The 143414-nt window shown below is 40.5% G+C and overlaps 8 protein-coding genes and 1 non-coding gene across 19 annotated transcripts in view; all 9 read right to left on the reverse strand.

Moving 5' to 3' along the window:
* ZSCAN9 (zinc finger and SCAN domain containing 9) overlaps nucleotides 1-2970 on the reverse strand; it is a 12782-nt gene extending 9812 nt beyond the window's left edge. The window contains 3 exon segments of the mRNA XM_070777530.1: nucleotides 598-705; nucleotides 708-744; nucleotides 950-2970. Of these exon segments, the coding sequence (XP_070633631.1) occupies nucleotides 598-705; nucleotides 708-744; nucleotides 950-1369 (565 nt within the window). The 5' untranslated portion in view covers nucleotides 1370-2970.
* Nucleotides 2971-19383: 16413 nt separating this feature from the next.
* Nucleotides 19384-19465, reverse strand: TRNAS-GCU (transfer RNA serine (anticodon GCU)). The gene has a single exon. It is a non-coding gene; the product is annotated as a tRNA-Ser (tRNA).
* A 6903-nt stretch (nucleotides 19466-26368) lies between these two features.
* On the reverse strand, nucleotides 26369-37368 carry LOC109576615 (pre-mRNA-splicing regulator WTAP-like). Its single transcript, XM_070777527.1, is given in 6 exon segments — nucleotides 26369-27439; nucleotides 27442-28420; nucleotides 31480-31647; nucleotides 33410-33515; nucleotides 34988-35135; nucleotides 35654-37368. Coding segments are annotated over 3 exon segments (1452 nt in total). The 5' UTR covers nucleotides 31573-31647; nucleotides 33410-33515; nucleotides 34988-35135; nucleotides 35654-37368; the 3' UTR covers nucleotides 26369-27059.
* A 6507-nt stretch (nucleotides 37369-43875) lies between these two features.
* On the reverse strand, nucleotides 43876-63499 carry LOC109576614 (zinc finger protein 665-like). Its single transcript, XM_019985288.2, has 6 exons — nucleotides 60732-63499; nucleotides 58851-58999; nucleotides 55181-56051; nucleotides 46961-47278; nucleotides 46543-46672; nucleotides 43876-44731 (listed from the first exon to the last, which is right to left on the reverse strand). Exons 3-6 carry the CDS (start codon nucleotides 55991-55993, stop codon nucleotides 43971-43973), a joined length of 2022 nt encoding a protein of 673 aa, XP_019840847.2. The 5' UTR covers nucleotides 55994-56051; nucleotides 58851-58999; nucleotides 60732-63499; the 3' UTR covers nucleotides 43876-43970.
* Nucleotides 63500-63630: 131 nt separating this feature from the next.
* ZKSCAN8 (zinc finger with KRAB and SCAN domains 8) lies at nucleotides 63631-84183 on the reverse strand. 5 transcript variants are annotated; one of them, XM_070777524.1, is made up of 7 exons: nucleotides 83878-84183; nucleotides 76944-77047; nucleotides 76348-76856; nucleotides 75559-75700; nucleotides 71775-71866; nucleotides 71323-71446; nucleotides 63631-69602 (listed from the first exon to the last, which is right to left on the reverse strand). In XM_070777524.1, the coding sequence occupies exons 3-7, from the start codon at nucleotides 76762-76764 to the stop codon at nucleotides 68641-68643; spliced, it is 1737 nt and encodes a 578-aa protein (XP_070633625.1). In that variant the 5' UTR covers nucleotides 76765-76856; nucleotides 76944-77047; nucleotides 83878-84183; the 3' UTR covers nucleotides 63631-68640. The 5 variants fall into 5 exon arrangements, with proteins under 5 accessions (XP_070633625.1, XP_070633622.1, XP_070633624.1 ...); XM_070777521.1 differs by having other exon boundaries at nucleotides 76348-76859; XM_070777523.1 differs by lacking the exon at nucleotides 76944-77047.
* A 970-nt stretch (nucleotides 84184-85153) lies between these two features.
* ZSCAN16 (zinc finger and SCAN domain containing 16) lies at nucleotides 85154-105216 on the reverse strand. Of its 2 annotated transcripts, none has more exons than XM_070777539.1 (5): nucleotides 105080-105216; nucleotides 102279-102485; nucleotides 101054-101523; nucleotides 99436-99574; nucleotides 85154-92086 (listed from the first exon to the last, which is right to left on the reverse strand). In XM_070777539.1, exons 3-5 carry the CDS (start codon nucleotides 101438-101440, stop codon nucleotides 92073-92075), a joined length of 540 nt encoding a protein of 179 aa, XP_070633640.1. In that variant the 5' UTR covers nucleotides 101441-101523; nucleotides 102279-102485; nucleotides 105080-105216; the 3' UTR covers nucleotides 85154-92072. The 2 variants fall into 2 exon arrangements, with proteins under 2 accessions (XP_070633640.1, XP_070633639.1); XM_070777538.1 differs by lacking the exon at nucleotides 85154-92086 and adding an exon at nucleotides 94991-95647.
* A 737-nt stretch (nucleotides 105217-105953) lies between these two features.
* Nucleotides 105954-115041, reverse strand: LOC139178814 (zinc finger protein ZFP2-like). Of its 5 annotated transcripts, none has more exons than XM_070777531.1 (3): nucleotides 114793-115041; nucleotides 111870-112005; nucleotides 105954-110477 (listed from the first exon to the last, which is right to left on the reverse strand). In XM_070777531.1, the coding sequence occupies exons 1-3, from the start codon at nucleotides 114829-114831 to the stop codon at nucleotides 109453-109455; spliced, it is 1200 nt and encodes a 399-aa protein (XP_070633632.1). In that variant the 5' UTR covers nucleotides 114832-115041; the 3' UTR covers nucleotides 105954-109452. The 5 variants fall into 5 exon arrangements, with proteins under 5 accessions (XP_070633632.1, XP_070633633.1, XP_070633634.1 ...); XM_070777532.1 differs by lacking the exon at nucleotides 114793-115041 and adding an exon at nucleotides 114439-114588; XM_070777533.1 differs by lacking the exon at nucleotides 114793-115041 and adding an exon at nucleotides 114364-114477.
* A 7445-nt stretch (nucleotides 115042-122486) lies between these two features.
* Nucleotides 122487-132846, reverse strand: ZNF165 (zinc finger protein 165). Of its 2 annotated transcripts, XM_019985264.2 has the most exons (4): nucleotides 132779-132846; nucleotides 126118-126600; nucleotides 125455-125593; nucleotides 122487-123464 (listed from the first exon to the last, which is right to left on the reverse strand). In XM_019985264.2, exons 2-4 carry the CDS (start codon nucleotides 126526-126528, stop codon nucleotides 122557-122559), a joined length of 1458 nt encoding a protein of 485 aa, XP_019840823.2. In that variant the 5' UTR covers nucleotides 126529-126600; nucleotides 132779-132846; the 3' UTR covers nucleotides 122487-122556. The 2 variants fall into 2 exon arrangements, with proteins under 2 accessions (XP_019840823.2, XP_070633627.1); XM_070777526.1 differs by lacking the exons at nucleotides 125455-125593; nucleotides 132779-132846 and having other exon boundaries at nucleotides 126118-126249.
* A 6081-nt stretch (nucleotides 132847-138927) lies between these two features.
* Nucleotides 138928-139869, reverse strand: LOC109576622 (putative olfactory receptor 1F12P). The gene has a single exon (XM_019985282.2). The coding sequence runs from the start codon at nucleotides 139867-139869 to the stop codon at nucleotides 138928-138930; it is 942 nt and encodes a 313-aa protein (XP_019840841.2).
* Between the last annotated feature and the right edge of the window lie 3545 nt (nucleotides 139870-143414).

A 143414-nucleotide genomic window follows, 5' to 3' on the forward strand; every position in this document is an offset into this window, starting at 1 on the left:
TTTTGAGGTACATATTTGTTATTGACTGAACTGTGTCATGCCTACCCCAAATTCATCTATTGAAGCCTTAACTGTATTTGAAGATAGGGTTTTCAGAGAGGTAATTAAGGTAATTAAAGGTGGGGTCCTAATCCCATAGGACTGATGTCCTTATAATAAGAAGAGATACCCGAGTACTTTCTTGCTCTCTCTCTCCTCTTCTCTCCACGGGCATGGGTAGAGAGAAATGCCCATGTGAGGACATAGCGAGAAGGCAGCTCTCTACAGTCCAGGAATAGAAGTCTCACTAGATACCAACTCTGATGGCATCCTGATCTTGAATTTCTAGCCTCCAAAACTATGAGAAAATAAACTTCTGTTGCTTAAGCCAGTCAGTCTGTGATATTCTGTTATGGCAGCCTGAGCAGACTTTTTGCAGATGAAGAAACCTTGATGAACTGGTTAAGTAACCTGCCCAAGTAAAAGCAGCTTCCAGAAACTCTTAGCATTGCTGGTAGAGCATTTTGTCACCCCCTGGTTTCCCAGCTCTGGTTTTTCTGTCCGTCTGTGCTTGACCAGGTGGGATATGTTCAACACCAGATAAATCCTGTCCCTCACCTGTCTCTCCGATAGGGTGGGGCTCCTGAGCAGAGACAAGCGTGAGTTGGGGCTCCTTAGGCTGGGACTGAAGGGCCAGTGACATATGTGCTTCCAGAGACACTGCCCTTTAGAAAGGACTTCTTGTTCCTGTCTGTAGGCTACCATCTAGAAACAAAGAAACAAGATTTATTTTTTTTAAGATATAAGATTTGAACTCTGAAGAAATTAACTGTCTAAAGAAACACTTTTCAGAAAGACACAGAAAGCAAGGTCTTATTTAATCACCAAAGTCAAGGGGATACAAAGCAGAGGACACAGAGATCCTTGGTGATCGACACATATTCTTTCCCTGGTGAATCTCCCTTCCTACCTCGTGTTGCGGTTCATCGAGCTCTCTCTCCAGATCCTCTAGCAAAATCACTGCTTCTTCCCCACTCTCTGGACAGTGTTCCCGCATCCAGCCCTGCAGCTCTTGGGGCAGGATGGACAGGAACTGCTCCAGCACTAGCAGGTCCAGGATCTGTTTCTTCGTGCTCACATGTGGCCTTAAGCACTGGTAGCAAAGTTTCCGGAGTCGAGTGAGAGCCTGTCTTGGTCCAGGAGTCTCCTGGTAGCAGAGCTGTCGAAAGTGCCTTCGGGAGATCTCTCTTGCCAGTGAATTACTGCGTTTCAGTCTGGATTCCTGTTTTTGAGGATGACTTTCTGCCTCCACTTTTTCTGTCAGAAGTTCCTCCCAAACCTTGGGAGCTTGCATATCCAGGCATAAAATCTCCTTGGAGTCTATATTCATCTTGACCTTGAATAGCTTAAAAGGCACCCTCTAGCTGGAGTTATGAGTTAGAAACACCTTTGGAAGTTCCCTCCTTTTAATCAGTAAAAGTCATTGTTTAGGTAGAAAAATGGCAACAGTTAATGATAGAAACTTATAATCAATTGTTATAGATCTAAACCTCTCCACTGAAAGTAGTGACTTGCTGACCAAAGAATGAAATAATGGGATAAATAAGGTCATAATGTACAAAAAGCAGACTTTCAAGTTACCAAGACCTCAGTTTTATTCTGATTCTTTTACCAATTGTGCAATCTTGTGCCAATTTCTTATCTTCTTTCAATCTCAGTTTTTTAATGTGAAAAAGAAATAGCAATAATATCTTACAGAGTTCCTGGAGGAATTAGGGACCAAACAGATCACTCAGAATGGTTAAAAAGTTCAGACTCATTGTAAAAAAGTTAAATTAGAGAGGAAAAAAAAAGAAAACTGTTTCTTGTCTTAGACTAAATGAATGAACTTACTTTTACTGAAATCTTTACATGAGTTTTTAAAATTAGTCTTCAAAACAACCACTAAGGACAGTTTCATTTTCACTAAATTTACAGAAAGGAAAGCTTAGGTAGACTGCAAATTCTCTAAGTTTTCCACACTGCTCCGCTGATTCTCAGAGTAACAGCCAACACTGCACAACACCCTACAACATGCTTTCAGATACAAGACCACATTTAATTCTCACAATTACCCTCTGAGGTTTGATTACAACCACTATTCACTAGATAAGAAATGGGGGCCAAGGGAAGTTAAGGAGGTTGCTTATGGTTAAATTATTTATCAGGACAGTCCTAGGAATCTACAGAAGCCCAAGGGAGAAGTCTGCTCACACCCAGGCAGGGCCTGATTCCCAAGAGGGCTGTCTCCAAAACGTCAGGAAGAGCAGCCCAGCAGCAGAATTTCAGCGTTACTGGCCCTGGGGCAGACATCTGGGGAATCGGAATCCAGGGTTAAGCGGTGGGAGGGGGAGGATAGGGAGCCCTGATAATGTATCTTTAATCCCTAGGCTCCCCAGGGATTTATATGCACTCCAAGGTTTGGGAATCAGTGAACCATGGGAAAGGGAATTGGAAAACGTCACATTCTTCACTGGAAAATCAGTCCATTCAACGCCCCTTTATCTGCTTTTAGAACCAAAGAGTGAGAGTATTACACACCGGCTGTCCAAGAGGAAGGCCAGAAATTTGTCCTCAACTTCCTTGTACCCAGATATTTTCCCAGACTTCAGGCATTTCCTGTCCTGAGTCCTAATCCTGCTGCGGTTATTCACAGGGAAGACCCTTCGTCCCGGCAACCCTCTCCCGCGCAAGGTATTCCCAGCCTGGGAGACTGATCGGCTCTAGGTCTCCAGCCTCGACCACCGCCCGCTCCCCTCCAGCCTCCCCGAGCCGAGGTCCACTTTTCACATCCCTTTCTCAGCCACACCCACTCCACCCAGGTTCTCCAGACCGTCTCTGCAGACCTGGAAAAGGCGAGGGGGTGGGGTGGTGGGGTGTCCCGCCCCAGCACTGGGAGGAGCACGCCGGGAACAGCAGCCCGGCGGGGAAGAAGCCAGCCCACCTCGGGGCCCACTGCGCACAGGCACTTCCGGTCGGTCTAGGATTCCGAGTCTCATTTCCTACCTCCTGCGCGTGCCTCACCTGGAAAAGTGAAAGTGAAGTCGCTCAGTCGTGTCCGACTCTTTGCGACCCCATGGACTGTAGTCTACCAGGCTCCTCCGTCCATGGGGTTTTCCAGGCAAGAATACTGGAGTGGGTTGCTATTTCCTTCTCCCCCAATTTCCTGAGCATCCATGTGGTATCAATGGTGAATCACATAATCAGAATTCCATACGTGTGTGGACCCCAGTTAGGTTTTAAACTGAAAACAGAGAGGAAGCACAGACCATAATTATTGAACATGATTTAAAAAAAAAACCAACATTAAAAAAAGTAATACACGAATTACGGTTTTTAAAAAACCTAAGACAATGCCAAAATTAATAAAGGGTGGGAATCCCCCCTGTCCCTCTTTAGCCTCACTTCCTTGAGGTAAACAGTCAACTGCCGTTAGCTTGGAATTTTCATATATAGTTCTGATTTCTCACATACATTAGGAGATAGATGGATAGATAGGCATTAAGCTATTTTACAATTAGCTTCCCCCACCCCCATCACTTACTTTAACGTTTTCGTGTCATGTATCTCAGACATCTTTATGGGTCATGTTGGTCTAGCTCATTTAGTGGCTGTGTAATAGTACATCAAGCACCTGCCTCCCAATTTATTTGCCCAGACCCCTACATATTGATAGAGGTCTTCTTTCCTTCCTCCCGCTGGACCCTCCCCCTACCCCCAACAGTTGTCTGGATTTCCAGTAGTGTTGGGTTGCCAAAAAGTATTGGGTTCCGAAAAATTTTTTTGGCCAATGCAACAAATACAAAATCAATCCAAAATCAGTTACATTAGGTTTACTGGTACAAAGGAGTACAATTATAAGTAGTTAGTCATTCTTCAATTTTATTATGCCAACAGAACAGCGGCATTTCATAGATTAAACTATGTTTTGTTTTAACAGGACCTCATTATTTATTTTATCACAGCAGTAAGAAAGCATCTTGCATGCATGCTAATGGAGGTTCCATGATGGGTTTTAACTCCAAAACTGCAGCTGTATAAATTTCTTTAGTTGTTTTCCTCAATGTTGCCACCTGAAGGCATTAAATAAACTCAGGCTTCATCCTTTACTTTGACTTCTTCCAAATATCCAATAACTGTGTAATCATTGGAGAAGGCAATGGCACCCCACTCCAGTACTCTTGCCTGGAAAATCCCATGGATGGAGGAGCCTGGTAGGCTGCAGTCCATGGGGTCGCTAAGAGTCAGACACGACTGAGTGACTTCATTTTCACTTTCATGCATTGGAGAAGGAAATGGCAACCCACTCCAGTGTTCTTGCCTGGAGAATCCCAGGGACGACGGGCTGCCGTCTATGGGGGCGCACAGAGTTGGACACGACTGAAGTGACTTAGCAGCAGCAGTGTAATCATTAAGAGCACCAGCATGAAGAAAATTTGCCCCAAATTCTGATCACTTTCTCCAATATACCTCACATGCAAAGCCCTCAGTACAACTTTCCTAAAAACTATATAATGAGAATAAATGCTCACCTTCTCTTGGGCTTTAAATATATTATTCTCTTCCATTTTTTATGCCCATCTGCAACAAGTAAGCACAGTTACCATATGCTTAAATATCTCATTGACAGTTGATTAGGCTCTATAACTGGTTTGTGTGATTTTTAAGTAGATACATTATGGGACTCAGGCCAATTCGACTTAGGGTCAAGTGAACAGCACGCTGGACTTCCTTATAGTTAAACAGCTAGGAGAATGTCTCTCTCCTGCTTTTCTGTCTGGAGGAAGATTGGCCTGCAGCAGTACCTTGATGAGTATCCTAGGACAGAAGGGATTATTTTTAACTTAGAATTGGGAACCTCTACTGAAAATATTTAAAATGCCACTCAACTTAAGGACAAGAAGAAATGCTGATTACTCAGCTAGCAAAAACATTGAGGGTCATCTGAACCTGGAAACAGGCATATTGGGATACTGACTCTACTGTGTGTTTTATCATAAGTTCAAAAAGAAGAAGAATGAGAAGGAAGAGAAAATATTTGGAGGATTGGTAGCAAAGAAAAGTAAGGAACTAGCTGGCAGGTGAATAGACTCAAGTGTAAAAATATTTGTGTCCCATATGAATCTTCACTAACCCACCATGTGAGAGGTTTCAGTAAGAAGTGGGGAAGCTGATCTCCCCATGGATGTCAGCAACTGCTTATTTAGCTACTTCAGGTTTTGGTCAAGGAACTTTTGAACATGGTGACCTTGACTACCATGATGGAAGATGTGCATAGACTAAAAAGAAAGAAGCTTTATTTCACTAAAGCTAATCCAGACATCACCACTGTTGAGCTGCAACCACAGTATGGTATAATATCCCAGTAGGAACAGCCAGTCACCTAGGGTCAAATTGATTACATTGGACTCTCTATGAATCTGCCAGCCAATGCAAGAGGCACTGGAGGGGCAGGTTCAATCCCTGGGTGGGAAAGATCTCCTGGAGAAAGAAATAGCAACCCACTCCAGTATGCTTGCTGGGAAAATCCCAGGGACAGAGGAGCCTGGTGGGCTACAGTCCATGGGGTCTTAAAAAGTCGGACACGACTGAGTACCTGAGCACATACTCTGTGACAGAGAAAACAAAATTTTACTTCAAAGCAGTAGACATTTGTGTCAGGTGTCTATTGGCTTTCTGTGCCATGTTTCTGTCAGTACTGACCTGATGAAAGCCCTATTCATGCCAGCCCCAAATTAGTTGGGTATTAACATGAAACGATTTTCCCCCAATCTCTATTTTTAATTGGGTATTTGTGAATCCTTTCTTGTCCTTTACTGATAGTTTGACAGATCCCATAGCTTTCTGGCTAATTTTCTCTATTAAAGGTCTCATCCAAATTTGTTTCTAATTTAAAATTGCATTATCTATTGAAATAGTTATAGAGCCATGGTTTCAAAGAACAAAAAGTACAGAAGAGACTACATTGAAACATTTCCCTTTGATTTTTCTCTTCTGTTGAGCTTGACAATGGTATCGTTGTTCCACAGGAGAATGTTCTTGTTTATTAAAGATGAGAACTGAAGAACAAGGGTGGTATGTCATGATGTCTATAATTTACTATAAAGTACTTCGGCAGAGAGTGTGTGAGAGAGAGCACAAATATGGCAAAAAGAACACTTATAAATGTAGGTGAGTATACGGATGTGACTGGTGATAGAAGCAAGGGCCGATGCTGTAAAGAGCAATATTGCATAGGAACCTGGAATGTCAGGTCCATGAATCAAGGCAAATTGGAAGTGGTCAAACAAGAGATGGCAAGAGTGAATGTTGACATTCTAGGAATCAGTGAACTGAAATGGACTGGAATGGGTGAATTTAACTCAGATGACCATTATATCTACTACTGCGGGCAGGAATCCCTCAGAAGAAATGGAGTGGCCATCATGGTCAACAAAAGAGTTCGAAATGCAGTACTTGGATGCAATCTCAAAAACGACAGAATGATCTCTGTTCGTTTCCAAGGCAAATCATTCAATATCACAGTAATCCAAGTCTATGCCCCAACCAGTAATGCTGAAGAAACTGAAGTTGAATGGTTCTATGAAGACCTACAAGACCTTTTAGAACTAACACCCAAAAAAGATGTCCTTTTCATTATAGGGGACTGGAATGCAAAAGTAGGAAGTCAAGAAATACCTGGAGTAACAGGCAAATTTGGCCATGGAATACGGAATGAAGCAGGGCAAAGACTAATAGAGTTTTGCCAAGAAAATGCACTGGTCAGAACAAACACCCTCTTCCAACAACACAAGAGAAGACTCTATACATGGACACCACCAGATGGTTAATACCGAAATCAGATTGATTATATTCTTTGCAGCCAAAGATGCAGAAGCTCTATACAGTCAGCAAAAACAAAACCAGGAGCTGACTGTGGCTCAGACCATGAACCCCTTATTGCCAAATTCAGACTTAAATTGAAGAAAGTAGGGAAAACCACTAGACCATTCAGGTATGACCTAAATCAAATCCCTTATGATTATACAGTGGAAGTGAGAAATAGATTTAAGGGCCTAGATCTGATAGATAGAGTGCCTGATGAACTATGGAATGAGGTTCGTGACATTGTACATGAGACAGGGATCAAGACCATTCCCATAGAAAAGAAATGCAAAAAAGCAAAATGGCTGTCTGGGGAGGCCTTACAAATAGCTGTGAAAAGAAGAGAAGCGAAAAGCAAAGGAGAAAAGGAAAGATATAAACATCTGAATGCTGAGCTCCAAAGAATAGCAAGGAGAGATAAGAAAGCCTTCTTCAGCGATCAATGCAAAGAAATAGAGGAAAACAACAGAATGGGAAAGACTAGGGATCTCTTCAAGAAAATCAGAGATACCAAAGGAACATTTCATGCAAAGATGAGCTTGATAAAGGACAGAAATGGTATGGACTTAACAGAAGCAGAAGATATTAAGAAGAGATGGCAAGAATACACAGAAGAACTGTACAAAAAAGATCTTCATGACCCAGATAATCACAATGGTGTGATCACTGACCTAGAGCCAGACATCCTGGAATGTGAAGTCAAGTGGGCCTTAGAAAGCATCACTACGAATAAAGCTAGTGGAGGCGATGGAATTCCAGTTGAGCTATTCCAAATCCTGAAAGATGATGCTGTGAAAGTGCTGCACTCAATATGCCAGCAAATCTGGAAAACTCAGCAGTGGCCACAGGACTGGAAAAGATCCGTTTTCATTCCAATCCTAAAGAAAGGCAATGCCAAAGAATGCTCAAACTACCGCACAATTGCACTCATCTCAAACGCTAGTAAAGTTATGCTCAAAATTCTCCAAGCCAGGCTGCAGCAATATGTGAACCGTGAACTTCCTGATGTTCAAGCTGGTTTTAGAAAAGGCAGAGGAACCAGAGATCAAATTGCCAACATCTGCTGGATCATGGAAAAAGCAAGAGAGTTCCAGAAAAACATCTATTTCTGCTTTATTGACTGTGTCAAAGCCTTTGACTGTGTGGATCACAATCAACTGTGGAAAATTCTGAAAGAGATGGGAATACCAGACCACCTGACCTGCCTCTTGAGAAATTTGTATGCAGGTCAGGAAGCAACAGTTAGAACTGGACATGGAACAACAGACTGGTTCCAAATAGGAAAAGGAGTACATCAAGGCTGTATATTGTCACCCTGTTTATCTAACTTATATGCAGAGTACATCATGAGAAATGCTGGACTAGAAGAAGCACAAGCTGGAATCAAGATTGCCGGGAGAAATATCAATAACTTCAGATATGCAGATGACACCACCCTTATGGCAGAAAGTGAAGAGGAACTCAAAAGCCTCTTGATGAAAGTGAAAGTAGAGAGTGAAAAAGTTGGCTTAAAGCTCAACATTCAGAAAACGAAGATCATGGCATCCGGTCCCATCACTTCATGGGAAATAGATGGGGAAACAGTGGAAACAGTGTCAGACTTTATTTTTCTGGACTCCAAAATCACTGCAGATGGTGACTGCAGCCATGAAATTAAAAGGCACTTACTCCTTGGAAGGAAAGTTATGACCAACCTAGATAGCATATTCAAAAGCGGAGATATTACTTTGCCAACAAAGGTTCGTCTAGTCAAGGCTATGGTTTTTCTGTGGTCATATATGGATGTGAGAGTTGGACTGTGAAGAAGGCTGAGCGCCGAAGAATTGATGCTTTTGAACTGTGGTGTTGGAGAAGACTCTTGAGAGTCCCTTGGACTGCAAGGAGATCCAACCAGTCCATTCTGAAGGAGATCAGCCCTGGGATTTCTTTGGAAGGAATGATGCTGAAGCTGAAACTCCAGTACTTTGGCCACCTCATGCAAAGAGTTGACTCATTGGAAAAGACTCTGATGCTGGGAGGGATTGGGGGCAGGAGGAGAAGGGGACAACAGAGGATGAGATGGCTGGATGGCATCACTGACTCAATGGACGTGAGTCTGAGTGAACTCCAGGAGTTGGTGATGGACAGGGAGGCCTGGCATGCTGGGATTCATTGGGTTGCAAAGAGTCGGACACGACTGAGCGACTGATCTTATCTGATCTGATCTGATATGGTGTTCATTATATAATCACACATAGACCTTTGGGAGTAACTATGTTTCAAAATTCAGATTTTTTAAGACTATTAAAAAAATCCCAGTTCAGTTCACCTTGAGATTTGCCTCAGATGAGTTTTACTGCCAAATTTATGGGGGGAAAAGAGTTCAGAATTGTATGGATTTTAGAACTGTGGACGGAGAAGATCACTCCAGTGATCTTGCCTGGAAAATCCCAGGGGTGGGGGAGCCTGGTGGGCTGCCATCTATGGGGTTGCACAGAGTCAGACTAGACTGAAGTGACTTAGCAGCAGCAGCAGTAGAACTGTGGATAAGAGATCCTGGATATGTACTAAAGTCTCTCTCTCATCTATTTAAACATTTTCAAATTTAAGAAATTTTTAATAAAAAATTTCATCTTACTCCTACCTCTAGTCACTTAATTTCACTCCCTAGAAACAGCCAAAGCTCTTGATTTCTTTTGTAGGTTTTCAGGGATATTTTATACATGTAGAAGCAATTATTTATTTTTAATTTAACTCCATTATTTTATACAGATAGTAGGACATTATGCACACAGCTCCTCTGTTTGCTTGTTTAATTTTGGAGTTTTTCCCATAGCCATAGGCATAGATCTCTTTGTTTTTGACAGCTGAATAATATTCTATTATATAGATTCATTTAGCCAGTCCTCTATTGATGAGCAATTAGATTATTTCCAAATATTTTCTATTTATAAATACTGTACTAAATGTTTATATATATATATACATCATCTTACACATATATGAGTATATCTGTAGGATAAATTCCTAAAAGTAGAATTTCTGAGTCAAAGAATTTTCATTTATTATAGACTACTAAATTGTTTTCAAAAGTAGTTATGAAAATTTCCAGCTCTCCAACACTATCTGAAAGTGATATCACCCCCAATCTTCATCAAACTTTTTGATTTTTGCCAATATACTAATCCCTTATGTTTTCTGTGATGCCAAGAAAGGCCTCCATTGTGCCAAGACTATAAAAGAAAATTCTCATGTGGTTTTTTCTAGGACTTTTACAGCTTTATTTTTTTCCTATTTAAATTCCTAACCACCTAGAAATAACTCAGTTGTAAAATATGAGATGTGGATTGCACTCTGTTTTTTTTTTTTCAGATGTTTGTCTACTCAGACATCAGTTTTCATCCCAATCCCAAAGAAGGGCAATGGCAAAGAATGTTCAAACTACTGCACAATTGCACTCATTTCACATGCTAGCAAAGTAATACTCAAAATTCTCCAAACCAGGCTTCAGCAATACATGAACCGTGAACTTCCTGATATTCAAGCTGGATTTAGAAAAGGCAGAGGGACCAGAGATCAAATTGCCAACATCCCCTGGATTATCGAAAAAGCAAGAGAATTCCAGAAAAACATCTACTTCTGCTTTATTGATTATGCCAAAGCCTTTGACTTTGTAGATCAAAACAAACTGTGGCAAATTCTTAAAGAGATGGGAATACCAGACCACCTTACCTGCTTCCTGAGAAATCTGTATGGAGGTCAAGAAGCAACAGTTGGAACTGGACATGGAACAACACTCTGGTTCCAAATTTGGAAAGGAGTACATCAAGACTGTATACTGTCACCCCGCTCATTTAACATTGATGCAGAGTATATCATGCGAAATGCTGGGCTGGATGAACTACAAGCTGGAATCAAGATTGCTGGGAGAAATATCAATAACCTCAGAAATGCAAATGATACCACTCTTATAGCAGAAAGTGAAGAGGAACTAAAGAGCCTCTTGAAAGTGAAAGAGGAGAGTGAAAAAGCTGACATAAAACTCAACATTCAGAAAATGAAGATCATGGCATCCGGTCCCATCACTTCATGGCCAATAGATGGGGAGACAATGGAAATAGTGAGAGACTTTATTTTGGGGGGCTCCAAAATCACTGCAGATGGTGACTGCAGCCCTGAAATTAAAAGATGCTTGCTCCTTGGAAGAAAAGCTGTGACCAACCTAGACAACATATTAAAAAATAGAGACATTACTTTGCTGACAAAGGTCCATCTAGTCAAAGCTAAGGTTTTTCCAGTAGTCATGTATGGATATGAGAGTTGGACTATAAAGAAAGCTGAGCACTGAAGAATTGATGCTTTTGAACTGTGGTGTTGGAGATGATTCTTGAGAGTCCCTTGGACTGCAAGGAGATCCAACCAGTCCATCTTAAAGGAAATCAGTCCAAATATTCATTGGAAGGACTGATGCTGAGGCTGAAACTCCAATATTTTGGCCACCTGATGTGAAGAACTGACTCACTGGAAAAGACCCTGGTGCTGGGAAAGATTGAAGGCAGGAGGAGAAGGGGATGACAGAGGACGAGATGGTTGGATGGCATCATGGAGTTGATAGACATGAGTTTGAGCAAGCTCCAGAGTTGGTGATGGACAGGGAAGCCTGGCATGCTGCAGTCCATGGGGTCACACAGTCGGACACAACTAAGCGACTGAACTGAACTGATCTACCCAGATGTCCCAGTACCACTTATTGAGTGATCTGTCTTTTCTCCACTGACTTGAAATACCATTTTTATCAAATTCTTAAATATTTGTGCTTACTTCTGAATTTCCTATCCTGTTCATACTATAATGTTTTTTTCATTGAAGTTTGTTTTAAAACCCCAAAGGCTTGTTCTTTCTTGTTATTCTTCTTGAATTTTCCTGGCTACTAATGCTTGTTTACTTTTCACACAAACTTTTGAAGGTATTTATCCAGTTTGAAAACAAAATTCTATGTTAATATTTATTGGCATTGTATTAACACCTAGACTAATGATAGATGAAAGCTGACATTTTGTTTTGGGATCCCGGATGAAGCCCCAAGATGATAGCTTACGTGAATGGTGCTGCTGGATTTGTGACTTTGGAAGAGGATTTAACTCTGGCACCAAAGACGGTCTCTGTCACTCAGAGCTTTGGGTAGATTTTATTAAAGCAACAGGGATAAAGAAAGCTTCCAACAATAGGGGGCAGGAGAGTACCCCCCCCCCCTGCCAGTTTTTGCAAGGCATCTTATACTCATTAGCAAGCTGTTGATCATAGATAAACACCTCAAGGCTGACAGAGTTGCACCAGGTGCAGCTCTCTCCCACAACATACATATTTGCACAAAGGGAGTCCTCTGTGGGTGAGATACATTGTATAAGTCTTGAAGGAAAACAGACTTTTAAACAAGATACATAGTTTCATTAATATAACTTAAGAAAAACTTTTCCAGAGTAAGATGTACTATTTTGTTGGGCAATTAGCAGCTCAAGGTTGGAAAAAAGTTACTTTCAGGCAGAACCCATCCTCCTTATAGCAACACAGAACTAAAGGCCCCTGCTAAGTAGTTGAAGTGGGAGCAAAGGAATGCAGGGGAAAAAAGTTTGGCGGCTTGCCAGTTTGTCTCCTCCTGGGGCTTGGGGACCACAGGCCTCCCTAGGCAGACTTGCCTAGCCGTTAACCCTTTCACTAACATGTAGAGAAAATTGATATGACTTTCTCTCCATATATGGCTTCAGTAAACAAGATTTTAAGTTTTCTTATTATTGACCTAGTATTTTCCTCTTAAATTTATTTCTCAACAAAACAAAAAGACAACCTACTGAATGAGAGAAAACATTGGCATATGATGTGATTGATAACTGGTCAGTGCCCAAATATATAAGTAGCTCATTTAACTCAAAGCAAACTAAAGAAACCAAAAAACCCAACCTGATTAAATGATGAGCAGGAGACCAGAAGAGACATTTTTCCAAAGAAGACATACAGATGGTCAACAGGCACCTGAAAAGATGCTCAACCTTGCTAATCATCAAGGAATTGTTAATTAAGACCACAATGAGATATCTCACACCTGTCAGAATGGTTATCCTCAAAAAGTGTACAAATAACAAATGGAGAAAATATGGAGGAAAGGAACCCTTTTCACAGTTGGTGGGAATGTAAATTGGTGAACCCACTATGAAAAACAATATGGAGGTGCCTCAAAAACTAAAAATAGAACTACCATGGTGGTGGTGGTTTAGTCACCAAGTCATGTCTGACTCTTGAGACCCCATGGATTGTAGCCTGCCAGGCTTCTCTGTCCATGGGATTCTCCAGGCAAAAATATTGGAGTGGGTTGCCATTTCCTTCTACAAGAACTACCATATGATCCAGCAATTCCATTCCTAGATATATACCCAAACAAAATAAAAACACTAATTCAAAAATATACATGCACACAAATGTTCATAGCAGCATTATTTATAATAGTCAAGATGTGGAAGCAGCCTAAGTATCAATTAACAGGTAAATGAATAAAGAAGATGTGGTATATATACACAATGGAATATTATTTAGCCATAAAAAGAATGAAATTCTGCTATTTCAAAAATGTGGATGGACCTAGATGCTACTATGCTTAGTGAAATGTTAGACAGAGAAAGATAAATACTTTATATTATCACTTATATATGGAAACTTAAAAAGAAACCAAATGAATAAATATAGCAAAATAGAAAAAAATTATTTGTTTTATCTCTTTTGTTGCTATTGAAAGCAGAGATGTTTTCTTTTATTCTGTGTGTGTGAAGGCAATTGATTTCTCTTGTTTATTTTTATAAGTATATTTAGCTTTATAAACAAATCCTTGGATACCTTTATATAATTTTAACTCTTTTCTAACTTATTTCTCATTAAATGCATTGTCTAGTTCCTGCAGAGCAATATAAAATAATAGTAATCAGAATGGACATTTTTCTAACATATTGCTAACTTCAAAGAGAAGCCATAAGATGTTTCCTCTGAAAGCAGGATGGTGTTGATGTAAGTTAGATATGTTTATCACAGTTAAGTAAGGAAATATCTATTCTTTTATTTAAATGTTTATCAAAATGGATGTTAACAAAATAAAATGCCTTTTCCATATCTACTAAATGTAGATGTTTCTAGTGAGATATGCTAATATGGTGAATTGTGTTTAAAAGTTTTAAAATTTTAAACAATTTTAATGCTCATCTCCATCTTGCCATAGAAAAAATTTTACTCCTCTAATGTGCTGCTGGATTCTGTTTACTCTGATTTTATTTAGGATTCAGCATAAATAAAAATATGTGGTTTTCTTTTTTAATTAATTGATTTTTGGTTGCATGGGTCTTGTCTCTACTCAATAGTTGTGGTCCACGGGGCCTTTGCTCTTTGGCATGTGGAATCTTCCCAAGACTGTGTCCCCACATTGGCAGGCGGATTCTTATCCACTGCACCACCAGGGGAGAACTAGGTGGGTTTTCTTATTGGTAATCAGTTTTAGTTTAAAGATCATTATTTGTTCCCCATCCCCATCCAAGATTGACTATTCTCTTCTTTTTCTATATTCTAACAGTTTTAAATGCATTAGAATTATCTGTTCTGTAATAGTTTATTAAAATTCATCTGTGAAACTTATGTCTGATATTTTTTCAGGGTAGTTTGTTGACAGCTTTATGTCTTCAATTGTAACTGGTCTGTTCGGATTTTTTATTTCTTCTAGGGTCATTTCCGTATGTTATATTTTCCAGAAATACACATATCCAGGTTCTTAAAATTACTCTGCATAGCGTTGATTAGGGTAGTATCTTTTAGTTTTACCTGAACTTGAAATTATGAACATTCTTTCCACACTGGACTGTGCCCTGCGACCAAGAGAGTTGCAGAAACTCTCCCAAAAGAGAAAGCGAACCTCTGGACTGAACGAAACTGGAGTGGACGGGGCAACGCATCTCCTCTAGACTCACACCGTTTCAATGCCCGCGCCGTTCCAGCCAGGTTATTTGAAGATCCGCGGGAGCTGGAGAGGCAAGAGAATGAAGAACCCAAAGAACTGGAGCAAATAAGGGGGACTGAGAGAGCAGACGGCGCAGGTCAGGGGATTCCTCCAAGGCAGTGGGAGAGCAGGAGCCGCAGCCAAGGCTGCCAGTCCTTTTCACTTAAACATCACAAACACCACCTGATAACTGTCCTACTGTGTAACAGCGTTCTGGTCTTTGAATCTGACGATCGGAGTTCATATCCTCCATATCATATCTCGAAGCGACCTTTGGGTCCAGTTTAGCTTTGGCTCTCGGGTAAGTGACTAGGACGAGCTCGTTTCTGCGCCCCTCCCCCGCCAGCCCACCCCGCTTTTTATTTTTTTCCCCCTTTTTGAGTAACACCCCGTTCCGACATAACAATACGCTTAGTTTCAACGAGAGAGTTATATTTCAAAGCGAAGGAGTTCTCAAGTCATCATTTAATGCCTCTTTCTGTGATTCCCAAGTGGCCCGAGCCCTGGAGAAGTCAGAAACGAGCATTTTCTCTTGGAAGTTTACAAATTCCTGGGGAGCCGGTGAAAAGGAAGGGTGAGTGAGATTTCCTGAGATGAAGACGCTCTCTGGCCTCAGAATCGTCAAGAACCCTCCTCGCCGCCCGCCTTGCCCTGAAGGCTGCTCACAGATGTGCAACCACTATCTAGGTTTTCCACACCTGTATACAAAAAAATTGCTCATTATCTGAAAGTCACATATAGCTGGGCGTTGTATTTCATCTGGCACCCTATCGCCTACCTCCAGCGGGGGGCGCTTTCTTCTCCGCGGGGCATGTGCGGGAAGCGACCTCCCTGTTCGCTGGGATAATTCTCGAGAGGCGGCCTTCGGTTCTGCTTTCCTTACCGACCCCCACCCCAACCCTAGCCTGGAAAGACCTCAAAGCAGCAGCAGGCAGAGAAGGCGGGAGCGCAAGTTCGTCCCCCTCTGCAGGCCGTTCTCCCGCGCCTCCTCTCTTAGGTGCTTTGGACTGGGGTTAAAAGGAGGAAATCTCGGCCTGCTTCCTCTCCGAAGTCTCCTGAAAGTCCACAGTCAAAGAAACCTCCCCTGAAAGAGTAAAAGCCTGTCTAGATGGAAAGGAAGAAAACCTACTCCGATTGAAAAAGAACAACAACAAAAAAAGGAGGATGGTGGGGATGGCTGCTGTTATCAGGCTGGGAGGAAAGATACAGGTAATGCCAGCTACAAAGTCAACAAGAATCAGTGTTTTCTCCAAGATCAAGCAGCAACTGTGAAAAGCCACCACGGTCCGCTCTTTGAGTGATTACTGCCTTCTTACGATGTCCCAGACCCACTCGGCTACGTCCCATCTATTACTGGAATACCTAAAACCACCCTCTTTTCAAGACTATACCTAATCCCCAGATAATCTGCGCTTCTTCTAATCCCTCCTCAGAAATAGCTATCAACCCAGACCCGCTTCTCGCTCCCTTTAGAGCCTCTTTAGAGTCATCCGGGAGTTGGTGATGGACAGGGAGGACTGGCGTGCTGCGATTCATGGGGTCGCAAAGAGTCGGACACGACTGAGCGACTGAACTCAACGGAACTGAACTGAAAGTAACTAGGTTCTTAATAAAGGAGGTTTTCTCTCACTTCTCTTGTTGAGCGGTGTTTCCCGGAGTATCCTGTCGCTGTATTAATTCATTACACTGATTTTGTCAGGTTTGTTCCTGGTGGTCTTTGGCCGGTGTCTTTAACACCACCTTAGCTTGCTCTGTGAGTCCTAGCTGTGTGGGTAGAGGAGGGGTTAGAACAATTAATCCTGGCAGAGCAGGGAAAAAATCAGGATAGACACTCATGTTGATGCTGGAATGACAGGAGAAATGTGGGTCTTGAGGAAAAAAGATTTTACCAAGATGGACAGCAACTAGGATAACCATGTTTTAAAACAAAACAAAACAGAATAAAACTAGAGTTTCAAACTTCAGCATTTATCAGGATTACCCCAGAATTTGTTCAAGCACAAATTGTTGGGCCCCAGTCCTGGAGTTTGTATTTCTAACAAGTTTGCAGGTGACGATGATGCTGGTGTTGCTTGGGAGAAATACACTTTTGAGAACTGTTGAACTAGAGTAATCTCTTGGATTGCATAGGAGTTAATCCAGTGATCCAACATGAGACCTCTGATTCAGACATTTAAAATTTTCATTCTAATAAAACAATCCACCCTAAAACCACAGAAAGCTCAATTTCACCAGTCCCTAAAATCCATTAAATCATTAATCAGTCCAATTTATAAACTGCCACTGGACATCCAGAAAATCTGTAATAAACAAAAGCCACCAAGCTTATGAGAAATCAGGACTCCTATTTCCTTCTCACTGCGGGTGCTTGTGCTTCCATTTAGATGATCTGTGACAATGCTAGTTGAAATAAAAATTCCCCTTATAGGGCTGCAGGAGCAGATGTGGTCTGGTCTCCTTTCTACTTATTTGGTTGGGGGGCTTCCCAGATGGGGCTAGTGGTAAAGAACCTGCTTCCCAATGCAGGAAATGTAAGAGACACGTTCTCCATCCCCAGGTTGGCAAGATCCCCAGGAGGAGGGCATGGCAACCCACTCCAGTATTCTTGCCTTGAGAATCCCATGGATACAGGAGCGTGACAGGCTACAGTGCATAGGGTCACACAGAGTCAGACATAACTGAAGTGACTTAGCAGGCACTGCTGCTGCTACTAAGTCGCTTCAGTTGTGTCCGACTCTGTGCGATCCCATAGATGGCACACGTGCATAAATTAATATAATCCCTATGGAGGAAATTGGAAAATATCTTACAAATGACTACACCCTAGAACACAGCTTATCTCCTAGACATTTATATTACAGCTATAGACACATATGCAAAATGGTGTATAAATTTAGATGCAGATATATTTACCTTTTAAAATAAGTAGCATTATATACATTGTCTTGCACTATGCTCTTTTTCATTGAACATTATATTTTGGATACATGCACTCATATGGTCAAAGCAGCACTATTCACAATAGCCAAGACATGGAAACCACCTAAATGTCCATCAACAGATGAATTGCTAAAGAAGATGTGGTACTTATATACTATGGAATACTACTCAGCCATAAAAAGAATAAAATAATGCCATTGGACCAACGTAGCTGGAACTAGAGATTATCATAAGTGAAGTAAGTCAGAAAGAGAAAGACAAATGTTATATGACATCACTTACATGTGGACTCTAAAATATGATACAAATGAATTCATTTACAAAATAGAAATGGACTCAAAGACATAGAGAACAGACTTGTGGTTGCTGGGGATTGGGGAGGGAAGGATTGGGAGTTTGGGGTTAGCAGAGGCAAACTATTATATATAGAAGGGTTAAAAACAAGGTCCTACTGTACAGTACAGGGAACTATATTGTGATACACCATAATGGAAAAGAATATATGAATAAAAAGAATATAGATATGTAACTGTATCACTTTGCTGTATAGTAGAAATTAATACAACATTGTAAATTAACTATACTTCAATAAAAATGTATCTTGGAGAGCTTAGTACTATATATGCATACTGTGTTTCTGGAATGACACATTGGGGCCAATAATGTCCTACTGGTGGGAAGGGTAATTGGTGACAAAATTTGCTATATAGATTTTTATAGTTTTTGAATCATATGAACATAATACTTACTCCAAAATGGCAATAAATAAAATAAGTAATAAAATGAAAAAGTACATTATATTTTTTCCTCCCAAATTCTGTCAAGATGGAAGTCACAAGTAGAAACTGCATGTTACTTTGGGGGGGAGTGCATCACAGGGCATTCGGGGATCTTAGTGCTTTGAGCAGGGATCAAACCTGTGCCCTCTGCAGTGGAAGTGAAGAGTCTTAACTGCTGGGCCAACAGGGAAGTCCCAGATTTTTATGACCTTTTCTCAGGGAGAAATACTTAGCTTTAACTGAGAATATTGTAGTGTGTACTTTTTAGTTTTGTCATATCTCTAAGAGATACATATTCTTCTTCCTTGTCAATGATAGGAATCCTTAGAAATGGTTGCTTTTAAAGTTAAAAGATAGTAGACAAAAATTCTCTAAAGATAAACCTGATAATGCCTTAAATAACCCATAATTTTGTGTACACTTCTCTATAAACAACTTTATACGCTCCTCTAAATTTATTAGGCAATGTTTTTCTATGGTCTTCAATTAATTCTTCAGTGATTTCCTCAGTGGAAAATCTCTGCTAAGCAAAACTTGGAATGAAAATTTCACGGGAGAATGGGAGAATGAAACACTAATCAAACGTATCATTTAACAAAGTTCACAGCTATGACAAAATGCTACCAAGGAAGTCGGGAACGGGGCGGGGCGGGGGTGGGGGTGGTGGGGTAGGTGGAATAGAAGGAATTAATTTACTTCACTCAACTGAATGAGTAACTCAGTTACGAATTACCTCGCCAAAACAAGTAACCACCCCTCACAAACTCAGCCAGTCGACGAGGATGGGATTCGAACCCACGCGTGCAGAGCACAATGGATTAGCAGTCCATCGCCTTAACCACTCGGCCACCTCGTCTCATGTTAAGTCTTCCTTTTTCAACATCTTCTGGCAGGCGTTTTATAGTAATGCATCTAATCGTTCTTTTCCCGGCTTAATCGTCACAACCACAGTGTGAGTTAGGTGTCTTAAAGTAAATTTCACAACGGACAGTAATTGACAGCGCTTGGAGTGGTGAAGTTACTTGGCAAATACCTGATAACAGGTAAAACCAAGCATAATACACGTTGTTGGACACAGGCCAACACTGTCTTGTCAACTCAGCTCTGCGTCCCCAGGGAAACACTCAACCGACTTTCACAAGGTCCCTCGACCGCTGCATTTCGCATTGAAGGGACAGATTTCCCCACCTCTTGATCAGAACTCCCAGGATTCCCGTTTTCTACGTGGTACCAGAATCCCGATTCCTTTCTATTTACTTTTGTGATATCCTCGCCAGCCAGGAGATGCCCTCATTTGTCTTTTGTTTTACTCTCTTGGCATTGATCAGTCTGAAAAATCAGCAACGCAGGAGAACGTGTTTTGGAAAAAAAAAAAAAGTAGAAAAGAGCGAGAGTCCTAATGGGAAGTCGTTTGCATCGTAGCACAAGATTGGTTTAGCCTGACTCCTATCAACCAACGGTGGGGTGGGCAAATAATCCCTGATGCGGGAGTCAAGGTGCAGGTCCCGGTTGTGGCTCTTTCCTAAACCCCACAGTGCGGGCCGGATTGAGTAGCCCCTAATGTCCCTTCTGGTTCTGACAACCTCTGAGATAAAATGACAATCAAGAAACCTTTTCCACTCATAGGAGTTCGTGTACTTTTAAAGGTGGCTTAACGGTAAAGAATCCGCCCGCAATGCGGGAGATGAAGGTTCGATTCCTGAGTCAAGAAGATGCCCTGGAGAACGAAACGGCAAACCCACACTTGCCTGAGAAATCCCACCGATAGAGGAGCGTGGCAGGCTACAAGCCTTGGGGTCTCAAAAGTCAGACACTAGACAACGAAAAACAAAATGTAGTGCAGAAGTTTGAAGGTTGAAATGTTCTTTTCTACCAAAAATGTTGGTCCCTTTTTCCTCTCTATTAAATTTCTTAGCTCAGCCCTTAGCTTTGTTGGGAGGAACTCCTTTCTCAACTGATTCACCGAATTTCCAAATGCCATTGATGGGCACAAAACCCTTAGAGGTACTTCATCTAAAATACCAAATAAAACCATCTTATTTATTCCTTTGAGTGGAGCGAGTAAATTGTTACCCTTTGTGTCATCGGCTACCACTCACACCTACCTTTCAGAGACTCAAAGGCAACCTTATTTCACACCAGTGACTTCAGAACTATTCCTAGTGGAAGCTCAGGGGTGAGGGTGGATTTCTGCTGTTAACTAAGAGTTTCACTGAAGTTTAACTTAAACCACTCTCCCTGCAGCAAGAGGTCAAGGAATGTATTTGTTTTGGTCTTATTACACCAATGTCAGTGTAAGTAAACAATAACTATTGTTAACAAATTTAATAACAAATATAAGCATTAGAATTAAGGTAACTAGAAAGCATATTTTTAATTAATTAAAACTTTTGGGTTGATAATCTTAGTTTTTTTAAACCATAAAATTATGGTATTAAATTAGTGAAACATCAAATTAGTTAACATTAAATTAGTTAACATCAGTGAAATGCTTAGAAACTTGTTTTACAAATAGTTATTGCTGTGTAAATCATTTGATATTATGGTAGTTGTAATACTAGCAAAATAAATAATAAACTAATAATTACATTAAATTGTATTCAAGTAGAAAATAAAACCCAGTGGGGGGAAAACCCCCCAAAATATTCATGATGGAATTCCTTGGCAGTCTAGTGGAGAAAACAAAATGATCATTGTAAGAAAATTAACACACTGATGAAAATAAAGTGAGATGAAGAAAAAAAAAAAAAAAATCTGAAGAAACCATCTTCCCCCTACTAGACATGTCCATAAATAAATGAGCAGGACATATATTTTAAAATTCTGTCTCCTTTATGTATTGAAGTCTTGATGGGTAAAATGATATTATGCCTTGATTTTCTTTAAAATACAGGAGGAAAAAGGTTGGGAAATACATATATGTATATACACATACATATATATTTAGAGAGAGAGATTGGCAAAAATACTAATTTTTACAGTTGGGTGATGAACACATTAGACTACATTATATTTTCTTTGTGTTTTTAAATGTCCATTATAAAAGTTATAATATATTTAACCTCACTTTATTGAATAAGCAAGGAAGAATTAATGCAACGGTCAGGGAGTCAGAGTCAGTCAGTTCAGTCGCTCAGTCGTGTCTGACTCTGTGACCCCATGGACTGCAGCACACCAGGCTTCCCTGTCCATAACCAACTCCTGGAGCTTGCTCATACTCATGTCCATCAAGTTGGTGATGCCATTCAACCATGCCATCAGGGATGACCATGCCATCCAACGGTCAGGGAGCGTATAAGTAAATAAGCAAAGACACATATAACTGTGTTGACAAGAAAAGATGAAGTAGGGGTTAATACCCTATTTGTAGGAAATTCCTTATCCATAATTTAAAGGCATGTAGGTAAAAGTGCGAAATTGAAAAACATCTGCGGTCCCAGGCTGACAGCTCCGTGAGAAGTACTCACCCGCCCGCATTCCCCAAACTTTTCCATTCAGTGACAGTGTAGACTCCTCACCAGCAAAAACCCCTACCCCTTCCCCGCCCCACCCTCCAACCCACGCTCTAAGCTTCAGCTTTTACTTATTCCCTGGAAGTGCAGACCGTCGGTCGTGGAGCACAAGTTGGTGGCATTAAACCTGTCATGCTTCTTATTGGGGGAGGTGGGGACCTCTCTCTAGGTTTAAAAAATTTTGGTTTCCACCTTCTTTATAGCTGGGTAATGATAATAATGGCAAACTCCTACACAGCTCCTACTCTGTGGAGCACTAGCCTAAGTGCTTTACACACAGTATTAAATAAGAGAATTCCTAGCAGATGCAAAGTTATAAATAGAATGTATAAACAACAGTCTTACTGTACAGCACAGGGAACTATATTCAATATCCTGTGATAGGGCATAAAATAAAAGAATATATGTGTGTGTAACTGCATTACTTTGCAGTACAGCAGAAATTAATGCAACGTGGTAAATCAATCATGAAAGTTACTCAGTCATCTTCGACTCCTTGTGACCCCATAGACTATACAGTTCATGGAATTCTCCAGGCCAGAATACTGGAGTGGGTAGCCTTTCCCTTCTCCAGGAGATCTTCCCAACCCAGGGATCAAACCCAGGTCTCCTGCATTGCAGGCAGAGTCTTTGCCAGCTGAGCCACTATCAACCTTACTTCAGTAAAATAAATTAAAAAAAAATTAAGGCAATCCCAGTACCGCCCTTTCAAGATGGGTGCCTGCCCAGGGTCCCACGCAGAGTTGCCCGGCCGAGGTTTAAACGGAGCACTCTTGTCTCCACAGCCCAATGCTGTTACCTCTCATGCAGTATTTCAAACGAGAAGGTTGCAAATTATTTCCCCTTAAAATCCAGTGGAGACGTGATCAAGTTTCATTGACTGGTTTGTTTTAGGCTTGACAAGCAAGGGAGAAGGTGAAACCAGTGGTGTCAAAAGTCTTCAAAAGAAACAGAACGCTGGAAAAACCAGAAGCCATTCTTAGGACCTAAATTGCCAAATACCAAACCAAAAGCCGGGAAACAAAATCTGCTCAGTGCGCAGGTGAAGTCTTCCCTCGATTTTCCTGGAGGCTTTTGAAGGATGTTGCTCTGGACTTCGGTTCTCTAGATGGGGAAAGCCGTGATTACAACTAGCTCTATGACGCGCTTCTCTTGGCTCTTCTATCCCTGCTCACAATCCCCACGTCCATTCAAATCAGCTGCCCAGAGTTGAACCTTTCCCATCTGAAAGAGAATCTTAGCTAATATTTCAAAACTGCCCTCTCTGCATCCTGGAGGAATCAGGGGACCAGGAACTGTTCACTTTCTCCAAGAACTGTGTCCCCAGGCTCACGGAGAAGAAAAGGCAAGGCGGTGTGAATTGTGCGAAATTTAGGCTGTGGTAACACGGTTGCAACCTTTTCCGCTCCCACTGGGATGCACGCTTGAGTTTCTGAGTCTATAGAAATTCCAGGAAAGCAGCCTCTCTTTGGCTGTATACCCTCCCTTTCTGTCAGTAGGTAAACAAGCCACATAAACAAGGTGTTAGACAATACTGGGATGACAAACTCAAGGTTGGGGTATTAGGGTGGATAATGACAGGAAGAGGTTCCAACATTTTCCCATGTTAAGATCTGGATCCTAGCAGGGTCATAATTTTCACCCATCCAAGTAGCTTTCAGCCATTCCCAAGGCCACAGACCTTTCTTTCAGATTGCCCCCCTCCTGTTTCCAGACCAGATATTGGGAAAATCTGGTGGGGAGTGTGGCTGACTTTTCCTCTTACCAGGGAATCCTAAGAAGCTGGATGCAGTAAGAGTTTCATGGAAACTGGTCTAGTGCTGGAACACTGCCTGGGTATTGCTTGGACCTTGAGATTAAGTCCCCTATCCCTCTGCCAAGGGAGACCTTTGTGGTTGAAGGAATTGCTTTCCTAGAGTCTCTAATGAATCAATGCTCTGATGAATCAATCTTTTAAAAAAAGATTATTTAATAATTGAAGTACAGTTGATGTATAATGTTGCTACAGGTGTATGATACAGCAATTTAAAAGTTTTAAAGGTTTTAAAAGTTTTAAATTCCATTTATAGTTACTATATTGATATAATATCTTATAGTAATATATATCCTTGTAACTTATTTTATACACAATACTTATAAAATAAGTACATAAGTATCTTATTTGATAAGTAACTTATTTTTTATAAGTAACTTATTTATAAGTGTTATAAAATAAGTAACTTATTTTATACACAATACTTATAAAATCAGTACAATATATCCTTGTAACTTATTTTATACACAATAGTTTGTACCTCTTAATCCTCTATCCCTACATTACCCTTCCCTGCTTCCCTCTCCCCACTGGTAACAGCTAGTTTGTTCTTTATTTCTGTGTTCCTTTTATTATATTCATTACTTTTTTAGATTTCACATGTAAGTAATATCATAGTCTTTCTCTGATTTCACTTAGCTTAATATCCTTCAGGTCCATGTTGCTGCAAGCACATATCTGTTGATGCTTAGGTTGCTTTCATATCTGAGCAACTGTAAATATGAACATTGGGGTGCATGTTATGTTTTTGACTTAGTGTTTTAACTTTTTTCAGGTATATACGCAGGAGTGGAATTGCTGGGTCATATGGTAGTCTTGCTTTCTCAGAGTCTGATGAATCAATACAGTACTTGTTTTTTTCCCTACATTTACTTTTAAAACAAATTACAAACATTCCTGAAATTTATCTTTATCATCACTTTAAAGAGAATATAAGCTAGCCTTCCAAGGGTTAAAAAACAGAATCCCCCTCAAATCCTTTTTTCCATTTTCTGGAAGTGACTAGTTATCCTTATTGAGGGTCTTCAGAATCCCTTACAAGATTTTACTGTCCATGGGTCAGGCTGTGCCTATCAAGGGTTTGTGTTGGTTGATAACCCAGTGCTGAAGGCTGGGAACCAATATTTTCACTGAGGTAAGATCTTTTGAGAAGCTACTTTAGATTTTGACACTGTACTATACAATTCAAAGCAATCTGGAGATTCAGTGCAATCCCTACCAAAATTCCAATGATATTTTTCACAGATATAGAACAAACAATCCTAGAATTCATATGGAACCAAAATAGACCCCAAATAGCCAAAGTGATGTTGAAAAAGAAGAATGAAGCTGGAAGCATCACACTTTCTGATTTTAAACTATATTACAAAACCATAATAATCAAAACAGTATGTTATTTGCATATAACAGACATACAGATCAATGGAACAGAGTCCAAAAATAAACCCATACATATATGGTCAATTTATTTACAACAAAGGAACCAAGAGTATACAATGGGGAAAGGACAGTCCCTTCAATGAACAGTGTTAAGGAAACTGGAACATAAGCAAAAGAATGAAACTGGGCCACTCTCTTACACCATACACAAAAATTGTCAAAATGGATTAAAGAGTTGAACATTAAGACCGGAAACGTAAAACTTCTAGAAGAAAACATGAGGGGTAATCTACTTGATATTGGTCTTGGTGATGAAAAATGCCAAAAAAAAAAAAAAAGACCACATTACATTAAAAAAGCTTTTGCTCAGCAAAGGCCTGGCATGCTGGAATTCATGGGGTCACTAAGAATCGGACACGACTGAGCGACTGAACTGAACTGAGAACTCAGCAAAGAAAACCATCAACAAAATGAAAAGGCAACCAACCTACATAATGGGAGAAAATACTTGCAAAACCACATGGCTGATGGGGGAGTTAGTATTGAAAAGTATAAAGAACTTATACAACTCAAAAGAAAAAAAAAAACAATTAAAAAAATGGGCAGAGGATCTGAATAGACATTTTTGCAAAGAAGACATACAGATGGCTGACAGATAACATGAAAAGGTGCTCTGTATCACCAATCATTAGGAAAATGCAAATTGAAACCACAATGATACCACCTCAAATCTGTTTGAGTGGCAATTACCAAGAGACAAGAAATAAATGTTGGTGAGGATGTGGTGAAAAGAGAGTGCTTGTACACTGCTGGTGGGAATGTAAATAGGTACTGTCACTATGGGAAACAGTATGGAGATTCATCAACATGATCCAGCAATTCTATTCCTTGGTATTTACCCAAATGAACAAAAACACCAACTCAAAAAGATGCCTGTACCCCCCTGTTCACTACAACATTACTTACAATAACCAACAGATGAAAGCAACCTAAGTGCCCATCGACAGATAAATGGATAAAGAAAATGTGGGTGTGTATACAGTTCAGCCAAGAAAAAGGAAATCTTTTTTTTTTTTTTTTTTAAGGAGTTACAATAAAAATCTTTATTTAAGTTTGGTCAGTACAGGTAAGATATACTGTAGTCACAGAGCAATATGCATTAACAGGATACAACAATTCATAAAAACTGAGTAACTATGCACACAAATTTCTTAAACATTCAATCACCTAAAGAGAAAATGCATAGATGTATGGTGGGAAAAACTGTATCTAACACTGAAACTACTATAGGACTCCTTCAACAAGTCCAACTTTTAGTGATAAAACTACTGTACTGGGCAAACTTGGCAGTCATAAACCCACATCTACTCTGACAAGTCTGAATGGTGCATAAGCATAGTAACAGCATGAGTAAGAATGCCCTCACACAGCACAGGTTCTAGGGTAGACACAGATTCACACAGACATCACTGTGTTATACTTTAAGCAAAAAGTTCCATTTACAACTTCACATTAACTCATATAAAAATAACCTGACCCTACACAAAATGTCCTTTTAGCAACATTCAAAGTAATTAACTGTTACAATTTCCAAAGTGGCAGAAGTATTGAAGCAAAAAGGAAAAAAAAAAACCACCCACAAAAAAGGCAAATTGTGACAAAAGTATGCGTTAATTAACTGCACAGTATCCTCTTCCAAATTAAATGACACTGTATAAAAATTTGCTGGAAATTTTTTTGTTTTTTTACAAAACTGAACCCTGTACATTTACACTTGAGTTCAAGCCATTCTGAACGTGGCGGGAAGCCGCAGTTCGGTTACCTTTCCCACTCACGGGTTTCTCCTCTTGCGGGTCATGACTGGAGTCTGTGTCATTTGAGTGGTGTGTGAGAGAGTTTTCACTGCCCGTGGGAGAGTCTACACTTTCATACCCCGCACTGAGTTGGTTTACGTAACTACTACCTCCTCTGCCAGTTCTCTCCTCCGAGCTGCTGGAGGCCTTATTCCCATTCCCTGGAGAAGAAGGAAAGTCATCTTCGGCTGTGTCCCCCTCCCTGTGAAATCCAGACCCAGACGTCCTCTGCCGGGAGGAACTGCCATTACTTGGTCCGTTGGCCAGACGATGCAGTCTTTACCTGTGGCCTCTGCCTGTCCTACAGGCTCCGAAGATGTAGTCCTGCTGGTACTCGGGCCTGCGGCTTGAGACTGCTGCTGTTGGTACTGAGCCAACTGCTGGCGCGTCTCCTTCAGTTGTTGCTGAAGAACTAGAATGGTACTCTGCATACCCTCTACTTCTTCGTCAAGTTGAATGATGAAGTCATTCAGTTCATCCTGACTGCTTTTAAGCTCCTCCCTATATTTCTTCTGTAAAGCCAACTCTGCTTCAAGTTGTGCAATACGTCCCTGGGACAGCTGCCTTCCAAGCTCTTGATTCTCCTGGATAAGCATTCGACACTTCGCCATTAACTTTTTGCCTGTTTGGCTATCACGCGTAAACTTCCAGGCACTCAGTTCATTTTGGGCTTGTTCCAGTTTGTCTTTAGTCTGTTCCAGTTCACTTTTCATTTTTAGGAATAACAAGTTGATCGCTGGGTCCACCATTGCTGATCTCAGTTGTGCAACACTAGGCTGCTGGACTTGCTTGAGGTACTGGATCTGAGTAGTACACTCTTGCATTTCTTGCTCCTTGGTTGCTAGTCGCATTACAAGAATGTTTTCCCTGCGTGCAGATTCTTGCTGCTGCTGCTTTAGTTTTTCTTCAGATTCCCTTAAGCCAGTTACATCATTAGAGTTGAGATCTGTGTACTTGCCCTCCAAAGCTTGCACATAGGCTTCATACTGTTTCCACCTTAGAATTAATTCATCTCGTGCCATAACTTTGAAGTCTGTTTCACTCAGTCGAACCTTTTTGGGAAGAGGTTCTTCGTTGGTCATCTTGAATCCTCTCCAGACGGAGGCCGCGCCGGCGCCCACCCAGTCACATAGGCAGACCCCGCGCTGTCCTCTCGCCGCCCAGGCCGTCGGACCGCGCCGCCGCCGCCGGCCCCCGCGCTCCTCCTCCGAAAAAGGAAATCTTGCCATTTCCAACAACTTGAGGACATTATGCTGAGTGAAGTAAGTCAGAGAAAGACAAATACCATATGATCTCACTTCTACATGCAATCTAAAACAACAGGAAAAAAATAAAATTCACAGAGAAGAGGTAGGTGGTTGCCAGAGTTGGGGGAGAGGGTAGGGGTGAAACGGGTGAAGGCGGTCAAAGGCACAACCTTACATTATAAAATAAAGTCATCGGGATGTAATATACAACACGGTGACTATAGTTAATACTGTATTGCATACTTGAAAGTTGCTAAGAGGGTTGATCTTAACTGTTCTCATCAAAAGAAGAAAATTTTGTTATCTGTGTTGATGGATATTAAATGTTATCCATGTTGATGGATATTAATGGATATTGACTAGACATTTTTGTGGTGATTATTTCATAATATATATGAATATTGAATAATTTTGTTGTAGATCTGAATATGCAAATTACACCTAAAAAAAAGTGTTGGACTAGTGAGTCACACTTGACTTGGGCTTCAAGGACTGACACAACATTTAATAACTTTTAATGCTCCATATTTGCCATTTAAGAAAACACTGTATTTATATGAATAGGCTGGAGCCTGAAGATAGTTAAATATCATTGGCCTAAAAGAGAAATGATAGTTTTATTCACCTTGGAAGTGAGAGGTAGTAACTACAAAAAGAGACAAGGGGAAACATTCTCTGTGAACAGGAAAGTTTTGAGTCTTATTTTCAGAGGATTAAAGGCAGTAGAGCGAAAAAGCAACAGAATGACAAATCAGCAAACTAGGTAGCTTAAGAGGGACTTAAATAAACCAGTATTTTTACCATGGTTGGGCCAGATTTTCTTGCTTTTGACAGGGAATTCTATTGCCCTAAAAATATTATAAAATCCAACAGAAGTCAAGTGCAGTCACAAAACCGAGGAAATATTCTTCCAGTGCTTGAAAGCTATTACCAGCTTCAGCAAAGTTCCTCACTACATTGACTGAGGGAGATAGGCAGTGCTGAAGCTGAAGGAGATTTCAGTTGTGTTAATGTAATTTGTAAGAGATGGAAAATGCTGAAATGAAAGGCTTACTTTATCCTCTTCTCTTCTGTCCTCTGTTTGAGCTCAAGGAGCTGTGTTCACAATAAAAAATGTGTGCTCTGGGCTTTAGCCATGATGGCCACACTAGATTTTGATGTACTGTGGGCCCAAACCTTTATGCCCTCCACATCACTTAGAAGGTAACACATCTTTTTCCCATCAGGAAATGCTAGTTTGGGGGGGGCGGGTTGCGGGGAAGAGGTCACGATCAGGAAGGGTCTGCAGGTCACTCAATTCTGGTCAGAGGCTTGGTTAGGAAGACAAGGTAGTAGAGAAACAGACAGCTGATCTCACACATTCCAAGCTCTTGGATACTCCAGTGACTGCAACTGGTACCGTGAAAAGCAATTTCAACATTAGACTAGGGTAAGGCTACTCAGAAATCAAAATGATTTCAAAAAGCAAAACATAAAAACTCATGAATTCAGTATAAAAAATAATTTTTTAACAGAAGCCCTTATTTACCTTTTCATGGTGTTAACTGACACTTCACTGCATTTAACAAAGGTAGTAACAGGTAAATTTCTTGCTAATGTTAATTTTCCCAAATTCTCAACTTTTCCAGCATTTATGACTTTTAAACAACTTTTCAACACAGTATCTCTGACATTCTTTAAGTAATGAAGTTTAAGAAACATTTCATCTCAATTGAAAAAAATTCTGAATTCTACTTGAAGTTGTCACCAGACATCTTGGCAAGGAGTCATTTTAGTGGATTCTCTGGTGACTAATCAAAGCTGAGCTTCTAGGCTTTACCTCATTCACGCCACTGCTGAGGCTTAGCAGGATGTGGCCTCTCTGATGTTGGATTAGCAATGCTCTCTGCCTAATAGGCCTTCCTACACTATTTATATGTATAGGATTTTTCCTCAGAGTGGACTCTCTTATGTTTATTGAGATTTGATTTACAGCTGAAGTCTCGCCCACATTCAGAACATTCAAAAGGTTTCTCTCCTGTGTGGATTTTGATATGATAACTAAGACCTGTCTTCTGACTGAAGGCTTTGCCACACTCTTTACATTGATAAGGTGAATCCCCTGATGTTCAATAAGATGCTCTCCCCTTGTAAAGGCCTTGCCACACTCAGGACACTGGGAAGTCTTATCCCCAGTATGGATTCTTTTGTGGTTTCTCAGGCCAGTTAACTGTGTGAAGGTCTTCCCATACTCATCACATGTGTATTTTCTTAGTTTAGGACGGTTTCTGTGCTTTCCTCCTAACTTGTGTTTGTTAAGGCCTAAGTGTTGACTGAAGGCTTCACCACATTCATCACATTTATAGGGCTTTTCCCCAGTGTGACTCCTCTGATGTATGATGAGGGTTGAGTTCACTCTAAAGGTTTTTCCACACTCAGCACATTCATAAGGTTTTTCCCCTGAGTGAATTCTGTGATGTATTATAAGTTCTGAGCTTCGGCTAAAAGCTCAACCACATACAAGACATTCAAAATGTTTCTCTCCAGAGTGGATTCTCTGGTGTTGGTTAAGTCCTGCATACTGAGTGAAGGCTTTTCCACATACTTTACATTCATAAAGTTTTTCTTTACTGTGAATTCGCTGATGCTCACTAAGATTTGAACGCTGCCTGAAGGTTTTCCCACATTCACTACATTCATAAGGCTTCTCTCTGTTGTGCAACTGTTTATGTTCAGTGAGGTCTGCACTATGGCAGGTTTTCCCACAGTATATACATTCAAAAGGCTTCTTTTCAGTGTGGAGACTTTGATGTTTTGAAAGAATTGATCTTTGACTAAAACATCTGCCACATTTATTACACTGATGAGCCTTTTCTACAATGTGGATTTTGAGATGTTGAGAGAGGCCTGCTTTCTGACTGAAGTCTTTGCCACTCTTTACACTGATAAGGCTTTTCCTTGCTGTGAAGCCCAAATTCTGTACTGGAGTATGGTTTCTTTCCATTGTGGATCCTTTTGTGCATATGAAGGCCTCTCATCCAGGTGAAGATTTTCTTACATTCATCACATTCGTGTATTTTTCTCACCTGTGGCATCCCCATTCTGCATTTCCAAACTTTCACTAGGCTCATTGTCTCCTCTCTGTATGGCATGCTGACATATAGTTTCATGATGTCCATCCCTACACCATTCTGTTTCTTCACAAGGTTCCCGTTTCACTTCTAATGTCAAATTCTCAGTCCTCATCTCACCATCTGAAACAATATACCACACAATTTGAGGAGAAAAGGCAACTCAAAAATGATTTAACAGACAGAGTGCTAGGAGGGTTAATGTGTATTTCAGATTTAACAGAGGACTTTCTATCTTTATTTAGTGTCAGGGATTCAGAGAAATAGGTGAGCCAAGTAAAAGGAATGGGAGTAATACAGGTGTGGGAGTGAGATAGAATAAAGCATGGCTGATTTACCAATACAATATGGTAAAATTGATAGGATGTCACTTCTGTGATTACCCAAGACTATAATTTCTACCTACCATAAGACTTTCTCTATTGACACCCTTCCTTCCTGGTTCGCTGGCTTTGATTAAGAATGCCACCATACAGAGAAGCCCACACGGCAAGGAACTGAAGCTGGGTTCTGGTCAGCAACCAGGAAGTAAGGAAGGCCCTCTGTCTGTGTGACTGACAGAGAACTGAGTCCTGCCAACATCCATGTGAGGTTGGAAGTGGATCCTTCCTCAGTCACAACTCAGGTGAGAACCTATCTTTGGCTGCAACCTTGTAAGAGACCCAGAAGTGGAGGATCCAGCTAAGCCACATACCCAGACTCTTGACCCATAGAAACTATGATATAATAAATGCGTGTGGTTTAATTGCTAACTTTGTGGTCATTAATCAAGCAGAGAAAAATTCAACTACACTAAATATACAAGAGACACATCTAAAATAAAATGATTGAGTAAAGTTATGAATAAAGGATGAGCAAGAGAAAATTGAGCAAATGCAAATAAGAAAGGCATCATGATCTCAATTTCAGAAAAAAGGTGAGATTCAAGCCAAGAGCATGAAATGAGACAAAGAAAAATATAACGATAAATAAACATTACAATTTATAGTGATCATGGATCAGACCTGAATAATTATATAGAAAATAACAAAGGAACAAATTTTCTAGAGCAGAAATTATAGATGAGATAAAGAGACAAAACAAATAACAGACTTTAATCATTCTTTCTGTCTAGAAAAAAACCACCAAATGGACCAAAAAATAAACATTCAGAAGATTTACAAGATTATTAAATCTATGGATAAACATGTATATGAAGTTCTGTATCTGGAAAATAGAACATCTTCTCAGATGTGCAGTGACCTTTAATGAAAACTAATTTTGGGGTCATAGGAAAACCATAATAAACTCCAAAAGGTGTAAACAACACAAACATTCTCTGATAACGATAAATCTAGAATTAGTAACAAAATCAGAAAATAAGCCCTCCCATCTGAAAATTTTATAACTTTCAATTCTTGGTTCAAAGGAAAAATACGTTTCAGATTTTCTAGAAAATAACTAAAATGCTACATTTCAAAACATTTGGGATTCATCAAAACCAGTGTTCAATGAAATATTTGTAGCATCAAATATTTATATTAGTAATAGATATACAGATCGATACAGCCAGCTCAAAATTTAAAAAAGGACAACTAATTAACCAAGAGAATCTGCTCATTTAGGAACACTTTTCTCTCTTCTGTCTCATTCCCCCTGCTTATGCTTCCTGGGAACACTTCCGATACAAACTACTACAATCTAAAATAAATAAATTTTAAAAACAAGGGAGAACATAAGGATGGAATTAACTAAAGTAAATGCAGGGACAAAACATGATATAGAAAAATAATGGAACATTGTAGTGGTAAAACAAAACTGAATACACCAATATGAACTCATAATTTTTAGAAAAAAAAAAAGTACATCTAGCTCCACCCATAAAATGTGCTAGAAGTATCGTTACCCGAGGGAAAAAGAACACTCCCAGCATCCAGATTTTGTACTTCAATAGCGTTCTCCATTATGAAAAACTGAAGCTCCTTCAGAAAGGGTTGATACCAAATCTGGGTCTAGGGAAAGTAAAGTACACGGTAAGCATGGAATAATTAATTTTGTTCAGAAAGCAAGGATTCAAAATTCATAGGGTCATGGCAAAAAGAGTTAGGAACAGGGTGGAAGACATCCAAACTAGGCAAAGATGTATCAATCTGAGCTTTAAAATAAGTAATAACTGTGGTAGATTGAAACACACTGACTCAATGAAAATTACTAAACCCATAATGATATTATATTAACACAAAGAAAGTCCTAAAATCCCATGTTGTCATTTGAGGTGCCTATTAAACTATTCTTTGAATTTGAAAATTGGTAAATACAGGGGGAAAACTAAGCATCAATCTTGTCTGTCTAATATGAAGTGATCAAACAGACGATTTGATGATTTCTTCACTATAAAGAAGACTAACAGTTAATAACATAGAAGGAATGAAAGAGTCACAAAATCATTCTGCAACACTTAATAAAATGATTGACCCATAGAAGAATTCTCAAACATTTTGTATTTTGTTGCTGGGAAACGAGCCAATCACATACTGCCAAAGTGACACCACACAGTTATAAAGGGGAAAAATTAGCTGTTCAATGGAGGGATCATATTGCCATGTCTTTCAATCTTTTTTCCATTTTATGGAAATACAGCATACATGGGCAGCAAAATAAATGATTCCATGAGGAAGCAACCAGAAAGCTTCACAGAGTAAGAAACTGGCCCAGGGTCATGAAAATGTCTGGGCCATGAAAGGGAAAATGGGAAAGAGAAACTGTTCTAAAGTAAAAGAGAATTAAAAGGCACAACAACCAGATGTCTCCCACAGCCATGGATTCTATCCTGGTTTGCACAAATCAGCTTTAAAGACATTTTGGAAAAAATGGACAATCTGAATTTGCATTGAGTTTAGATAACATTAAAATGTATTGCCAGGGAAAAGGGAAATTATTAACTGAACAAAATAGATTACAAAATAGCACATAGAAATGATCTCTTTTCAGTGAAAGGAATGTGTGTATACACATACATGCACATAAAAGATATTCAAATATATAATAAAAAGTCACTGTAATCTCTGGATGATAGAATATTATGCTTGTTTTCTTATTTTGCAACTGTATTTTCTAACTTTCTACAATGCATATATACTTCTCTGGTAATAATAAGAGGTAACTTTCAAAAAAGTCAATATAGTTTTACAATGTTAATGTCCTATCAGAGTCTACTTAAGGATGTAAGCATCAAAATACTTGAAAGTAACACTTGCTACAGACGATCTGCAGAAAATTCAACTACGGATATTTAAAATTAACATACTACAGAAGCTGTTCTGAGATGACTTATCACCTTTTAATCATTATTACCTAAAATGTCAGCTTTGTCATATCCTTTAACAACTCTCATTACAAGGAATTAACATGTCATACTTCACAAAAAAAAACCAATGGGGGACTTCATTTCACTCCAAATTTCCTAGAGAAATTCTTGCCTCACCTGTTTCCTCTGATGGTTGGGGCTCAGGTCTTTCGCCCTTGAACTGGACTGCTGGGGGCTGAGCTCGGGTATATGAAGATTCTTCATCTAGTGTTTGAAGGGTCATTGTCTGCAAAAGTATCTTCTGTTCCAGAGAACAAGCTGAAACCTAGAGACAAGTGGCACTCATTAGGCCTGAATTTAACAGGAACTAAACCTCAGAGAGGAGTTTCTAAGAAACATCCCTGGAGAGACTAGAAGAGAAACCAGGGCATTAGGGTGCTAAAGGGTAGCCAGAAAGGTAAGTGATGCTTACCTTTTGATCAGAAAGTCTGATCAAATCCTGTCTCTATCACTTCATTTATTGGCTATGTCTCCTCTGCTAAGTTACACAACCTCTCTGAACTTAGTTCCATGTGTGATACCACCTAGTTCTTTGTTGCTGTGAATGTTGAAATGACCAGTAGAGTACACAGCATGATACTTACAGAATGCCTTCAGCATCTTTACTCCATCCCCGAATCTCCTGTTTCCCACCCTTCCCCTCCTTACAGGACTGGCTTAGGAAGAAGCTCAGTTCCCTGCTGAATGCTAGGTTTTCCCACTGTTCTCAGAGCTTCCACACTTGAGAAAGTTTTGCTCCCAGTTCCCCACAACCACATCACACTTGTCCCTTCCTATATGTACATTTCTCTTTCTTTCCAGATTCTCCAGTATGGTCACTGCCTCTTCCCCACTCTCTGGATGATGCTCCCGAACTGGGACCTGGAACTCCTGGGGCAGGATGGACAGGAACTGCTCCAGCACCAGCAGGTCCAGGATCTCCTTGGTGTGTGTCTCTGGTCTGAGCCACTGATGGCAGAGCTCCTGGAGCCGGCTCAGGGCCAGCCGGGGTCCAGGGGAAATCCTGGTAGCATAAGTGCCTAAACTTTATGGCTGCCTGAAGATCTCCCAGGCAGGAGGCTGGTTCTCTGGAAGGCTGAGACCCTGATTCCTGGGGTGGTCTTCCTCCAGCTTCACTGTCACCATCATAGGGCCCTGCTGACCCCATGGGGCTTGGAACAGCTGACCAGTAGACTTTCTTGTGTCCACAGCCATCATGCCTGGAGTTTCAACTGAAGGCTTCTGAGGGCACCCTGGGGAATAAGAATTAAGTGATAAAGTGATACATGGCAAATACTTCAAAGAACCCACACAAGAAAGAAGACGACCTGTAACCAAGATAACTAGTTTTATTAATTCACTAAATCCACAAATATTTTTTAGAAGCGTACCTTGCACAGAAACTGTTCAAGGTATTTGAAATGCATTAGCAGAGAGTCCATTCTAGTTGAAACAGTAAAATAAACACAACCAATATGAAAAGTGTATAATATGTGAAGGAGATAAGTAAAAATATATAATTGCCGGGGGTAGAGTAGAATGAAGACTTGCACTTAATGGAACATTTCTCGAAAATTCGGCGTTAAGTACATGGATGTGGCCCCAGCCTAAAACAAAAATTTCTAATCACTTGGCACAGTTTCTCCACATTTGAGTACATACGATCCAACCTGTGGGAAAGGAAAAGTTACGAATCACAGCCAGAAAATTACTAATGTTTTCGTGCTAATCTTGCAAAATAGCAAAATTCTACTTCGTTCATACAGTAGTGGTGGCCCTGGTTTCGTCAGAGCGTGGGAAGCACGGTTGCCAAAAAGGGGACCCCCAAACCCAGGACAGGGTCCTGTATGAGGGGCTTGGGGCCAGCCTTTCCAAAGTCTCTCAGACAGATGCCTGCTGCCAGCCTCTCCGGGCACCGGGTGTCCCCGGGCTGGAACCAGGGCCGGTGCTGGCTGTTCCAGGCAGCCCAGTAAGTCTGGGGTCTCACGGTGCTGAACCCGAGAACAAGGCGGAAGGACGCCACAGGACACTCACCAGACAGCAGTGCTGGAACTCGGCTCCCGGAACTGGACGCTCAGATGCGCCTGGCTTCCGGCGTCTCCAGGAGGTCACGTCCCTGAGCGTGCCCCCGTGACCTGCCTCCGCGCACGTGCCCGGCGTCTCCCGGTTACCTTGCAGTGCAAGGACACTACATGTTCGTTTCTAGCGGTTCAGGACTAAAGGCGTTGACGGATACCACTAAACCCAGTTACTGGAGGAGAAGGCAATGGCACCCCACTCCAGTACTCTTGCCTGGAAAATCCCATGGATGGAGGAGGCTGGTGGGCTGCAGTCCATGGGGTCGCTAGGAGTCGGACACAACTGAGAGACTTCACTTTCACTTTTCACTTTCATGCATTGGAGGAGGAAATGGCAACCCACTCCAGTATTCTTGCCTGGAGAATCCCAGGGACGGCGGAGCCTGGTGGGCTGCCATCTATGGGGTCACACAGAGTTGGACACGACTGAAGCGACTTAGCAGCTTAGCAGTTACTGAATCTCTGAGAGTTAAAAAAAAAAAAAAAAAGTTTTGGACACTCGCTCTTGTGAAACCGGCAGGATACGTTTCTTAACTGAAAGTGTATGGGAAGAGTGCTTGGTGACGACATAGAAAAAAATGATTGCCCTCTTCCTTAATGGAGGTAGGCCATTGGCAGTCGGCATCGCTACCAGTTTGTCTCCCTTCTGCCTTTTCCTGGGTGTTTTCATCTCCTCTGTCCTGCGCCCAGAACAGGGCTTCCCTCAAAGAGGGAACTGTGCCTTCCCTCTAAGGAAGGAACATGATGGCTATCCTTTAGGACCTCGTCAATATGCTGAAACCAAGAAGAAACACTAAGAAAATAGAGATGGTAGAGAAGAAATAAGTACAGATGTGGGAAAGAGCTTGGGCCAGAAAGCAATGGAAATTTCAGAAGGCAGTGGGAAGTTCAGGAGTTGGGGAAACCATCCTAGAACAAGAAATGGAAAAGAGGTTTGTGAATTGAACTAGTTCAGTTCAGTCGCTCAGTCGTGTCCGACTCTTTGCGACCCCATGAATCGCAGCACTCCAGGCCTCCCTGTCCATCACCAACTCCCGGAGTTTACTTAAACTCATGTCCATCGAATTGGTGATGCCATCCAACCATCTCATCCTCTGTCCTCCTATTCTCCCCCTGCCCCCAATCCCTCTCAGCATCAGAGTCTTTTCCAATGAGTCAACTCTTCGCATGAGGTGGCCAGAGTACTGGAGTTTCCGCTTCAGCATCAGTCCTTCCAATGAACACCCAGGACTGATCTTTAGGATGGACTGGTTGGATTTCCTTGCAGTCCAAAGGACTCTCAAGAGTCTTCTCCAACACGACAGTTCAAAAGCATCAATTCTTCGACCCTCAGCCTTCTTCACAGTCCAACTCTCACATCCATACATGACCACTGGAAAAACCATAGCCTTGACTAGACGGACCTTTGTTGGCAAAGTAATGTCTCTGCTTTTGAATATGCTATCTAGATTGGTCATAACTTTTCTTCAAAGGAGTAAGCGTCTTTTAATTTCATGGCTGCTATCACCATCTGCAGTGATTGTGGAGCCCCCCAAAATTAAGTCTGACATTGTTTCCCCATCTATTTCCCATGACGTGATGGGACTGGATGCCATGATCTTAGTTTTCTGAATGCTGAGCTTTAAGCCAACTATTTCACTCTCCTCTTTCACTTTCATCAAGAGGCTTTTTAGTTCCTCTTTCTGCCATAAGGGTGGTGTCATCTGCATATCTGAGGTTATTGATATTTCTCCCGGCAATCTTGATTCCAGCTTGTGCTTCTTCCAGCCCAGCATTTCTCATAATGTACTCTGCATGTAAGTTAAATAAGCAGGGAGACAATATACAGCCTTGATGTACTCCTTTCCCAATTTGGAACCAGTCTGTTGTTCCATGTCCGTTCTAACTGTTGCTTCCTGACCTGCATATAGGTTTCTTAAGAGGCAGGTCAGGTGGTCTGGTATTCCCATCTCTTTCAGAATTTTCCTCAGTTTATTGTGAGGAGGCTGGCAAACAGCAGTTGGCCAGAGGCCATCCAGATAGACGAGATCACCAGCAGGGCACAGTCTGCATGAAGGCTATCAAAGGTCTGCTCTGGGACTTCCCATCATCAAGCTGTTGACTTTAAGCAAAGGATATTACCCTCCATAATGGGTGGGCCTCATCCAATCAGCTGAAGTCCTTGAGACAAAACTGAGATATCCTCAAGAGGGAATTTTGCCTTAAAACTGTAACATAGGAATCCTGCTTGCATTCCCTGCCAGCCTACCTTATATATTTTGAAATTAGTAGTTCCCCAGTTGTCTGAAAAAGAAATGCAAAAAAGCAAAATGGCTGTCTGAGGAGGCCTTACAAAAAGCTGTGAAGAGAAGCGAAAAGCAAAGGAGAGAAGGAAAGATATACTCATTTGAATACAGAGTTCCAAAGAATAGCAAGGAGAGATAAGAAAGCCTTCCTCAGTGATCAATGCAAAGAAATAGAGGAAAACAATAGAATGGGAAAGACTAGAGATCTCTTCAAGAAAATTAGAGATACCAAGGGAACATTTCATGCAAAGATGGGCTCAATGAAGGACAGAAATAGTATGGACCTAACAGAAGCAGAAGATGTGAAGAAGAGGTGGCAAGAATACACAGAACTGTACAAAAAAGATCTTCATGACCCAGATAATCACGATGGTATGATCACTCACACTCACCTAGAGCCAGACATTCTGGAATGTGAAGTCAAGTGGGCCGTAGGAAGCATCACTATGAACAAAGCTAGTGGAGGTGATGGAATTCTAGCTGAGCTATTTGAAATCCTAAAAGATGATGCTGTGAAAGTGCTACACTCAATATGTCAGCAAATTTGGAAAACTCAGCAGTGGCCACAGGACTGGAAAAGGTCAGTTTTCATCCCAATCCCAAAAAAGCCAATGCCAAAGAATGCTCACACTACTGCACAATTGCACTCATCTCACATGCTAGTAAAGTAATGCTCAAAATTCTCCAAGCCAGGCTTCAGCAATATGTGAACCGTGAACTTCCCGATGTTCCAGCTGGTTTTAGAAAAGGCAGAGGAACCAGAGATCAAATTGCCAACATCCGCTGAATCATTGAAAAAGCAAGAGAGTTCCAGAAAAACATCTATTTCTGCTTTATTGACTGTGTCAAAGCCTTTGACTGTGTGGATCACAATAAACTGTGGAAAATTCTGAAAGAGATGGGAATACCAGACCACCTGACCTGCCTCTTGAGAAACCTGTATGCAAGTCAGGAAGCAACAGTTAGATCTGGATATAGAACAACAGACTGATTCCAAATAGGAAAAGGAGTTAGTCAAGGCTGTATATTATCACCCTGCTTATTTAACTTCTATGCAGAGTACATTATGAGAAATGCTGGGCTGGAAGAAGCACAAGCTGGAATCAAGATTGCTGGGAGAAATTTTAATGACCTCATATATGCAGATGACACCACCCTTATGGCAGAAAGTGAAGAGGAACTAAAAAGCCTCTTGATGAAAGTGAAAGAGGAGAGTGAAATAGTTGGCTTAAAGCTCAACATTCAGAAAACTAAGATCATGGCATCCGGTCCCATCACTTCATGGGAAATAGATGGGGAAGCAATGGTTGACTTTATTTTTGGGGGCTCCAGAATCACTGCAGAAGGTGATTGCAGCCATGAAACTAAAAGACACTTACTCCTTGGAAGGAAAGTTATAACCAACCTAGAAAAATGGTTGCTCAGTTGTGTCTGACTCTTTGCAACCCTGTGGACTGTAGACGACCAGGCTCCTCTGTCCATGGGATTTTCCAGGCAATAGTACTGGAGTGGATTGCCATTTCCTTCTCCAGGGGATCTTCCCAACCCAGGGATCAAACCTGGGTCTCCCACATTGTAGACAGACGCTTAACGGTCTGAGCCAAAGCAGAGACATTACTTTGCCAACAAAGGTCTGTCTAGTCAAGGCTATGGTTTTTCCAGTAGTCATGTATGAATGTTAAGAGTTGGACTATAAAGCAAGCTGAGTGCCGAAGAACTGATGCTTTTGAACTGTGGTATTGGAGAATCCCTTGAGAGTCCCTTGGACTGCAAGAAGATCCAACCAGTCCATCCTAAAGGAGATCAGTCCTGGGTGTCCATCGGAAAGACTGATGTTGAAGCTGAAACTCCAATATTTTGGCCATCTAATGGGAAGAGCTGACTCATTTGAAAAGACCCTGATGCTGGGAAAGATTGAGGGCAGGAAGAGAAGGGGATGACAGAGGATGAGATGGTTGGCTGGCATCACCGACTCAATGGACATGGGTTTGGATAGACTCTGGGAGTTGGTGATGGACAGGGAGGCATGGCATGCTGCGGTTCATGGGGTCGCAAAGAGTCAGACACACCTGAGCAACTGAACTGAACTGAACAATTGTCTGAGTCAATTCTTAAAAAATATATATATATATATATATATATATTTTGTCTGAGTCAATATATATATATATATTTTTTCTGAGAATATTGACTAAAATACCAAAATCCTACTAATCCTTAATGTCCAACAAATGTCCACCTTTATATACTTTCCTAATTCTCCCAGGCAGAATTGTTTTTGATTTGTCTTTATCTGTCCTTTTTGTTTTGTATTATAATTATTTTTTCTTGTATATACGCTTAAAATGCATGACACATTTGTAGACAATAACCATTCTTTAAACACAGTATAAATATAACACATCTTTTGTAAAAATGTCCCTAACTCTAAGGTTAGGAAGGCCACAAAGGTCAAATTATTGATATTTAAAGTACGTTTTTAGTATTTGTATTTAAACTAAATCAAGAAATACAAGTATCCCCTGCCTTTTGAAAATCTGCATTATGCCACTTTGCCTTTACAAATAAAGACCTACATTAGTATCTGCTTTTGCTAAATAAAACTGAAGAGGATTTTACCAAAAAAAAGTGAAAAGTGAAAACAATGTTGAGCATTTGCGTTGCTGCCCATCCTTGTAGAAAGGCATCATGCACCTCAAGCAGCAAGAGTGATGTCACTGGCTCCTTCTCTGGGAACTATACTCAGCATCTCAGCATTAAGCCACTATAGCTTTGAACTGTGTCTGTGCCTTACCTTGATTCTGTCCATTTGTTAGCAAGATGTGTCCTAAGGTAACTCCCTCTGCTTTATGCCATTTCAGCTTATGAAAAATTTCATAGCTCTCAGGTATTTCCTACTTGAGCCGCGAAACAAGGCAGAATAAAATAGAAGTGGTATGATGGTAGTAAGAATGAACAACTAGCACCTCCAGAGTTTTTCTTGGGTGGCTATTTACTTATACCATCCTCATAAAAATATGAATATAGTAAATATCTCACATTTATACACTTTCTACCTTATAAACTTTCCAGTTTCTCAAGTCCTCACAACAGTGGAAAGTATATTTCATTCAAAGAAGACAATACGAATGTTTTTTAGACTGCCTGTTCCAAAGGTTGCAAAGTTAAACCAAAGCATAGTGAGGACATAAACATCCAGATGATTATGTGTGAAGGACAGTGATGGAGCTGAGCTTGAGATAACTACTGGTTTTTAGCATAAATCAGAAAGATGTAGGAAAAGCAGTAAAGATACTCTGCTACCTGATGTCTCTTCAATCCTACTACCAACATGGAATCAAGTCCAACTGTCATGCTGGATGGTCAAAGGTATTTCTGAGATTTTTTGCTAGAGGTAACTGGAGGAGTGGGTATCACTGGGATTCAGAAAGAAAGGGAGAAAAAAGAGGACATACCAATAAAGAGTGGAATTTGAGGGCACAGATATACATTTTAACTCTTTCCTAAACACTATGCCTTTTTTCTAAGTTGACAAAGGGAGCAGCAAGGCCTAAAACTTCATATGCTGCCTTGACATCTTTGAGCCTCATGCATGTGTACTCAGTCGTGTCCAAATCTTTGTGACCTACGGACTGTAGCCCACCAGGCTCCTCTGTCCATGGGATTTTCCAGGCAAGTATACTGGAGTGGGTTGCCATTTCCTCCTCCAGGAGATCTTTCAACACAAAGATCAAACCTGCATTTCCTGTATTGTCAGGTGGATTCTTTCCCACTGAGCCACCTAGCCCTCTTTGAGCATCAGAGGGACCAAAAGCCTAACCATCAATTCCTCCACTCTTGCTGTATATGCCTCCCACCCAGCAGGAAGTGACCCCACTTGGCTAGTTCCTCATCAGCTGGACTAGCTACACTCTACTTGGTTCTCAACCTACTGGGTTTCACCACCTTGCCCACCCCCACAATGAAATTATTTAAACAAGCCAACCACATCCTCCCAAGGAAACCAGGCATCACCTCATCTTATTACTATGAAGCCTGTATTGCAAAGCTCCTGTTTGTTTATTCTGCTCCCAAGTGGCCCTCCTCCCCTAGGCTGTGAGTACACATGACTAATAAACTCTTGTCAATCCCGTCTGTCCAGAGTCAGGTGTCATGTGTTTGGCCATCCCCAGAATCTTAGGGTGGGACTTCCTCTCTCACCAATAGGGTGAAGAGGAGGCAAACAAAACAGCAAGCTATGTCATTGAGTAGTTGCTTTTAAACTTAACTTACCTAGTTAAATAAGTACCTAGCTTACCCCTAATTTAGGTAACTTTAAAAACAATGTCAGTCTCCTCACTCATCCTGCTAAAGTTCTCCTTTGCACTGTATACACACTTAACAGTCTCAGTGGTCCTCCGTTCAAAATATGAGAGCCACTGTGTCATCAGGATATTCAGGGTATGTGATGACAGTGACTTCAAGGAACAAAAGTGCTGAAGGACCACAAAGGAGAAGGATCAAAAGAATGGGAGAAAGAAATAGCAGCATCCATAAAAGACTCACCCCAAAATGTGGTCTGCTCCAGTGACAAGCTACCAGCTTCTTTCAATCTGATGGATAATACCAAAATGTCTTCTAGTTTGACTACCTAGAATAACAATGATAATGAAGACACCACATCCCCAATTTCTTCAATTTATTACAAAATGATTAGGTCTGTATTCAGCATAGCTTTCTAAAGTGTTCAGTAAGGCCTGATTGAAGGCTTTCTTACACTTAGGATATAGACACAGACTTCTGCCCTCTTTGGATCCTCTGATGACAAACAAGGTTTGACCTCTGAATGAAGGCTCGGCCATGCTCCTCACACTGGTAGGGCTTCTCCCCAGTGTGGATCCTCAGGTGTTGAGTAAGACTGGTGCTCCCTCGGAAAGTTTTCCCACATTCCTTACACATGTAGGGTTTTTCTCCATTGTGACTTCTCTGATGTTCCATGAGTCCTGACCTCTGAGTGAAGGCCCTCTCACACTCATTACATTTGAAGGGTTTCTCTCCAGTGTGGATCCTCAGATGTCCAATAAGATGTGAACTTTGACTAAAGCATTTTCCGCACTCTTTACACCCATAAGGTCTCTTTCCAGTATGGATCCTCTGATGAAGAACCAGGCTTGTGTTTTGACTAAAGGCTTTCCCACATTCATTACACTGATAGCATTTTATTTTATTATGAATTTCCTCATGTGAAAGAAGGGCTGATTTATAACTGATGGCTTTTCCACATTGATTGCATTTATAAGGTTTCTCTCCAGTGTGAATTCTCCAGTGTTGAACAAGCCCTGAGCTCTGAGAAAAGGCCTTGCCACATTCCTTACACTTGTGTCGTTTTACTCTTGTGGGGTTGACCTTTTGGTGTTCTGATTTACCCCTATATTGAAAAGTTTCTCCACACTTTGGATCCTGGAAAGAATCCAGTGAATTCCTTTCTGCAGAAATCTGCTTTGGGGCAAATTCACCAGTTGTATTCCTGGCCTTATCAGCTGAAAGAGCAAGTCGATTATTTAAGAGTTGCATATCCCACATAAGGGTTTGAAAGTAAGGTTAGTAATAATAATTGATAACATTACTAAATGCTTATTAACATCAAGGATTATGCTAAATAATCAAGAACTATCATCCTAAGGGTTTGACAGTTACTGTACTTATGAGTCTTAGAGAATAAAAATAAATAAATAAAAGGCTTTTGGGCCTCAGTCCAGATCTAAAAACTCAGAATGGCAGGAATGAAATGTAAATTTCCCAAGAGTCTTCAAAGGGTCCCTAATGAACATACCCTCTTGTATTCATCCCTTGTGTAGTCCAACCCCTTCCCACATAAGATCTACGCTGGCCTGTGACTTGCTTTATCCAACAGAATATGGTGAAAGTGATGATATATCAGTTCAAGGACTAAGATTCTAAAAGATGCTTTTGAGATCCCTGAGTTACCATGTTAAGAAGTCTAGTTACTCACTAAAGAGATACATGGAGACTGAGAGAATGAGATAGCCTGAGGCCCATCCATCTCATAATCTTGCTAAGCCCAGTTTTCTAGCCATCTCCTGATCAGCTATGAGATGTGAGTGAAGTATCTCGAGCATCACAGTCCAGGCAAGTCCTCAATACCTACAGCTTCATTTGATATCACATACAGCAGCAGAACCACCCTCTTAATCCCAATCAATCCACAGAATTGTAAGAGATAACATAATGGTTGTTCCTTTTAGCCACTAAGTTCTGGAGTGGTTTGTTCCATGGAAATAGATAGCTAAAACACCAAGTGATCAGTCAGTTTGTGGTGATGCTCACAGCAACACAATAAGCTAGGTAATAGAAACAGAAACTGAAACACAGAAATTAAATAACTGGTCCGTGATCACATGACTAGCCTGGCCTGGAGTTAATCTGAATCTAAAGACTGTGCTCTTTATTTTTATTACAAAAAGAATAGATACTCAAGGTAAAAATTTCAACAGTATAAAAGGCATAAAAGTAGAAAGCCCAAATCACAATTCCTTCTCCATCACCTTGTGTAATCACTATAACCTTGTTGCCTATGTAATAAATAGCCTATTTTAATCTAATGACTGTTAATTTCTTACTGCATTTATAGAAATATTTTTCCTTCAATATTTTCACACAATGGCCAAAAGATTTTTACATAAAGACATCCACTGATCATTGTTTAAAATAACAAAAATACTGGAAAAAGTCTAAATGTACATCAGTAGGAGACAATTAATTACAATACATGTATGCAACAGAAAACTAAACATTAAAAAGAATAAAATAACTCTACTGATAAGATTGGTGTGTGAAAGCTTGATAAAGGAGATAATTAGGGGACTGGGCTCTGGATTGGCTGGATTGTATATGAAAGGCCCACAGTTGTTAATTCTTAGGAATGGAACTTTTATTTTCATTTTATATCTTTCTACAGTACTTGACTTTTTAAAATATAAACTACCATTATTGTTCTATAATAGCTAATTAAAATATATAATACTAGGGCCCATTGTGGTAAATCTATGGTAGATCTGGGCATCAGTATTTCTTAAACAGTTCCATAATGATTTGGATTCACAGAATTGTAAACCACTATAACAGCGCAGTTAAAAAATACCACATAGCCCAATTCAAAGTGAAATCAACTCTAGATATGCTCACTTTGTAAATAACCTTTTGGTGTTAAATTTATTCTGCTATTTCTAGATAACACTTTTTTTTTTTCCCCCACCAGAAATACTTCTTTTAGCAGATGCTATGCTCAGTGCTTCTAAAAGATCACAAAGATTCATGGTGTAAAGATTACCATTCTCTTGCAGAAGAAAGTGCTCCCAAGGATCACACTTTAGCTGGACGATCAGTGACTGATTTGTAAGGCTTGCAGGTCTCACTTCCTTCCAGAGCGCTTCTTGTTTGCAATGTGCACTGGCTTGGACCTAAGGACATACCAATAGATCTGGTTTTACGAAAGGACCAGAAAGATGGCAATAGCTAACTAAACCTCAGAGTTTGATTAAAAATACAATTTCATACAAGTATAGAAAGTAGAATAAAGAAACCAGTGTCTTAGTCAGCAGAGTTTTAAAGGGTAAACAGAAAGATAATGCTTCAGCCCAGAAAATAATGGTCATAAGTCCCTCTCCTCTTGCTTACTCATGGCCCCTGTCTTTGCTGGTAGACCCCTGGTGAGCTCACAAATGAACAATGGATTACCCTTTTCCCACCTGTTGTTCTTTGCCTTCAAGTTCTGTCTCCAGATTTTCCAGCACAGTCACCACTTCCTCTCTACTCCTTGGATGATACTCCCATACCCTGGCCTGAACCACCTCTGGCAGGATGCTCAGGAGCTGCTCCAACACCAGCCGCTCCAGGATCTGCTCCTTGCTGTGCCTCTCAGGCTGCAGCCACTTTTGGCAGAGTTCCTGGAGCCATCTCAGTGCCTCTCGAGGTCCAGGGGCCTCTTGATAGCAGAATTGTCTGAAGCGCTGACAGAGAAGCTCCTCATAAGTGTGCACATTCCCTAGACGTCCAGGCTTCTGCTCCTAAGTATGGTTCTCCTCTTCCTCTACCTTCACTATTCTCAGACCCTCTGGTTCCTCTGGAGTGTGCACCACAGGAGTCAAGACTGGATCTTCTCTCAACTTGGTAGACATCTTAGACTGCAACGGCTCAGGATAGGATTCACTTGGCTTACATCCCAGGAATCAGGAAGAACCTTAGAATCACATAACTCCTGTGGGAGAAGAACCCACTATTAAAACAGCAAAATAACCAAAGCAGTCAAGAACCTATGTTATTAGTAATGCAGACTCACTGCCAAGGTGATACTCCTGAGTAGTGAACTATTGTAAGACAATATTCCTGAGACCCACAAAAACAGATAATTATTGAGAAAGTGCACTTTGCTGCTGATATACAAAAAGCGACATAAATATTAGTATCAGAACTTCTATTATGGGAAATAAGGCCACATTCTTAGAATTTAAAGACTTTTTAGTTTATAAAAACTACATTACAGGAAGAAAAGCACATGAGCCAGAGGCTGTGGGATCACCATAGGCCATTTGCTAAGGCTTTCTTCCATGAATATTCATAACCTACCATCCCTTCCTAGAACTGCTTCAGCAGGAAGGGATGGATTTTGGGACACTCCTGTAGAGTCAAAGCACATGAGCAGAGTCAAAGTTATTTTTCCGGTAAAACCTTTATCATCTTTAGAGGAATCAAGTTACTTACACAGATGAGTAAAACACAAGTTCCATAAACTGGTTATATTCTTCGTTCAGGGAGTAAAGCAATAAGCACCTCACCGTCGGATGAGACACCCCCAGCATCCATAGTGTATGAAATAATGAGAATTAGCAAGCAAAATCTGAGTCGTTTGTGCTACACTATAAAGTTAAAAACAACAACAACAACAAAAAAAAAAACAGCTACAAATCCGAATCTAACGATAGAGACAAATCGTCACTGAAGCTCATTACCAAGCACCGTGTACACTTGTTGGGGGGAGAACAGGACACCCACGCTGCAAAGAGCCCTCCCTGTCCCACTTGTGCCCCTCGGGACAACAGAGATTGGAAATTCTTCAGCTTGGCTGGGGAGAAGTACGACCGCTCACCCGCAGCTCAGGGGATGGCTGGCGCTCCCCAGAGACTAGCCCTGGCAAGTAGTTAAGAGAAAACTGTAATCACCATCTCGCCGGACCAACCAGGAACCAGAACCGCAGAGCAAAAGGCGCCCAGAACCACGAGGCCGCTTCCGATGCCCGCCTAGGAATACGGAGGCGTGGTCCTCTCTATGATCTTCTTGATCGCGGGTTTTGCTACCTTCTCCTGGTTCGGCCAAGGTGGGGGCAGCACTTGACTCTGGCAGTTTGAATTTTTACTCCCTTCTCTCTCCCACTGCCTCCTGAAGAAATCCGAGCCGATGCATAAAGGTTAAATCACCCACAAAGTTGCTGCGGGTTAGCTACCAGCCCTTTTTGTAGTGTCTTTATTATTGATGAGTGAAAAGTTCTTTTTACATTCTGGGTATGAGCTGTTATATGAACACCAGATACTGGCTCCCACTTCCCTTTTTATTCCCAGTTATGTCTTTTTGCTGAAAAATAGCTTTAAAAAACGTTATAGTTTTTAAAGAGTACTTTTAGGTTTATAGAAAAAGCTTCCCGTATGTCCCCTCCAAACCCCTTTCCTGGCTACATACAAACCCTATTATTAACATCTTGCATTAGTGAGGTATCTTTGTTACAGTTAGTGAGCCAATATTGATCAAGTATTATTAACTGAAGTCCATAGTTAATATTAAGTTTAATATCAACTGTGTAGTCCATTCTATGGGTTTTGGAAAATATACAACATGCATCAACTGTTACAAGTATCATACTCAACAGTTTAATTGTCCTAAAATTTCCCTATGCTCCACACATTGATCTTTCCCACACTCCCCAACCCCAACAGCCCCTGATCTTCCTACTGTCACCATACTTTTGCCTATTCTACAATGTCATGTATTAATAGTTGGAAAAAGTTTGTAGCCTTTTCAGACTGGTCCCTTCACTTAGCAAAATGTATATAACCTTTTCCCGTGAGTTTTCTTCTTTCTGGCCACACCATGCAATATGTGGGATTTTAGTTCCCTGACCAGGGATCAAACTCAGGATCCTTGCACTGGGAACAGGGAGTCTTTACCACTGAACTACCAGGGAAGGAAGTCTCTCACCATGGATTTTCATGGCATGATAGTTTATTTCTTTTTACTGCTGAATATTCTATTATCTGGATGTACCAGTTTGTTAATTCACGAAACTACTAAAGGAAACCTTGCTTGCTTCCACGTTTTAACAATCATGAATAAAGCTTCTAAGAACACCCTTGTGCAGGTTATTTTGTGGACATGTTTTCAGTTCATTGGGATAAAATCCAAGGAGTGAAAACTGCTGAGTAAAAGAGTATGTTTACTTTTGTAAGACACTGCTGAACTGTTTGCTGAAGTGACTACCATTTTGGATTCCCACCAGGAATGTATGAGAATTCGTTGCTCCACATCCTCATCAGCATTTGGAGTTGTCACTGTTTAGCACTTCAGCTCGGAGAAGGCCATGGCACCCCACTCCAGTACCCTTGCCTGGAAAATCCCATGGATGGAGGAGCCTGGTAGGCTGCAGTCCATGGGGTCACAAAGAGTCACACAGACTGAGCAACTTCACTTTCACTTTTCATGCATTGGAGAAGGAAATGGCAACCCACTCCAGTGTTCTTGCCTGGAGAATCCCAGGGACAGGGGAGCCTGGTGGGCTGCCGTCTATGGGGTCGCACAGAGTTGGACATGACTGAAGTGACTTAGCAGCAGCAGCAGCACTTTAGCTATTCTAATAGGTGTGTGGTGGTATCCTAACTTGCAATTTCCTAATGACATATGATTTGGAGCATCTATTCATGATTATTTGCCATTTGTGTATCTTCTCTGGTAAAGTGTCTGTTCAGATCTTTTGCCCATTTAAACAACTGAATTATTTTCTTATTGTTCAGTTTTAGGAGTTCTTTATATATTTCAGATGCCAGTATCTTTTCTTTTCTTTTTGGCTGCACTGCATGGCATGTGGGGTCTTAGTTACTGGGCCAGGGATCAAACCCATGCCCACTGTGTTGGAAGGGTGGAATCCTAACCATTGACCACAAGTTAAGTCCTCCAGGTTTTTGTTTTTTTTTTTAAATCTATTTTATTATAGTTGATTTACAAAGCCATATTTAGTTTCAGGTATACAGCACAGTGATTCAGTTATATACATATCCATACAAAATAATGTATATAAGATATACATAGGGTTTTGTTCCAGTATGGATTTTCCAGTGTATAAGATAAAGTTTTTAAGTGAAGGTCTTCTCACATTTTAATATTGATGGGTTTTCTGGTAATAAATTCTGGCTTCCAAATGAAGGCATTCCCCCACTCACTATATTCATAATGGTGTTCTCCACTGTGGGTTCTTTGGTGAGTGACCAGACTTAAAACACAATGAATCCATATACTCTTGAACACCGCTAAGTTTTCTCTTCACTGTGGATTCTCTGATGTTTAGCAAGGCTATCACAGAACTTAAAGGCTTTGCCACACTCATGACACAAATAAGGCTCCTGTCCAAAATGAATTTGCTTACGTTTAATGAGGTATAAGCTCATATACGGAGAAGGCAATGACACCCCACTCCAGTACTCTTGCCTGGAAAATCCCATGGACGGAGGAGCCTGGTAGGCTGCAGTCCATGGAGTCGCTAAGAGTCGGACACGACTGAGCGACTTCCCTTTCGCTTTTCACTTTCATGCATTGGAGGAGGAAATGGCAACCCACTCCATTGATCTTGCCTGGAGAATCCCATGGACAGAGGAGCCTGGTGGGCTGCTGTCTATGGGGTCACACAGAGTCGGACACGACTGAAATGATTTAGCAGCAGCAGCAGCAGCAAGCTCATACAGAAGGCTTCTGACACTGAAGATATCCCTAAAGTTTCTCTTGTCTGACAATATCATTCCAGTGTCTGAAAATTTTGCCACATTCTTTATTCTCATCAAACTCTTCTCAGGATGGCTTCTCTGTTGTTTAATGAGACTTGGATTACACAAAGGTCATTCCAAGTTGAGGATCTATAAGGCTTTCTTTAACTTTGGACATGCTGGTGCTTGGTCAGGGCTGCTGGGGTGCCAGGGTTCATTTTATTAGGGAGGGGGTATTTTTGAATGACTGATTTCCACTCCCTTTACAATGAGTGGCTGCTACTTTTATTACAGTTGAAGTTGGAAACTCTACACAAGCTGAACGGAGAATTTCCCACACCCGGAGCATTGACAAGACTGAGTGAAGCTAAAGTCACTCAGTCATGTCTGACTCTGACTATACAGTCTGTGGAATTCTCCAGGCCACAATACTGGAGTCAGTAGCCTTTCCCTTCTCCAGGGGACTGTCCCAACCCAGGGATTGAACCCATTTCCCACATTGTGGGCAGATTCTTTACCACCTGAGCCACAAGGGACTGAAATTCAGAGTAAATTCTCCCAGGTGTTCTTAGGCCTTTTTATCTGAGTACTGTTCTCCCTGGTTTGAGGCAAAGTAAATTGTGTGTCCACAAACGGGCTCTTCCCTCACTTGGGTAAATTATTCAGAAGCTTATGAACTTGTCCAATGTGGAGCCCCTGATGATGCTCCCATTTGATCTTCTGAACATCTCCTTCTGTGTTAGACTTCTGGAAAATTCTGCTTTGAAACAGACTCCTTGTTTAAGGCCAGGAGTTACCATCTGAAAGAACAGGTTGATCATGATATTAGCACCTTTTCCCAGAGCAGAAAAAGTGTCAAATGTAACATATATGAGAGTAGCCTACAGAGAGAAGTTACAAAAAACAAAACTCTTTCTGTGCTTAAGTTCTAAGTAAGAAAATACACTTGCTATTCCTTTAATTGCAGCTTTTCAGTATTTTCTTCTGTTTCTTGGGTTTATTTTACTGTGCTCTAAGATCTCAAAATGGATGTTTAGAGCAATTTTCTTTTTTTCAGCTTTGCTTTTAAATATAGCATCTAAACTTTTAAATGAAATAATTTAACCTAAGGAGCCTGAAAAAGTACCTGCAACAGATTAGATAAATGCAAACTACTCATTATTAGTATTATCACTAATGTAAAGCAGAAAGGAGGAACTGGTGCAGAGACTCATTTATTCAAGAGCTCTTGTGAACGTAACAATACATAAAGTAGTAGATTAAAAAAGAAGTCATCACATAACAAAGCATTTTACAATCTATTTGGAGAGATTATAAAAATCTCAAAGCTGTAGGGGATATCAGAGAATACCTGGCCTCTCTCCTTATTTTTAAGGATGTAAAACTGAGACCCAGCCAGGTGGATTAGCCTAAGTAATCCTAAATGGATTACCTCTAAAAGTTACTTAGAGATAGAGACAGGTTGAGACTGCTGCTGCTGCTAAGTCACTTCAGTTGTGTCCGACTCTGTGCGACCCCATGGACGGCAGCCCACCAGGCTCCCCCGTCCCTGGGATTCTCCAGGCAAGAACACTGGAGTGGGTTGCCATTTCCTTCTCCAATGCATGAAAGTGAAACGTGAAAGTGAAGTCGCTCAGTCGTGTCTGACTCCTAGCAACCCCATGGACTGCAGCCTGCCAGGCTCTGCTGTCCATGGTATTCTCCAGGAAAGAATACTGGAGTGGGTTGCCATTTGCTTCTCCAGGGGATGTTCCCAACCTTTTAAGGCCCACTGTAGTATGTAAACATCTTTCAGATTCAGGTTGTAGCACAGCGGTTAAGAGAAAAGATTGTCAAGTTAAACTTCTGGTTTCAGTTCCCTGCTCTACCATTTCTAGCTGCATGACCTTGGACAAATTACTTAATGTCTCTGTTTCTCAATTTCTTTAGCTGTAAAATGGGAGTATAGTTAAGTCCCCTACATACAAATGAGTTCCATTCTAAGAGCATGTTTCTAAGTCCAGTTTGTTCTTAAGTCCAACAAAGTTAGCCTAGGTATCCGACTAACAGTCGGCTATATAATACTGTAGTGTAATAGGTTTATAATACCTTCCACACAAATAATACATAAAAACAAACACAAAAAATAGAACATTTTAATATTATAGTAAAGTATCTTGAAAAGTACAGTACAGCAACAGTTACATCACTGTTGCTTTTATGCTTGCTTCTGGACATTTTGGGCTTGAAATAAAGATACTATATTACTGTACTCTATACAGTACTGTAAAGTACACAAAAGCATAACCACTTGTAGAGGATGCACATACATGACAATGTACATCAGACAGGTGAACTAACTTACATGACTGGGAGAAAGTCAATGCTTAGGTAGGTTGATAAGGAGTCCAGGCTCCCAGAGGAGGAGGAGGAGGAAGGGGAGGGGGAGAGGGAGGAAGAGAAAGAGGTCTGGAGTTCTTGAGGAGTCATGTTTCTCCTTCTTGAGAACCTTCTGACTAATCCTGTAATCTTAAAATGTAAATTGTGGGAGTGGGTCTAGTAAGACCTTTCTATTGTTAGTTCTAATCCTGTCATCTTAAAATGTAAGTTGTGGGAATGACCTTTACAATCTTGGAGACATTCTTTTGATTTACTGTAATAACAATTGAAAAAGTATATAGCTCTCTTGCTAAGACTAGTGAGGGGGCACTCTCTGCCTGCTTCTAATGTCTATGTCAGAAGCTGTCTCTGTCCTTTTTCTCTGTAATAAAACTTCTGCCACACAAAAGCCCTGAGTGGTCAACCCTGGTCCCTGATCCTGAAGCTAAATTTTCTTCTTCAGAGATCATGAATCCAACACCATTCACTGTAAGCTATCAACTGGACATGTGCATGCATGTTCGAATCTTTGAAAGTTCGCAACGTGAAGGTTCATATGTAGGGGACTTACTATATAGTAGTATGTATGTCATATCATCATGTTTTTATTGAGAAAAATACACATATAAGGCACTCAGAGAAAGCCTGGGCACAGAAAACATTGCATAAACATTGGCCAATATGGTGGATACACTATTTCAACGATAGATTATATTACTTTCCTTAGGTATTCCCTGTCCTCTATATAAGCTTTACTTTTTTTCAACCATATGGATGGGGGAAAAAAGCTTGGTTAGCTGACTTGCTTTGCCTAACAAAACCTAAGGGGAATGACATATGCTCCTCCTGAGTAGATGTTTTTAAAGTCATCATGTGGTCCTACCTGTTTTTCTTTTGCCAAAAAGTATAGCATATTCAAGGCAGAAATATTCTTTTGGCCTGGATCCTAGAGCAGTGAGAATGTGTTGCATTATAACACAAGCAAAAACGAAACACAGTCAAGCCTTTAATTACTTACTGCAATAGCATTAGCAAGAGGCCCAACAAGAAAAAAGTGCTGGCTCCTGCAGTGCTTTTTATTCTCATCCATGGAATAGCGGCAGGCAAGGGTCATGTGAAATCAGGACAGGTGTGGGGATTGTCTCACTGCCAAGACAGCACCAAAAAAGACTCCAATATTTCCAGATTCAAAGAGGACATGTTAGTCTCCACCAACCAACATCACTTCCAATTTCAAAATTTAATGTTTCATCTATAAACTGGTACCAACAATAACAACAAAATGTTTGCACATAAAAAAAGTAAAAATTATGTTGGAAATACTGAGGTTGCACTTAGTAAAACACAACAAACTACATTATTTACCTTATGATTTGTAAAGCTGCATTCTCAGAAGTGGGTATGATTATAGAGACTCAGTCGATCATTATAATGGTGAAATCATTTTTCACTGACTTCTCATTTCTCTGATATTCCAAGAAATTGAAGTGTCAACTAAAGCATTAACTTTTGTCATACCCTTCTTGTGGTGACAACTTCTGACTTGAAAAAAAAAAAAAGGCCTTTGTAATGTCTTCACCATGTAAGTCATTGATCACACTTTCCTTTAGCGTGTATTTTCTGGTGTTTAGTAAGATTAGAGCTCCCACGGAACGCTTTCCCACACTCATCACACTCGTATGGTTTCTCTCCAGTATGGATTCTCTGGTGATGAATAAGCGTTGAGATTTGGCTGAATGCTTTTCTGCATTCTCCACATTTATAGGGCTTTTCTCCAGAATGAATCCTCTGATGATTAATAAGGGCTGAGTTCACATAGAAGGCCTTCCCACACTCCTTACACTCATATGGCTTCTCTCCTGTGTGGATTCTCTGATGTTTGATAAGGGCTGAACTCACACTGAAGCCCTTCCCACACTCATCACACTCATAAGGTTTCTCACCAGAGTGGATTCTCTGATGTTTGATGAGGTCTGAGCTCACACTAAATGCTTTGCCACATTCATTACATTCATAGGGTTTCTCTCCATTGTGGATTCTCTGATGTATAATCAGGTGTGCCCTCACACTGAAAGCTTTCCTACACTCATTACAAGCATAGGGTTTCTCACCAGTGTGGATTCTTTCATGCACAGTGAGAGTTGAGCGTACACTGAAGGCTTTTCCACAGTGATCACACTCATAGGGTTTCTCTCCAGTGTGGATTCTCTGATGTCGAACAAGGCCTGAGCTCTGAGCAAACTTCTTTCCACATTCACTGCATGTATACCGTCTTTCTTCTGCAGACCTCGCCTCATGACTTTCTAACTGGTCCTCATACCAGTTATAAGAAGCTTTTTCATTCTCAGGAATCTGTAAAGTATACCCATTATATGTGCTGGGGACCTTCTGGTGTGGATCCATCCTTACAAAAATCTTCCCTTCAGAATTAACACCTTGTTCATACCTTTGACCTTGATTCCTGAAACAATAAACACACCTTTCAAATGCGATTTATTCCCTGCAGCTAAAGCAATATGACTTGGGTTTGATTCCTGGGTGGGAAGATGCCCTGGAGAAGGGAATGGCTACCCACTCCAGTATTCTTGCCTGGAGAATTCCATGGACAGAGGAGCCCGGTTGGCTACAGTTCACGGGTTTGGAAGAGTCAGATATGTCTGAGCAACTTAAAAAAGCAATATGATGTGATAAAGACTTAACTAGGACTCTCACACATGTTCCACAAACCTAGGACACACTGATCAAATGTAGTCAAATCAAATGTTTAATTATTTGGTACTACCACTAAACTCCTGGAATGAACACCTGACTAATATACTATTTAAATATATACTTTAAAAGGGCAACTCAAACACGAAATCTGGGCTGTAAGTGAGTATATAAAATAACGTAGTTTCTACTTAAAAAGACTTTTTGTCACATTTAATTAAATTGGGAAACAAGATAGGAGTTGAAGAGATTTGCAGATAGTAGAACAGATGAAGGAGCACAGGAATAGAGAAGGCAAAAAATTAGAAATTCAACTGATATTGAATTAATTTGGGAAAACAACAATAACATCATCATTGTTTTACCACTCACAAGTCCACACTATTTGTGTTAGAAGAGAGATATGGAGATTAAATAAGCTCTGTCTACTGCTACCACTATTACTGCTGCAGCTGATGAGGCTACGGCAGAGAGTATTTTAGCAACAGGGATGTTTTGTTTCCTCTGGAATTGTGACAGAATAGATCCTCCATCTCTCCAAAGAAGGGTCCATTCCATCTTTGTAATTTAGACCAATGTGTGGATAACTTGTTGTATTGTTCCCACTCTCTTATACCCTGACAATACTTTATCAATTCTATCTCCAAACTTAATAAAACTTTTGCTTCAAACTCAAATTCCACAAATTATCACCCTCTGCCTTTTTCCATTTTACAAGTTGTTTTATGTGTCAATGTCATAAGTTGACAGTGTGAACCCTTGATAAGAATGGCATTTCACCTCTGTGGTCTTCCTCCCCCAAATCTGTAACCTCAGTATAGTAATGACAAAAACATCAGTCAAATTTCAATTGAGTAGCATCCTACAAAAAACCTGACAAGTATGCCTCAAAAATGTCAAGGTCATCAGAACCAAGGGAAGTGTGAGAAAGTGTCACAGCCAAGAGGAACATATGGAGACATGACAATTAAATGTAACATGGTATGCTGGATGGGATCCTAGAATAGAGAAAGGACATTAGGTAAAAACTAAGGAAGTGTGAATAAAGTATGGCCTTTAATAATAGTAATATGCAATAGTAACTCAAGAGTTGTGTTAAATATATTACATAAGGTAAGATGTTAACTATAGGGAAACTAAATGTGGGGGGATATAAGAACTCTCTGTACTACTTTCACAATTTTTCTGTAAATCTAAAATGACCAGATCTCAGAATCTACTCCAAAAGTTTTATTAAAAAATTTGTCTATGTTTTTGAACAGGTAATATACAATTCAAAAGTTAAAATGATCTAAAAAGTACAGAGAAAACTTGTTTCCACCTTGATTCCCCCTCAGTTTGCCACCTCCACAGGTAGCCAATTTTATTAGTTTCCTGCATCTTTCTAATGTTTCTTTACACAAACATGTATATTTTAAGCCTCTAACTTCCTTAATTCAGATTCAAGACCTACAAACCAGTCACAAGTTTATTGTCACATGGACACTACATTCCACATGGCTTAGGAACTGTGCCATTTATTTCTAAGTGATGCTGTTTTATCAAGTTTCTCTGAACAGTAAGTAGCTCTTTGGCAATACTGAAAAAGGCTCACTTGGTGCATAGTTCACAAACAAATGAACCCTTGCCCAAAGTCCAGAAATGTGGTTACCATGGAGCATATGGTGCAAGCTGCTTTGTCCTTAGCAAAACATGGAGAACTCCTAGTCCTACCCAAAGCCCCTTTGGTCTGTAGCTTGCTCACACCTGAATTAGCCTTTCCTGTGGCTGCTTCAGTGCGCTTTTTTCCTCTGAGCCCCAAATTGCTGACATTGACTTAAGCAACTATAAAGGACAATATATACAATACTTTTCTGAATTATCTTAAGGCTATAATATGTATAAAGTACCTCTCTGATGTTGTTATCAGTTACTTTAACATTTTTAATGTCAAAGAAAAGGTATCAAGAAAAAAGAGGGACATTTGCTCTCATCTTTTAAACAGAAGAAAACGGCTGGAGGCGGAGGGGAAACGCAATGTAGATATCAAAAGAAAGGAGCTTTCATGAATGTTCAGCTAAACTGAGTTTTTTTTCTTTGAGGCAAATGAAAATATTTCAAGAACATCCAAATAAAACTGTCGAGTGTCGGTGAGCTACTGAAGTTATCACAACAAAGCAGAGCTGGGGACACAGGGTCAAGAGAAAAGGTCTCCATTCTCCGACTCCCCTTCCTCGCACCCCAAAATAGGGCTTTGCCAGAAAAGCGAGAAGGGGCACTCCAGCGACTGTCAGTCCTCCGGGACTCCGAGACACTGTAGGGGAATTTCCAGTGCCAGTATGGCAACGACCCAGAGGACAGGGAGGAGGGAAAGGACAGAAAAAAAGGACGAGGGAAAGGAAAAGGGAGTAAAAAAGGGAGGTGTGTGCGAAGAAGAGGCAGAGAGAGGAGGGGCGGCAGAGTGAGGGGCAGGTCTGAGGCAACCAGGTGGAGAGCTTAGTAACCACCCACCTAGGGGGCCCTTCGCCCAAGAGCTTACTCCACACCCAGGAGAAAGTCGAAGAAATCTCACCCGGAAAACCGTGGTTTGACGAACCAAGGGGCCTTTGATGCCTGCAGTGGCCTCCAGAGGTCGACTTCCGCAGAACCCCGCCCCAGACATCAAGTCGTCCGCTCTAGGATCCTGGAGGCTTCCCTCTCAGTGGTTCGTGAGAGGAATCTCTGAAAGGAGCAAGAGAGGAAACGATTCTATTTATATACAAAAAAAAAAAAAGCATTTTAGGCTTTTTAGCTCTTTTAATCCTGGGTAGCACAGTGGTAAAGAACTGCCTGCCAATGTAAGAGACGCAAGAGACTGGGTTCAATCCCTGGGTGGGTAAGGTCCTCTGGAGGAGGAGAGGGCAACCTGCTCCTATATTCTTGCCTGGAGAATACGATGGACAGAGGAGCCTGGTGGGCCACAATCCATGGGCTCGCAAAGAGTGGGACAAACCTGAGCTACTGCGCACACACAGACACAAACTTGCAGGGCAGACATTACAGTCATCCTCTCATGTATAAGAAATCTGAGAAACAGATAAATTTTCTGAGGTTGGGCAACTAATAAGAGAGCAGAGATGAAATTTGAACCTAGATCTGTTTAGTCTACTCTTTTCACTTGCCACCCAGGGCAACCAGTGAATGGATCTTCAAGGCTTAGGTCTCAGAAAGTAATTCTTACATTGGTTTGTAAATTTAACACTATTCCAATAAAATATGAACTTTTTAATAAGTAGATTTTAAAGTTAATATAGAAAACGAAACAAGCAAGACTCTGCATGGAAAAGCTGAAGAAGGGCAATGAAGGGGCAGTTGTAAGGCAAGTGCAGAGAAAAAGAGAGTAAGCTGGGAAGTCAGGCAAGAAGAGGGAAATTTATTAGAGGAAAATGACAGAGTGACTGGCCCTTAAAGAGAACCAGTGTCCTCCCTTTCTGACAGGGTCTCTCTTATACCCTGCCAATGAAAAATTCTCTGAAGGGATGGTTAATTTTTAGCCTGTAGTTGAGTCCTGTGGTCATAGCCGGAGGTCTGGAATCTGGTGGTCTCATAGCTTTGAGAAGGTAGGCGCCAGTGAGAAATCAGTATGTTGTTTGGGCAATTTGGTCAGTCTCAAGGATCACTGTGATTTTATTCTTTGTTTGTGAGGTCAACATAATGAGCCACCTTAATAATGAGACCCTATGTGGGCCCTATCAGCAGTTGCTCTAAAGAATTTTAAACATGTATTACAAAGCCTCAGTAATTAAACAGTGTGGCACTGGTGAGCAAGATAGATGTAAGGGAGATGTTACATCCAGATCTTCAGAAAACTGCAGAATGTCAAAGTTTAACACTTAACGATTCTCCAGTAGGGAGATTACTATAGGAAGAAGGGCCCCTATAATTAATATTTCAATGGTATATTCCTGGCTAGGATCTGGACAGTGGTTCTCCTTCTGTTGCCAGAGTTGACGTTTACTGATAGAGCACTTCTTTACTGTGTGCAAGATATGGGACCTAGAAAAAAACACGTGAAATTATGAGAGAATCACTGTATAAGCAAATAAATCAGCAGAGTAGGGCAAGTTCCAGGAAAGTAAGGAGAGGAAGAAATAAGTACAACAAATATCTAGATAGCACTTCTTATGTACTACATAATGTTCATGCAATGTAAAAGGCAGGTGCTTTTATCATCCTCATTTACAGATGAGGAAATGGAAGCATAGACAGTCCAACTTTAGACTTGCATGCCTAAAACGTAGGGAAAAGTAAGAATCACTAACAGGCTAAAAGTTTTAAGATAACAATAAATACCTCTCCTTTGCTGCTCTATCTTCTAGGTTTATCCAACTCCCTCTTGAGGTCCTCCAAATTAGCCACCTTCCCAACCCTCTCCCACCACCCGCTTCCCACAATGTGGCTCCCATTCCCAGACCTGGTATTACTCAGCAGAAGAGTCAGGAACTGGGCTCAGTCATTGTCAAAGGAGCTGCAGGAGCCAGCTCAGAGCAGAGTTTTCTAGTAACAGAATCCTTGGAACCAACAAAAGCAGCTCTTCTAAAAATTCAGACAGGCAGCTTTCTTGTAACTGGACAGTCTGCAATTCAGTAAGATTCCTCGCGAGGGCCTCCCTTTTCTGCAATACTTCTGTAAAAGAAACATTAATTTACTCAAAGAGAAAGCAGACTGCCATAGCTGTTACGCTGTTAATTACTGTGGGTGATGGAAGGGGGGTAAAAAGCCATGTCAAATAAGGGGCTAACTTGCAAAGGGCTATCTGATCACAGACTGGGATTAGCATGCGCGGCCCTGCTCCACAGGAATCTCCTTGGGAGCACTACTGGGAGAGCAGATGGAGAGGTGTGTCAGGAGAGAACAGCACCGCCCTTGATGGAAGGCGGGTCTGCCCTTTTTTTCCAGGTGTGGACGGAAAAATTACTGCTAAAGGGGAACGCCAAGCTGAAATAAAGATGTATTCTGCATTCTAAGGGAAATATGGACACAGAATGCAGTTGTGGACGAGGAAACCTTCTAAATTCAGATCTCCTAGTACTTATTTCCAAACATTTGCTGTTTCTCCCTTTTGTTTGGGATGGCAAGCTGAGGGATTTCGTGGTCATTGATTCCAAATGTACCAGGTGTACACGTTGTTAATGTGATTCAATAAAACTCTGAAGACCTCAGGAAAGATTGGAGTTTAATCCCAAGAGTAGTTCCAAATGTGTACTCCAGCAGCAGTAAATCGTTAAGAAAAACCCTTCCCCGGGAGTTTGCATCTGGGGTTATTGCTCACCGTCCCGCCTCTCGAGGTTCACGCCCACGATCCACCCCGGCCCGCCCAGGGAGAGGGAATCCAAGGGATTGCACCTGAGCAGTGCCCACCACACAACAGTCCAAGAGCAAAGGACCCTACTGCAGCCAGAGAAGCAACCAGCTCCGAGAATTCCTCGTGGGCGGAAGTCTCTCAGCACTTCCGGGGCGGGGCCTCACTTGCATCCTGACTGCCAGTCGTGGGTTCGGGGCCTGGCTGCAGGTTTCGTTCCTGCTTATTTTTGTGAGAGCACCTAAACCGAGTTTTACCAAGATTCGCAATCCCTGCCTCACCCGTCACAAAGGTGATTTTTTACTTCCTGATTTTACCCAGGGTAGAACCAGCCTTGAATATTGGAATTTAAAGACTTCAGCTGGGAAAGGACATCTCCAGTGTTACAGGATTCCTAAAACCGACACACTGGACGGCAGGAGCTCCGGTTTTCATCGTTAGTGTTCTGAATGCCAATGCTGCACATCCTATGTGCTTTCTCCAAGATTACGGGCCGACCTGAGAGAGCAAGACCTTCAAAAATGGGCTGCAATAATGCAAAATCCCTTGGACTACTCAGGCGTTCATTAAAGAACTCAGGACACCAGTGTACTGGTTTGGACATACAAGCTGATTAAAAACACTACAAGAGGCGGCACTAAGTATGAATACATTCTATGGCACTGTATGAATCAAGAACATAAAACAAGGGTCATAACTGGTCAAAGAAGCAAAGCCTCCGGAAGCCTGGATTCTGTTTCCACCTGTACCATTAACTTAATGGATCACCTGGTGCAAGCCACATGACCTCTTTAGGACCTTCCCTTACAGAATAATGGACTGGAAAATGATTTCAAGTCACTTCCAAACCTAGCATTCTACAGACTAATTAAACACATCAGAGCACAATTATTTCTTTGATGTATTACATACTTATTTTTCTAACTCTGGGATTGATCCTTTTAACATCTATCAAAAGTACCATTGAGTTGCAAAAAGAGACTAGTTTTTAAAAAGTTGTCTTTTACACTACTTAATTTCTTAATTGTATTTCTGACTAGCCATATTTCCCCCTACATGTGTCTTCTTAAGCAGGATTAAGAGTATGTTAAAAACTTTATGTGGGTCTGCTTGGGGTTTCCTTAGGAGTTAGCAGTCATTCCTGTCTAGTGGCTGCCCAAGGGGTGGTTTATGGTCACGTGTTGTCCCCAAAGCTAAATCTTTGATTTGTAGGCTCCCTGCTAAAGAGATAGACCCCAGTGTTTTATCTTTCATTTTATGGGAAAAAACAAGATACAGAAGGCTAAAACTAGACTTGTACTCCTACAACACCTTCCACTTTGGAAGGCAGATCTGATGCTGAGAGCAACCTTAAAACATACATGTATGTTGCTGTGAACTCCAAACATTAAGGCTTTCATAATATTACAGATTATAAAATATATAAACAGATTCTCATAAAGCTTGGCATAGCTGATTTTTCTAATTGTAAAAAAAATCTAGTATTTTCTCTCCCTTTTGCTATATACCTTAAATATACCTAGACCAGGGTTTCTCGGGCACTATGAAACATATAGAACTTGGGTATGTTTTCTTTTGTGGGGGCTGTCTTGTGCACACAGAACGTTTAGCAACATCTCTAGCCTCTATCCATTAGATGCCAGTGGTATCCCAGCCATCCCTTGATAGTACAACCAAAACTGTCTCCAGACATTGTTAAATTTCTCCAGTTAGGAACCAATGGTCTACCTGAGACACAAAAAGCCTATTTTCAAGCACTTTTGCAATGATAAGCAGTAATCTTTAGAGTTTCCTATTTTCCTTCTTAACCAACAAACAAATCTGAACAAATGAAAAGTTTCACATTTCAACTTTTCACACATACCCTAACATTAAATTTTTTTGTCTTCCATCTTCAATGCAGTTATTGATGTATAATGGAAATGGGTCTGTGCATAAAATGAAGAGACATATGTCCTTGAAAGCAGTGTAAATATTTCTGTAGATAGAACACCATAAATAATGCACACAATAATTTGACAAGCATTTATTAAACGCCTACTATGTGCTCAGCACTGTACTAGGCACTAAGGGGTGCAGAGATACAAATGTAAAAGTTATTATTCCTGCCCTCAAGGAGCTTACAATTTAATTTTGGAAATAAATACAAACATGAAACTACAATACAGAGTGCTAGAAAATAATTACAAAACAACATATTAGTAAGTGCATGGACCACACTACAAACTTAAAGGATCAGTGCTGAGGCAGCACAGAGTAAGGGAGGTCTCAGTGAGGTGAAATCACCAGGGAGAGCTCACTCAGAAGATATAATGGAAGCTAGGCTTTGAAGGGAGTAATGAACATGAGCTGGGGCCAAAGAGAAATCTAAGCAAAAGGAACAGCATGAAAAAGGCACAGAGGCAAGAGCTTTATAAGAGACATCAGTGGAAGGTCACAGAAGTGTGAGTATGATGAATCAAGGTGAATATGCTAGAGAGAAATGAGGCTCAGGTGGATTAAACATGAGGACAAGGTAATAGAGGACAAGGTTCTATCACTGCTCTGATAGGAATTACCTGATGTGAAAATTATCTTGATTATCTTGTGAAATGAGACATCAGAAAAATGGAGTTTGAGGAGGACAATCTTGGAAGCAAACAAGGTGGGGATCTTGGGAGCAAGGAAACTGAAAATTAAGAATTACAATACCCTGGGCCTCAGATGATATGGATCTGCAGAGAAGGATACGAAGAAATGGCAGAAACATGGGAAGGAAAAAAAAAAAAAAATTCAGCCTCAAGGAGAAAACTAAGAATTGGAATAACTTAACAAGATATTGGACATGAACAGTGAAAACCAGAAAAAGACTAAAAGACCACTCCAACTCTGGGATAAGAAATAGGAAGGGTGGTAAGTCTGTTAAGGATAAAGATGTTAACCAAAGATGCCTATTTAAAAGGAAAATGGGGATACAGTAATGAGTTCTGTCTCCAAATACCAAGTTATATAAGTACCCGTGGAAAAGTTCACAAGTTAAGAGACAACCCATAGGGTAGAAAATATTAAGTTACTGAAATATAGAAGTATAAATAATCCAAATGGATAAAGAGGAGTATAGAAAAAGTAGTGAATAAAATTAAGACAAGGATATTTTTTTCAGTGGACAGGAGGAAAAAAAGATGCATAGAGAAAAGCTAAAAGTGAAGAAAAGCGACCAATTCTCAAAGGAGAATTCCCAAGATGCAGGGTCAATTAAAAAATTATGAAATATAAGAAGGACAAGAACTGCGGCATTTCTGGCAATCCAATGGTTAAGACTCTGTATCCACTCTGCATCCCAGGGGGCACAGGTTCAACCACTGGTTAGGGAACTAAGGTCCCACGTTACCTGGGTTGACCAAAAAAAAAAAAAAAGGATAAGAGCTAAGAAAAGGCATTAATATTTATCCACTGGTGATTCTGAGGACATTTCAGTGGAGTGAGTACAAAAGCCAAAAACGAGTTTTAAGAATGCATTAATAAGGAAATGGGGTTTAACAACAGACGACATGTTTGAAAAACCATGAATGATAGAATAAGAAGAAAATGGTAGTTGGAAATGAGCACTAAAATTGAAGCTTTTACACATCTTATGCTGTAGGTGAACTTACTGTTGTCATCCTAAATGTCCATTTGCTTGGGCTAAGACAAGGATATTTCATTTTCCCCCATAATGCCACTTTCCCTGGGGCAGTTTAAGGAGAAGTATATTTTGAGTTATAAGTTACTGCTTTTCCTCCCAAGTTTTAAACATGTTTTACTTGTAGAATTTAGCTTTCTAATACTACAAAGCACCAAAATTATCAACATTTAAAGATGATATACTAAACCAAAATGACATTTTCAACCAATTTTCCAGTAATTGTAATGGATTTGCACTATACTGCATATTTCCTTCCCCAGTAACTTTTCAGCTAAGCCTCAGTTTCCTCATCTATAAAATGGAGGATATCATAAGATATCAAAATATCTATCATAAGCACGAGAAATACATAACTTAGGGTTTGGCACACAGTAAGTGCTCAATAAATAAAAGCAATAGCTAGACCCTCAGAACCAAGAATAAAACTAACTGTTCTATATGGTAATCAACCACGACCACCTTACTCAATGCAAAAAGTCTTTGAAACCTAAGATGTCTCTCCTAGGACCATGTTGGATGGCAACTGTTACAGAAGAACCACTTTATTATGCCAGGTCTTAAAAAGTTGAGGATGGGAGAAGAAAGTACTGGTGAACAGTTAATTTCAGATTACAAGTATAAAAATAGAATCTGCAGGATAAAGGAATTTAGTGCTGTCACTCATAGTTAGGAGCTCAAAGTAAGGTCATACAGACGGATCAATGCTAAGAGTGAAAACTGTAGACCAAGAAAGGACTTCTACTTATGCCCACAAAGAAACAACAGCCCTTTTCTGCTGTCTTAAACTATTTGGCTACATCTATAGGTGTGCTGAATCAGCCTTGACATATATTGTTCTGTCAAGTCATAGTCTTTTCTCACATGCATTCCAGTATAATACTCATCTTTCTGGTCATATTTTCTTTTCTCTAAATTTCTGCCAGATGCTCAGTAATTCTAAGAGTTAAGTAATCTGGCTTTACTTTACTTTGAGTAATTACATTACTTTGAGTAATGTAAAGTGATGTTAGCTGGTACATCTACAGTCATTTCAATACCACGGTGCTCTGCTAACAGCTTTCACTGGAAGACTACTGTTCCTCTGAACTATTTGCGAGGACTGTGTGCATACATGCACATGCATACACACACTCTCCCTCTGACAACGTACCCATCTTGTATAATATTTATACACAGGTAACATTGGCCTCAGGCAGAATTAGTATTTTACGGAAAGTAAGGCACAACTGAAGCAGAGAGCAAAGATCTAGAGACAACTAGATTTGTTTCTGGTTTCTTGTAATTTCAAGTACAAAGGAGTTAGGAATAGTAATCTATAGGCTAAAAAGAGGGAGAAGCAGAGGGAAAAGAGAAGAAAATAAAAGATAAGAAAAGCATTGTTTTGAAAAAGTTAACCAAAGAAACCAGGATGACAAATGACAAGTGGATATCAATGGTTCAATGAAATAGGTGTAGATAACTCTGATGTGATTAGTAATCAATATGTGCCATAGTGGGGTACAGAAGGGATGTTACAGAGAAGGAATTTATGATCCAAAAGGCAGACCTCTATGATGTATTATTTTATGACTGACTTTTACAAACATCAATCATAAAACATTATTAGTAAGTGCAGTCCTTGTTCAGGATAGTCACAGTGTGAAAATGTATAATTTCTCTTGGAACTTTCATTACAAGTATGAAATTACTTTCATTTCATTTCATATTCTTCTGAATAAGATTAATGGAATAAATTCCCATTCTGAAAGATGATTTTGGAAATAGCTAAAAGTTACTCAATTCCAAATACGGTGAATAAGTGCATAACCAGATGGTCAGAGATGAGATGAAATTCGAAGAGTAACAGAGTGTTTTTCTTGAATGGTGTATTAAATGGGAATCTTGAGTGTGTTCCAAATATCTAGAGGAATGGTAGTACTGGGAATAACAGTACTACTAGAATAGCTAGAACTGCCCAATTTAAAAAGACAACCCAAATTTGGATTCTTCTGTAAGTTATTGGTGGTAATTTTAAACCAGCCTCATTACTTTATACAGTATCCCTTGGTATACTGAAAGCTTCAAATATGAAATATAGTGCCTGGTGATGATGAGTTTAATATTGTGTCTTTGCTGGATTATAGAGGGAATGTACCAGAATTCAGAAGAAAGAGGAATTGTTAGGTGAGATACTCAACCAATGAACACTGAAGATATGTAAAGCTAACGGCAAGAAACAGATAAAGAGTGAGTGAGGTGCTGAGGCCATCTAAGGAGGTGGGTTCAAGGTCAAGCAAGAGTGGCAGACCATCCAGTCAGGGGGTCTGTACAGACTGACAGGAACCTGAGAGAACAGTACTGTGATGGACCAAAAGAGATGAGTGTACATTCTTTGCAGGATTTTTAAGACTTCTTCAAGCACCTGTCTTTTTCCCCCATGTGATGTCTTATTGAGGATAGTATAAATACCTATTTGTACCACAGTGTACAGTGGGAAGGTGGAAAGGAGAGTCAAATTACCAAAAGGTATAGCCATCCAAGCTCAAGAGCAGCTGAGCTGCTGCTGCTGAGTCTCCACTCACCTCTTTCTCTGCATCATTCCCACAACCATCACTAATGCGTCCACTTCCTTTGCTGACACAGGTACTGGGGCTGGGGGTGGTGAAGGATACGTATGGATGCTCAGGGACTCAGGGGAGTCAGTGAAGGTGATATATGAAGGAAAATGCTGGAGTGCTGTTAAAAATATAGCATTCTGAGTTTGCATGGGAATATGGATTTCCACTATCAGGAGCATTAGAATAAAATAAAATGTACACTTAAGCATAAATACATTAAGTGTTTATAAAAATTTCCCTAGAACTAGGAGCTCAGAAAGTTAAATATAAGTGTAAGTCTCATACAGAGGCTGCTTCAAACTCTAAAACAGCTTCTTAGATCAGATTAGGAGCACAAAATGCACCTTTAGGGGAATAAATGGGAGACAGGGATCACAGGAGATCGGAAGAAGCAGAGGAACTAGGAGTAGCTACTCTCAAACCTACAGCTACTCACCAAAAGACAAAGTTAAGTGCCTCAAGCCACACAAGCAGTTTTCTCTAATGCTATTTTAAGCTTCTAAAGGATCAGACCATCAGGAGCTCCATTCTATCAGACACCTCCTAAGATAGTCAAGCTAATTAATTTGTATCAAGGCACTGGACCCAAACTACTGAAGAGCTATTCTAACTTTGCCACCCCTATCAATCGGACCCTAGATAAGGTTGTAATATGTTGAACTTTCTGCCATTTTTTTTTTTTTTACAGTGAAAGACCTCTCACCAGCACACGGTTCCTCTAATGTTGAATTAACGCCCAATCTATGACTCAAGTTTTTCCCTAAACTCCTGTGGATTCAGATTTTTCTCCACTGTGGATTCTTTGATGTCGAATAAGACTTGACCTCTGAATAAAGGCTTTCCCACACTCATTACATTGATAGGGTTTCTCCCCTGTGTGAATTCTCAGATGCTGAATGAGGCCAGTGTTCCCATTGAAAGCTTTCCCACATTCTTTACATTTATAGGGTCTTTCTCCAGTGTGGATTCTCTGATGTTCAATAAGGCCTGACTTTTGACTGAAGGCCCTCCCACACTCATTGCATTTGTAGGGTTTCTCCCCAGTGTGGCTTCTCTGATGGCCAATAAGATGTGAGCTCCTCCTGAAAGTTTTCCCACACTCATCACACTCATAGGGCTTCTCCCCAGTGTGGATTCTCTGATGTCCAATGAGGTGTGAGCTATGACTGAAAGCTTTCCCACACTCATTACATTCATAGGGTCTCTCCCCACTGTGGATTCTCTGGTGCAGAATAAGGCCTGCACTCTGACTGAAAGCTTTCCCACACTGATTGCACTGATATGGCTTCTCCCCAGTATGGATTCTCTGGTGCAGGATCAGGCCTGTGTTTTGACTGAAGGCTTTACCACACTCCTTACAGTGGTAGCGTTTTACTTTGTTGTGGATATCCTGGTGGGAAAGAAGGGCTGACCTGTAACTGAAGGCTTTACCACATACATTACACTGATAGGGTTTCTCCCCAGTGTGGATTCTCCAGTGACGAACAAGGCCTGAACTCTGAGCAAAGCTCTTCCCACATTCATCACATTTATGTCGTCTCTCTTGGGTGGGATTTCCCCGCTGCCTCTCTAATGAGCCCAGAAGGTCTCGGGCTTCTCCAGGCTCAAGACCCCCGATAACATCCCCGTTGCATTTGGCAGCTGTCTCTCCATGTGGCTGGATTCCAGTAGATATTACCTGTTTTGAAGTTAATTCCCTGTTCTCATTCCTGGTCTCACCACCTGGAATAAAAATGTAATAAACATCAAGTGAATGTCACTTCCTAGTCTTTATGCTAGGAAAAAGAAATCAAGTAGAGGAAAGAAAAATACACATGGAGGTTAAGAATAAATGGAAACTTCCATCTGTCTCCAAAATGCCTTCATTAATATGGGGAGAAAGGAGCAGGGACAAACTGAAGTACCACATACGCCAACTACGGAATAACTGCCATCAAGAAACAGGGTTGCTGGAAGGAGAACTAAAGTAGAGAAGGGGGTCCCCTGAGGAGAAGCAGAAACTGGGGAGTGAGAAGGAATATGGAACTACAAAAAGATCTAATGAGTGGAGTAGGAATGAAAAACGCCCCAGTCATTAAAAGGGAGGAGCACAGTGGGTCTAAGTATGACATGGGAGATGTATATGAATGCAGAGAGCACCAAAAGATTTCAGTATCCAACTGGCAAAGAGACCAATACCCAGTCTACGGCCATACTACCCTGAATGCGCCCGATCTCGTCTGATCTTGGAAGCTAAGCAGGGTTGGGCCTGGTTAGTACTTGGACAGGAGACAAATACTCAGTTACAAACTGTAAGATAAGTCCTAGATAAGAGAGTAAAAAAGTTTCCTTTTATTTTTTAAAATTAATTTTTTCTGGTTATTTTTTTATTGAAGTACAGGAAATTCATAATATTGTTTGCTTCGGGTGTATGGTAAAGTGATTAAGTTACACATATATGTGTATATATATACTCTTTTTAAAATTCTTTTTCATTATAGCCTATTATAAGATACTGAATATAGTTTCTGAATATTGTTGTTTATCTATTGTATATATGGTAGTGTGTATCTTAAACCCATATATCCCATATTCTTAATTTATCCCTCCTCCCACCTTCCTCCTTGATAAGCGTAAGTTTGTTTCTGTTTTGTAAATAAGTTCATTTGTACTATTTTTTGGATTTCACTATTTTTAGATTCTCTGACTTACTTCATTTAGTGTGATGATCTCTAAGTCCATCCATGTTGCTGTAAATGGTATTATTTAATTCTTTTTACAGCTGAGTAATATTCCATTATACACACACACCCCCACCTACCCAACCTCCACATCTTTATTCATTCATCTGCTGATGGACATTTAGGTTGCTTCTAAGTCTTAGCTATTGTAAATAATGTTGCACTGAATATGGCGGTGCATTTCTTTTTAAATTAAAGCATCTGTCTTCTCTGGATATACATCCAGGAGTGGGATTGCTAGATCATATGGTAACTCTATCTTTAGTTTTTTAATGAACCCCATATTATTTTCCATAGTGGCCACAAAATTTTCCTTTCAGAACTCCAGAAGTCTCAATATTTTCTCTTTCTGTTGGATCCTGAGTTTAAACTCAATGGAATGATGCTAAAGCTGAAACTCCAGTACTTTGGCCACCTCATGTGAAGAGTTGACTCATTGGAAAAGATTTTGATGCTGGGAGGGATTGGAGGCAAGAAGGGAAGGGGACAACAGAGAATAAGATGGCTGGATGGCATCACTGACTCAATGGACGTGAGTCTCAGTGAACTCCGGGAGTTGGTGATGGACAGGGAGACCTGGCATGCTGTGATTCATGGGGTCCCAAAGAATCAGACACGACTGAGCGACTGATCTGATCTGATCTGATGTGTTTCAGAAAGCTCAAAGCTACTGTACACATAAACAAAAGATCTTTAACAATAACAACCAGAGCTCTCCTTACCCAGGGAGAACATGTTTCTATAATTCTCTGGCCTGTTATCTCTACTCGGATCTTTCTGGGATGAATCAAGAAGCCATTCTTCTCGAATTAGGGACACAGCCATGTCTTCAATCTTCTCTAAAGTCTGAAACAAAACAAGATGCTCATTTGGGGACTGGGACTGTTCCACAGCTTAAACCCAGAGTATCAGAGAGACCCATCAGGGGTGGAGAGGATCATGACATGAGAAAGTACCATGTAAAGGGATCTGCGAAGTTGGCTGGGAAGAGCAGGAAAATGCATCAGATTTACTGGGGGTGGGGGGGTAGAATCAAGGATCAATCTGTCTCTATGCATTAGGATGTGGAGCAATTTCTTAAGTGAGTACTGCTACAGACAGTCTAGACATGGGGTAGATGCCACAAACATTCTGAGTAGAGCTATGAGGTTTCAGTGAGAAGAAGCACACTCACCTGGAACCCTGCTGTAAGCAGTGTAGCTGTCATCTCCTGGTCTCGAGGACTTCCTTTCTGGGAAGGGGTAGGACTCTGTGAAACTGATATGGCTGAGAGGAGAAAGGAGATACGAATGAGACCAGCCTTGTCCTATGGTTATAGGAACCAGCACTAACATATTCCAAAATTTTGTATATTTCAGCAGATATGCATGCCAGAGATTTTGCATATGAAATTCTGTTAGTCTTCGACTACGTGTCCATACCTATGGTTGCCCACAAAACACCTGTACTTTGATGGTCCACTCAGCTTGAAGCTACCTGTCAAAAATAGAATGTTTACTGGTTTCCTAACAGGAATTGCTTTACAATTTCTTCTCTACCATCAAAGCTATAGTCCATTCTTGTGCTTGTACACAGTATTTCTTTAGGTCCTAATCTTTTGTCAAACTGAATATGGGAACAAATCTATCTCTACTAACTCTATCACTTTTTTGAAATGTCTACCATGACTGCCAGTATCTGCTTCCTATAGATATCAGACAGGGTAATAAAAAAATCAAAATGGACTACTGTGTCTTGCACAACAGGTATTAGAATTTTACATAAGAATTGTTTTAGAAACATTAAAAATCTAGTAATTTAAAACAAACTATGAAACCACATAAATAAAAAAATAAGAAACATAGTGCAAGTATGATATGAGACTAGAACATCTTGTTCTATAAAAAAGTAAGAAAAATCACAAAAATTATGGAGAAAAGTCAATAGGACGCAGGAGTGAGATGGAAGAGGCCTCCTATAGCCAACCCTGAGACAATTTAAGCATCAAAATAAAGAGAATAACAGAAAGAAAAAAAATGAATTTATGAGTACATATTGATAAATAAAAAATGAGTAAAATAAAATGGGGGAAGGAGGGAACACTCTCCATTACAGTAAACAAATAAATACAAAAACATTGTACAGGAGGTAGTGACCAAAACCATCCCAAAGAAAAAGAAATGCAAGAAGGCAAAATGGTTGTCTGAGGAGGCTTTACAAATAGCTGAGAAAAGAACAGAAGTGAAAAGCAAGGGAGAAAGGGAACGATATACCCAACAGAATGCAGAGTTCCAGAGAATACCAAGGAGAGGTAAGAAGGCCTTCTTCGATGAACAATGCAAGGAAGTAGAGGAAACAACAGAATGGGAGACTAGAGATTTCTTTAAGAAAACTGGAGATATGAAGGGAACATTTCATGCAAGGATGGGCATGATAAAGGACAGAAACTAATAGCGGCAGAGGAGATTAAGAGAAAGGAAGAATGCACAGAAGAACTATACAAAAAAGATCTTAATGACTCAGATAACCATGGCTGTGTGGTCATTTACCTAGACCTGACAACCTGGAGTGTGAAGTTAGGTGGGCCTTAGGTAGCATTACTACAAACAAAGCTAGTGGAGGTGATGGAATTCTAGCTGAGCTATTTAAAATCCTAAAGGATGATGCTGTTAAAGTGTTACACTCAGTATGTCAGAAAATTTGGAAAACTCAGCAGTTGCCACAGGACTGGAAAAGGTCAGTTTTCATTCCAATCCCCAAGAAGAGCAATGCCAGAGAATGTTCAAATTACTGGACAATTGTGCTTATTTCGTATGCTAGTAAGGTAATGCTTCAAACTAGGCTTCAAAATCCTTCAAACTAGGCTTCAGCAGTATGTGAACCGAGAACTTATAGATATACAAGTTGGACTTAGAAAAGGCAGAGGAACCAGATATCAAATTGCCAACATTCACTGGATCATACAGAAAGCACAGGAATTCCAGAAAAACACCTATTTCTGCTTCCTTGACTATGTGAAAACCTTGGGCTGTGTGTATCCGGCAAGCTGTGGAAAATTCTTAAAGACATGGGAATACCAGACTATCTCACCTGTCTTCTCAGAAACCTGTATATGGGTCAAGAAGCAACAGTTACAATCTTACATGGAACAACTGACTGGTTCAAAATTGGGAAAGGAGTATAACAAGGCTGTATATTGTCATTGTTTATTTAACTTATATGCAGAGCACATCATCTGAAATGCCAGGCTGTATGAATCACAAGTTGGAATCAGGATTGCTGGGAGAAACATCAACAACCTCAGATATGCAGACGACACCACCCTTATGGCAGAAAGTGAAGAGGAACTAAAAAGCCTTTTGATGAAAGTGAAAGTGGAGAGTGAAAAAGTTGGCTTAAAGCTCAACATTCAGAAAATGAAGATCATGGCATCCAGTCCCATCACTTCATGGCAAACGGAAGGGAAAAAAGTAGAAGCAGTGACAGATTTTCTTTTCTTGGGCTCCAAAAATCACTGCAGATGGTGACTGCAGCCATGAAATTAAAAGATGGTTGCTCCTTGGAAGGAAAGCTATGACAAACCTAAACAACATATTAAAAAGCAAAGACCACTTTATTGACAATGGTCTGTATACTCAAAGCTATGGTTTTTCCAGTAGTCATGTATAGATGTGAGAGGTGGACCATAAAGAAGGCTGAGCGCCAAAGAATTGATGATTTCAAATTATGGTGCTGGAGAAGACTCTTCTAAGTCCCCTGGACTGCATGGAGATCAAACCAGTCAATTCTAAAGATCAACCCTGAACATTCACTGGAAGGACTGATGCTGAAGCTGAAACTCTAATACTTTGGCCACCTGATGTGAAAAGCCAACTCACTGGAAAAGACCCTGATGCTGGAAAAGACTGAAGGCAAAAGGAGGAGAAGGGGCAATAGAGGATGAGAGGGTAAGATGGCATCACTGACTCTATGGAGATGAATTTGAGCAAACTCCAGGAGATACTGAAGGACAGGGAAGCCTGGCATGCTGAACTCTATGGGGTCACAAAGAGTTGGACATGACTTAGCGACTGAACAACAATGATAGAAAATAATCACTTTAGCAATCATTGATTCAATGAAGGAGCATCAACAAATACTAAAACTAGTGTTTCAGCAACACAAGTTTGATGAAGACCAGGGTATTTACTGATACACAGACTCAACAGTATATCCCCAGAAATTACTTATTAATTACAAAGGGAAAAACAGTAACAAAAACCTAGCAAGGACAACCTTAAAAAAGTCATCGAAAAAAACACTACCAACAATAGACAAATTCCTGTCATATTCCTGAGAAGGATACAAAATCACTTGTGAGGTGTTCCTGCCAAATAGGCACAATTTGAATCTAAATAAGAGAAAACATCACACAAACTCAAATTGTTGTCATTCTACAAAATAATTGACTTGTACTCTTCACAAATTCAAGATTATGGAAGGCAAAGAAAGGCTGAGGAACTATTCCAAGTAAAAGGTGAGTAAAGAGACAGGATAACTATTTGCAAAGTGTGATCCTGGACTAGACTCTGGAAAAACTTTGGGACAGCTGGCAAAATATGAGTGTTTTATAACTGTGATCAATTCATTGTGGTATCTATGAAAATGCTCTTGTTTAAGAAAAGACATACTGAAGTACAAATAAAATGGCATGGGATACCAACAAAATCTAAAAATGCCTATGCCTATGCAGTAAATACACTGTGGTAACAGAAACATACGAAGCTATAAAATCCCCAAATTCTTTCATTTGTTCTTGAATTTACCACTGGGACTGACAGTCTGTATTTGAAGCTTAGATGAAATTTAAATCAGATCTTATGACCAGTCTGTAAACAGCAGATTCTAGTTCTTGGTTCAAGGAACTAGATAGGTGTCCTGAATGTACTTTCTTTCCTTTTCACTTCCTCCCTCCTCAGCAGTGAAATCTGGCTCCTCACCTCTATCATGTGGCCCTTGGAGAACTGCAGATTTGTGCTGCATTGCCACAGGTTGGAGCTGAGTATCTGGAGGCTCCGGTGCAGATTCTGAATGCATCAACTCCTCCCAGAGTACCCTATGTCCATGTGGACGAGCTGGGACCTAGAAACAAGACAGTTGCATTACAAGGAATCCCTCTGAGAAATGAAGTGAACAATGTAAGAAAAAGCACATCTAAAGGAATACATATGGGGGAAGGAAAAAGCAGAATCTTAATTACTTCAAAGGGGCAGTAAGGAACACAAACATGCTGATTCGCACAGAAAGGCATCATTTATGCTTAGCACTGAAGAAAAAGATTTCTGCTGATGCCCTCCTTGATGCACAAAATGCTGATACTTTGTACTCTCAAGAAAGGAGAAGAATGATAAACAGCAACTTAAAGCAGTACTCTTCAGCGGAAAAAATTTTTGATAAGAAACTAGGAAATCTGAGTTCTGGCCTCAGATCTATCTTTAGTTATTTGGTTGCCCCTGGAAAATAAGTTCTCTATGCATCAGTTTCCCATCTGGCAAACAGAACAATAATACAACTGCAGGGATGTTATGAGGATTAAAAAAAAATGGATTTATATCCTTTACAAGAATAAAAAGAACTCTATAGATAGAAGCCACGCCACAATATAACTATTTTCATTCTCCTATAACAAAACTCATGCTCAGCATTTATTCTCCCACTTTGTATCAACGTCCCTCCACCCAGCTCCCTGGATTCTCACAGTCACAGCATGCCCACCTCCTTCTACGTACCGGCCGTCCCAATATATCAATTTGCCTTTCCAAATCCTCCAGTAGGGTCACCACTTCCTCTCCATTCTCTAGCTGATGTTCCTTCACCAGAGTCTGGAGCTCCTCAGGCAGGATAGTCAAGAACTGCTCTAGCACCAGCAGCTCCAGGATCTGCTCCTTGGTGTTCAAATCTGGCCTCAGCCACTGATGGCAAAGTGCGCGGAGTTGGATCAGAGCTTCTCGGGGTCCTAGTGTCTCTTGGTAGCATAACTTCCTGAAGCGTAGGCGGAACAGCTCTTGGCCAGGAGGGTTATTTTCATGTAGACTTGATTCCTGGTCCCAACCATGATCTTCCTCTACCTTGACAATTACAAGGTCCTCTTCAGGAACCTGGTCTGGTGGGGATGGGGCTAAAGACTTTCTTGATTCTGCTGCCATTTAGGGCCAGAAAAGCTCAGGAGACTCGTTTCTACTATGTTTCTTTATCTTCTTAAGAGAAGAACCTTCTGAGGGCCTCTTCTTTAAGGGTACTTCTTTGGGGACAGAAAATGACAAATAGTGTAAAGGCAAGCCAAAGGTCACAATAATTTACTGAGATATCTTAACAAGTTCCCTACCATGACATGGATGTCATTTAAGTGATCCTCTCCAGAAATAACTCCTTGCCTTCTTAGCCTTCTGCCATGCCAATTCCATCTGGGAATTCCTTCTGCTTTCTCTCCTGGGGATGTGGAACATGGCTAAACAAAGTCAGGAAACCATGTAGACTGGGTCTAATTGAAATTCCATATTTAATCTCATCTGACACTCAGTGCTACTGATTTGATTCCTTTCAGCATTTGCTATACCAGCTATACTGTTTTGACACACTGCAGCTCTTAACCTGCCCCTCACTCTCAACATGAGACTAATTTCCACATAATATAGCTAAAGGTATTGTCAAGAAAGGTCCTAACACTTTCCTCTTCTCCACTTAACATTCCTTATCCCACATGTACTCCACCCCCAACCCCACTCCCAACCCCCTGGTCTCCACACTAACTTCCACTATGGACTTTATTTCAAGCTTTGTAAAGTCTTCTCTAGGGCATAGGTTCTGTACCTCTAAGGAACCTGAATGCCCTATCAACACTTGCAACCCCCAAACCTAGTCCCACAAACTAATGACACACAATGTTTTAGAAATAAAATTATACAGTATGTAGCCTTTTGAGTCTGGCATATCTTCTAGCATATTGTACTTGATTCATCAACGTTAGTATATGTATCAGTTTACTCCTTATATAGCACAGCATGGCAAGCATTCACCAGTGGACTTCCTATAACCATTTGCTTCAGTCGTGTCTGACTCTTTGCCACCCCAAGGACCATAGCCTGCCAAGCTCCTCTGTCCATGGGATTCTCCAGGCAAGAATACTGGAGTGGATTGCCATGCCCTCTTCTAGAGGATCTTCCCAACCCAGGGATAGAACCTGTGTCTCTTACGTCTCCTGCATTGGCAGGCGGGTTCTTTACCACTAATGCCACCTAACAAGCCCTCTTATTCCTTATACGGATAAATGTTCATCCATTCTCTAGTTTAGACTATCTCAGTTGCTTCCAGTTTTTGATGATTACCAATAAGGCCACTATAAGTATCTGCATATGAATTTTTGTGTGAACATTTCTCCTGGGTAAATATCCAGAAAAAAAAACTGCTGGGTCATAAGGTAAGTATATGGATAACTTTATGAGAGACTGCCCGACTGTTTCCCAAAGTGGCTATAATATTTTGCATTCCACTAGCAATATGTGAGAACTGCAATTGTTCTACATTCTGACCAGCATTTGAAACACACACATACACATATAGATAGACACATACACATAGATTTTGGTATTCTAAAAGACATAGTGGTATTTCATAAGGTTTTAATTTGCATTTCTCTACTGACTAATAATGCTGAGCATCCTTTCCTGTGCTTATTTGCCATTCATATAATTGGTCCTTCAATCCATGGGTTCCAACGTTCCTGGATTCAATCAATCATGGATCAAAGATATTTGGGGAGAAAAAATTCCAGAAAGTTCCAAAAGGTAAAACATAAATTTGCCACACATCACCAACTATTTACAAAGCATTTATATTTTATTAGGGATTGTAAGTAATCTAGAGATGATTTAAAGTATACAGGAGGATATGCATAGGTTATATGCAAAGACTATTATATTTTACATAAAGACTTGAGCATCAACAAATTTTAGTATCCAAGAGGGTCCTGGACCCAATTCCCCATGGATACCAAGAGACAACTGCATCCTCTTTGACTTTTTCCTATATTTAGAATTCGATTTTTAAAAATAATTGACTTTTGAGAATTCTTTACATATTTTGGATATAAGTCCTTTACGAAATATGTGACTTGCAAATATCTCCCCCTTTCCATTCTTTTAACAGTGCCTTTTTAAGAACAGAAATTCATAATTTTTTGAAATTTAATTTGTCAACTTTTAGGGATTGTACTATTGTTGTCATATCTAAGAAGTTTTTGCTTAATCCAAGGACACAAAGATTATAGTTTAAATTTTTACTTTTAGGTTTATAATCGCTTTTAAGTTAGTTTTTGTTCAGAGTTTGAAGTATGGATGGAGGTTCATATAGGTATCAAATTGTTGCAACACTATTTGCAGAAAAGATTAAACTTTACGTATTGAAGTATCTTACGTCTTTGTATCTTTGTCAAAAATCAATGGACTGTGTGTGTGGATCTCCTTCTGGAATCTCGATTTTGTTCCACTGATGTATATGTTATTCCTTTCGCCAATACAAACTGTCTTGACAGTTGTGGCTTTTTAAATCTTAAAATAAATTACTAAGAGTCCTGTAACTTTGTTGTTCATTTTCAGAATTATTTTAGTTTTTCTAGTTCTGTTGCCTTTTGGTATAAATTTTATAAATGTCTTCTAAAAAACAAAAAACAAAACTCCTGGAATAGGATTTGTGTTGATTCTATAGTTCAGTTGAGAGACAAGTGACATCTAAACAGTATTGCTTCCCATCTCATAAACATGGTATGTCTGTCTATTTATTTAAGTTTTCTAATTTCTTTCATTAGTACTCAAACTACCTATTCTCAAAGGACTGGATAAAATGCTTTCTTCTTTAAAATCCTTTCTTAATGATTCCAATTGGAAATGATTTCCCTCTTAGTCTACATATCTGTTACACAAGTATCACTTCAATGTTATTTTTGCCATAATTGTGTATTATTAGTTGCAAAGGAGTTTTGACTTTCTAACTTGATTCTATATTTCCTATGAGTAGAGATCTTTATCTTTTATCTTATTGATAGAATGGAAGAAGATTAGAGGGCTATTATTTATAATACTCAACACAGACTGTATTTGTATTTGTTGAGCAGTTAAGTTTTACATATAACGCCCGAGTCTTTACACTTATTCAATGACAGGGGCCTGTTTATTTGTGGGATATATATCTATGGCTTTCACCTTTGGTATCTGGCATCACTCTTGCCTGCAGTAGCAGTGGTAAGTGATCTTTCTGCCCTGTTATGCTTTTCTTCATGTTCCATAAAGCTGCTTATTGTGGGTTGAATTGTGTCCCTCCAAAAAAAAAATGTTGAGGTACTAACCCTTGGTACTTGTGAATTTGACCTTATTTGGAAATAGACTCTTTGCCGTTTTAATCAAATTAAGATGAGGTTATATTGGAGTGAAAGTGAAAGTGAAGTCGCTCAGTCATATCCGACTCTTTGCGACCCCATGGACTGTAGCCTACCAGGCTCTTCTGTCCATGGGATTTTCCAGGCAAGAGTACTGGAGTGGGTTGCCATTTCCCTCTCCAGGGGATTTTCCCAACCCAGGGATCAAACCCGGGTCTCTGGCATTGTAGGCAGACGCTTTTATATATTGGAATAGGGTGGCCCTTTAAGCCAATATGACTAGTATATTTATAATAAGAGAAAAGACATGGAGATTGACACATACAAAGAGAAGGCCATGTGAAGACAGAAGACAGTCATGTAACTAGGGCGGTAGAGATGGAGTTATGCAGTTTCAAGTCAAGGAACGCCAAGGATTGTCAGTAACGATCAGAAGTTAGGAGAGTATGACCCTGCTATCACACTGACCTTAGACTTTGGCCATCGTAACTATGGGGAATAAATTTCTGTGGAAGCCATCCAGTTTGTGGTACTATGTTATGGCAGCCCTATCAAACTAAATACACTGCTAGAGAGACTGTCTTAACACATACGTAATACAACTCACCTCCTTAAAATCTTTCAATAAGGAACTTAACTCTTCACCATGGAATGTAAGGCCCTTTATGATATGTAAAACTGTCTTGCTTTATCTGCTATAAACTTTCCTTTACAGGGCTTCCCAGGTGGCTCAGAGGGTAAAAGCATCTGCCTACAATGTGGGAGACCCGGGTTCGATCCCTGGGTTGGGAAGATCCCTTGGAGAAGGAAATGGCAACCCATTCCAGTACTCTTGCCTGGAAAATCCCATGGACAGAGGAGACTGGTAGGCTACAGTCCATGGGGTTGCAAAGAGTCGGATATGACTGAGCTACTTCACTTGCACTTTTTTTTCTTTCTCCTTCATACAGCCTTTTCCAAATGTGGCCTTCTCCTATCCCCATTCTGCTGTAGAGCTCTTTAGCTCAGTGGTTCTCAATTCCTCCCATATCCCAGATATTTAGCAATGTCTGGAAACATTTGGGAAGGGATGCTACTAGTAGCTAGTAGGTAGAGGCCAGAGATGTGATTAAACATCCTACAATGTATAACATAATTCTCCATAAAAAGAATGATCTGGTTAAAAGTGTCAGTGTTATGGCTGATAAACCCTAGTGTTGCAGAAATCACTGAACTCTAACTTGAAAGTCTCAGCTTATCTATTACCTTTTAAATCAGGTCTTCCCTGTTGCCCCCACTCCTCAGCTGCCAACATCCCCCACCCTGGAAGATTAAGGTGCTCATTTTTGCCAAGTTATTTTTTGCAAGGTGTCCGCACAGGATTTATCACATTGTATAGAATATGTACTGCAAATGTCTGCCCATGGTCATGGTCTTTGTGACAGTGATCTTTTTCTTTGTATCTCTTTGTAACTTATATTACATATTTGTAGGCCAGAAAGATCACAATGGCAACACTGTGGACAAGGGCCTGGAGAAAATATAACTGAAGGCAGCACTGTAGAGAATAGAGAATAGCATAACTAAAGGAGGCATATCCAAAAGCAATTGGCAAGAAATGCTAATATCAAGATAAATTCACAGACCTGTAGTCCATCTAGGGAAAGAAGAGGTCAGCACTTAGAAATCAGATTACATATTGTTACTGACATGAGTCTTCAAGTCAGTGTCTCTATCTTTCAGGCATCTGAGGCCAAGAGAGTAAGGTAGGGTTGGCCCAAAGTCTCTCAAACTAATGAAACACAGCGCTTCTTTCCATAAAAAAGCCCATACGCACAAAAGTTTACATTTTCAGTGTTCGTACATCAAACATCCTCCAAAGAACTCCAAGAAGGTTAAGAACCCCTATTTAGAGAATGTGGACAGAAAAGGAAGAGAATTTGAAAAATTATCTTTAAAATCAAGACAGACTGGTAACAACAGTTTGGTGAGGAAAGTACAGATGAAGAAACCAGGGAGCAAGAGATAAAATTAAATATGGTGATTAACAACAAAGGGTTTAATTCATAGATAATAACTTTACAGAGAAGTGGGGGAATTTTCTGGTATAGAGATTTGAGGGAAGAATGAAATCTGTCTTAGCAAAAGGCTGAGATTTTGTGGAGGGTTTGAGACAAGGGGTAAAGAGAGACACTTTTGTTTTGAACACACAGGACCAACATCCATGGTTTTTAAAATAATTCACTTAAAAAGTCAATAAAAATTTAATAAATCCATTACTATGGGACATGAATTCTAAGCTCTAATTGTTTTGAATGCATAGTCATAGTTTTAGGAAATTTAGACAAATTTCCTAAAGTCAAGGTTCATCTTTAACTACTGAACTACTGGCCACCTTCCACCTTATAATCAATACTCATTAATATTAGCTATAAAAAGTTTCAATGTTAAGTGTGCATCATTCAAGAACTTTACATTGTTGATATTAAAATAGTAGTATAGTACTAAACGATATTTTAAAAAGTCTCAACAGTGAAACTTATGGGAGTCATCTGTTAGGTTTGTTCATATTTCAAATCATATCAACCAACAAATCTTGTCCATTATCCGTTTGATTATTCTTTTTAGTAGCTCATTTTCCTGTTTTGGTCTCGTCCCTCTTTAATCAGACAGTTTTTGAAAGTTACAGCCTATAACCAAGTACAAAGATATGTACTACAAAATTAGTCCACTATAAATATAACACCTTCCTCTCAGTTTTGTGTATATGCCCCTGTACTTAAATTAAGTTGGTAAGCACCGTGTGGATAAAGACTGCTTCTTACATCCTCTTTTAAGAATACTTCATCAACTTTATTGATTTAGGAAATTAAAAAAATCTTTAAAGCTTCTTCTCATTTTTAATGCAATAATATTGTGAACTACTGAAGACATGTTTTAACACCATTACCTTTTTAATAGATGAAGAAAGAATGCTTTCTTCCTTTAGACTAATTTGTCTAATTTGGGATGTTTGGGAGCTGAAATAAAACCAAGCAAAGGTATTTTCCAGGCTTTAAAAATCAAGGTGAAGCAAACACTGTGTTTTATAGGTATCTCAAACTGTGTAAGTTGAATATTTTAACATCCACATTTTACACTTAACTACAGCAGAAATTCAAAATATGTATGCATTTGCTAAAACTATGATTACTGCATAAGTATACTTAACTTGAACTAATCAAACAACAGAAATATGTATTTTTTAGAGGTGGTAGTGACAAAAGTTATTCATGAGTCACCTGAATTTCAGAAATGGGGCCCCTCCTAAAGAGTTTTCAGGCATCTGCTTCAACTAGCTTTAATAAACAAAGTATTCTGAATAAGGTTGAATTTTATATTACCGCAAAGTTGTCAAAAACTGTTTCGTTGTACATTATCCAGTCAACACACTGTCATTTTCTGAATACACTACAGAAAGCAAAACAAACTAAGCAGGAAAAACAGGTTTCCAAGGACAACTGGGGTTTCCAAAAACAATATATATATATATATATATTTTAATGACAATTGTGACGGAAATGCAAAACTGTTAAATAAAAACAATTCAAATAGTGGACAGTGGTCAATAAAAGATAACAAAGGGACAGTTTTCTACTTTAAGACAAATAAGACTGACTGCAAATAACACCACAAACGATTAGCGATGAAGAAAGCGTATCTTCACTGAAGGTTCCTTAGGAAAAAGTTTGGGCACGCGGACTCGGCCTGCGCTGGCAAGCAAAGCGACCCTTAACCGACCGAATCACCCCGGGGCGCAGACCTCGGCTCAGGGCCCCTCTCCAGACCCCTCAGGCTTGTCCTCAGCTGCGGCCTGGTCTGGCCACAAAGCGTTCCTGTTTCCTCCGGCCCAAGGCCGGACTGTACTCACCGTGAGTTCCAGGGGCGGCCCGCGGTGGGGAAGGATGCTACAAACGGTGGACAGACCCACAGGAACGGCTGCAAGAAGAGAGGTGCGAAAGCAGCAGCCGGCCCAGGACCCTCCAGCCCCTAACTTCCAGACGTGAAGAGGCACACCGCCGGCCAACATGCATGTTGCCCCAAGCCACTTCCGGGAGCTCTCTAGGAATCCTGGAGGTCTGAAAGCTCTATGGTCGGACCAATGAGCCAACTGGGCCACCACGCCCCTCACAACCGAACGCTAGGCCTCGCTGTCTTTTTGCGTCTACGCGTCGCAGGATTGCGCGCGGCTCTAAGGCGCCGGGAAAGTTGTGATAAATAACGGACTGTGGCGTCACTTCCGCCTCGCGCACTGGGGCCAACGACCCTGCTCCGCACACTCGCTGGGGACGTAAAGGTCCCCCGGAGAGCTGATCCGAGGGCTTGCGGAGGCCAGGGCTGGGAGCAGGCGGTAGCTGGGGTAGCGGTGGAGGATGCACGTCAAGGATCCTTATGATGCTAAGTAACTAGACTTGCGTTTGGCCGGGTTAGATATCCCTGCACTTTATTGTTCTCTCTCCATAAACATATCCAACCCTCCCACGTAGACTGCAAATTTCTTGAGGAATTCCAGTTTATCATGGTTCATAGAAAATATGAATTCTTTCGAGTCTTTACATATGTTCCACCCTTTCCTATTTTAATGAACTACAGTCTCTTACAAAATCTGCTTTGCAGTTTAGCTTTTTTAGTACTGAGTTAAGTTTAGGATTAACTTTAGGGGACTTCCCTGGTGGTTCAGACGGTAAAAGCATCTGCCTACAATTCAGGAGACTTGGGTTCAATCCCTGGGTTGGGAAGATCCCCTGGAGAAGGAAATGGCAACCCATTCCAGTATTCTTGCCTGGAAAATTCCATGGACGGAGGAGCCTGGCAGGCTACAGCCCATGGGGTCGCAAAGAGTCAGACACGACTGAGCGACTTCATTTAAGTTTAGGATTATGACGTAATCTATGACATAAACTTAAGTTGTAGACCCTATTTCCAATACCACAAATTTAGAAAAACCCAAATTCAAATCCATGTTCTTTCCTTATACACCCTTACAATTTTAACTTTTTAGACTACATAGGATTTGGGGGCGGTGGTTGTGGATGCTGGCCTAAAAAATCAAACAGCCAATTATTTTAACAGCAAAATGGGTTTGTGCAGGAAAAGCAGAGAATTGCTATTTGGGTCACGCAAAGCGTGGTGTTTCAGAGGCAAGATCAAGAAACAAAGGGAAGATCAACTTTATTAGTTTGGGGGAGGGCTGTCTTGAATAAAAGTTCGCTGGAGAAGAAGGAGGTTATGGCCGTTTCTTATTAGCTTCAAGCGGTGGTCAGTGCATTGCCACTGGGGCAGGGAGGGCTCTTCTTAAAAGCAGGTGATGAAATTCCCTTGTGAAAAATGTCCTCTCGTATCAGAAGAAAAGTTATATTCTTGTCATAAATAAGTTGTGACAGACAGACTTTTATACAAAGAATTCCATATAAGCGGAAACGGACCTTGTTAAATATTTATTTTCCTTATTCTTACTGGTTATGCAGGCTGTAATACTAGTACATGGGTGAGAACTCTCCTTCAGGGCTTCCTGACTCCATTGTCTTACTTTTGTTGCTGTTTTGGTCCCCCGTTTTTATTCCTTTAACATTTTTTTCTAACTATCCATTTATGCTGGGTTTTCAGGTGCCCCTCCAATCTTCATCTTAATTTTCCCTCCTTATCTGATCCTGCTGATAGCCACCACCACCAATGTTTCTATCCAGTCTCCAACCTTAACTTAAAAATATCTTGTCTGTCCTCAAGACTAAGCCTTAGTAGTTTTGATTTGCTTGTAAGAGTTTTGTCAGCTAATCATCACAATAAAACAAATAACAATAAACACAGAAGTTACAGTGTTTCAACTCTTTCAAAACACTTTGGTTATTTCATAGTTTTTGCTTCCCACCAGAGATGAAAACTGAAAATAACTGTCAACAGATTAGAACTATGCTGTTTCGTTTTTACATTAAAAAACAATTTTTTAAAATAAAAGTTGTACACATAGGTAGTAGAAATGAAATAGTGTTGTAACCTAAGCAAAGATTTCTCATAAGGCACTAATAATAACAGATAAAATTGCTAAATTTGACTTCATCAAAATTTAAATTTTCTGCTCAGCAAAAAGCACCATTTAGAAATGAAAAATGGAATGGAAAATATTTAGGATGGAAATATTCCATTTAGAATGGAAAATATTTTTTCAATACATATTTCTGACAACTGGTATTCAGAATATATAAAGAACTCTTACAGCTCAATCATAAGAAAACAATGGTAAATAGGCAAAAGTTATGGACACACACTTTACCAAAGAAGATATATGAATTATCAATAAGTTCATGAAAAGGTACTCAAAATCATTATTCATCAAGGGAATATAAAATTAAGACCACCACACATCGATTGAGTTCAGCTCAGTTGCTCCTTCTCCTCCTGCCCCCAATCCCTCCCAGCATCAGAGTCTTTTCCAATGAGTCAACATCCATTAGAATGACTAAAATGAAAATGACTGACAATACTGAGTGCTAAAAAGGATATAGGACAGCAAGGAAATCCAACCAGTCCATCCTAAAGGAAATCAGTCCTGAATATTCATTGGAAGGACTGATGCTGAAGCTGAAACTCCAATACTTTGGCCACCTGATGTGAAGAACTGACTCATTGGAAAAGACACTGAAGAAAGATTGAAGGTAGGAGAAGGGGACAACAGAGGATGAGATGGTTGGACGGCATCACTGACTCAATGGACATGAGTTTGAGTAAACTCCAGGAGTTGGTGATGGACAGGGAGGGCTGGCATGCTGCAGTCCATGGGGTCGCAAAGAGTCAGACACGACTGAGCAACTAAACTGAAGTGAGGATATGAAGCAACTGAACTCTTATACACTGCTAGTGAGAATGTAAAATGGTACAACTAGTTTGAAAAATAGCAATTTTTAATAAAGTTAAATAATGCCTACATTATAGCCCAGTAATTTCACCCCTGGGTGTTTTTACCTAAGACATAAAACCATAAGTCCATAGCAGCTTTATTCATAATTCATAATTATTCATAGTAGGCCCAAATTAGTTCATCAAAAGGAGAACAGAAAATCAAATACTGTTATGATCATACAACAGAAACTAAACTGATCATACAGTCAGAAACTGAAAGCAGCTACTGATAGATAAGGCTTTCCTGGTGGCTCAGATGGTAAAGAATCTGCCTGCAATGAGGGAGACCTGGGTTTAATCCCTGGGTTGGGAAGATCCCTTGGAGGAGGGCGTAGCAACCCACTCCAGTATTCTTGTCTGGACAATCCCCATGGAAAGAGGAGCCTGGTGGGCTATAGTCCAAGGGGTCACAAAGAGTCAGATACAACTCAGCAACTAAGTACAGCACTGATAGATGAACAACATGGATAAATCCAAAAATATTTGTTATGTTGGTTTATTTCTTTTTTTGGAGCAATGGACCAAAAAAAGTAGAACAACAGACAAAGGCAGATAGACCTTCCATTAGTCCAACACTCCTAAAGGAACCCTCCTCATCCTTCCTTTTGAGCCCTCTTGGCTTCCCTATTTTATACTTCCAGGCTCCTCCTTTTGGTTATACCCAGTGCAAAGTAGGGCTTGTACCCACCACCAATAAATGAAAGGGAATTCCATTGGGCATATACTCAAGGCTGAGTGACAATTATGTTATATGACAGTAAGTTCTGTTGTTTATGTCTTCCCATAATTCTATCTGTTATAATCAGATGCAGAATATTCATGAATCCTTAATTGGCTCCTAATGTCCTAAGGTTTCTCAAGAGGCAGGTCAGGTGGTCTGGTATTCCCATCTCTTTCAGAATTTTCCAGTTTTTTGTGATCCACACAGTCAAAGGCTTTGGCATAGTCAATAAAGCAGAAATAGATGTTTTTCTGGAACTCTCTTGCTTTTTCCATGATCCAGCAGATGTTGGCAATTTGATCTCTGGTTCCTCTGCCTTTTCTAAAACCAGCTTGAACATCTGGAAGTTCACGGTTCATGTATTGCTGTGGCCTGGCTTGGAGAATTTTGAGCATTACTTTACTAGCGTGTGAGATGAGTGCAATCGTGCGGTAGTTTGAGCATTCTTTGGCATTGGCTTTTTTGGGATTGGAATGAAAACGGAGCTTTTCCAGTCCTGTGGCCACTGCTGAGTTTTCCAAATTTGCTGACTTATTGAGTGCAGCACTTTCACAGTATCATCTTTCAGGATTTGAAATAGCTCAACTGGAATGCCATCACCTCCACTAGCTTTGTTCATAGAGATACTTTCTAAGGCCCACTTGACTTCACATTCCAGGATGTCTGGCTCTAGGTGAGTGATCACACCATCATGATTATCTTGGTCGTGACAGAACTGGACATGGAACAACAGACTGGTTCCAAATAGGAAAAGGAGTACGTCAAGGCTGTATATTGTCACCCTGCTTATTTAACTTATATGCAGAGTACATCATGAGAAACACTGGGCTGGAAGAAGCACAAGCTGGCATCAAGATTGCCGGGAGAAATATCAACAACCTCAGATATGCAGATGACACCACCCTTATGGCAGAAAGTGAAGAGGAACTAAAAAGCCTCTTGATGAAAGTGAAAGAGGAGAGTGAAAAAGTTGGCTTAAAGCTCAACATTCAGAAAAATAAGATCATGGCATCTGGTCCCATCACTTCATGGCAAATCGATGGGGAAACAGTGTCAGACTTTATTTTTTGGGGCTCCAAAATCACTGCAGATGGTGATTGCAGCCATGAAATTAAAAGACGCTTATTCCTTGGAAGGAAAGTTATGACCAACCTACATAGCATATTCAAAAGCAGAGACATTACCTTGCCAACAAAGGTCTGTCTAGTCAAGGCTATGGTTTTTCCAGTAGTCATGTATGGATGTGAGAATTGGACTGTGAAGAAAGCTGAGCTCCGAAGAATTGATGCTTTTGAACTGTGTTGGAGAAGACTCTTGAGAGTCCCTTGGACTGCAAGGAGATCCAACCAGTCCATTGTAAAGGAGATCAGCCCTGGGTGTTCTTTGGAAGGAATGATGCTAAAGCTGAAACTCCAGTACTTTGGCCACCTCATGCGAAGAGTTGACTCATTGGAAAAGACGCTGATGCTGGGAGGGATTGGGGGCAGGAGGAAAAGGGGACTACAGCGGATGAGATGGCTGGATGGCATCACCGACTTGATAGATGTTGAGTTTGAGTGAATTCCGGGAGTTGGTGATGGACAGGGAGGTCTGGCGTGTTGCGATTCATGGGGTCGCAAAGAGTCCGACCTGACTGAGAGACTGAACTGAACTGAATGGCCTAAGGTTACTTGGGGAAGTCTCTGGTCATTTGTATCCACTGTGTACCTAGGACCCATGTACAGGAGTTGAAATGTCTCTGTGGTTATTTTGTAGCATATCTGTGAACTCTCCTGGATGTGTCTGGGATGGAGTTTAGAGATCAAATTGCATCCCTTTCAGCCAGGCCTCCCCTCCAGTTACTCATGTCTAACTTCCTACCTATCATGTTGAATAAAAGTAGCCTTGTGTGAGCATTTAAGTAAAATTAATATCAAGATTAATATCTGTGGTGACAGAAGATAAAAAAATGTTTATTATGGGTTGGCGTTGTAGTTACATGGTTGCACATATTATAAAAATTCATTGAGTTGCACATCTGATTTGTGGATTTTGCTAATAAAAAGACATTTTAAAAAAGTAAATAAAATTAATAGTACTCTGAGGCTTACGGTGTGATAAACACAAGGCCTCACTCTTCCCTTTTGTTATCAATATCTATTCCCCAGAGGCAACCACTTTAACTCCTTCCGTTTACTTTTTTATTAACCTCCACATTTAAAAATAACATAACACTACCATTTCTTGAATTTTTCAGGTACAGATATATTATCTATTGACTATGAAAAATAAACTTTTAACCCTTTTAAATCACTACTAGAATTAGTCACACCAGGGTTTAGAACATATTTTAAACTTCCTGAGTCACTAGGTCCAACAGCAATGAAAGACCCACCAGAACACAAAAAAATGTTAAGACTCTGGTCACTCATACTTTCCTTGTTTGTATAAGCAGATGACATGTTTCTAATAAGACTCCAAACATTTTCCACACCTAGGGCCTCAAGGTGTTCCTGCATGTTCCATAGTTGCTCTACATTTCAGTTTCAGAAGCATCACTTCATATAGTGTACGGAATAGCATATTCTCAAATATTTTGGTCTCATGACTCCTTTTATATTCTTAAAAACTAGTGAGGACTCCAAAGAGTTTGTTTACATGGGTCATATAAAACAAGATTTTGCTGTGTTGGAAATTAAAGCTGAGGAATTAAAGTTTTTCTTTAAAGTAACAGTAAGGTACCCATTACATGTTAGGTAACATATTTTATGTTACTTTAATATTTTATGAAGTTTATCTGTATTTTCCAAAAAAGTAAAAGGGGTGGAATCATTTGACATTTCTGCAAATCTCTTTAATGTCTGACTTAATAGAAGATGGCTTGATTCTATCTGCTATTTCACTCAGTATCACACTTTTGCTCATACTGACCCTTCTGGTAGAAGTACATTTCTTACTACTCTGCACTTAACTAAACTCTGTCCATTCTTCAAGGTCTGGCTCAGATTTTACTTTAATCAGAAAGCCTTCTCTAGGAATCCAAAAATGAGGTGTGTAAAACAGCGAAAATGAGAGAAGGTACGGAATAGAAGAACATTACTTATTTCAAGTTCATGTTGGAAAGATGACCTACTTCCTTTCCCTCTCAAGAACCCACTTAAATGACGGAGTTCTTGGATCCCTCAGACAGTTCTCCGCTTCCTCCACCCGGGGTCCTAAGCTCCTTCCCTGGCCACCCTCAGTGCTTCTGGATCCGGGAAAGACCGGCCCCTTTCCTCGCGCTCTCACGAGTCCTGGCCACTTCCGGTAGCTAAAGGTTCCAGAGCTCCCGGGGCCGGCTTCTGCGGCCAGGTAAACGGCACTGTGAGCTGGGCCCAGTGCCAGGGGCTGGAAACAGCCGGGAGACGAGGGCTAGCGGGTGAGTGCCCAAGTGAGGGCGACGCGGATGATGTTCTCCGTCGGGTGGGACCGTCCGGGCTGGAATTGGGTTAGGTATTTAAGGAGCAGTTCAGAATTAGGGTAATTGTTAGCATTACGGGAAAACACATACACAACAGCAACAGTTGCTGCAGTGAATTCATGAAGATAAAATACCACTCAACTAGTTTAAGCAGCTTTGAGGGGAAGAAATGCTGAACATGATGCATTTTGATGAACAAAAAGACTTAACAATAGTTAAGAATACTTAAGTATTATTGGCCTAGCCTAATACTAACAGTATTTACTATGTGCAGGTACTGTTCTAAACCCAAGACATTTGGTCCCTTGTGTAATTCCTACTTTTTGAGGTAGACAGCATGTTACCACTGTTTTACAGATGGGGGATATGAGGCACAGAAAATGGATATGCCTAGGTCATATAATTAGAAACAGGAAAAGCAAAGATTCATACCCAGGCAGTCTTCTCTTAACCTCTGCTCTACTGCCTTTCACTGATAACCTGATTTTACCAGTTTAGGAAATGTGCAATCCAGAAGAAAGTTTGTACTGAGACATGTTATTATAGCAGTGTTCTGAATCAGGTTTGTTGACAATTTCTGTCTAGACAAAGAGCTTAACAAAGGGTGCCTTCCACAGAGAGTTTTAAGGAGAAAAGTATACAGATTTTCATTTCACAAATTAATTAGGCCCCTACACAATTTCAGAGTCCTTTTTCCTGTTCCATTTCTCTCTAGATTCTTCTCTGTTCTTATTTTGTTTCTACTAAGTTAAATCATTTGAAATTGCTGATATTTGACTGTACAAAAATGGAATTTCAAATGTTTAACCCAGTATTTAAACATCTTCTTGTGTGAGAATTTAGGGGGTGTATACCATTTTCTTTTAGCAAATTGTTCTGGCTTTATCTCCAAAATATACCTTGAATCTGTTTATTTCTCTTCATGTCCACTTTGGTCAGTGCCACTGCCTTCTCTCATCTGGGTTACTGCAGTAGGCTCTTGACTGGTTTTCTTACTTCTTCTCTTTCCTCACTCTTGGTTCCCTAAAGGGCCAGAAGGGTTTTTTAAAAAGATAAATCAGATCATGTCTTTCCCTTCCAGTGGTGCCCCATGCTTAGAATACATATCCCCTGCTCACCTCTTTAGCCTAACTTTATACCACATTTCTTATAAGCTAGTGCTTTAGACCCAGTGACTTTCTTTCATTTCCTGTAAACACATCAGATTCATTCCTACCATACAGGCTGTATTAGTTATTCGCTTTTCCTGGCATGGTCTTCTGCAGAACTTCCCAAGGCTGGACATTTATATTTCAGTTAAAATGTCAGCTGTCCGGAAAAGCCTTTTCTGATTACTTGTAGTAGTCAGTCACTCTGTTTCAGTTCATTGTTATATATTCCACATACCATTAATGCTCTTTGATATGTCTTGTCTCCCTTTACTGTAATGTAGGCTTATATAAGTAGGGATCTTATCTTGCTATAGCCCCAATACCTAGAAGAGAGGGTTGGAACACAGCATGCACTAAGCAAATACTTATTAGATTAACGAATAAAAAGAAATAGGTATAGTCTTTGGCACAGCAGAACTTAGCTGTACAGAATTGAGGTGGTTTGGAATACAGTAGTGAATTGGACCTGCCCTGAGAATGAGATCTTGATCAATGTTTTCCAATAAATAGGAATGTAATGTGATCCACCTATGTAATTTTAAGTTTTCTAGTAGCCACATTAAAAATGTTAAAAGACAGATGAAATTAATTTTATTATATTTTATTTAAACCAGTATGTCCAAAATATTATTTTAAAATCTAAACTTATAAATGAAAGTTAATACCTTTTTTCATTCTAAGTCTTTGAAAGCCAGTGTTTACACTTATTACACATCTCAATTGTTATTAAATTTTCATTGGAACTACTTGATCTATATTGAGATGGCATAAAATTCAGTGGAAAAAATAGATTCCTATACACAAATTACTCTAAACATACTTAAAGGTTTTCCAATATCTGAATTGAGTATCAGTTTTTAAATTTAAATTAAAGTGAAAAAAAATTTAGTTCCTCAGTTGCATAGCCATCTTTCAAGTGCTAAATAGCCACATGTACGTAGTGGCTAATGTATTGGACAGCACAGATAGTTAAAGGATAAAATGTCTGTTCATTGTTGGGTCAAAAGGGGCAAAGGAGAGGGTAGTATCAGAAGTATGGTAGAGGGAAGAAGGTCTAGAAAAATGCAATTGTAAGCTCTTTATACAGGTCATATTTGAGGACAGATTCCTCTGATGCTCAAAACTAAGTGAGGTATGGCTTCCTAAAGTAGACTACTTTAGCATGTGTGCTGCATAGATTTTAGGTATTCTGGGAATCATTTTGTGGGGTAGAAAAATGGTCTAGCAGTGCTGGTCATATATATTTCTAAATTGAATCTTATATGATGTGGGACAGTCATGGAAATCAGATTATTTTCCTACACAGCAGTGATTCTTCAACTAGGCTGGTGGGGTAGGGGAAAGGTTTTGCCTTTCAGGGAATATTTGCATCTCTTAAGAAGTTTTTGCTTGTCACAAGTTGGGGCTGCTGGTGGCCTCTAGGGGTAGAGGCCAGGCAAACTGCTAAACATCCCATAGTGCAGAGACAAATTCACAAGGAATCGTCTGGGTGAAAATGTCAGTAAAACCAAGGTTGAGAAACTGTGCTCTAGAGGATTTGAGTAAGAAAGACTTAGAGATCTATTCTTTTAGAACCTTAATCTCTCTTGCGATATTACTAAGAGGAGAACAGGTTGTTTTGAAGCATTTCAAAGTTTCTAGTAGGTTTTCACTGTTGATGGACTTTTTGGTTAGACTATAAATAATTTCATGCTCAGGATGAGACTGTGGACTCAATAAAGATAACATAAATAACATGTGCATGTATGACTCAATGACCTTGGGATAAGCTATCTGTTCACCTTTGCATGACTTGTGACATGTGCCCCACTGTTTCAAATATAATTGATGTCAATATTAGAATTGTCACCCTTTTCTCTTCCCCATCACCATCTCTTATCTTTGTTCCTTTCCTTATACCTTTATTCCTTTTTTATCATTCTCTTTTCATTCCATCCCTTTCTGTTCTATCTTGTTTCCTCTCTCTTCACCAATGCCTATGCATACCTCTGACATCTCCTCCTCCCCAACCGTCAACCATTTCTTCCCTTCATAGCTATTGCTTCCCCATTCAGAATCACCAGTTTAACCACCACCCCCACCTGTGTCTGAAAGAACTGTCCCCATATTCCCTTTAGGTGCCTCTTAACTGTCACTGTCTGTTCTACTAGTTCATGAAAACTACAAGTTCTTGCCTCCCTCCAAAAATGATGGGAGAAGTGATACATGTTTCACAACAATTTGAGAAACTGCCTTCCATGTTTAGGGTTCTTTTAGAAGAGGTGCCATCATTCCACGATGGCTTTCTGCTAGAACCCAGTGATTCTGGATTACAGTGTCTAACATATAACATCTTCATTTCCAGAAACTGTGGCTGTGATTGGACTCAGAGCTCTTCTTTCCAAATGGTTGTCTCCTCATCAATTTTTTGTGGGTTTCTACAGACTTACTAGGGCACTGACTAATCCTTCATGGTACTAACAACTTAGATCTCCTTTAATACCATGCCTCCTTTGCCTTATGGCAGCAGTTATCTCAGGTCCCACTGGACTTTCTTTTATTCCCACTATCACTCCAGGCTGTCTCTGCCCTGAAATCTTTCTGTACCTCCCTGACTCTTATCCTTGCCCTCTGGTCAAGATCAGATGTAGACACTGTGGTAACAATCTGGAATCAGCAACAGACTGAAAAAGGGTAGCATGGTCTCAATGCTCCAAACTACTTTTCACGTTAAGACTTTGAGGGTGTACAACTCTAAGACAAATTTAGAAATAAAAGGAAATTTTACTCAGGTAGATTCTTTGGTGCCAGAGAAATTTTTAATGATGATTGAAGCTTTGCCTACATTTAGGATACTCAAGGTCTCCAAGGTAGATTTCTCTGATAACTAATTTGGCCTGAGTGGCTAAAGAACTTTTGTTACTTACACCATATTAGTAGAGTTTATTTGCTGTATGAATTCTTTGATGTCTAATAAGGGCTGAACTTACACGGAAGGGCCTCCCACACTCATCACATTCGTAGGGTTTTTCACCTGTGTGGATTCTCTGATGCTGAATGAGACCTGTGCGCCCACTGAAATCTTTCCCACATTCTTTACATTTATAGGGTTTCACCCCAGTGTGTACTCTATGATGTCCAATGAGATGTGAGCGTTGAATGAAAGATTTTCCACATTCATCACATTTATAGGGCTTTTCTCCAGTGTGTGTTCTCCTGTGTTTACTAAGGTCTGAGCTATGACTGAAACTTTTTCCACAGTCATCACATTTATAGCATCTTCTTTTCCTCTGTTGCCACTTGAAAATGCCCTCACTTTCAAAAGCATCTTTGGATTCAGGATACTGAAGAATATCTTTGTTAAGTCTGTCATTTATCTTCCCAAAGAATTCCATGTCTTTGGATTTATCTTCCTTCTGGGACAACTCTTCAGTGTTAGTCTTGGTTTCATCACCTGTAACAAATGTACAGTATACAAATAGGTCCTATTCTAGGTTTGAGAAGCAAGAAACCCATGGAATAAAGAACATGTAAATATTAAAAATATGTTATAAAAATGAAAAATCACATACAATGCACAAATTAGATAAATGGCACCATCAAAACATATATGGGCAATATAGGGAAGAAATTTACAAAGAGGCCACTAAGAATGACATCAGAATTATTATTTGGGAATAAACTAGGAGGAAAAGAAAAAGCAAAAATGTGGACAAGGCAATCATGTGCAAACGCAGAGTGGTAAATGGGAACTCCAGATATACCAATGATAATTAAGAAGGATAAACAGATTAGAAAACAAAGAAGGTGAGGGAGGTACTTTGGGAGAAATTTAAGGAGTCTGAAACATAGGTAGTAAGTGGGAGTAAAACCAAGTAAAAGTGATTGGAGAGGGTAATGGGATGAGGGATTTGAGAGGAATGTACTGAGTAGGAACTATCGAGGGAGCAGTGTGCATAAATAATAGCTAAAAGCGGAGAGAAAACATGGTCAGGATAAATAGAGGGAGGAAGATAAGCAGGAAGTGACAGTAGATGGTCTGGCATATGTTCTGGGTTGAATCCTTTCTTCTGAAACTGATGTCCTCGCTATCATCTCGTCTTGTCTAAATCCTAGCTTGGTGGTTCTCAAACTTTATTGTGCATCAGAATCATCTGGATGGCTTAACAAAACAGATCGCTGGGCTCCCTACCACCAGGGCTTCTGATCTGATAAGGCTGGAGTGCAGCCCAGGAATTTGCAGTTCTTGGTATGATAGATACTGCTGGTCTAGAGACCACACTTTGAGAGCCACTGACCTACCTATTATTCAAGGTCCATCTCAAATGCTGTCTCCTCCAGGAAGTCTTCCCTAACCTCCTAAATTGGATGTGCTCTTTTCCCTCTTCCTGATCCCATATCCTCAATCCCAAGCTTAGCATGGAACTTGACACACAGCAAGTAGTCAATAAATTTTATAAGTAAGTAGGTGTTTTAATGATTTGGAGGGGGTAATCCTATGTGGTCTAATGTTGGATGTCATCTGTTTGGTTATGCTGAAACCTCCATCTCAACAGGTCTAGGAATCCCAACTGTGCAATAATCATTTAATCACATGGTTTACAGTGGTCCACTCGGCACGACGGGAGAAACAGCAAGAACTACCAGAACATTTCAGTGCCTGGGCTGGGTATGGAAAACACTGGCTCTGGACTGAGTGAACTCCACTTTTCACTGTCATCACAATATCCTCTTGCTACCAAATCTTCCTCAAATTTTACCTTCTTCTTTACAATACATATTTTTAATCAGGCAATAGATTTTTTTTTTTTTAAGTTTGATTATTTGCTCTAAAATAATATTGTTTTGGAATCTAAATACCATTTTATCTCTGGCTAGAATAAAAGGACTGGATTAGAGCCAGAAGGTCAAGATTTCAGTCCTGGCTCTACTGAAAACTCTTTAAATGTTGGCAGATCATAACCATTTGGTTCCATATCATCTCTGTACCCTCCTCCTTACCTATTGTTTGATTAGATGAGGAAATGTATGATAAAGCATGTGGAAAATTATAATATGTGGCAGAAGTATTTCTAAGTTAGTAGGTTAATGATCATTAAACAAATCATGGAAATTAGAGATAACACCATACCATTAAGAAAGTGTTTTCAAACATCAACACCTTGGCTCAGTTGCTGCTTTTACATACTGGAGGCACTGACAGTTGGTTTTTGGTGGCTTACTGATGAAGATGAGTTTTTTTTTTTTTTTTTTAAAAGAACACAAAGAGTTTGCACCTGTGGTCAGTTACTACCTTCAGAGGAATCTACCAGTCTTTAGGATGAATCTCTCTCCCATGACTTCAAGAAAAGTCTGGAGAAAATCCCTCACCAAGACTTCAAAAGAATTACAAAAAAATATATAGGGTTAGCAATTCAAATTATAACCCTCTCCATTATATCTGCAATTAAACAATGTAAAGAAAATTGTATGGAAACTGTCAAATGTGAACTTTACTCATCTCAGGGACCTGCAGTTTACTTGGCCAACTGGAGTTTCAGGGCTCTGTTGATGTATCTTTTCCAATTGCCAGCTAATCCCAGTCTAATATGATATAAGGTGATCCTGTTTCAGAGACAAGATTAGGACTATTTCATTTTTGCATCTTCTGCCAGGGCTATTCTTCCAATTTTATTTTGGTACATCCATGAATTGCCTTATCACTCCAGATGAGCCCAGTCCTGCTGGTCACTGGGATGAGGATATGTCCATAAAAATCATCTGATTACCATATGTACAACTTGGTTGACAGTATAGAGGGAAAGGACAAGGTTAAATGCTGAGTGAAGTGAAACAGGAACAAAGTTAGGGAGACTATCACTTCTACCAGAGAGTCAGTGTTGTGGGTTAATAGCATATCCAAAAAGTTTCCTTTGAAATACCTGACAATGTGTTAGAAAGAACTGCAAGACACTCAGTTCTCCAAGTTCTCTCATATATGAAGATAATTCTGTATTAAATGACCTCACTTATAATTCCAAGTTATGTTTACAGAGGTGAGTTTCATTATCCTAGTCAACAGATAATATTCATAATCTTGCTGATATGGATAGAATGAAAATTTTAAAACAAGATCCTGCATAAAAAGGTCTATTTAATAATAAATTTATTTTAAAAGACACTGGCTTTATTGGGTTATTACTATGATGGTTTTAAAATATTGTTCTGGACTAGTAGGCAGGAGCCCCAGCTCTCCCTGTGACTCCTATGGAAACTTGGAAAAGTCATAGCCACTGTGGGTATATCTGTTCAACTGTAAAATGAGGATTTGGACCAGATATTATATTATTTTAATAAAGTTGAGAGGCATTTCTTCAAATGTATTTCCTGTGATTTCTACAGGGTTTGTGTGTGTGTGTGTGTGTGATAGTTGTTTTGTTCTTCCCTTGTCTGTTTTTTGGTGGGGAGCCTGGTTGGGGGGTATATAGATTTAAAAAGTTGCCAGGGTGGTACTTTAGAAAAAAGTCATATTCACACTGTTCAATGCAGACAAAATGGACTTCCCTAAGAATCCACAGGCCTCACAGGATAGCTAGATTTCATGAGGCATCTTTCAGCTGATTAGAATTAGAAAATACAATTCATATTTTAACTGCATAGTATTCCCTTGAAATGGAATATTTTGGTAGCAGCACATACGTAAACCTCTACAATTTTAGGTATAGTAAGTGTGTATTTTTCTGGACTTACACTAATGAGAAGCAGAGTGAAACTGTCCAGAAGTATTTGTATAAAAACATAAGGAAAGACCATCTAGAATTTAAAGTTTTGCACAGACAAGCCATTAATCATCATAATAATAACCTGTGTTATACACAATAGAATTTAGCATGTTGACATGTTAATTATTATTGTGTACTATTTTATAAGTACATGTCCTGTCATCTCCCAAAGGTGAGGAGAGAAACTTATTATATGGCTTCTTACAGAACATAAGTGAAGATTCCATAAAGTTAAGCTTACTAAAGCTTATTAAAATGGTCTGAATCTTTCAGCTTCTACCTCCTGAAACTCCTGCCCATAAGACTCATTAAAAAATAGCACCTAAGTCTAATGATAAGGTCAAGGGAGGAAGGGAGATAAAATCTTCCACAATGAAGTGAAGAACAAGCAGAAAAACTTAAAAAGGAGAAGAAGAAAATGAAGAAGCTCATCTCTAAGGAACCAGCTCTTCCTTCATATATACAAACGCCTGTACGTTACCATTCCTTTGGGCCTCCCCAGATTTCTGCTCCTGACAGGTCTTCTTGGGATGAAGCTGGATAGTCAATGACTCATGTGGCCTTCTCAAGGGGGCCAACTTGTCCAAAAGTGTGTCCTGTCTTTCTGAATTGCCTGGAACCTGGGAAAAATGAAGTATGTTTGGTGTGTAAAGTAGATTTTGTGAAAGAACAGAAAGAACTTCAGAGCTAGATCAGAAGAAGCATGTGCCAGGAACCAGGGCCACAGAAAAGAGGACAAATTATCATTTAACTGCAAATGGCAATAATGACTAAAAACGAGACAGAGGCTAATCTACACTTCAGGACACTGGAGAGTAAAATTCAGTGTCTCTAACAGTGATCTGCAGAGGCCCAGAATCATAGTCTTGGGACTTGAGATACCTTAAATATCATTGAACTCAACTTCCACCAAATGGGGGCATTCCTTCTATAACTAGGAGAAGGAAATGGCAACCCACTCCAGTACTCTTGCCTGGAAAATCTCATGGATGGAGGAGCCTGGTTGGCTACAGTCCATGGGGTCGCGAAGAGTCGGACACGACTGAGTGACTTCACTTTCACTTTTCACTCTCATGCATTGGAGAAGGAAATGGCAACCCACTCCAGTGTTCTTGCCTGGAGAATCCCAGGGAGAGAGGAGCCTGGTGGGCTGCTGTCTATGGGGTTGCACAGGATCGGACACGACTGAAGCAACTTAGCAGCAGCAGCAGCTTCTATAACTGTGTGGTCCAGGATGATAGCCACTAGTCAAATGTGGTTACTGAGCACCTGAAATATAGCTAATACAAATTGAGATATGTAAAATACATACACATTTTGAAAACTGAAAAAAAAGAATGTAAAATACCTCATGTTTAATATTGATTGCATGATTACATATTTTTGGTAAATATATTTCACAAATGTGGCTACTAAAAATTTAAATTACATATATGCTCATATTTAATTACCATATATTAAATGTATATTTAATTATAGGTATTAAATGTGAATGGGTCACAGACAGTGCTGTTCTGCAATATCCTTGTTATCTACTTGAACCCCTCCTCGAAGGGGAGTTTTTTATTACAAGGTAGCCTATTTTATGTATGTGTTGTGCTTAGTCGCTCAGTCATGTCCCACTGTTTGCTACCCCGTGGACTGTAGCCCACCAGGCATCTCTGTCCATGGGGATTCTCCAGGCAAGAATACTGGAGTGGGTTGCCATGCCATCCTCCAGAGAATCTTCCCAACTCAGGGACTGAACCCAGGTCTCTCCTGCATTGCAGGCAGATTCTTTACCATCTGAGCCACCAGGGAAGCATTTTGTGTATAGGTAACCATGAATATTAGAAAATTCTTTGTTTTCCTCTGACACCTATTTGCCTTCCTATAGCTTCTCACTGATCCTAGCCTTCCAAACTGACAGAATTGGCCTAGTGTCTCTTTTTACTCAGTCACACTTTAGTTATTTGACACGGGTAGTGCCAGTCCCTAAGCCTTGTTCTTCCCTAGGGTAACATATTAAAATATTTTCAGGTATTCTTGCATATGCCTTTTGCCTCCGCTGGGTGCATATACCCTGAAAACTCACAGGCAAATGATTACCGCCTTCCCACCTGCTTTCGAGGTTCATCAAGCTCTCTCTCCAGATCCTCCAGCACAATCACCGCCTCCTCTCCAGTCTCTGGATGGTGTGCCTGCACCCATGCTTGCAGGTCCCTGGGGAGAATGCTCAGGAATTGTTCAAGCACCAGCAGGTCTAAAATCTGCTCTTTTGTGTGGCATTCTGGCCTCAGCCACTGGCGGCAAAGGTCCCAGAGCTGGATAAGAGCTTCACGGGGTCCAGGTGCATCCCGATAGCAGAGCTTCCTGAAGTGTTGCCTGAAGAGTTCCCTTCTGTGAGGACTGGACTTTTGTGAGATGGAGTCCTGTCCCCTGTAATGGTCTTCTGCTTTAACTATTAGAAGTCTTTTTTGTTCTTCAAGTTCCAGAAATGTGGTCATTCTGGGCTGTTTTTCAGGAGATTAATCCTCTATCTGGGACTGAGTCAAGGGGAATCTCTCAGAATCTTGTCTCAGAGAAAAACCTATTGCCATAGAGAAATGACAATAACTGCTGTGAACACAAACACTAATAAAAGGAAGCTACCAGAACTGAGTAAACAATCTGTTGCTCAGTCATGTCCGACTCTTTTCAACCCCATGGACTGTAGCCCACCAGGCTCTTCTGTCCATGAGATTCTCCCGGCAAGAATACTGGAGTGGGTTGCCATTCCCTTCTCCAGGGGATCTTCCCTACCAAGGGATTGAACCTGGGTCTCCTGCATTGCAGGCAAATACTTTACCGTCTGAGCCACCAGAGAAGCCCAAACAGTCTGATATGAGGCTGTAAATAAGAACACTGAAGCAGGAGCATGAATTTGAATCTGGGCTGTCGTGTAATTTAAAGCAAGTTACTAGATCCTCATCTGTAAAAATTCTCAGGTTTCTCATAGGGTTGATGTGTAAATAAGTAGGCAAAGCCCTTGGCCTGGCAGCAAGCATTGAGTAAACGCTGAGTATTTGTTAAGAGGCTTTTTCATTCCACAACCTGAGGTGGACCGGTCCGTAGGATTCAGTGGTTGTGGGGGTACATGCTCCAATTTAGGAAGAGGGTTATAAGAGTACCCTCGCAGAGCAGCTCACAATCAGTGTTCCCCTTTAGCTCGGTCCTCCGGGCATGTAAGCCCTAGTCCTCCCTCGTAGCTGTTTGAAGAGGCAGCCTGGAAGGGGGAGGTGTGGGGAGGGGGTTGCTGCCTACAACTGTGCCCTGTCCCCTCCTCAGGAGCCGGGAGAGACTCACCTCACGCTTGGAGAACAGCTAGCGTTCTTTGGGGCGGCACGAACAAGGACTGACTGACCAATCGACGCTCCGCTGCTTTCAGCCAGGCACTTCCGGGCCGCTCTAGGAAGCCTCGCCTCGGTGGAGCTAGTCAGTTCTAGCTCGCGGAGGACCCCACTTGTGAACATTTGATTTATGGGACTTCAGCGCTGGCTGAAGTTTTCTTTGCTTTAAAAAAAAAAAAAAAATTCCCTCTCAAATTTTTTGACTCAATTATTAAACAATATGAATATGTAATGCATTCACAGGGGTCAATATTTATAAAGAATTATGACCTATAGTGGAAACGAATCTGAAAAATAATATGTGTGTGTGTATATATATATATATATATGTAAATAACTGAATCACTGCTATACACCTAAAATTAATACATTGTAAATTACACACACACACACACACACACACACACACACACACACACACACACGGTAGCAGTTCTGCAACTTTTTTTCCTTCTAATTGATTCTGGATTTTGTACATAAAAGACTTCTTTCATTTTGCTCTTTTTTCTTTTAAAGAAAAATAATCACATAGGGTTCAACTATGCCATAATTTATTAATAATGACCCTGTTGGTGGTTATGTAGGTTGTTTTCTTTTTCAATAAATTACTCTGCACATAACTTCTTGTGTATAAGGGTATATCCATAGTATATATTTCTAGAGCTAAGGATTTACTAGAGCACAGAGTTGGAGCATTTGTATTTTTGTTACTGCCAAATTACTAATCTTGGAACCCACTTGTGATGTTAACCTATACTTGTCAACATAATGTTACAAAATATTTTGATCTTTACTAATATGATGGGTAAGAAAGCTTAGGTGTTTTTTTTCCTTCTTCTCTTTCTTTCACAAATATTGCTTATTCACCTACCACACCAGGCAATGTTCTGCAAGCTGGAACTTTAGTTTAAAGCAGAACAATGCCTTTGACTTCATGGAAGTTATAATTGGGGGGGTGGGGGGGGGGCGGCAGAAAGGATGGGGAGTGAGGCAGGCAATAAACAAGAAAAATATATTGTTAGCTGGTAGATGTTAGTACTCAGGAGAAAATAAAGAAAATATGGAGTTTGGGATGAGAATGAAGTAGTAATGCAATTCTAATAGGGTGGTCACCAAGGACCTCACCAGTACACTGACTTCTGAGCAAAGACTCAGGAAGATGAGTAAATGAGCCATCAGAGGCAAAGGTGTTTCTGGGAGAGGGTTAGAAAATGCAAAGGCTGAGAGTGAACTGTGTTTGAAATAATCTAAGAACAGGAAGGAGATTTCTGTGTCTGGAGCTAAAGGAACAAAAGGGTGTTGGGAGTAAAGAGAGAGAAATGTGATTGTCGGTGAGTCTAAGGATATTACTTTGTACTCCAAAAGGAGAAGCCATTCAGAATTTCTGAGCAGAGGAGTAGCATGATCAGACTTAGGCATTAAAAAGATTTCTCTGCCTGCTGTCTTAAAGATGAACTTGTAAGTGTGAAACTACTGCTACCTTGGAGTGGGGAAGTGTGGCATAAAGACCCTAAAGACATAACTGAAAAGTCACGAAGAGAAAGATAAATAGAACTGGTGATGTAAAAATTTAGAATTTTTGAATGGGGGAAAAAAAACCCCTAAAATATAAGCTCAGTGTGTGTGTGTACACACACACACATATATATATAAATATAATATGCCACACATCTCAAAAGACACAGGGCTGATTTTCCTAATAAGCAAAGATCCCTGAGAAAGAAAAGAAAACAAGCCAATAGAAAAATTGGCAAAGGACATAAGTCAGCATTTTTAGAACAGTTTTTGATCGACAACAATGACTGTTAAAATGTATTCAAAATTGATAAAGAATTTACATTAAAACAATGAGATTTCTAAAATCCTGAAGATTATGAAAGACAAAGATTGATAATATTCAATATTGAGAAGTATGTGGAAATAGAGGCACTGTCAGTTGTATATTTTTGGAAGGCAAGAGCTGTTAAAATTAGTATGTCCATACCTCTTGATCCAGCAACTTAGCTTTGAATTATCCATATAAAATAGTTTTACAAATGTTTGAACATGTACACAAACATTTTTTATATTGGAAAACCCAAACATCTAACATTTGGGAATTTTAATTTCTACATGCTCAATCATTTTTAAAAGTAAAAACTACAAGATGCTAAAGGCATATGAGTAAACAAACAGTATATGATCTGATCATTTTTGTAAAATAATCATCTTAAATGTGTTCTCAATGATTATCACTTGGGATAAACTTACAGAGAACCAGCACTTTTTTTTAATACACTATATTTAATTTTTTTATAAAAGCCTAATACTAGTGTAAACAGAAAAAGATAATTTTTTAAAACCTTATTTTTCACAACTTACAAATAATTTTCCTGTTTGCAGTATCTCTTTTCTCTGAAACTCTTTGTCTGATAAGTTATTCTGTAAAAGAACGTAACTCCTTTAAGATGAAAATCAGATCCAACTTCCCTGTGCTTCTGAAGGGTAAATATAAGTAATCAAGTAAACCTAGGTGGAACATTTAGAAAGGGTGTAAAATGAATTATCAGGTAAGCTTTATAAAATTTAGACAAAGGATAACCCTTGCTCTGCATAATATGTCTCGCATAGCCAATTGAGCAAGTAGAAAACCTAGAAAATGCTTAAGTATTTTTGTTTCCCCTTCAGTGCATGACAGACTATTAGCATGTCTCTCCTTCCTTATTTAATGTTTGTTCTATCAAATTCTTTTACCAGGTTTTCAAACACAAACCTCACCTCAGGCCATGAACTTCCTGAGTAGGTCTGAGTATTCTTCAGATACCCCTGGCTTCAGTCACTCGTCAGCTTCAGAGAATCAACTCACCAGTCCTTTGGAGCACTGGCTGTGGTTGAGTGGTTGAACACCAAAATGAGGCTTCCATCCATTGTCACCGATATCCTGTTAAAATCCTGTCTCTGCTGTTGGCTTAGGTATGTCCTTCCTCTATTGGGATAAAGCCTCTCTGACCTCTTTACCAAGACATAAGCAGACAGTTTGTGTATGACAAGGAGAGCCTTCCCTCTTCCCCCTCTAGTTTATCTCCCAGAAAGACTAACAAACAAAACAAAGCAAAATAAAAACCCAGAGAAAACAATAGTTGACAACTAAAAAAAAATCAGTACTTGGTAGATATATACACTCACTTGCTTTCACTGTTTAAACAGAAACAAAATGAACTAAGAATTCAACTCAAGAAATCAGAAAAAGAATGAGGAAGAAACCCCGAAGGAAAAGGTTAGAGAAGAAATCAAGATAAAAGGAGAAGTAAATGAATTAGAAAATAGAAAAAAGTCATGTTAATAAATAAATCTAAGAATGAAATCATTGTAAACAAGCCCATAAAAACAACAAACCCATGGTAAATCCAACTGAGAGAAAAATTATCAATGTTTCCTCATCAGATAATATCAGTATCTCCTCATCAAATAATAGCAGGTGAGGAAATAAGTATGCTACTGAAATTTTTAAAAATCTTAATGAAAAACCATTAGTTCCAAAATTCATTCAAGAAATTTATAAATCTAAGTCAATACTAAATAACTGAAAAAAAAAAACCAAACAAACAAAAACACAAACACAAAACTATTAAAGAATCATCTCCAGGAAGGCTCAGATATTCTGTAGCACTTTAATTTTTTAAAAGTTTACATGTATAGATGAATTCTAACTTTTCCATTTGGAATATAAAAGAAATAGAAAGAAAAGGAATCTATTTTCATCACCTATATGCAGTTACTGTTGACATTTTGTTGTCATTTACTTCCAATTTTTGCTATTTTAAATGTTTAAAATAGTTGTGTGATCTTATTCTATAAACATTTTAGTAGGCTGCTTAACTGTAATAAAACTTTTCATTTAAAAAATTATATGTAGACATTGTTTGAGATATAATAGTGCTTATAGAAGAGATGGAAAGTTTACATGAGATATATAATAAGGTGCCTGGTACAGTGTCTGGGACACTGGCGTTCAACAAATGGTAGCTACTATCGTTACAGTTTGTGAAGGGCTTTTCCTTTTCCAGATATTATTTAATTCATAATGGGTATTACTCTCAACATGCTTTTTCCTCCTTAATGGAATAGGCAAGCCTGGAGGCAGTAGGAGTGTTAAGTGGCAAGATCCTGGATATTGTCTGAAAATAGAGTCAAGATAATGATTTGTGGTTGGTCAGGTGAGGGAGAGGGGCTCCCCTGGTGGCTCAGAGCTAAAGAATCAGCCTGCCAATGCAGGAGATGCAGGTTTGACCCCTGAACTGGGATGATCCTCTGGAGAAATGGCAATCCACTCCAGAATTACTGCCTGGAAAAACCCCAGAGACGAGAGCAGCCTGGCAGGTTACAGTCCATGGGGTCCCAAAGACTTGGATACGACTTAGTGACTGAACAACAATGCATCCCAGAGAGGCCAAGTATTTATTATTGGTCTTCAAGAGAATCCTTCTGCTTTGTTGGTTTTGCTAAGAAAGTACAGTCCAGGCTGAGCAGAGTTCAACAAGTTGGGGCTTAGAGTGTGGTAAAGAAAAGAGAAGTGTCTCGTGTCTCATATCTCAGAGACCCACACAGGGCCAGGATCCTGAGTGATTCATAAAGACATTAGTGAATACAGGTTCAGTTCTTTCATATGAGGGATTTGGCCTACATGGCATGGAAATAAAGGATTGATTATTACTCTAAAGTCACTGGGAGATCCATGATCAAAGCAAGTACACCAGCCTCTGCAAATCCTCAATCTCCCCTTCATGTTTCTTTACAGATTGCTTTTTCACTTATGTTTTCACTGCTTCCATTTCCTGTTTGAAATTTTTGTAAAGTCTCTGACCTTTCCTCTTTTCCCGTAACTTCTCTTTGCTGCTTTCCTTCTCTCAGTTTATCCCTGTCTTTTCCTTTAACTGCTTTTTCTTTTCACCCCTCCCCACTTGCCCATTCAGACCTTAACCCACTGCTTTCCCACAGCTGCTTCTATTACTGAATGCTTCACATTTCAACAGTTCTCTTCCCCAAATGATCTCTACTTTTGGACCTGCATTTTTTCAGTTTTTCACTTAAATGTCGATTCTCTTCATATGTGTTTTTGTTTTTCATCTCACCTGATTAACTGGTCTCTAAGAATTTGGTTTGTTGTTTTTGTTGTTCAGTCGCTCAGTTGTGCCTGACTCTGCGACCCCATGGGCTGCAGCACACAAGGCCTCTCTGTCTTTTACCATCTCCTGGAGCTTGCTCAAACTCATGTCCATTGAGTCGGTGAAGACATCCAACCATCTCATCCTGTCATCCCCTTCTCCTCCTGCCTTCAATCTTTCCCAGCATCAGGGTCTTTTCTGAGTCAGCTCTTTGCATCAGGTGGCCAAAATAGTGGAGTTTCAGTATCAGTCCTTCCAATGAATATTCAGGGGTGATTTCCTTTAGGATTGACTGGTTTGATCTCCTTGCAGTCCAAGGGACTCTTACAAGAGTCTTCTCCAACACCACAGTTCAAAAGCATCATCAATTCTTCGGCACTCAGCCTTCCTTATGGTCCAACTCTTACATCCATACATGACTACTGGAAAAACCATAGCTTTGACTAGACGGACCTTTGTCAGCAAAGTAATGTCTCTGCTTTTTTATATGCTGTCTAGGTTTGTGATAGCTTTTCTTTAGAAGCTATGATTATTGACTTTCAATAGATTACCTATGCCGCTGCTGCTAAGTTGCTTCAGTTGTGTCCAACTCTGTGCGACTCCATAGACGGCAGCCCACCAGGCCCCGCTGTCCCTGGGATTCTCCAGGCAAGAACGCTGGAGTGGGTTGCCATTTCCTCCTCCAATGCGTGAAAGTGAAAAGTGAAAGTGAAGTTGCTCAGTCGTGTTTGATTCTTAGTGACCCCATGGACTGCAGCCTACCAGGCTCCTCCGTCCATGGCAGGAGAAGCATTTTCATTTCCTCTGTCCATTTTCTAGGCAAGAGTACTGGAGTGGGTTGCCATTGCCTTCTCTGAGATTACCTATAAATTCTATCTAAAGAAAAATTTAAAGTGGCTTTCCTCTACCTTCAGGTGCTCAAAAGTTACATTTTAAAATTTATTATTTAATCTAAATCTTCAAACTGTTAGCAGAAAATCTTCAGAGAAATCTTATTTGGGAGGCCAATATATAAAACTAATTAAAGTGAAGCTGTTTTGTTGGTAAGGGACCTAGAGCCCTGAAGCCTCCTTGAGAAACCCTTAAGGCAGTGGTAGGGGTCACACAGGCAAAATGAATGAAGGGAGGTATGTAAGACAGTAGGAAGCTGTGCGGCAGTGGGGACCATGTCTCGCTAGACAATAGTCAGCTTTAGTCAATTGTTCTCACATGGGAATCTGGTGCCTGTGTTGCCACATCATGCATTTTTCTAAGAGAATCTGGAAAGTCAGATTTTATGTAAAATCTCTTTAAGTAGTGGCAATAATTTTATATTACCAAGAGATAATCATACTTTGTGAGAAAAATCCATGCACAGGCTAAATAGAACTCATTGGCTTGTTTGCTCTCTCTGGTTTAAGATGTGAAAGGTCACTGGGAAATTGCAAGATAAATCTTGCTCCACCACCCCTAACCTATCCTACCCATGCAAGTCATAGTTCATTCTAATATCACAAAATGGCTTTTGTAGTACACAATATTTTTAGTGTATATAATTCATAGGCTAATACATTTTATCAAGCTAACCAAAAACTCATTTTTTTTAAAGTGTAGATCAGATATTAATTCTAAATTCATACTTTAGCCAAAAAAAAGGGGAAGAATGGAAAGGGAAGGAGAAAAGAAACAGTAGTAATCTCTAAAATCTCGTTATATGTCTAACAGAACATTTAGATTGCTGGAGCCACTTGCTTCAGAGAAGAAAAGTTTCAGAATAATGAAATGAACCCTTCCAATGTCCTAGTTCATCACATGATGTGCTTAGTGGCAGAACATCAGTGTCTTGTTTGGTAAACCGTCAGGTGCTTGTCTATTGCAGCTTCTATAAGTATTTCCGAGTGACTGCTGAAATTGAATAGTGATCACAGAGTTCCCTACATCTAGCTGTGCTTTTTTGATGTCCCATAGGAATGAGCGTAGATGGAAAATTCTACATAACTCTGGACATTACCAGGGCTTCTCTTCAGTGTGGATTTGCTGATGTACAATGAGGTGTGAGCTCTGCCGGAAAGCTTTTCCACACACATGGCATTCATATGGCTTCTCTCCAGTGTGGATTCTTCGGTGTCCCAGAAGATGCGAGCTATAGCCGAAAGCTTTCCCACACACATCACACTCATAGGGCCTCTCTCCACTGTGCATTCTCTGGTGTCCAACAAGAGCTGAACTATGACTGAAAGCCTTTCCACACTCATCACATTCATATGGTTTCTCCCCACTGTGGCTTCTCTGGTGATGGAAGAGGCCTGAGCTCTGGCTGAAGCTTTTCCCACACTCATTACACTGGTATGGCTTCTCTCCAGTATGAACTCTCTGATGTTGTATCAGATGTGAGCTCAGACAGAAAGCTTTCCCACAGTCGTTGCACTGGTATGGCTTCTCTCCTGTGTGGGTCCTCTGGTGTCGAATAAGGCCCGAGTTGTAATGAAAAGCTTTCCCACAGTCATTACACTGGTATGGTTTCTCTTCTGTGTGGGTCCTCTGGTGTCGAATAAGGCCTGCGCTGTAATGAAAAGCTTTCCCACACTCATTACATTGGAAAGGTTTTTCTCCAGAGTGGATCCTTTGATGCTGAACAAGATGTGCCCTGTAATAAAAGCCTTTCTCACACTCATTACACTGATGTGGTTTTAACTGGCTATGTATTCTCTGATGGTCAGTAAGCTGTGAGCTCTGAATGAAAGTTTTGCCACATACATTACACGAATAGGATCTCTCTCCAGGGTGGATTCTTTTATGTCTAATGAGGCTTGACTTTAGAGTGAATCTTTTCCCACATTCATCACACTTGTATTTCCTCTCATTTGAAGTGTTTCTCTGATATCTTTCCATCCATCCTTTATGTTCTTGGGTTTCTCCACATTCAAAAGCCTCTCCATTGATTTGGTCTGATAACTTTTCTTGGGATTCCGTATCTACAGTAAGTTCCTGCTTTATATCCAGTTCTTCTTTCTTTATTCTTATCATATCACCTGAAGTAAAAAACACGGTATTCAAATGTCACTGAAATATATAGGAAATAAAATGAAACATTTATTAGACATACACAGCTTCAATATACTAACAAAATGATTTCACAACATTTGAAGAGGAAATTGGGAGATGGCAAAGGAAGATTAGCAGCCACTGGATGGGGAGGGAGTGATTCAAGAAAAGAGTGGAGAAAAATCAGGGAGGATGAAGAAGGATCCAATGAATAATCACTGTAAACAGTAGAAGAAGATCTCAGATAAGAGTGGGTTCATCAGGGAGGCCACAAGTTGGGTAGAGAGGGATGAAAGAGCAGAAACTGTGGCAGTAACAAAACAAGACAGGAAGCCAGCAGTGGCAGGTATCAAGATGAAACCATGAAACAACTTTGTGCAGAGCGTGCTGAGGAATAATGGGAAGACCTTTAGGAATATTAAAACACGAGAGATCAGCCAAAGAGAAGTATCACACATCCAAACATGCAGAACAAGGAGATTAGACTTTAGACACACAGGGTAAAAGAGACAGAAATTGCTTTAGCTCCCAGAGACATTATTACTCTTCTTACAAAGAACACTGGAATCTGTCAAACCTGAAACTACACTCTATGGGTTATTTGAGACTGAGATTCTCAAGAAAACAGCACTAACACAGAGAAGGTTCTTTAGCAGACCCTAGCCTCCCATCTGACCTTATCTAAGGAAAGCATGATCCCATAATTCCTTTGCCTGTCTTTACTACAGAAGTTCCTCTGAGTAGAGTCCCAACAACCCCTACTCTTTCAGGGTGAGAGATGTGGCCACTTCCTCAATGATCAATAGTTTCTGAAAAATAGGTGAGAGATTATCCCATTCAAGCCATGTTCTCCCTGCAGTAATCACATTTTTAGGGCCCAGAGTAAAGGGCAGAATTTATAACCATGTAGAAATGATGCAGGGAAAAGTGGTTTGCTTTGTGTGACAAAGGTGCTAAATGGAGGAAAGGACAGCTTGGAGACAGTCACACTGGCCATCTTTCAAACCCACCAATTTCCTTCCCACTTGATTTTGCACATGCTCTTCTGGCCTATAATGCTTTCTACCTCTACTATTCACTTGGTTGATTCCTATTCCACTTTTAGGATTAGTTACTGTGTTATTTTCTTAAAGAGACCTCTGACTTCTCTCCCCATATACAATCTATCACAGCATAGTTATTTGTGTGGTTATTTGTTTAATGCCTCTGTCATCAGATTGTTGTAAGCTCCACGAAAACAGATCATGTCCACTTTGTTTATTACACCCAGTGCTTTGTACAGTGCCTGGAATATAACAGGTACTTAATATACATCTGCTGAATAATGAACAATTCTATGGTCTTCAGGGGAGCTATATGACCTACGTGTCAACACTAACCACAATCCTGTTGGTGTTGAGGGTCCTGAAGCTGGATTTCCATGGTGTGAGGCTGGAGATATGCTGCTTTCTTAGCTGGATCCAGAGGTACCGATGTCTCAGAAAGCACTTCCTGTGTCCAGGCGTGGGTTGAAACCTGAGGATAAGCAAGCTCATTTAGGCAACTGAAGGGCCCAAAGAGTAAATGATCCCCAGAGATCCCAAAAGGGACCAGCCTGGATGCCCACTTCCCAACTCTGTCCCCACTGAGCACAGGGCCCTTTCCTATCTGCTGGCCTGATTAATCTAACTTCCTCTCCAGATTTTCCAGCATAGCAACTGTCTCCTCCCCACTCTCTGGACTTCTGTATCCAGTCCTGCAGTTCCTCAGGCAGTATGGTTGAGCTGTGTCAGCACCACCAAGTCCAACGTCTGCTCCTTGGTGGGTATCTCAGGCCTTAACCACTCATAGCAGAATACCCAGAGCTGGCACAAGACCGCAAAGGGCCAAGGAGTCTCTTGGTAGCAGAACTATGGGAAGCGGTGGTGGAATAACTCCTGGTTGTTTTGGCTGCTCTCTTTTGGGCCAGATCTCTTATTCCCAGCATGCCCTTTTTTATTAGTTACTTCAAAGAGCCCTTACTGACTCTTCAGGAACCTCTAGAAGGAAAACAGTGGCCATTCTTGCTCCAATGGGCCAAGAGGAGGATTGTTGCTACAAGTGTTATCCTTTAGGGCACACTCCTGGGGTTACAGAAACCACAATTAAAAAGATAGGAAGGCTGATTCAACATTTGAGCTCACACACTAAGTTTAATCTTTCTGTTCTAGAAGAAAAAGGAAGCTCAACCCCAAATTAAAGAGAATTCAATAAAGAAAATGTAAAAAATAAAAGTTTAAGGCAATTCATACCTTTTTCTAAATAGGAGAAGGAATGTTTGTCAAGAGACAGCATTTTTGACAATACTGGGAATATTGTTGGATGCCTTATATCCTCCAAATAACAGCAAAACAATTAGTTGATATGACCAAGCTAAGTTTATTCTTATGAGAGATGGAGAGCACTTTGATAGTCTTGCTAGTACCTCCTAGGGGAGAAGGCAATGCAGAATATTTATGAGGTTTGGGGGGCTTACAGCAGATCTTTCAAGGCAGGATAAGGATTGGGCAAGGATAGTAATAAAGTAGTATAGGTGAAGATTTTCAGTTGAAGGTTTTGAAAAGTCTAAATCCTATATATTGAAAGTTGAAGTGTTTGACGTTCACATAAATGGACTGAGGGGCAAGTTGTTAAAACACATAATTATCAGCAACTCTTTTCGGGCAAGTAAAGTTATGTTGATAAAGAAACAGAATAGTGAAGTCACACTTAGGGAAGACAGTTGAATACTAAAATTATGTTAGTGTAGGTAGCAGGCTGTGTGGGTGTAGACGCTTTCAGTTTTTCATGTAATAGACTTAAGCAGGGCCTATGGGTTTAGGGAAATGTGGACTAACACTTGATTAGCATGGTGGGCAGTGATTAAGAGCATAGGCTGTGGATTCCAAAAGACCTCGGCTTGAATCCTGTCATGTTTTCTAATATGTGGTAGCTTAACATCTCCAAATTTTTCCCTTCTGTAAAAATACCTTAGAAGCTTTTAAACAATGTTTTATTTTGAAATGTTAAACTTAACTAAAAATTTTTCAAAAAAGGTACACAACGGTCCCTATAACCCTCATTCAGCTTCCCCTACCTAATATTAACATCTTATATAACCACAGCACAATTCCAAAACCAGAAAAATGTTACAATGCGATTAACTAAACAGCAGACCTTATTATATAGCGTCTTTTTGAGAATAAATTAAATTCAGTGCCTGGCACTTGGTAAGACCTCAGTTTAGAGTGCTGGAGTTACCACTGTGACTTGGTCACCCAGCCGCTGGCTCCAGGCATGACGCCTCGAGCTGAGGTACACTTCTAGGGTTCAGGACACATAACAGAGGACCACGCAAGGAGGCCCTCTAGTGCCTTCTCTGCACCTAGCATCTTTTACTCACTGGGCAGCTTTGGTAAACACCTCCACTTTCCCAGCCATAGGAGAAAGACTGTTTCAGGAATAACTCAAGATAAAGGATATGGATCCCGCTTACAAGTGTTGTCTTCTACTAGTTTAAATCTTCGAGCGAATAAGACAATATAGTAAGTTAACCAGCCAGACTACAAACCCCTTTCCAGTTTACCGCACCGGCACATCACGGTGGCCCAGCCTCGGAAAGTGTTGACTGTCTGTGTATCCTTTAAGCCACAAGGACCTGGCTGATCATAAAAGGCTTCCGGGAGTAGGCGGCCGAGTTGGACAAACGGATGGCCCCCATAGAACTCGTGTTAACATCAGTGAGCCAGAAGTCCGAGTCTTACAAACTTTCTGGAGCGCCGGCCGGCAGCGGGGCGGGCTCCTGTGGAGTCTCCGCCGGCACTTCCAGCGTCGGCAGAGCAAAGCAGTGACTCCCCCGACCCGCGCCCGACCGACCTGGGGGTCCCGCCGCGACGTCCGGCTGTCTTCCCGCCAGTCTTATCCCGGCCCAAGGGAGGCGGCCGCACTTACCGATCCTGCACCTCGGAGCCTCAGACCTGCCGCCAGCGGAAGTGCGTCCGCGAACCCTGCCCGGCCGTGCGCCCCCGCTTCCGGCGGCTTCGGAGGAAAGGTCCGAGCCCTTTAGTGTGGCCGAGACCCGCGCGAGTCTGCACATGGGGACACCCATGTCTGTGGCGTTTTGATTCATAACTCTCCTCCTCTTAAAAAGAGGATCTTAACGCCAGCTCCGCGGCTTTGAGTTCCTAGGCCCTGTCCTGTTCGGGGCGGCGGGCGGGGACATTCCCAGGCGTGCTTCCCCTCCGACCACCACTTCTCGGTTCCTATTCACTGACCCGAGTACTCGCGTCCTCCCTGCCAGCCTACCTCTCTCGACAGCATCCGCCACTCCGTCCCGACCTCCATCAACTTGAATATATTTACCAGGCAGACACAAAGCTCAACCAGAATGTGTCCGCAGCATTGCCATCAGCACAATCGCTCAGTCTTGACCCGCAAGGAGAGGAAAGGAAAGAAGGATTAAGGCTGATTGATGAATACAGTGTTGTTCGTTCAATTTACAACCCGGAAACAAGCAAAGAACAAAGTGATCTGCTCAAGTTTGCACAGCCAGGGACAGGATGCGCACCACGCATGCGTGACCCAGACCTGTCTTGGGATCCCTACAACGTGGCCACAGTGAGGGCTGCAAAGCCAGAGACCACTGCTGCTCAAATTAAAATGACAGTTTTCAGGCTTAATGTGTGACATTTAAAAATGAAGCTGTTACAGGGCTCTTTCAGCTGTATGCAATGTAATGTTGCTTAGGAGCTGTTCAGTACTATAATAGGCACCAGGAGTACAGCGAAAGTATATGAAGGAGATGGTTCTTGGCCTAAGAAGCTTACAGTCCAACTGGGGACACGGACTAGCTAGTGCTTAGAAACCTCTGATATGGAGTTGGGCAAGTTGTATTGGAATCCTATGTTCTCCGGATTATTAGCTGAACTTTAATAAACCCATTTCTTCTCAAATTAGAGATACTAGTAATTCGCAGGAGTACTGTTGTCAGGTTGGTTTCTTTCTCTGGACGGACTAAAGAGTTCAAAGCAACAGGCAAGTTACAGCTCAGTTCAGCTCAAGCAGATAGATGTTTTATTAGACACAAACTCTCAAAACACAGGAGCAGGTCGCCTCCACATACTCCTTATGTATTAGCTGTTCAGTCATGTCTGACTCTTTGCAACCCCATGGACTGTACCTGCCAGGCTCCTCTGTCTATGGAATTCTCCAGGCAAGAATAATGGAGTGAGTTGCCACTCCCTTCTCCAGGAGATCTCCCAGACCCAAGGATCTAACTCAGGAATCTGCACGGCAGGTAGATTCTCTACCATCTGTGCCATTAGGGAAGTGCATATTCCTTGGCTTCCCCTCTTTTGTATTTCCTGTCTCTTCTTTTGGTTATGCCCTGTGCAAAATAGGACTTGTACCTGCCACCAATCAATGAAAAGGAATGCAAATAGGCATATGCTCAAGGTCAATTGACATTTGCAAGTTATATAACAGTACATCTGTTTTATCTGTCTTCTCATAATTCAGTCTGTTATAATCAGATGTATATATGTGCAGAATATTTATGAACCCTTAATGGGCTGTATATTGTCACCCTCCTTATTTAACTTATATGCAGAGTACATCATGAGAAATGCTGGGCTGGAAGAAGCACAAGCTGGAATCAAGATTGCTGGGAGAAATATCAATAACCTCAGATATGCAGATGACACCACCCTTATGGCAGAAAGTGAAGAGGAACTCAAAAGCCTCTTGATGAAAGTGAAAGTGGAGAGTGAAAAAAATGGCTTAAAGCTCAACATTCAGAAAATGAAGATCATGGCATCTGGTCCCATCACTTCATGGCAAATCGATGGGGAAACAGTGGAAACAGTGTCAGACTTTATTTTTCTGGACTCCAAAACCACTGCAGATGGTGACTGCAGCCATGAAATTAAAAGATGCTTACTCGTTGGAAGGAAAGTTATGACCAATCTAGACGGCATATTAAAAAGCAGAGACATTACTTTGCCAACAAAAGTCCGTCTAGTCAAGGCTATGGTTTTCCCAGTCGTGATGTATGGATGTGAGAGTTGGACTGTGAAGAAAGCTGAGCGCTGAAGAATTGATGCTTTTGAACTGTGGTGTTGGAGAAGACTCTTGAGAGTCCCTTGTACTGCAAGGAGATCCAACCAGTCCATCCTAAAGATCATTCCTGGGTGTTCATTGGAAGAACTGATGTTGAAGCTGAAACTCCAGTACTTTGGCTACCTCAGGCAAAGAGTTGACTCATTGGAAAAGACCCTGATGCTGGAAAGGAATGAGGGCGGGAGGAGAAGGGGATGACAGAAGATGAGATGGCTGGATGGCATCACCAACTCGATGGGCATGAGTTTTGGTGAACTCCCGGAGTTGGTGATGGACAGGGAGCCCTGGCGTGCTGCGATTCATGGGGCCCCAAAGAGTCGGACAGGACTGAGCCACTGAAATGAACTGAACTGAACTGAATGGGCCCCTAACTGCATAAAGTTTCTCAAGGAAGTCTTTATGGTTAGTTTGTATCCACTGTATACCTAGGGCACTGTGCAGGAATTGGAAAAATCTCTGTGGTTATTTTGTAGCATATCTGGAGCTCTCCTGGGTGTGTCTGGGAAGGGGTTTAGAGGTCTCTACAGGATACTTAACTGAACTGAACAGGATACTAGTTTGTATCCTTTTCAGCAAGGGCAACCCTCCTGTCACGAATTAGGAAATATTACACTGCAATGTTACAATGCAACATGTAGTAACATGCTGTTTTCATAAGAATTACAATAAAAACCATTTAGTAATTTGATTTCTTACCTTTAGGCAAGAATCCTTATTATTTTATTCTAGGCAGTGAGTGAGTGAACTCCTTGAAACTACCGGAAAAAAGTCAGACTCTTCATTTTTGTTATTCCTGCACCCTTGTCTTAAACAGAGTGGCAATTCATTTGTTGCACAATAAAGTTTAATTGTTGTGAGTGGCACAGAGAATGAGTGCTTCAAAACTTCTTTGGTAGACAACACAAAAGGTTTCTTTAAGAAAATTAGGACCCCAGGGAGAGAACAGAATCTTCTGGAAAAATCCAACAGCTGATGGGCTGTAACTTGTACAGAATGCTTCCACTCTGCAGGCTTTTTCAGTTGGTAAATGGAGTAGGAAATAAGTGTTGAGGGGAAATTTTTTCTTTCTACATTTCTAAGTTCTTTGGTTGGTCTTATACTTGACATAAAACATTCTCAGGAGAAAAATCAAATTTTGTATGTATAGGAGCCCTGAAAATAAGAGGGGTTTATATGCCATCCTGACTTAATGAATGGAATAGGGGTCTGGGCTTCAAAGGGCAGGAGGGTAATTTACAGGATAAGAAAAGCAGATGTTTGGTAACTCGGTGTTTGCTGTGCCATATATATATAGGTCTTTCAGATTTAAAAACTCATCTCTGGTAATAACTCTTTTTTTTTTTTTTTTTTTTTTTTTTTTAGCATAAGCTCCCTATCTAAATTCTTCCAAGTAGTTAAGGGAGAGGTAAAAGTATTTCCTGAGTCTTCCAGGTTGATAGATTTCAACTCAAAATAATTCACATTCCAAAGTGGCACAGGAGAAGGCAATGGCAACCCACTCCAGTACTCTTGCCTAGAGAATCCCATGGACAGAGGAGCCTGGTAGGCTACAGTCCATGGGGTCACTAAGAGTCGGACATGACTGAGCGACTTCACTTTCACTTTTCACTTTCATGTATTGGAGAAGGAAATGGAAACCCACTCCAGTGTTCTTGCCTGGAGAATCCCAGGTACAGGGGAGCCTGGTGGGCTGCCGTCTATGGGGTCGCACAGTGTCGGACATGACTGAAGCGACTTAGCAGCAGCAGCAAAGTGGCACATTTCAGAGTAGTCTTGTTCTCTCGTTCATACTCACTTTGAGTCTTGCTGAATTCCCACAAATTATGGGTCCACTGGAATTCTGTGCTCATGGGGGATTACAAATGCTACATGTGAATGGGGGCAAATCCTCTGCTCAGGCACATGCTCTGTTGTCCTACAAGTTAAAAGATAAAGTTAAGAATTTCAAGACTGTGACAACAGGGCATTAAACCAAGCTCATGACTTTCTGAAAGCAGGATATTTCTGAGCTCTAAGGCACTGTGTGACTGCATAAGTCAGCTTTGAAGCTAGTACCACACATCTAGCAGACACAGTGGGGAACCTTACAAGGGAGAAAATTGTGGAGCAGGCTTCAAAGAGATGGGTGACAAATGTGGGAAAAATTTCACCTGGAATTCACAGGTTCTGGTTACAGCCTGGAAACAAGATATGGTAGGATTGTGATAGACTTAATGAATGAACTAGAGTTAATACCGTTGAAAGACATCTTAGAGAACAATTCCCAGGGCACAGAATAGAGAAAGAGTGAACACAGTCTTATTCCATCCTCAAGAGGAAGTAAAAACACAGTGACTATCATATCCAGTCAGGGTGAGTAGAGACTTGCATTCTGCAACCTGCTTCCATGGTAGTATGGATGCTTCTCTCTCTGGCTAGGACTTTCATTCCCTCATGTTCCCCTATTTAATCACACTTGCGGTCCTGTTTCATCAGGTTCTTTCTTTAAATCCTCCAATATGATCACTGGCTCCTTGTCATCCTTTGGCTGATGTTCTGACATCCAGGCCTGGTGCTCCTGGGGCAGGCTGATTAGGAACTGCTCCAGCAGTAGCAGCTCCAGGATCTGTTCCCTGGTGTGGCATCATTCATTGATGGCAAAGTTTCCAGAGTTGGTTCAGAGCCTCACAGTGTTAAGGTGCCTCCAGGTAACAGAAATGCCTAAAGTTCTGACTAGCAGCTACCTCCTGGTTGTTACATTTCCTCCCATGTTGCCTATATTCATGGCCCCGAGTGTTGCCCTCTTCTTTCACTGTTGGAGACTTTTCTGTTCCCTTTGATATTTAATAGAGAAGACTGCAGCCAATGCAGCTTCTCTTATTGCACAGGCTCTAGGGCATATAGGCCTCAGTAGCTGTAGCATGTAGGATTGGTAGTTGTGGGGCACAGGCTTAGTTGTTCCGTGGCATGTGGGACCTTCCCAGACCAGGGATTGAACTGGTGTCTCTTGCATTGCAAGGTGGATTCTTAACCACAGGACCATCAGGGAAGCCCTGGTGCCATTTCTAAGGTGAAATACATCATTATTAATTTAGAGAAATGCCTACTGAAATCTTTAGCTGAGGTGAAAGACTAGTCATCTTGAAAACTACCGAATGAACCACTAAAATGTTAATTCAGTGAACCATTAAAATGTAAATTCAAAAGGAAAACTGACAATTCTGGTGAACTGTCACATGTGACAGAAAGCATAAACTAGGTAAGACAGACACTACAACTTGTAATATGGAAACAATGTGAAGCTTGGCCACAAGTGATGAGATTAAAAATACCAAATCAAGCATGTTGATGTTCTTCACTACAAATAAATCTACAGATAAGATTTCTGATCATGATCAGTAAGTGATCAAATTATGTCCAGATGTTTGCTAGCAACATAAACAGGTCTGCATGCTTGTGTGTGAATACACACTCCCCACTGACAAGGTGCCTCTGCCAACATCACTGGAAGACAGAACTTCCTATAGCCGTTGCTGGAGGGAGAGGAGGACAGAAGCAAAGGAGGAGGGTCTTCTTTCCTTCCTCTCCCAGGAGCCTCTGCACGTGTGCATGTGTGTATGTGTGTGTGTGTGTGTGCGTGTGTGTGTATGTGTGTGTGATTTGGGGTGGTGGGTGGGAAAGCGGCTGTGTATTCAAAGTTTTGGCCCCTACCTACAGCTGCTGGCCTCATCTCAAAGCATCTTATAGCAGCCCTGAGGGAAGTTAAACCTTGGGAAACAGGCTCTTACCCCTTTCCAGGCCTGGGCCTGGCAAGCCCGCCAGAAGCCTGCTAACCCTGGGCACAGTGGCTACTGCCTGGCCTCTGTAGGAAGAAGCTCTTGGTGGTTGTTTCCTGGGGCCTCCAGGGCAAAGTCAGCCCAGCCTACCAGGTCCCCACTGCCACCATGATTTTGAAATGTATCACCAATTAGTCTTCTAAAAGGATGATATAGAAACCCCTTCCCCCCAGCTTTGAAGTTGTGTTGCTATGCGGCAAGACTTTTGGGATCATAGTTCCCTGACCAGTGACTGAATGAGGCTGCCCCAAGTGACAGCACCCAGCCCTAACCACTGGACAGCCAGGTAATCCCCCAGTACTGTATTTTCTGATTTTATATCCATAGTCATATTGTCATTGACATAGTCAAGGTTAAGAACTAGGGCTCTGGAATAATATATATGTTTATATCCTGCTTCCACTGTTTACTATGTATTCCTGTGTCTGCTACTTTACAGCTCAGTTTTCTCAACTATAAAATGGGAAATAAAATAGAAAATATAACCACATGTACAGTCATGTGATAGGATGCATCAGCCTAGTGCCTGTAAAAAGAAATTATGAGTTCAACATTACCTTAAAACAAAATACTGGGTTATCTAGATCCTATAGTTCAAGGTCATTGAAACACAATTGCCATTCTTATAAAGCCTCTTTATGGAAAATTTTGTTCTTTAGATTATCATATTTCTAACGTAAAGGTTCTGTTTCTAGTTAGTTTTCATATAAAAACATGAAATTTAATATTTAGACCTCAAATGTTTTTATTTCTCACATTAGTGAAAAGGTACCTCATCAAACAGGTAAAATAAGTAAAGCAGGATTCACCTTTATATCCTGAAATCATTGATAGAGCTCCAACTTGTTGCAGATTCCTCTCCACTCTTTTCTCAGATACCAACCCTTTCTATACTCTCCTCCCGGGCTTTTCTGGAGAGAGCAGCTAGCTGCAATGAAATAGTTTCAGGACTTAGTTTTGTAGTACTAACTTCCTCAGCCCTCTTCCACAGTTGTTAGTAGCCAGAAAACCCTATTTCTGCCAAGAGAGCTCCCCAGAACTACACTATCCTCCCACTCCAGGAAGGTGCCCCAAACCTCCACAGCATGGCAGTAAAGTCCTGGTTATGCTACTGTGTATGTCCTCCAAATTCGAAGGTTTAGTTCAATTTGAGCACCTTTCCTTACCTCTAACCCCAGCTCTTGCCTAATTTGTTTCTACTCCCTCCCTGTCTTCCTTCAATCTCAGGATTATGGCCTCTGTCCTCCAAATTCGAAGGTTTAGTTCAATTTGAGCACCTTTCCTTACCTCTAACCCCAGCTCTTGCCTAATTTGTTTCTACTTCCTCCCTGTCTTCCTTCAATCTCAGGATTATGGCCTCTTGCTTTAAGTGCTCTTCTGGTTGTGTGCTTCGTGGCATGACCGCTGGACATAGAGTCTGGCTTACATATTGGAATGCCACCATTGCATACCTCCTCGTTTTTGACATGACTAATTTAGTTTTGTTGTATCTTCATTTTTTAAAGGAATACTTTAAAAGCACTGTTCTGCAGTACCTTGCTCAAACTATTCCACTTTGAGGCTTGGCCTACCTCTTCTCATGGAGAATCATTAACTAGAGTTAATGATAACGATCAGGCTCTCTTTACCTGAATCTTCTTTCCCCCACACTGTAATTCTGGTTATTTCCCAAGAGTCCTCTTTTTCTATTTTCATTGCCATAGACAAACTAATTTATTTGTTATTGTTTTGTCTCTAAGTTGTATTTGACCCTTTTGCGACCCCATGTACACTAGCCCACCACACTCCGCTATCCATGGGATTTCCCAGGTAAGAATACTGGAATGGGTTGCCATTTCCTTCTCCAGGGGATCTTCCTGACCCAGAGATTGAACCTGTGTCTCCTGCACTGGCAGAAAGATTCTTTATTACTGAGCCACCAGGGAAGCCTGACTTATTTATTAGCCTCCCCCAAATTTTGCTCTTCTGGTTTGACTTTAGCAAGCAGACACATGGCAGTAAAGATTATATGCAGAACAGCAAGCTGAAAATGAGAGAGAAAATAAAGAGATACTGGTCTTTCAGTCATTCATCTCAACTGATATTTATTATTTACTCAATATTTTTCCTGTTCTATTTCCTTATGAATTTAAGTTCTTTACATGAATAGGTTTTCCCTCTTGTGAATTCTCTGATGTTGACTAAGGTGTGAGCTCTGACTGAAGGCTCTTCCACACTCACTGCATTCATAGGGTTTCTCTCCAGTGTGGGTTCTCAAGTGTCGAATAAGGTGTGAGCTCACTCTGAAGGTTTTCCCACATTCACTACATTCATAGGGTTTCTCCCTGGTATGAATTCTCTGATGCAGGATAAGATGTGAGTTCAGGCTGAATGCTCTCCCACATTCTTTGCATTCAAAGGGTCTCTCCCCAGTGTGAATCCTCTGGTGTCTAATAAGATCTGAGCTCCCCCCAAAGCCTTTTCCACACTCATTACATTCATAGGGTCTCTCTCCAGTGTGGATTCTCTGATGCCTAATGAGCTTTGAGCTGTGTCTGAAAGCTTTTCCACACTCATTACACTGATGGGTCTTCTCGCCAGTGAAAACTGCTGCATGTTTAATAAGGTTTGGGTTCTTGAGAGACTTCCCATATGGGTGAATTTTTTCTCCAGCATAAATTCTCTGATGCTTAATAAAATCTGAATTCCATTTGAAACTTTGGTCACAGGTACTGTGTTTACAAGATTTTTGGTGTGTAAATTCATTTGAGTTCAGATTTAAGTTTCTCTCACAGCCATCATGGCTTATTATTTCACCTCTAAGTGTATTTTTGTGGGTGAGGATTTTACTGAAAGCAGCATCCTGAGCAGATGATGATTTCTGAGACTCCCCTGAGTCTTTTTCCTGCTGCCTCTTTATCTTGCCTGCAGACTTACAGATGTCTTGAGGCTCAGCAGATCCTTCTGACACAAATTCTGAAATTCTTCCTGATACAATTTTCTGCGATTCCATTTTCTCATAAATGTCCAGCTTTGGCATGGATTCACTGTTTTCACTCTTGTTATCTAAAAAAATGATGAAAAAATAAAGAGGAAAATACCTGTTTGCTGAACTAAAAGAAGGTAAAACTTTGAGATACACCCAAGATAGTGACAATAATCATAGGAGCCAAATAATCATAGTTACATAGTAGCCATTATTTGGCTACTCTAAAAACGTGACCTTTCAAATGAGAGGAGTGATGGATGAGGATAGAAGAGAAAGAAAAATTGGTAAAAGCATATGTATGCAGTAGTTGGCAGAGAGAGGAAACAGACATGTGAGACGAGCAGACAACAGTAGAGAAGGCCAGGAAGAGGATCATCACCAGCAAGAATGGAGGTGGGGGGAACAAAGTAAGGAGAACTATGAAATGTGACTGAGAAGGATCTTGGGGAACTTTAGGTCTATATTTCTACTGTTAGAGGGTGAAAGGGAGGCACCATATTAAAGAAGGTATATGAGGACATAGATGCATAGAGAAAAATAAAATTATAAAGACTCTGAGGTATGCATATGTGGTGGGGAAAACCTCCATCCATCTATTATCCAATCCATCTTTCCATTTCTTCTTCATCTTTCATGGATAGTCAAATTCTTTCATTTCTGCTAAATGTCCCCTATATACCTCCCTTTCTTTACATTTCTGTTACTCCAGAACCTCACCACTTCCGATTCAGATAACTGTAACAGCCTCCTTTTGTTTCACTCAGAGCTGTTCTTCCTCGTTAATTGCTAAGTTGCTTCAGTCGTGTCCAACTCTGTACGACCCCATAGATGGCAGCCCACCAGGCTCCCCCGTCCCTGGGATTCTCCAGGCAAGAACACTGGAGTGGGTTGCCATTTCCTTCTCCAATGCAGGAAAGTGAAAAGTGAAAGTGAAGTTGCTCAGTCGTGTCTGACTCTAGCGACCCCATGGACTGCAGCCTACCAGGCTCCTCCGTCCATGGGATTTTCCAGGCAAAAGTACTGGAGTGGGGTGCCATTGCCTTCTCCGGCTATTCTTCCTAGTCATCCTAAATACCCTCACCAGACTAATCATCACTAAACCTTGTCATTCTTACACCCTACTTAGAAATCCTAATCTCCTCTACAACACATCTGAGCTCTTCAGACTCATTTATGATCTAGTTCTCACAAATCCTACCTTCTAGCTCATCAATCTATACTGTACTCATGACTCTATATTAAACCGTATTAAACTGGAATTAAAGCTGCCCCTCTTTTTATAGGGTTTCCTTTGTCTAGAATAAGCTAGGATAGGAGAAGGGGTTAGGCAGTACTGGTCTTAGGATGGGAAAATTTACAGTTTTAGATGAGATGGATGGAAATGTTTCCAGAACAAACTCGAAAGCAGAAATTGGGTAATCTTAAAAATTACTGTAATTTATTCTTAGGTTTATTTTTGGGACCATATGCACCTAAAGTGATACTGAGTCCTTGAACCTTTTAAACAATGAGTTTTAGAACAGCAAAGAGGAGTCTATGGAGGTAGTCAGCTCAAGTATGGCCAACTTTCTATAAAAGCATGAGGGCTTCATGAAACCAAAAGTAAAATAAAAAGGCAATAATATGGATCTTGTTTTATGTATCTGTGAATTATATTCTATTTATGAGTGTATCATCACATATTTGTCTTTTTTCCTATCATTATATCTGCTTTCCTATTAACATGTTTATTTCTATGCATGTGTTTCTTTCACTTTTGCTTCTTTTTTCATTCCCTGACGTTTTCTCAACCCATTCATTTTCTTTCCGTTAATTAGCTCATAACATGAAAACATCTCATGTTTTAGAAATATTCTAAAAGAACAAATGAAAAAGGAGACATTCTGGATAAAAAACAAAGTTCTCTCTTATTTTGGATAGCCAATGACACAAAAGGAAAAGAGTTCTCTATTTCTTATTAAGTAATAAAGGAAAGGACCATCTACAGTTACTAAAAATAGTCTGAGAAGGGAGGTTTACTGTCCTAGCACTTCAGGGACATGCACCACATAGAGTATTGCTCCTTACCACAGTCCAGTAGCAGCTGGGGTTCTGAAGAACCATGAAGGGCCGTGGTGTCCACTGGCTGGAACGGGACACTAAGTGCTGGCCCAGGAGATGCCACTTTTCTCCTGAATGGTTCTTGTCCATGTCCACAGACTGGAATCTGAGAAAAACAAAGTACATTTGGGCTTATGAGAGAATCCCAGTTGGAATTAAACATCTTCCCAAACCAAAGAAAATCTTGCAGAGTTATACAAAACTGGGGAAGGAAGAATTAAGTCTGCCTCAATTGTAAAAGGTACCATAGTACCTAGCAGAGAGGGAAGGAGCCATAAATAAACACTAAACTAAATAAGAGTTCCTACAAAGCTCACTTTGGGAGCCTGGTGCCTCAGATGGTAAAGGGTCTGCCTGTAATGCAGGAGACCCGGGTTCAATCTCTGGGTTGGAAGATCCCCTGGAGAAGGAAATGGCAACCCACTCCAGTACCCTTGCCTGGAAAACCCCATGGACAGAAGAGCCTGATAGGCTACAGTTCATGGGGTCGCAAAGAGTCGGACACAACTGAGGGACTTCACTTTCACTTCTTTTTCATAAAGCTCACTAGATATTCAGTCTCAGGTCCTTTTCTCCCTATGTGGGACTCCATCCATCCTGGAGGTCTTAGATCCCCCAACCCCTTTGTACCTGGAGTACAGCTTCATCAGTGCCTCTCTCTAAATCTTCCAGTAGGGTCACTGCTTCCTCTCCACTCTCTGGATAACGTTCACGCACCCAAGCCTGCAGATCCCCTGGCAGGATAGCCAGGAACTGTTCCAGAATTAGCAGCTCCAGGATCTGCTCCTTGGTCTGGGTTTCTGGCTTCAGCCACTGACAGCAGAGCTGCCGGAGCTGGCTCAGTGCGTCTCGGGGCCCGGGAGAATCCTGGTAGCAGAACTGCCGGAACAGCCGCCGGCAGAGCTCCTGCCTGAGGGGATCATTCCTCTGTAAGCAAGCACCCTGCCTCCAGACAAAATCTTCCTCTTCCATCTTCACTATCAGAAGTCCTTCATCCTCCTGAAGGTTCTGAGCTGTAGCTTTCTTTGATTCAGTTGCCATCTTGAAATAAACTGTATTATCAGAATCCCGCTTCTGCTCTGTGAAGAGCCTTTTTTAGTTTTAAGAACTCTCCTGAGGGATTAAAAAGATTACTATTACTGTTCAGGAAGACAAAAGATCACATCATAGAAACAGTCATTCTCCATTATACAAAAATTGGCTGGGCATTTAAAAGCACTGAAATACCTGTTTTGTGGACTTACAACTGTTACATAATTTCCACCTAAAACCAGCTTAAAATTTAATTTTAAAAATAAGATAATTTAAATTACAGACATTAAATATAAGACAGTATAAATATAAGGCAACTTTGTCACATGCAATTAAATTATATATTACTCATAAAGAAAATAACCATCAAAAAAGAGAAAAATGACAGAAGTGCTCAGTAAGTTGGGGATGGAAAACAGCACAGTAGGTTTCAATGGTCAGCAAAAGCTTAATTAAAAAACTAACTTCTGATGAATGGATAGAATTTGACTAGGATGTTGGGAGAGAGAAACAGGAAATTACAAGCAAGGAACACCTTGAACAACTGGTTAATGGTAGGAACACAAGTGGGAAGGCAAAATGTCAGTAGGTTTGCATAAATAAATTATAGAGACAAAGGTTCTGTTGAAGGAAGCTTCAAATGTCAAGCTCATGAATTCAGTTTATCTTTTACGCACTGGGGAGCCAGTGAAAGCTTCTGAGCAGAATGGCCTGATAAATGCTGTTTGTGGAGATAAATATATTGTTCATCTTTAGGATGGACCATAATAGGACAGAAATATAAAGAGGCAACTGCCCTCAAAGTGTGGGGAAAACACAGGCTTAGAATGTTATAATTATTCAGAACACTGAACTAGGATTACTAAGACATTTCTTAAATAATAAAAATCAGGCAACTTTCCTTAAAGGCCGAGGTTAACTATTTCAGTGTAATGAGCTTCTTCTCTCAAGTTCTTAGATAAATCTGTTTCCTTTTGTCTCAACAATTCTCTCTGCCTTCTGAGTTTAATGGCTCAGTCCATGTCCTAGATATTGAGGCCTATTAGATTACCAATAAAGCATAATAAACTGCACCAAGACCTGCTTATCAATCTTTTGTGAATCTTATCATTAGATATCAGTTCCTCAAGTCCTAGCAGCACTTGGGAATGGTCTGTTTTGCATCTGAACTGAAAAACTGAATAAAGTAATTCAGAAGTGAAGCCCTAGTGAAAGGCAAATATCCATCTTTCAGGTCCTTCTACTAAACATTTCACCAAGCTGACTACTGATTGTTGCACAAACATATACTTTATTAAGACCTTATAACGGCAAAGCATTGGGCTAGAAGTTATATGGCAGTGATTTCTAAGAAAGTCTGAATTCAGAACCGGGCTCACTGCCTGTCATGTGAGAACTTTGTTAGAAACAGATTCCTTGGCCTTCTGCCTATGGTGATGCTGATCTGGTTAATACGGGATATGCCAGGATTTTCTGTATTCTGATGTACAGATATAAGGAATTTTAAAAATAGTGTTTGAGTTTCCAAGGAGTTTGCAAAAGAGTTGGAAAGAAATGACACAAAACACATATGGATATGCAACATTTAAATAACAAAACCTGCTTCACATGACACACACTGAAAATGTTTGATAAATGTTGAAAGCTGATGTACTGAACAGATTGTATGGTAGAGACACTGAATAGCTTAATAGTTCTGAGGTAGAGGGAGAATGTGTGTGTACGTGTGCAAATATTTCCTACAGGTAGTGGGGCTTAACCTGTAACAATAAAGGATAAGAAAAATCCAGAAAGGCAAAAAGGAAGGGAGAGTAAAGAGCTGAGAAAGTGTGAATGAACAGCAGATTGATAGTGAGACCAGCTTACAGGGTGTAACTGGAGTGACTAAGAATTCTAAAACCTCTGAGAAAGAATTCATTAACTTGACTTTGAGTTCTAGGTTCCTAACACATAACATCTGTGGATAGAACACATATCATCTTGTATTATTTTCAATGTTTTTTTATGGATTGGAGCCCCATGAAGTGAAGGACCATGCATTATTAATATTTATTCTTAAGTTCTCACTTTTGTTGATTTATTGGATAAAAGGGGAAATTAAGAAGTTTGAGTTTCCTATTGCTTTGTATATTGCATATTTTAGATGCTAATGAGACGTCCACTTAGAAAAACATTTCCAAAAGATATTAAGAGATTTAATGGAAAGAAGTTAGGAATGGAAATACAAGTTTAGATAAGATCCATGGAAAGGGAAGTTAAACATAAAAATTGAGGATAATTCTCCGAGAGTATGAAATGAAGCTCACAGGCTCAGACTGAATCTTGGAAAACAAGAGTCTGAGTGGGTGTAAACGAGGTAAAAATTTAGCAATGACAGAGGAGGAAAGTGGGAGTGGGGTTTGGAGCTATGATGTATGTTTCAATTCTTATTAATTTATTGGGACATTCTTTTGATATAGAGAGCTAATTTAACTTCTTGTTATGTTTTCTAGACGTGTTAACTGTTTACCAGCTAGTGCTGGATCATCAAAAAAGGAAAAGAGTTCCAGAAAAACATCTATTTCTGCTTTACTGACTATGCCAAAGCCTTTAACTGTGTGGATCACAATAAACTGTGGAAAATTCTGAAAGAGATGGGAATACCAGACCACCTGACCTGCCTCTTGAGAAACTTATATGCAGGTAGGGAAGCAACAGTTAGAACTGGACATGGAACAACAGACTGGTTCCAAATAGGAAAAGAAGTACGTCAAGGCTGTATATGGTCACCCTGCTTATTTAACTTCTATGCAGAGTACATCATGAGAAATGCTCAGCTGGAAGAAGTACAAGCTGGTATCAAGATTGCCGGGAGAAATATCAATAACCTCAGATATGCAGATGACACCACCCTTATGGCAGAAAGTGAAGAAGAACTAAAAAGCCTCTTGATGAAAGTGAAAGAGGAGAGTGAAAAAGTTGGCTTAAAGCTCAACATTCAGAAAATGAAGATCATGGCATCTGGTCCCATCACTTCATGGCAAATCGATGGGGAAACAGTGGAAACAGTGTCAGACTTTATTTTTTTGGGCTCCAAAATCACTGCAGATGATGACTGCAGCCATGAAATTAAAAGACGCTTATTCCTTGGAAGGAAAGTTATGACCAACCTAGATAGCATATTCAAAAGCGGAGATATTACTTTGCCAATAATGGTCTGTCTAGTCAAGGTTATGGTTTTTCCAGTGGTCATGTATGGATGTGAGAGTTGGACTGTGAAGAAAGCTGAGGGCCGAAGAATTGATGCTTTTGAACTGTGGTGTTGGAGAAGACTCTTGAGAGTCCCTTGGACTGCAAGGAGGTCCAACCAGTCCATCCTAAAGGAGATCAGTCCTGGGTGTTCACTGGAAGGACTGATGCTAAAGCTGAAACTCCAATACTTTGGCCACCTCATGCGAAAAGTTGACTCATTGGAAAAGACCCTGATGCTGGGAGGGATTAGGGGCAGGAGGAGAAGGGGATGACAGAAGATGAGATGGCTGGCTGGCATCACCGACTCGATGGACACGAGTTTGAGTGAACTCTGGGAGTTGGTGATGGACAGGGAGGCCTGGTGTGCTGTGATTCATGGGGTCGCAAAGAGTCGGACACGACGGAGCAACTGAACTGAACTGGCCTAATACTTTATGGGCATTATCTCATTCTACAACATATGTTACCCCTTCAGATAGCTGAAAGTTTTGTCTTCAGATGTTTAATCACTTCTTATCCACTTAAAACAGCCCACAACTCTAGATAAAAATAATCTAATTTGCAAGGATTTTATATATTCTCCCTAAAGCTGGGTTTCAAATGTCTTAATAACCTCAAACTAGTAAACATTTTTTGAGCATCTAGTGCTTTACAATCACTGTGTAGGAGGAGCGTTACAAAGAGTAGCTAAGCAAGTTCAGTTCACTTCAGTTGCTCAGTCGTGTCCGACTCTTTGCGACCCCATGAATCACAGCACACCAGGCCTCCCTGTCCATCACCAACTCCCAGAGTTCACCAAACTCATGTCCACCGAGCCGGTGATGCCAGCCAGCTATCTCATCCTCTGTCTTCCCCTTTTCCTCATGCCCCCAATCCCTCCCAGCATCAGTCTTTTCCAATGAGTCAACTCTTCACATGAGGTGGCCAAAGTATTGGAGTTTCAGCCTTAGCATCACTCCTTCCAAAGAACACTCAGGACTGATTTCCTTTAGAATGGACTGGGTAAATCTCCTTGCAGTCCAAGGGACTCTCAAGAGTCTTCTCCAATACCACAGCTCAAAAGCATCAATTCTTAGGTGCTCAGCTTTCTTCACAGTCCAACTCTAACATCCATACATGACTACTGGAAAAACCATAGCCTTGACTAGATGGACTATGTATGTTATATGTTGTATGTATGTTTGTATGTTGGCAAAGTAATCTGCTTTTGAATATGCTATCTAGGTTGGTCATAACTTTCCTTCCAAGGAGTAAGCGTCTTTTAATTTCATGGCTGCAATCACCATCTGCAGTGATTTTGGAGCCCCCCAAAATAAAGTCTGATACTGTTTCCACTGTTTCCCCATCGATTTGCCATGAAGTGATGGGACCAGATGCCATGATCTTTGTTTTCTGAATGTTGAGCTTTAAGCCAACTTTTTCACTCTCCTCTTTCACTTTTTTTTTTTTTTCCCTCTTTGACTTTCATCAAGAGGCTTTTTAATTTTTCTTCACTTTCTGCCATAAGGGTGGTGTCATCTGCATATCTGAGGTTATTGGTATTTCTCCCGGCAATCTGGATGCCAGTTTGTACTTCTTCCAGTCCAGCGTTTCTCATGATGTACTCTGCATAGAAGTTAAATAAGCAGGGTGACCATATATAGCCTTAACGTTCTCCTTTTCCTATTTGGAACCAGTCTGTTGTTCCATGTCCAGTTCTAACTGTTGCTTCCTGACCTGCATATAGGTTTCTCAAGAGGCAGGTCAGGTGGTCTGGTATTCCCATCTCTTTCAGAATTTTCCACAGTTTATTGTGATCCATACAGTTAAAGGCTTTGGCATAGTCAATAAAGCAGAAATAGATGGGAACTACCCCACGCCCGAGGTCAGGGGCGGCAGCCTAGAGGAGCTAAGTAAATATATAAACAAATATTACAACAGAGTAAGGAGTAATTTAGGCTTCCCTGGTGGCTCAGACGGTAAAGTGTCTGCCTGCCCTGCCGGACACCCGGGTTCGTTCTGGGTTGGGAAGATCCCCTGGAGAAGGAAATGGCAACCCACTTCAGTACTCTTGCCTGGAAAATTCCGTGAACTGAGGAGCCTGGTACGATACAGTCCATGGGGTCGCTAAGAGTCGGACACGACTGACTGACTTCACTTCAAGGAGTAATTAGTTACATTGGAGGTTTGGTAAAGAGAGTAAGGAGTAATTAGTTACGTTGGAGAACTGGTAAAGTGGAGGTTTCCTGCTGGATGAATAGTAGGTTCTTGTTGGATGGGTAGCTTCCGGGTGTGTACGATGAGTTATAAGTATGAGGTGTGGGGGGCTATACCTCCAGTAGAGGTCACAGAGTGGAACAGGGGATTCACAGTGCGTAATGACGAAGGCTCTCACAGCCCCTTATGTTTCTCACACTGAGGCACTTTCCGGTCTTCCAACTAACTTTCCTGTTTTGCTGTCTGGTCTCTCATTCGAAAACGCGATACTCGTTTCAATATTAGTTTCTAGGCATCCCCAGCACACAGGAAATGCACAGGAAATACTAAATATTTACTGTGTGAATAAATTTCTTGAGGATGCCGGAGCTGTCCCACTTTTCGTACAAAAAGGCGGGTTACTTCTCCCAGAAGGAGAGCAGGAGTCTGGGGCGGACCCTGGGACAGTTTCTTCTGGCAGAACGCAGTCGACCCGAGACAGATGCCACCCTTCCCCGCCTCGCCCAACTGGGTCAGGCCACTTCTTTTCCCAGTGACCCCAAAATCTCAGCCAGCCGGAAGGCCCGCAGTCCCCCAGACCACGCCTTCGCAGCGCTCAACGATGACGTCACGCGCGGCGGGGTAACTATGGAAACCCCTATCCATTCCAGATATAGGCCGGCGCAAACGCTTTCCCAACGCCAAACCTAGTTCCACATTTCCTCGGGATTCCTCTAAGGTCCCAGGCCCAGAGTGTCACAGGGCTGTTGCAATCCCGAAGGAAACATGATAGGGACTGGGTGTTTAAAGGAGACAAAGGACCGGACACCTGGGTCCCCAGACCCGGACTCACCTCTTCCACAGGGCTGGTTCCGATCGGACACTTCCGGTGGAAGGACGGCGCTGCACGACTTCTCAAGGCTTCCTTTCACAGAGACTTTTGAGGCTGCGCAGAAGGGGACGGGCTGACTTTGGACTGCACTTCCCAGAAGCCTTCGGGTATCCTCAGAGTCTGGGACTCCATTTCCCAGGCGTCTTCGCCAGTCTTGGAGCTCTCGGAGCTTGGAGGGGATGTTTTTTCTCCTTTCTGTAGCAGTAAGCTTGCCTTTACATCTCATGTGAGCCTCATCCTTAACTTTTTAATGGGCCCATTTCAGTCTCAGTTCAGTTCAGTCGCTCAGTCGTGTCCGACTCTTTGCGACCCCATGAACCGCAGCACGCCAGGCCTCCCTGTCCATAACTAAGGAGTCTACCCAAACCCATGTCCATTGAGTCTGTGATGCCCCATCCAACCATCTCATCCTCTGTCGTCCCCTTCTCCTCCTGCCCTCAATCTTTCCCAGCATCAGGGTCTTTTCGTATGAGTCAGCTCTTCGCATTAGGTGGCCAAAGTATTGGAGTTTCAGCTTTAGCATCAGTCCTTCCAATGAATACCCAGGACTGATCTCCTTTAGGACATTTCAGTCTAGACCCCGAAATGAAAGCTCACGCAGCAGGGAAACGGTTCAAACGGTTCAAACTTTGGATTTACAGGAAACCTTTTTTCCGAATCCGTGTTTTATCCCCCCGGGTGCAACGCAGATACATCAAGTCTATAAGAACTAGAATATGACAGTAACTTAACTTATACAACAACTCTTTCTCTTGTTTCCTTCTGTATCTCCTGTGATCTGAGTTAATCACTATTACAAATTTTGTGTCTAGTCTCAGTGAACTCCGGGAGTTGGTGATGGACAGGGAGGCCTGGCGTGCTGCGATTCATGGGGTCGCAGAGAGTCGGACACGACTGAGCGACTGATCTGATCTGATTTATTGAAAAGATAGTTCTGTTTGGTGCATACTCATGAACGAAAAGTATATGCTTTTAATTTTAGTTGGTTTTGATCTAAAAGGCATTGTCTCAAAGATACTCTGATATTTGTTTCTTTTCATTCAATATGTTATTAAGATATAACCATATTGTTGAGTTAAAGTCACATTCATTACTATATAATATTCCAGTTGTGAGGATAGCATTGTGTGTGTATATATATATATATTTAAATCAGAATATGGCTATGACAATAGTAACAAGTTTGTTTTATTTTTTAGATTTTACATGTGTGATATATACAGATGTATATTTTGCATACATATTATATATTATCTTTCTCTGATAAAAGATATATATTATCTTTCTCTGTCTGACTTATTTTGCTAGCATAGTTCTCTCCAAGTCTATCTACCTTACTGCAAATGATAAAAAAATTTCATTCTTTTCTATGGTTGAGTAGTATTCCATTGTATTTGTATAGTCTTTATATATTTATCTATTGATGTGCACTTAGAAAGCATCACTACAAACAAAGCTAGTGGAGGTGATGGAATTCCAGTTGAACTATTCCACATCCTGAAAGATGATGCTGTGAAAGTGCTGCACTCCATATGCCAGCAAATTTGGAAAACTCAGCAGTGGCCACAGGACTGGAAAAGGTCAGTTTTCATTCCCATCCCAAAGAAAGGCAATGCCAAAGAATGCTCAAACTACTGCACAATTGCACTCATCTCACATGCTAGTAAAGTAATGCTCAAAATTCTCCAAGTCAGGCTGCAGCAATACGTGAACCGTGAATTTCCTGATGTTCAAGCTGGTTTTAGAAAAGGCAGAGGAACCAGAGATCAAATTGCCAACATCTGCTGGATCATTGAAAAAGCAAGAGAGTTCCAGAAAAACATCTACTTCTGCTTTATTGACTATGCCAAAGCCTTTGACTGTGTGGATCACAATAAACTGTGGAAAATTCTGAAAGAGATGGGAATACCAGACCACCTGATCGGCCTCTTGAGAAATTTGTATGCAGGTCAGGAAGCAACAGTTAGACCTGGACATGGAACAACAGACTGGTTCCAAATAGGAAAAGGAGTACATCAAGGCTGTATATTGTCACCCTGTTTATTTAACTTCTATGCAGAGTACATCATGAGAAACGCTGGACTGGAAGAAACACAAGCTGGAATCAAGATTGCCGGGAGAAATATCAATAACCTCAGATATGCAGATGACACCACCCTTATGGCAGAAAGTGAAGAGGAACTCAAAAGCCTCTTGATGAAAGTGAAAGTGGAGAGTGAAAAAGTTGGCTTAAAGCTCAACATTCAGAAAACGAAGATCATGGCATCCGGTCCCACCACTTCATGGGAAATAGATGGGGAAACAGTGGAAACAGTGTCAGACTTTATTTTTCTGGGCTCCAAAATCACTACAGATGGTGACTGCAGCCATGAAATTAAAAGACGCTTACTCCTTGGAAGGAAAGTTATGACCAACCTAGATAGCATATTCAAAAGCAGAGACATTACTTTGCCAGCAAAGGTTCGTCTAGTCAAGGCTAGGGTTTTTCCTGTGGTCATGTATGGATGTGAGAGTTGGACTGTGAAGAAGGCTGAGTGCCGAAGAATTGATGCTTTTGAGCTGTGGTGTTGGAGAAGACTCTTGAGAGTCCCTTGGACTGCAAGGAGATCCAGCCAGTCCATTCTGAAGGAGATCAGCCCTGGGATTTCTTTAGAAGGAATGATGCTAAAGCTGAAACTCCAGCACTTTGGCCACCTCATGCGAAGAGTTGACTGATTGGAAAAGACTCTGATGCTGGGAGGGATTGGGGGCAGGAGGAGAAGGGGACGACAGAGGATGAGATGGCTGGATGGCATTACTGACTCGATGGACGTGAGTCTGAGTGAACTCCGGGAGTTGGTGATGGACAGGGAGGCCTGGCGTGCTGCGATTCATGGGGTCGCAAAGAGTCGGACACGACTGAGCGACTGATCTGATCTGATTGATGTGCACTTAGGTTGATTCCACATCTTGGCAATTATAAATAATGCTGCTATGAATATTGAGGTGCATGTATCTTTTCTAATTAGTGTTTTTTTTTTTTTTTTGATTTGTTTGTATATAAATCCAGAAGTGGAATTACTGGGTCATATGGCAATTTTTAGATTTTTGAGACGCCTCCATTATCTTTCCCACAGTGTCTGCACCAGTTTACATTTACACCACCAACAGTGTACAAGGGTTTTGTTTTCTCCGCATCCTCATGGTTTTTGTGCAATACCACATTCTTTTGATTTCTGCAGCTTTGTAGTTTTTTCTGAAGTCTGAGAGGGTTATGCCTCCAGCTTTGTTCTTTTTCTCAGCATTGCTTTGGCACTTCCGGGTCTTTTATGGCTCCATATACATTTTAGGATTATTTGTTCTATTTATATGAAAAATTTCATGGGTAATTTGATAGGGATCACATTAAATCTGTAGATTGCTTTGGGTGGTGTGACCATTTTAATAATATTAATTCTTCCAATCCAAGAGCATATGTTTCCATTTCTTTCAGTTTCCTATATTGATAGTCTGCTTCTCCAACCCTTCCAGCAATTTTATGAATTCCTGATGAGTTCATAATGAACAGTACTTCTTCATTAAGCTTTCTATTTAATTAAGAATAATTGATTTCTTATTTGCAACCAGTATATCTGGTACCCACAAAGATCTCTCAAGAGACAGGGAATTGTAAACTGGTTGATTTTTGCTGTTGCTTCTGTCTTTGCATGAGTGCTATTTGCATTGATCTTTACATGCTCCAACAAATTTTTCTGATCTATCTCTCATCATAAAGGAGTAAAAATGACAAAGGTAATTTATAGAAGGTCTTCTTATCATAAGTAAATACATGTTTATAGCAGGATGTCTTTTAAGAAAAAAACCTGTATCTTTAGCTCATCTTTATCTTTTTATCTTTATTTCTGTCTCTCAGTGATCACATCATAAAAATGATTGAACATTTTTAAAAACCAGCTTTGAGGAAATATTTTGGATGGTATGACTTAAAATATGGGACTTATGGCCTATGGAACAATGCTCTTTGCAGGGCTTTGGGGAACATTATGTACACAGAAAATGTTAAATCAGATATGATTTTTAAATCAAAATTCACAAGGGCATATGCTTTCTATTACTGGCAGGGTCTACTCATATAGGCAACTCTATGCATATCTCAGAGTTAATAACCACACAAAGTTTTAAAATTTAAATTGATAATTAATAGCCACCCAGGTAATTTTTTGTAGAGCATCATGAAGATATGTAGGTATACATGTAGACAACAGATATAAATCTTACTTTTAACACAAAGGAATAAAGACTGATTATAGGAAATGCATGCAATATAGCTGTAAAACATGAATAAAACATTGGGATGAGAAATAATCCATCCCCCATTCTCACCAATCCCAATATGGACCCTACACTGCATTAAGGTTAATTTATTCAATACATTTGCTCATACACACCGTGGTCCTCCTTACCTAAAGTTCTTCCTCATATATTTTGAATATTTTCATTATTCCTTTGTAAAACTCATCTGTGGTTAAGACCCAGATTAAAGTACTGTCTTTTCACTGAAGCCTTACTTGACCTCTTTATTAATATCTTTGTTTTTCTTACCTCAACTTGTAGTCATGGTTTGAAACTTTCATTACATAGCCCATTTATTCTCTACTGTTTTTCATGAATGACAATGTAATTACCTATTCCTGTCTACTCTAGGGCAGTCCTAGGGAAATTTTATGTTTTCCCCATGGTATATTCCTGCATTAATCCTAGACATATGGGATGTCTTAATGATTCATTTTAATGCTGATTGCATATTTGTATTGTGATCTTCAGAGACTTAAATATTTGCCCACATTATTAATATCTTAGGGAACTCAAGTGGATAAGTCCTATGATCATGTCATTCCTAGAGTTTGTAGCAAAGTGAGGTAGGTGTCAAGTTTAATTAGGTATTCTGTAGTTCAGTTCAGTTCAGTCGCTCAGTTGTGTCTGACTCTCTGCAATCCCATGGACTTCAGCGCACCAGGCTTCCCTGTCCATCACCAACTCCCGGATCCTCCTCAAACTCTTGTCCATTGCATCGGTGATGCCATCCAAACATCTAATCCTCTGTCGACCCCTTCTCCTCCTGCCATCAATTTTTCCCAGCATCAGGGCCTTTTTAAGTGAGTCAGTTCTTTGCATCAGGTGGCCAAAGTATTGAGAGTTTCAGCTTCAGCATCAGTCCTTCCAATGAATATTCACGACTGATTTCCTCTAGGATTTACAGGTTGGATCTCCTTGCAGTCCAAGGGACCCTCAAGAGTCTTCTCCAACACCACAGTTTAAAAGCATCAGTTCTTCAGTGCTCAGCTTTTTTTATAGTCCAACTCTCACATCCATACATGACTACTGGAAAAGCTATAGCTTTGACTAGATGGACCTTTGTTGGTAAAGAAATGTCTCTGCTTTTTAATATGCCGTCTAGGTTGGTCATAACTTTTCTTCCAAGGAGCAAGCATCTTTTAACTTCATGGATGCAGTCACCATCTGCAGTGATTTTGGAGCCCCCCAAAATAGTCTGTCACTGTTTCTACTCTTTCCCCATCTATTTGCCATGAAGTGATGGGACCAGATACCATGATCTTAGTTTTCTAAATGTTGGGTTTTAAGCCAACTTTTTCACTCTTCTCTTTCACTTTCATCAAGAGGCTCTTTAGTTCTTCTTCGCTTTCTGCCATAAGGGTGGTGTCAACTACATATCTGAGGTTATTGATATTTCTCCTGGCAATCTTGATGCCAGCTTGTGCTTCATCCAGCCCAGCATTTTGCATGATATACTCTTCATATAAGTTAAATAAGCAGGGTGACAATATACAGCCTTGACATACTCCTTTCCTGATTTGGAACCAGTCTATTGTTCCATGTTCAGTTCTAACTGTTGCTTCTTGACCTGCACACAGATTTCTCAGGATGCAGGTCAGGTGGTCTGGTATTCTCATCTCTTGAAGAATTTCCCAGTTTGTTGTGATCCACACAGTCAAAGGCTTTGGTGTAGTCAATAAAGCAAAAGTAGGTATTTTGTAACAGCTTTTCAATTATGAGAATGAAAATAATGATCTCATTAGGATTTACCACCTGTTGAACTCAGCCAGAATGAATCACTGGGAGAAGATTTTGCTCTGGCCTAAAATCTTCTTTAAAGCCCCCTTTAGCTCATTGTTCCTTAGACTGTAAATGAAGGGATTGACCACAGGGACTATGACCATGAAGATTATTGATGCTGCTGTGTCTTTTTCAGTTGAACTGTTAGATGAGGAACTCATATAGACCCCTGTGATTGCTCCATAGAAAAGAATGACCAAGGCAAGGTGAGATCCACAGGTGGAGAACACCTTGAATTTTCCTTTGACAGAAGGAATTTTCATCACAGCAGAGATAATGAGGCTGTAGGATGCCAGGATACACACTGAGGGTACCACAAAGATTAGCCCCACCACAGCAAGAACCAAGAACTGATTAAGACTGGTGTCAGAACAGGATAGAGGGAGGAGAGCATTGATATCACAGAAGAAATGGTGGATGACATTGTTAGAGCAGAAATGCAGACGGGTCATCATAAGGGTATGCAAGAGGGGGTTCAAAAAGGCAATCACCCAAGGTCCACCCACGAGGGAGATGCAGAGGTGCTGGGTCATAATGGTGGAGTAACGCAAAGGGTGACAGATGGCCACATAACGGTCATAGGCCATCACCGTGAGAAGGAAATTGTCCATGTTGGCAAACATCATACAGAAATACATCTGAACCAGGCAGCCAGGATAGGAGATGGACTGAGTCTGTGTTTGGATGTCCAGGAGCATCTTGGGTACTGTAGATGAAGGAAGGCAGAGGTCCACCACAGACAAAGTGGCGAGGAAGAAATACATGGGAGTGTGGAGGCGATGGTCTGAGGAAATGGCCAGCAAGATGAATATGTTTCCAAACAGCCCTGCTAAGTAGAGACACAGGAAAAGTGCAAAAAGCAGCTCTTGTTGCTCTGGCCAACTTGAGAAACCCAGGAGGAGAAATTCAGAGATGCTAGTTTGGTTTTCCCTTTCCATTACTTGAATGTGTCTGCATGAAGACCAGAGGATGACTTTTTTGGGGGCTGCAACTTGCGGCATGTGGACTTCCCCGACAGAGATCAAACCCGTGCCCCCTGCAACTGGACCACCAGGGGAGTCCTAGAGGATGAAATATTTCTGACAGAAAAAAAAAGTTCCCTTCTCATTTTTTACATACTCACCTAGTCTTGTCTCATTTACTAAATATTTTCTCTTTAGGCCATCCTATTTCCTCTCTGATGCTCTCTACCAAGCCTCAGTGGACTTTGTGTGTTAGTCACAGTCATGTCCGACTCTTTGTGACCTCATGGACTGTGGCCTGCCAGGCTTCTTTGTCCATGAATTTCTACAGGCAAGAATACTGGAGTGGGTTGCCATTCCATTCTCCAGGGGATCTTCCCAACCCAGGGACTGAACCCTTGTCTCTTGAATTGCAGGCAGATTCTTTACCATCTGAGCCACGAGGGAAGCCCGAGGTCAGTGGACCTTAGGCATGACCATCCATTTCTTCAGTTGATTTACTTACTGGAACGTTTCCTCCTCTGAGGTTTCTGAGGATCTCTGTATATCCCCCCACCATAGGCAAAGGCTCTCTTCCTACTTTCCATGTTGATACCAACTGTTGCACATTCTCCATTTTGTGTGGCTGCCTGTCAGCTGTGTGTTAGAACATATCTGTGAGTCTGACACACTAAAGGACTCCATGCCAAACATGGAGATATAAATGATGAATATTTTACAGTTTTTTGTCCAATCCCATATGAACCATTGTTCTTGGAAATAAGTCAGACATCTACCATTTAGGATTCATAAGATGTAAACAAACTATTTTGTCTTTTTAAGATAAAAAGAAAAAATATAGTAATGTGCTTGACAAGTGTAAAAAGTTAAACCTCAAAAAATTAGTTTACCTGAACACTGTGAGAAACATAGGAAAATATTTATAAATAATTTTAAAAGTTATATAACACATGTAGTTATAGAATACACTGTTCTTCTTTAGTAGATAAGGCTAAAGAGGAACACATAGAAAAAGTTATGCCCAAATGTGGCTGATTTAAAAGATTCCCTTTTAACAGTTTTGTAATATTTTAACTATAACTACAAAAAAAAAAGGCTTCATGTTTATAAAGTGTTGTTAATATTTGTGCTCCTGCATTTCTTGGAGTTGTAGAAAACACGAAATAATAGAAGACAAAGCTCCTAACCCAAGAAACTTGAAATCAGTTTGTGGATGGAAAATACTGTCATTAAATAATTAATAAAATTAAATAATTGTCATAGAAAATAATTCAGAGGACAAATGTTCACATATACATGTGAATAATTTTAGAAGAATGGAGTACTCTCCAAGAGACAGAAAAAGTCCTGGAGAGTGTGGGCTCTGAGGTTGGCCACAGTGAAACGAGACCCCAGGTCACGTAACCTCTCTAAATCTTAATTTTCTTATATATAATAATGGCACCTACCTTAAAGGTTGTTGTGAAAATGAAATTAGTTGGTGTATGCAAAGGTTTTAGCAAATAGTGATTACTCAATAAATGCAAACTATGGTTGACAGCCAAACTAGGGGTAAAGCAGGTTTCTTTCTTGTCTTCACAATGGCGATTTTAAATCTTTCTTCTCAAACTTTTTACTCCAACACGTCCCTTCACATCAATTACTTCACTTACTGTCATTTCACAGAAAATAGAAGCCACTGCTAGATGGATGTGCCTGACTTCTTGACACGATGCAGGAAACTTGTCTGCATCTCCGTTTATCCTTCCTTTCCCCCTTCCCTCCTTTTACAAAAAAGCGTTATCTTTCTTTCCTGAAAAGATTGATACCTCCACATATGTACCCTGACGTTCCCACTTCTCTTAAAACTCCCTTCTCTTTTCTATAACTTCAGTGTTCTCCTGCTCTGTTGGACTCATACTTTCAGCTTCAGTTTCTTCCATCTTCTACATCCCTTTCCAGATCCATGACTACTTCTGGCTTCTTCCTGACTCTCTCTTCCCTGACTCAACCCCTCACATAACTGACTTCCTCACATCCTACTTATTTCACATCTCATGTCATTCTGTCTACTGCCCCAGGAATTCCAATGAATTGCTCTGCCAAGTCTTGAAAGAATTCAGTGGACACTTCTCAGTCCATGTGTTTTTAGACTTCTTAGAATTCTCTCCTAGAGAACTTCTATTCCTCTTTGAATTAATTTTCAGATTTCCTCTAATCTTTCTGGCTATTTCTTTCCAGTCGTTTTGCAGAATTTACTTCTTTTGACAGTCCCTGAAATATTGGCATGTCTTTGGTTTTCATCTTATGCCTTGTTTTCTTTTCATCCTACAGATATTCGTGGATGAGTCTATTCACTCCCATGGGTTTCATACTATCTGTATGCCAATCTCTCCCAAATTTGTTTCTCTAGTGCACCTCTCATATTCAGGCTCATATTCCCAGTGCTCTTTGAATGTCAACTTGGATATCATAGACACTTGTATCTAAGATTTCCCAAACTGAATCCATCAAATTCTCCTCCCTGCTTGAAGACTGTTCCTCTCTTCATGTACCCTTTATCAATAAATAGTACCACAGTGTATCCAGTTATTCAAGAAAAGAAAACTTGGCAGTCATCCCAGGACTTCTACCTTTCGTTAACCTGTGCATCTAATCAATTCTTAAGTCTTGTTGTTATTGCTTTTGGGGAAGAAGAACCTTATTATTAAATAAATATATTTTTACATCTACCACAAATTAACACACTGTTTTAGGCATTGAAAAACAGTGGTGACAAGAAAGGCATGGTCTCTACCCTTAAGGAGCTTTCAATAAAAGCCAGAAAATTTAGAATTATCCTTGAGTCACCCAGCGCATGACCAAGCTCCATTGATTCTCACTTTTCTCACACTCATACTCCTTTTCTTCATTCCTAATTATACTGCCGATGTCAGACTTTCATCATCTCTCATCTGAATACACTTGTAATAAACTTAAAATTCATTTTACTTCCTGTAGTCTTCCTCCTTTCAAGTTTTCTTTCATATTTCCTAACGAATACCACTCTAATGGCAGAAAGTGAAGAGGAACTAAAGAGCCCCTTGATCAGGGTAAAAGAGGAGAGTGAAAAAATTAAGATCATGGCATCCAGTCTCATCACTTCTTGGCAAACAGGAGGGGAAAAGTTGAAATAGTGACAGATTTTCTTTTCTTGGGCCCCAAAATCACTGTGGATGGTGACTGCAGCCATGAAATTAAAAGATGGTTGCTCCTTCGAAGGAAAGCTATGACAAACCTAGATGGCAGATTAAAAAGCAGAGACCTCACTTTGCTGACAAAGGCCAAATAGTCAAAGCTATGGTTTTTCCAGTAGTCATGTACAGATGTGAGAGATGGATCATAAAGAAGGCTGAGAACCAAAGAATTGATGCTTTTGAATTGTGGTGCTGGGGAATATTCTTGAGAGTCCCTTGGACTGCAAGGAGATCAACTAGTCAATCCTAAGGGAAATTAACTCTCAATATTCATTGGAAAGAGTGGTGCTGAAGCTGAAGCTCCAA

Source organism: Bos indicus, chromosome 23, assembly GCF_029378745.1.
Source record: "Bos indicus isolate NIAB-ARS_2022 breed Sahiwal x Tharparkar chromosome 23, NIAB-ARS_B.indTharparkar_mat_pri_1.0, whole genome shotgun sequence".
NCBI lineage: Eukaryota > Metazoa > Chordata > Mammalia > Artiodactyla > Bovidae > Bos > Bos indicus.

Bases quoted from the DNA above. Each gene is read 5' to 3' on its own strand.
- LOC109576614 (XM_019985288.2), bottom strand. From the start codon at position 55,993: ATGGATCCACACCAGAAGGTCCCCAGCACATATAATGGGTATACTTTA. The intron at 47,279-55,180 runs TGACTTACATGG...AACCATACTTAG, and splicing joins CTAAAGGAAAGTGTGATCAA to GAGCAGAAGCCTGGACGTCT. The intron at 46,673-46,960 runs GTGGGAAAAGGG...GTATGTCCTTAG, and splicing joins TTGAAGGCAAAGAACAACAG to GTCCAAGCCAGTGCACATTG.
- ZKSCAN8 (XM_070777523.1), bottom strand. From the start codon at position 76,764: ATGGCAGCAGAATCAAGAAAGTCTTTAGCCCCATCCCCACCAGACCAG. The intron at 71,447-71,774 runs GTGAGTGTGCTT...GTTTTGTTTCAG, and splicing joins TGCTTACAGCAGGGTTCCAG to ACTTTAGAGAAGATTGAAGA. The intron at 69,603-71,322 runs GTAAGGAGAGCT...TTTTTATTCCAG, and splicing joins TAGAAACATGTTCTCCCTGG to GTGGTGAGACCAGGAATGAG.
- ZSCAN16 (XM_070777538.1), bottom strand. From the start codon at position 101,440: ATGACCACATTTCTGGAACTTGAAGAACAAAAAAGACTTCTAATAGTT. The intron at 99,575-101,053 runs GTGGGAAGGCGG...CATTTTTCCCAG, and splicing joins TTGATGAACCTCGAAAGCAG to GTTCCAGGCAATTCAGAAAG. The intron at 95,648-99,435 runs GTAACGTACAGG...CATTTGTTACAG, and splicing joins TGGGGAGGCCCAAAGGAATG to GTGATGAAACCAAGACTAAC.
- LOC139178814 (XM_070777531.1), bottom strand. From the start codon at position 114,831: ATGGAGGTCGGGACGGAGTGGCGGATGCTGTCGAGAGAG. The intron at 112,006-114,792 runs GTAGGCTGGCAG...GCTTATCCTCAG, and splicing joins GGCGGATGCTGTCGAGAGAG to GTTTCAACCCACGCCTGGAC. The intron at 110,478-111,869 runs GTTAGTGTTGAC...TTTTTACTTCAG, and splicing joins TCAACACCAACAGGATTGTG to GTGATATGATAAGAATAAAG.
- ZNF165 (XM_019985264.2), bottom strand. From the start codon at position 126,528: ATGGCAACTGAATCAAAGAAAGCTACAGCTCAGAACCTTCAGGAGGAT. The intron at 125,594-126,117 runs GTACAAAGGGGT...TGTTTTTCTCAG, and splicing joins CTGATGAAGCTGTACTCCAG to ATTCCAGTCTGTGGACATGG. The intron at 123,465-125,454 runs GTAAGGAGCAAT...TCATTTTTTTAG, and splicing joins CCAGCTGCTACTGGACTGTG to ATAACAAGAGTGAAAACAGT.
- LOC109576622 (XM_019985282.2), bottom strand. From the start codon at position 139,869: ATGGAAAGGGAAAACCAAACTAGCATCTCTGAATTTCTCCTCCTGGGT.